General features: G+C 32.1%; 14 protein-coding genes across 22 annotated transcripts; 7 read left to right on the top strand and 7 right to left on the bottom strand.

Moving 5' to 3' along the window:
* Positions 1-7,883: 7,883 nt before the first annotated feature.
* On the top strand, positions 7,884-9,284 carry LOC109797316 (uncharacterized). Its single transcript, XM_020357321.3, has one exon. The coding sequence runs from the start codon at positions 8,139-8,141 to the stop codon at positions 8,880-8,882; it is 744 nt and encodes a 247-aa protein (XP_020212910.1). The 5' UTR covers positions 7,884-8,138; the 3' UTR covers positions 8,883-9,284.
* Positions 9,285-20,160: 10,876 nt separating this feature from the next.
* LOC109797396 (Glutaredoxin family protein) lies at positions 20,161-21,558 on the bottom strand. Its single transcript, XM_020357423.3, has one exon. The coding sequence runs from the start codon at positions 21,466-21,468 to the stop codon at positions 20,332-20,334; it is 1,137 nt and encodes a 378-aa protein (XP_020213012.1). The 5' UTR covers positions 21,469-21,558; the 3' UTR covers positions 20,161-20,331.
* Positions 21,559-31,647: 10,089 nt separating this feature from the next.
* On the top strand, positions 31,648-32,327 carry LOC109797992 (uncharacterized). The gene has a single exon (XM_020358177.3). It carries the CDS (start codon positions 31,744-31,746, stop codon positions 32,209-32,211), a length of 468 nt encoding a protein of 155 aa, XP_020213766.1. The 5' UTR covers positions 31,648-31,743; the 3' UTR covers positions 32,212-32,327.
* A 3,958-nt stretch (positions 32,328-36,285) lies between these two features.
* On the bottom strand, positions 36,286-40,343 carry LOC109796809 (SOUL heme-binding family protein). Of its 5 annotated transcripts, none has more exons than XM_083077654.1 (9): positions 39,958-40,334; positions 39,789-39,875; positions 39,613-39,683; positions 38,821-38,922; positions 38,576-38,680; positions 37,630-37,765; positions 37,067-37,176; positions 36,898-36,968; positions 36,286-36,595 (listed from the first exon to the last, which is right to left on the bottom strand). In XM_083077654.1, the coding sequence occupies exons 1-9, from the start codon at positions 40,181-40,183 to the stop codon at positions 36,577-36,579; spliced, it is 927 nt and encodes a 308-aa protein (XP_082933780.1). In that variant the 5' UTR covers positions 40,184-40,334; the 3' UTR covers positions 36,286-36,576. The 5 variants fall into 5 exon arrangements, 4 of the variants coding, with proteins under 4 accessions (XP_082933780.1, XP_082933781.1, XP_029126874.2 ...); XM_083077655.1 differs by having other exon boundaries at positions 36,864-36,968; positions 39,958-40,330; XM_029271041.2 differs by having other exon boundaries at positions 39,964-40,328.
* A 718-nt stretch (positions 40,344-41,061) lies between these two features.
* On the top strand, positions 41,062-43,207 carry LOC109796808 (pentatricopeptide (PPR) repeat-containing protein). Its single transcript, XM_020356615.3, has one exon. The coding sequence runs from the start codon at positions 41,121-41,123 to the stop codon at positions 42,552-42,554; it is 1,434 nt and encodes a 477-aa protein (XP_020212204.1). The 5' UTR covers positions 41,062-41,120; the 3' UTR covers positions 42,555-43,207.
* Positions 43,208-43,532: 325 nt separating this feature from the next.
* On the bottom strand, positions 43,533-44,309 carry GNA1 (glucose-6-phosphate acetyltransferase 1). The gene is made up of 2 exons (XM_020357375.3): positions 44,174-44,309; positions 43,533-44,096 (listed from the first exon to the last, which is right to left on the bottom strand). The coding sequence occupies exon 2, from the start codon at positions 44,088-44,090 to the stop codon at positions 43,629-43,631; it is 462 nt and encodes a 153-aa protein (XP_020212964.1). The 5' UTR covers positions 44,091-44,096; positions 44,174-44,309; the 3' UTR covers positions 43,533-43,628.
* A 91-nt stretch (positions 44,310-44,400) lies between these two features.
* LOC109797358 (iron-sulfur assembly protein IscA-like 2, mitochondrial) lies at positions 44,401-55,214 on the top strand. Of its 2 annotated transcripts, XM_029271043.2 has the most exons (5): positions 44,401-44,556; positions 44,891-45,021; positions 45,134-45,242; positions 45,709-45,730; positions 54,702-55,214. In XM_029271043.2, exons 1-4 carry the CDS (start codon positions 44,401-44,403, stop codon positions 45,712-45,714), a joined length of 402 nt encoding a protein of 133 aa, XP_029126876.1. In that variant the 3' UTR covers positions 45,715-45,730; positions 54,702-55,214. The 2 variants fall into 2 exon arrangements, with proteins under 2 accessions (XP_029126876.1, XP_020212961.1); XM_020357372.3 differs by lacking the exon at positions 45,709-45,730.
* A 2,935-nt stretch (positions 55,215-58,149) lies between these two features.
* LOC109798069 (ubiquinol-cytochrome C reductase UQCRX/QCR9-like family protein) lies at positions 58,150-61,680 on the bottom strand. The gene is made up of 3 exons (XM_020358275.3): positions 61,456-61,680; positions 61,312-61,359; positions 58,150-58,446 (listed from the first exon to the last, which is right to left on the bottom strand). The coding sequence occupies exons 1-3, from the start codon at positions 61,573-61,575 to the stop codon at positions 58,396-58,398; spliced, it is 219 nt and encodes a 72-aa protein (XP_020213864.1). The 5' UTR covers positions 61,576-61,680; the 3' UTR covers positions 58,150-58,395.
* A 3,067-nt stretch (positions 61,681-64,747) lies between these two features.
* Positions 64,748-71,535, top strand: EMB1345 (Transducin/WD40 repeat-like superfamily protein). The gene is made up of 10 exons (XM_020356329.3): positions 64,748-65,126; positions 65,267-65,413; positions 65,539-65,757; positions 65,892-65,956; positions 66,119-66,184; positions 66,276-66,347; positions 67,621-67,683; positions 68,145-68,214; positions 70,197-70,280; positions 70,980-71,535. Exons 1-10 carry the CDS (start codon positions 64,950-64,952, stop codon positions 71,043-71,045), a joined length of 1,029 nt encoding a protein of 342 aa, XP_020211918.1. The 5' UTR covers positions 64,748-64,949; the 3' UTR covers positions 71,046-71,535.
* LOC109796623 (protein BIC1) lies at positions 69,093-72,957 on the bottom strand. The gene is made up of 2 exons (XM_020356330.3): positions 72,383-72,957; positions 69,093-70,021 (listed from the first exon to the last, which is right to left on the bottom strand). The coding sequence occupies exons 1-2, from the start codon at positions 72,778-72,780 to the stop codon at positions 69,916-69,918; spliced, it is 504 nt and encodes a 167-aa protein (XP_020211919.1). The 5' UTR covers positions 72,781-72,957; the 3' UTR covers positions 69,093-69,915.
* Positions 72,958-76,602: 3,645 nt separating this feature from the next.
* On the bottom strand, positions 76,603-82,686 carry LOC109795666 (cell division protein FtsZ homolog 2-1, chloroplastic). Its single transcript, XM_020355155.3, has 8 exons — positions 82,495-82,686; positions 81,566-82,277; positions 80,778-81,077; positions 80,294-80,384; positions 78,960-79,084; positions 78,379-78,471; positions 77,094-77,159; positions 76,603-77,011 (listed from the first exon to the last, which is right to left on the bottom strand). Exons 2-8 carry the CDS (start codon positions 82,235-82,237, stop codon positions 76,883-76,885), a joined length of 1,476 nt encoding a protein of 491 aa, XP_020210744.2. The 5' UTR covers positions 82,238-82,277; positions 82,495-82,686; the 3' UTR covers positions 76,603-76,882.
* Positions 82,687-84,367: 1,681 nt separating this feature from the next.
* LOC109795667 (iron-sulfur assembly protein IscA-like 1, mitochondrial) lies at positions 84,368-90,094 on the top strand. 3 transcript variants are annotated; one of them, XM_083077653.1, is made up of 3 exons: positions 84,368-84,687; positions 85,739-85,856; positions 88,438-88,871. In XM_083077653.1, exons 1-3 carry the CDS (start codon positions 84,498-84,500, stop codon positions 88,466-88,468), a joined length of 339 nt encoding a protein of 112 aa, XP_082933779.1. In that variant the 5' UTR covers positions 84,368-84,497; the 3' UTR covers positions 88,469-88,871. The 3 variants fall into 3 exon arrangements, with proteins under 3 accessions (XP_082933779.1, XP_029126873.1, XP_020210745.1); XM_029271040.2 differs by having other exon boundaries at positions 88,435-88,871; XM_020355156.3 differs by lacking the exon at positions 88,438-88,871 and adding an exon at positions 89,595-90,094 and having other exon boundaries at positions 84,385-84,687.
* Positions 90,095-92,116: 2,022 nt separating this feature from the next.
* Positions 92,117-93,886, top strand: LOC109796879 (F-box/LRR-repeat protein At1g67190). Its single transcript, XM_020356720.3, has 2 exons — positions 92,117-92,274; positions 92,381-93,886. The coding sequence occupies exon 2, from the start codon at positions 92,472-92,474 to the stop codon at positions 93,729-93,731; it is 1,260 nt and encodes a 419-aa protein (XP_020212309.2). The 5' UTR covers positions 92,117-92,274; positions 92,381-92,471; the 3' UTR covers positions 93,732-93,886.
* A 2,298-nt stretch (positions 93,887-96,184) lies between these two features.
* Positions 96,185-99,888, bottom strand: LOC109795995 (protein ABSCISIC ACID-INSENSITIVE 5). Of its 2 annotated transcripts, none has more exons than XM_020355589.3 (5): positions 99,646-99,888; positions 98,564-99,389; positions 97,188-97,259; positions 97,038-97,067; positions 96,185-96,728 (listed from the first exon to the last, which is right to left on the bottom strand). In XM_020355589.3, exons 2-5 carry the CDS (start codon positions 99,374-99,376, stop codon positions 96,633-96,635), a joined length of 1,011 nt encoding a protein of 336 aa, XP_020211178.1. In that variant the 5' UTR covers positions 99,377-99,389; positions 99,646-99,888; the 3' UTR covers positions 96,185-96,632. The 2 variants fall into 2 exon arrangements, with proteins under 2 accessions (XP_020211178.1, XP_020211179.1); XM_020355590.3 differs by having other exon boundaries at positions 98,564-99,386.
* Between the last annotated feature and the right edge of the window lie 9,996 nt (positions 99,889-109,884).

Raw genomic sequence — 109,884 nt, 5'->3', positions numbered from 1 at the left:
TGTTTTATTGTATTGCATGATTATATTTCCTGAGTTATAGGTGTTGAAAGTCAAATTGGGGTTCTGCCAAGTGCAAAATTCATTTTCGCGTCAACCACAACTTTAAGGTGTCAGATGTGATACAAGCCAAATATTTTCTACCTTATTAATTTTGGGCACAATATTGGTAGCTCAGGTTGGAGTTAAAGGAGAGTCTCTAATTTGGTCACGTTGGGCGTGATTGAATGGCCTCGAGTGTGAATGCCTTTAAAATTCTATGACTTGGTGATATCAGACCCTAGTTGAGTGATGTCGAGCGTGATTAAGATAAAGACTATTTGCTTAGATGATGTCAAATTCTAGTGTAGTGACGTTGGACATGAGTTAGACAAAAGTTTTCTGGATGAATGAAGTCAAGTGTGGATTTAATGTCAAGCGTGATTGACACAAAAACTCTTTACCTTATTCACTTCGGGCATGAGCAAACTAGAGGTTCTCCTCTAAGACTTTAATTGATACGGTTCGAGAACAAGGTTGAGATATATTATTTATAGGTAACTACAATATAGAGGTTAGGTTGAACTATATTGATTATAAAACAATAAAATGTTGATCTGTATGGAATCAGGATGATATATATTTACTCGTTCCAGTTCTTGTCCCCATTCCTATTTTAAATTTTTAAAAAAATAATTTACTTTTTTAGAATTTAGTTGAAATTTCTGTATTTTTTTTTTTTTTGCAAAATTTTATGTAGTTATTACTTTATACTGAATTATATATATTAAAAAATATATTTAATTATTCTTTAGATAAGTATGAGCTGAGATAAATATATTCGATATTCAATGTGAACAGAAATAAAACATAAATATCGAAGACAAAAATAATATAACATATAAACTTTGAGAAAAGAAAAATCCGCATTCATCTCATTGCATCTCTGCCAGTGGCATTCCTAAAATTGATGTATAGCCGAAAGGGACTTGGTTTAAAAATAATTAAATAAATAAAAAATAATATATATATATATATATATATATATATATATATATATATATATATATATATATATATATATATATATATCCTAAAAATTTGTTTCTTTCGGAGTATATATTATTGGAAAACAAAGAAAATAAAATATTCCCACTTCCCAGAATTTCCTCTTTGTTATAAAATAAAAGAGTAGACCCCACGACTGCGCCACCGCCCCAGCCAAGAACTGAGGTTACAAAATTCAAATAATAACGAAAAAGACAGCACGATTTGAGTAATCTCCGGTAAGGTGTCGGTTTCATTGCTCATCAAATCTAAAGAATTTTACTATTATTTTAATTACTTTTAAATAAAATATAATTAACCCATTAAAAGAAACTTATTTATTATTTAATTACTTTTAAATAAAATATAATTAATCATTAAAATAATATTTATTCATTAAAGAAAATTATTTATTATTTTATAATTTTGAAATAAAATTATATTAACATTTTAAAATAACATTTATTCATTGTAATAATTTTTTTGTTTAATATTTTTAAATAAAATTTAATTAATTAATTAAAATGTTATTATTTTCACGGGACAAAACCACTGTAGTACCTTAAAATAGTATTATTTTTACTGTTTTATATCAGTGTAGCAGTTAGAGCATCTACAATGGGAGTTGCTTATAAGCAACTCCCAACCACTCACTATGTCACGTCACTCTTAAGCAACTCATACTATATTTTTATAATTTTTGCTCAAATGAAAATTTCTTATAAGCACTCCTACCTTTTTACAACTCATACTACACTTTCTAACACCTCACACTACACTTTATTATAAATTTTTTAAAAATTAATTATTATGAATAATATATAAATATGAATAATTTACTAAATGTATTTTTTATTATAAAATATAAAATATAAAAATAGAAAATAAAATGTAAAAAATAAAAATAGAAAAATAAAAAATAAACGTAAATCTCGTTCCCTCTTTCTCTTTCAACGTCTCTCTTCTTTATGTGATTCTCTCTTGTCTCTCATTCTCTCTCGTGGCTGGTGGGCGACGACGCTGGTGCGGCGACGGTGGCCACAGGGACGACGACACTGGTGCGATGAGAGGAGGGCTGGTCCTGGTGCGACGGAACTGGTGCGGGGACGACAACGTTGGTGCGACGGTGGCCACAGGGACGACGGTGCTAGTGCGACGGTGCTGGTCCGACGACGGTGGCCACGGGGACGACGACGAGAGGAGCTCCACAGTGGCTGGTGCTGGTGCAAGTGAATCTCAGCGGTGTTGCTAGCTCACGGGGAGGTCTTATGTGCGACGGTTCGTGGCTTTGGGCATGGAGATGTTGAAGCGGCCAACTTGGACAGATGAACCATTGAGAACCCTCCATTTGGCATTTCACAATCCTAAGCACCGTAGCTTCAGGAAGGAACGGTTCTAAGAGCACCTCCAGCGGAGGGTGCTTAACGTGTTGCTTATTCTTAAGCAACGGACCTTATAAGAAACTCTCGTTGGACCTATCCTACATGGCAAGTGAGTTTCTTAAATTTTTGTCTCAGTTGCTTGTACAAGCAACAGTCCTTAGCACTGACAAGAAGAATTTCATTGGTTGAAATTCATCTACGTGGACCACATTTATGAAAAAGAAAAACAGAAAAAACCATGCACCTCCTGTTCGTTCGTCCGGGGAGGTTTGGCAACGCCGGCCCGTGTCGCCAGGGTCGTTCGCGCGTCACCGGTCGCGCGTCGCCGGTCGCGTGTCTCCGGCAAGTCCCGTACGCCCCGCGCGCGCGGCTCAACCAGTTCCAACGGCCCGCTGGAGAACAACCTCCGCCCAGCATGTGAACCGCCTCCACCCCGCACCAGAACCCTCTGGCAGAACCCCTTCGCCCCGCGTGCCAGAAGCCACCGGCCAAACCCCTCCGCCCCGCGCGGGAACCACCTCTGCTCCATATAGCCAGACCCGCGGCCCGCGTGGGCACCACCCCCGCCCCGCGAGCGCCAGAACCCGTCCACCTCGCGTGCGACCACCGTCGCCCGTAACCCCTCCGCGCGCTAGTTGGAGAAGAGAGAGTGAAGAAAGAGTGAAGGGAGAGTGAAGGGAGAGGGCAGAATAAACGTTGAAATGGAGAGTGAATGGAGAGTGTAGGAGAGTGCAGGAGAATGGTGAATGCAGAATAAATGTTGAAAGGGAGAAGGTAGAGTGAATGGAGAGTGTAGGAGAATGTAATTTTTTTTATTATTGTAATTTTTGGTATTTCTTTTTATTAATAAATTTATTTTTATTATTGTAATTTTTTGTATTTTTTTATTATGTAATTTTTTTTTATTATTAAAATTTTTGTTATATTTTTTATTATGTAATTTTTATTATTATTGAAATATGAGTTGTAAAAAAATTGAGGTGTCAAAAAGTGTAATATGAGTTGGAAAAAAGTTGAGGTGCTTATAAGCAATTGTCATTGGAGCAAAAGTTGTAAAAATATAGTATGAGTTGCTTATGAGTGACGTGACACAGTGAGACCTATTTAAAGTGGTTGGGAGTTGCTTATAAACAACTCCCACTGGAGATGCTCTAAAAATTTTCAACTTTTTCTTGCCAAGTAGAATCACTCCAATGGCAAATATTTCTAAGCTCCGTTGCTTAATTTTAAGAAACAGCACAAGCACCCTCCGCTGGAGGTGCTCTTACAAGATACTGATGCAGCCATGAACCACGTGACATGTGGGTATACGGCAGCAATTCCCTGTAAACTTAACTTCTAGGAATTAAATTATAAAAATATATATAAAAATAAATAATATAATTACATTTTATTTTCAATTTAAGAATTTAATTAAAAATTATAAAAAAGTTAATGTACAAAATAAAGTATTAAAAATTGTTTTTAAAAAATTTGAGATACATTAAATAAAAAGTAAAATTATTCTTTTTGTTCTCATTAAATTTGTTACTATCTCTTTTTTTCTTCTTAAGTGTTGTTTGTTTTTTTTTCTTTTTTAAAACAAACTAAGATACGTAAAAAAAATTAATAAAACACTTTGAATTTTTTTATTATACCATTTTTTTTATTTCAGAATAAATACAAATTAGTTATAAATATGTAAAATTAATTAAAAATCAGGTTAAAAAGTAGAGATATAGAAACAAAGAGGAGTATTTAATTTCTCATTATATCCTTCCCTTATTTAATTAATTAATTTTTCTTTCATTTAATATCTTTTTTTTCTCTCTTAAATTTCATGATGAATGTATGGAATATTTAGAATTAGGAATATAATTGAAATTTTCGTAATTAGCAGCTTCTTAAAATTTTAAAAGTGATAAAATAAATAATAGACTTTATTTAAAAAAACAACTCTTAAAAATGATACAATATTTATTTTAGAGCGAGTGTTTTTCTTTTTAAATTCATAATTTTATTTCTTATGTATAAAAAAAGTTAAGTATATTTTTATTCCACAAATATATTAATTGTGTGCTTTTCATCCCTCAAATTTTAATTGAGTTAATTTAATTTTTTAATAATTATAATTGTACAATTTATGTCTCTCGATTATTAATTAAGTAATTTAATTCTTGAAGTACGTCAATTGTTGATTTTAGTTTCTCAAAAAATCATATAAATTTTTATCTATTTAAATTATATATATTAGTAATTTTAGTAATAATAAACATATAATGTAATATATATATAAGTTATAATATATGTAACTTAAACATGACAAAAATTATATAATTACGTTATCTTAAAAAACTAAAATTATTTAATTAAAATTTAAGATTAAAATTATATAATTGTGATATAGTGATACTTAAAAAGTTAAAATTGCTGAAATAGAATTTTAGAGATAAAAATCATACAACCGTAATATTAGAATAATAAAAAACATAATTAAGTAAAAAAAAATAACATGTAAATATCAATATACAATTAAATCATCTACCAAAGAATCACTAGAGTCATTTAGGCGAATAATATATATATTGTCCTAGGTTTTAATTTTGTTCTACAATTACAACCAATAGAAAGTTGAATCTATTTATCTTTTGTTAGTATGTGAAGGAAAGAATACAAGAGAGAAAAGAATCGAACAAGAAAAAACATTTGGTGATCTTATACCACATGATTTTTAATTAATTTGTATATAACATATAATTAGCTGTTATTAATTTTTTTATATAAATTAAGTAATTAAATTTTTATAATTGAGATTTTTTGCCCTTAATAGTTGTCGATTACCTGATAATAATATCTTAGGAGCATAGGTGAGAGAAAGAAAAGGAAAATAAAAATAAAAATATATATAAGAGGGTATTGAACATGAATGATGTGAGGTTGGTACATAACTAATTTCCGTGAAGAAAAAAATGAGGATGATTATTCTTCAACCAACCACACGAATAATAATTTTTTAAATGATTCGTCGCAGTCTAGAGGTTTATAGAAGGCTCTAAATTATTTTATTATTTTTATTTTATCAGTCTCCAAAAATAGAAGTGAAGCCATGTATGGAGTTTATTTGGTCAAAATAATGGATTTTTTTATTGATTTAACTTTTGCTATTATTTATTCTTTTTCTTATTCTCTCTCTCTTCTTTTTTTGGAACAAAATTAAGAGTTTAGAATATGCAATATACATATTATTGAATCCGATTATTTTTGTTACTAACAGTTTAGGGTTTAGTTTTGTTGTAATGGAAATATTGTATAATACTAATGTAATGTTATATGTACATGGCAACTGTGAGAAGCAAATAACTCCATGACCAGTATGGATCTTCAGTTCCGGATTAAATCGATGTCAGGTTGAGGAAGGACAAGTTATGGCCCCAACCCCTCTTTCCTCAATTATTTAAAACTATATATATATATATATATATATATATATTACAATAAATATAATTTACAATTCTCTATTTTTGTACGTATAAACTACAAAAATTATATTAAATAAGAGTATTTTTTAACGGTTGTTATTAGCATTTTAAAAAATATTTTAAAAAATATTTTAAAAAATATTTTAAAAAATATTTTAAAAAATATTTTTTAAGATTATAAATAATTAGGTCAATATGTCAGCGATCAAATCACTTATTCATCCATTCACCTGCATGACTTGATCTATATTAAAAAATTATAAATAATTGACAATATGTAAAATTTATACTCCAACAAATATCATAAAAAAGTAAAAAGATGTTATGAAATTTCCATAAAGACATCACTAGAGCAAAATGAGCAGATGACAAACTCGTCGCTATATGATGGGGATAGATGACGAATGATGACAAATATTGGAGGTTGTGTCATTGTACATTGAGAAGATGATGAACTCACTATAGTAACAAGGTTATACCACCGTTGTCAGGGTTCACAATTACAAGAGAGAACAGACAACAAGCGTTGTGCGATGTGGTTGAAATTGTGCAATGAAGGAGAGTGACGAATGAATTAACCAGATGAATAGAGGAGAGACACAAACGTCGTATTGCTAAAATTAAAAAAAAAAGTGCATTAACCTGACCGAGTCAAGTAATCGATTTTGGGCCAAATTTGCTGAATCAAACTAAGTCACAGTTGGTTTAATGATTGGCTTGAATCAGTAAATTGGTTGATTTTTGTGTCATCTGATTGAACTAATTGATTCAAATCGAATATAATATTATTAGTTTAAATAATTAAAAATTTATTTCTATTTGAGGTCTCAAATTAGTTAAAATACAGGTTAAAGTGGCCTTCATAAATCAATCATTTAAAAATCTATAGATTTTTTTTAAGAATACAACATTTTATTAAACATAAATGAATTTAAAAAAATCCTTTATAGAAAAGGAATTAATGTAACGTCCTGCAATTAATAATTGAGAAACAATTTTTCAGTAACCAAACAAATGCTTATATTTATTTCATTCCCTCGTATCAAGTGAAGATAGGGAGGAAGAGAGAGAAAGGAATACAGATATTAGATAGAATAAAATAACGTAACATGTTCCCTCGTACATGTCCACGTGAATATGCCTATCTTGTAAAGATACCTCAATTTAATAATTTTTTGAATGACAATACATAAGTTTCATTATATAATACCTATACATATTGTAATAAATAAATAAAAATGGTAGCAAAGAGTTGTAAGCTTCCATCATGGCATAACTAACCTAATTATTATGTACATTTTTGGATCACCCACGGGTAAGTTAACATCATTAAAAACGGAACATTATGTTGGAGTACGATGCCGAACCAACCAGCAAGCAATGAAGAGAGCCAATCCGAGCCATCAAACAAACAACCGCTAGCAATTTAAGGGGGGAAAGAATGGAAAAGGAAAGAAGCAAAACGAGAATACAAGTTTAGAACCCACTGTTTTAAAATAAACCCACTGAAAAGAAAAACGATGCTTTTCTTCCTTGTTTTCCCTATCCCCCAAAACTAGAAAAGGTAAATCACGGATCATGTGCATTCTTTCCTTCCTAAAAGAGGAAATACTCAACTTACATAAGCCATAAAACCTTATGTTATTATTTGATACTACTTACAACTACCTTCTCAATGTTTTTGTTTTATACCATTCCTTTTTTTAATGTTTCAGGGATGGTTTTACACAATCATAAAACTAATAACAGAAACTAAAACAAACAAAAAAAAACCCTTATTTATAATTAATTGAAAATATTTTTTTATAAAATAATTCATGTGCTAATAGTATAAAAGTTCAACTTATACAATTAAATATATTACTTCAACAAAACACTGTTTTCTTAAGTAAAACACATAGTTTAAAAAAAAACTCCTTACAAACTTGAAATCTATTTTGCATTAATAACATGCTTAAAAAAATTGTTACGATTCATGAACCTGGTTAGATGAGAAATTCCGCTACAAAATGATCTGACAAGATTTGGTTTCACACAAAATCCAAAAATATTAGCTTACACCAATAAAAAAGTAATATTATATAATTAAAGATGAATAGATGTGATGTGAAATAGAAAAGGGAAGAAAAGCATGAGAAAAGAGGAGTAAGGAAGTTGAAAGATGACATGAAAGCTCTGCCTCCAAATTATATATACTTTCTCTCTTCACACCACACGTTGCCACAAAGTCGCAAGCAGAATCCTGAAGCAATTTCCTGGGCCCTTGGGAGTCTCGATGCTTCAGGTGGATTTGGAAACACTGGTGTCGGCGTGCGCGGGGGGATCGAGCGAGCGGAAGATAGCGTGCGAGAGCCTGGCCACGACGGAGCGGCAGCCGGAGTCGCCGCCGGAGTCGGTGTGGCTGTCGAGGGACGAGGAATACGAGTGGTGGGACCGGAACGCCGTTTACGAGCGGAAGGAGTCAACGAAGGCCAATTCAAGTTCAAACCATGGGACCAACTCCAACAACAGCTCCCAGCGCTTCTCCCTCAATTTCAAGTCCAAGGCTTCCACCATCATTGGCTTACCCAAGCCCCACAAAACCTCCTTCGTCGACGCCAAGAACCGCCGCCACCACAACAAGCCAAGCAACATAAGGTTGTTCCCCAAACGCACCGTTTCGGTTGGAAAATCGGACTCCGCTCTCGTCGAACCCTCCTCGCCCAAAGTCTCCTGCATGGGGAGGGTCAGATCCAAGCGGAAAACTTCCCGCAACACAACCACAAAAAAACCGGGTTTTTTCCACTCTCTTTGCGCCATTTTCCGCTCAAACCGGAGGGAGCGGAAAGCCGATCCGAATGTTGCCACCAAGAACGTGAGCGTGAACGACGTGTCGTACGAGGAAGTGGTGCCGCGACGAAGCAGCGTGTCGGAGAGCGAACCGCCCGGTTTGGGTGGCATGACGCGGTTCGCGTCTGGGAGACGGTCTGAATCGTGGGGGGTGGGAGTGGGTGATTCCGAGAGCCACGTGCCGCGATAGTATTGGCCAAGCTAAACCACTCTGCGAGGGAACCGCGAAGTGGGGCCCTCTGAAACTGAAACTGAAACCAATTCATATAAAAATCTCCACGACTCGCGAGTCTTTTCTGTGGGAGTGGGACCCAGGCCTTAGAAGAGTGCTTCCGAGGGTGATGACGTGGCATTTTTATTTTTTTATTTTTATTTTTTACTTTGTACTGTGATCGAATCGAATTGAATTTGCTGGGTTGGTGTTTTTACAGTGACAGAGTTTTGTAAATATACAAGAGTCATGAGTGTGTGTTTTTTTGTCTGAGGTTGAGCATATGTAAATTTTTCTCTCCTGGGTTTCAATAATTGCGGTGCACGCGTTGCCGCTTCCGATTAAAACAAAATTATGAAGCATGGGTGCTTCTTTTGTTTACTTGTTTCACTCTTTCTGAATTCTATCTAGTTATGCCAGAATTCTACCTAGATCATGCATCCAATCGAGGCTATCCCTATCTCGACCGCAGTTACCCATTTCAGGTTAGAATAATACTACTTTTGTTTATCTTTACCTCTCTTTCTCATCGGAAATAAATTATTTATCTGTACTTTAAAATTTAATGATATTGTTAATTGTTATTTTTTCTAAGATATTGTTATTTTTTTACAGCTCCTAGTACGTCGTTATTAAAAATTAAAAAAGAGATTTACCCAAATAATAAATGAGAGATAGAGAATATACTAAAAATTGCAAATAATTTTAACATGGATGAACAAATAATTTTTATGTATAATAAAATTAAATAGTAGGAAATGAATAATGGAAGAAATAATTTTAAAATCTTAATATTCTCTAAATCTTTTTACTTACAAAACTAACAATTTAAAGCACTCTTTGATGCTTATATAATTAACGACTTTGATCCTTAAGTTTTAATTATGTAATTTTAGGGTTTTAAATATTATAATTATGTAATTTTGATTCTTAACAATCTCTCAAATATTGTAATTGTACTATATTAGTTATTTAATTATACAATATTTTACTTTAATTTTTTTTATTTCAATAAATAATTGTAACTTCGTAAAAAAGAGAATTTAAGTTACATATATTATAATTTTCATTTATGTATTAAATAATATATATTTATTATTATTAAAATTACTAATATATGTAACTTAAATAATCAACGTTAAGCAACTTAAAACATATTATAGATTAATATATTCAACTCATATTCAACATTTTATTAACCAAACAACAAGTTTGCATTCAACAATCAATGTTCGATGCCATTCAAGTAAGGAATTCTTTGCCTCTCTCACACTCAACGTCACACAACCTGCACCCAACATGGATAGGGTAGAGGCCACCGGGACCTCACAACTAGCGTGACAAAGTATCATGCTTTACCTCATTTTAAGCATAAAGTCTTTATGTGACTCACACTCAATGTCACTATACTTGCACCTGAAGCTGTCCAAGTAGATAGTTTAGGTTTGGCCATGTTGGGTGTCACTCAACCGGGGCCCAACTCATTAAGTTAAAGACCTCTCAACTCTTTTTGTTCGGTGATATTCATATCACACCCGATGTCATTACAACTCGAGACAAGTCTCTTTCCTTATGTCCAATGTTACCAATCATGCAACTTGGGAAAAATTGTCTCCCTTCACCTAAAATTTAGAAAACCAAACATGTAACAACATAATCAACATATATATACTTCCAACAACTCAAAATCACGGGCATAACTAACATGCAACCATCATGTTGATCAAATCTTCAAACTTATCCACACATGCTTAAAGCACCAAAAACATACCCCTCTCAAACATGCAACTCATTCAATTCAACCAACACAACCACTAAGCCTAGATCTCATAATTTACATAACATTCAGCTTATGGATAATTTAACAATTCAACAGTTCAATTAAGAACAATGATCTAGCTTCTCTTACCTAAAGATCAACTAAAAAATGAGAAGGCAAAAGAAGAGAAAACTCCACACAACCTCGAGATGTTTCGTAAGGAACACACCTCTAGTTTCAAGTTCATACTCATCAAAAATAGTAATCAACACCACAAGAATCAATTTAGGAAAAAGGAATCATCATGAAAGAGAAAATCTAGAAGAGAAAGAAGCTCACAGAGTATAACACTTTTCTCTAAACTTTCTTTCTTTAGGTTTTTGAAGACTTGAACTTATGAAATTTAATTCAAAACAAAAAAATTTCATACTCCTCTTTTAAGGGTTAAATTAAATTTTTGTATAAAAAAACTCCTATTACTATTTAAATTCATAAGAAATCCTTAAATTTTAAAGTATATCAATTTAGAGCAGCACTTCGGTACAACAATTAACATATAATTTAAACAACTAAAATACTTTATAACTCACATTGTTATAATAAGTATTAAATATTTTAATTTTCAAACTTTGCTTCCTTCACGATGCTAACCATATTAATTATATTTTAATTTATCCCGTAATTTAAGGTCTTGAGCTAGCGTGCAACATGCTTGTACGACAATTTTGATTATTTTATCACTATGAGTTTACGTTTACTATTATATATATATATATATATATATATATATATATATATATATATATATATATATATATATGCGTTCAATATAATCTCTAAATAATAATTCTTAGTGTTTGACGACTCTAAAGAACACATGACTATCGATGTATCTTAGGAAATCAAATTTTTAAAAAACAAAATTTTCACCTTTAATGGCGACAGGTTAAATTTTATAAGCTTTACTGCCTTTACATTTTTTCCATGAAAGATAATATCCATGCGTCTTTTTAAGAGGTTGAGGTGCACGTTAATTTATAGAAAATTAAGTTGAGAATTCATTTTAAATTTTAATAAATTATTTTAATCATGACGTTGGTGTAAAAAATCCTCTTTTTTTTCGTCCCATAAAGTATCTATCATCATTAATGACTAATTTTCTCGTTGAAAACACTTTAAAAGGTGAGATAGCTGGTTCTAAGATTTAACGCGGCCAAAACGAAAAAATATGACCAGTCGTGTTTAGTTGAGAATCTCGAGATGAAATGTGAGGAAAAAAAAAAAAAAAAACTAGTGAGTCATTGAAAAGCGTGTAAATAACGTAGAAATATGCGTTACCCAAAATTTAATCGATTAAATTTATATTTAACTGATTGAATTTGCTCTTCGCATACGATACAACAATTTCAATACGATTTAATAGATTAACCACATATATTTAATCGATTACATTTGATTTTTAGACTTCAAACAGTAACTTTTTCATACGTTTACATTATATTTTATAATCGATTAAATCAAATAATTTATAGACGTATAAATAATTAATTATTTTTGTTGTGAATAATTAAAATTAATTTTAAATATTATTATTTATTATTTATTATTTTTATTTCTTTCTTATTTATTCATTTCTATTTTCTTTATTTTTCATATATTTGATTCTTATTTATTTCTTTCAATCCAATCAAATATATATAATATTATTTTTCATCTATTTTTTTTAATTTTTCTTTAACCAAACAAATAAATAATATTATTTTCACTTAAATATGTTTTTAATATTTCCATAATAAGTTGATTTTGATTTTGATATTTGTAATTTTTTTGTCCCTCTAAAATTTAAAATTATTATTTTTAATCTTTTTTATTATGTAATCATTTTTAACTACTTGTTTGTTTAAAAAATTAAATAATCATTTTAGGCATTATCCTCGTTTTTTAGTGTGATATTATGTTAGTGTGTGACACTTCTAAATTTTTCTATAGGTTCTTAAAATAAATATTATTTATCTATCTCAAAATAACTGTTAGGAATAAAAATAATAAATTTAAATTTTAAAGGGATGAAAATTAACAAATTTTTTTTACAAAAACAAAAATAAATAAATTATTTTACAAGGATAAAAAATGCTTATAAATTTGAAAAAGATGAGAAAAAAATTACAAGAATCAAAATCAAAATTCATCAATTTTGCAGAGACTAACATTATATTTAAAGCTATTATTTCTCTTAAAAAAAATTTACCTATTGCTTTTAAACTAAATGCATTAGTTTCCACTTTATTTCTTACATTAAAAAATTTAAGCAACATTTTTGAAGTCTAATTAATTCCACAATTTGGGTTTGAAATGATGAAAATGCGTCAAAGGGGTTGCATTGCATCATACGACATCTAATGTATTTTATATTTCATGCGACCAGAAAAAGATGAGAGTTGAAACTCAACTCTTATCTTGCCATCAAGTCGTGTCGTGGCGTTGATCTTGATGGTAGAATGAACGTGTTATAAGGTGAAGATGGACTTCTAGACATGTAAGGGTAGCTTGCCATTTTGAATTTTTCATTCACATTCATCACGTCAAAGGAGAATGATTATTATATATCACCCACACACGACCACAAGCCTCTCTTCAATGGAACATGACACAAGATTCAACCCTTTCCATCTTATATTTTAATAACTTGCCCTTCAATCATCTTTGTTAATTGCTAGTCTAATTCATCACTCTTTTGGGAATCTCCTTTTTTTCTTCTTAGACGATTAAGGTTTTGACCGGGAGACAAGAACGAATAAGGTTGAAACACGTTGCACTTACACATACAATCATTCAACAGCAATAGGCTATTTTAATTTAATACGACGTTGTTGAGACTATTAAATCAACATGATGAACGAAATCCAGAAGAGCAACATGATAGCTGAAAGCGAAAGGCATGTGGCTCAATGTTGGATTATGCCCTAAGCAGATCAAAGAGAGTATACAATTAAGAAGTTACCTTTTCAAAGACGTTCCAATTAACCTCTCCTTGCATGGAGTGAGAGAACCGATATATTTGTGGTCCTCTAATAATATACTAATTTTGACACGCTCTTTTGCTATTGATATTGATAAAAATTAATTGAAAATTACCAAATCATAGGTAATCTTCAATAAATAAGTAGGAGGCACAAAATTTTATGATAAATTTCAATCGATGTGAAAGAGTGTTGAAAATAGTTAGGAAATGTGTTTATCTAGTATTTTATGCTATCTAAACCAAGAGTGAACAGAGCACAAGTAAATGAGGTTTCAATTATGCTATGACCACTGATCCGCTTCCATTTTTGGTCTAACGGACTGGATGAGCTCACCATCAAGTCATGGTAAGAGAGATTTGAATATTCATTTTTCCCTAATAATTGGAAAATTCGAATTAAGACACGAACAATTATAGCAACGTTTTTTTTCCTCATACAATCTCAACCGGTGAATTATATATATATATAAAAAAAGCTGATGATATATACACCTCCATTTTTTTATACATACACCTTTTTTTTATTTTTAAAATATATTAAATTCTTAAATTATTCTTAATATTATTTGAAACAAAAAAATTTATTTTGAAAAATATTTTTCGGAGGTGTGTTTGTACATAATTATGGAAAGTACTTTCCGGAATACTAAAATTAGTATTCCGGAAAGAACTTTCCGCCGGAATACTAAAATTATTATTTCGAAAATAACTTTCCGTCGGAATAATTCTGGAAAGTACTTTTCGTAACACTAAAATTACTATTGCAGAAAGTTCTTTCCGAAATTATTATAACAAATACATACACCATTAATATTCTGGGAAAAAATTTCTAAAATTATGTAAGAAACTCACTTTAAAAAAGTTGTTTCTCCTTCCTTATATATGTAAGAAATACTAATTTTCCACTCATTCTCCATCATTCTCTACATTCAATACAAGGTAAAAATTAACATGTTAAATTACATTTTACATCTATAAGTATTTTTTGCAACTTAATTATTTAATATTACTTGTGCACAACAAAAATAAATAAATAATTAATTTTTTGGCATTATTTGGTTCAACAGTGGACGACAAACAGTGGATGACAAAAGGTGGATAAAGGTATAGGTTCGTGATATATACATCTCCTTTTTTCCATAAGTACACCTCCATTCTAAAAGAAATAATTAAAATTTTAAAATATTCTTAATTTTTTTTAATTTTTAATTTTACATCCACAATATTTAATTTATTAAAAAAGAATTTCATACATCTTTTTTCCTTTTTTCAATTTTTATATACACCCTCTTACTTTTCTTTCACTCCACCTATTTTGGTAGCATGTAAAAATTAGAAGAAAAAAAAAGTGTGTAAAAAAAAGAAAAAAGTAGCAAATTGAAAGTTAAAGGTATAAAATTATAAAGTTTATAAAAAAAACTACAATATTTTATAATTTTTAAAAAAGTATAAAGGAGGTGTACTTATAAAAAAAGGAGGTGTATATATCATGAGCCTAAAAAAAGATAGTCCATGTTTTTATTAGGATGACATAGGCTGTTTGTGCAACTGGGTCTGGGTTGGGCCCAAATTGGGTCATGATTGAAAACTAAACAGGTCAGTTGAAAGCCCTGCCCAGGACGTATGAAATTGTCTGCGTGTGTAACGACTGTATATTAGTTAAGAATTCATTTACAATATTTTATTATTCTAAAATATCAAACGTATAATAAGATATGTAAAATAAAAAAAAATAAAAAATAGGTAACCATAATTAATTTGTTTAACATCAAACATATATTTACAATATACTCTGTAATATCAAGGGAAATTCTTGTAGGTTACTACTAAACCACGTAAGTGTCACTACATTTTTAACAATTGATGTTGAGTTGAATTTGAATTTTAAAAAAAAAAACAAGGTACTTTACGCCTATATTAATAAATATGTAAAAATTTTGAATTTAAATTCAGGAAATAAATAAATAAAGATTTAAGTCTTATGAAGTGTAGTTTAATCTCGCACATTTCCTTTATATAAATGAGGCGCTTAAATAAAATTTTAGAAAGTTATTTTTTCATCACTTGATTTTTTTTAAAGAGTTATTTTAAAATATTGTAAAATGCACAAACAGAGTATTTTTTTTTATTTTTTATAAAAAAGTTGTCATTCATTCGCAAATTGGCATGTAATACAGGAAATTTGTCGATTTGCATTAAAATTACTTTTTAAAAATCGATCGAGGACATTAATTCATCATCTCATTCTTTTTTTAAATTAAGAAAGTGCTAAATTATTTTTTAAAATATTAAATAAGTCCTTAAGTTTAAATATCTATTATCATTTTAATCATAAACATATACTAATATTATCATTTTACTCGGACATTTTTTTTTTCAAAAAAATTGACTAATGTGATTATTAATTTGTACTTTTGAAAACTCATTTAATATATTTTTTCCAATTTCTGGAACTAAAATAAATCTTTACTCAAATCAAGCATACTTGGATAAATTTTGTGTCCCCTTTTGATTTTGAAAGATATTTTTGAAATGCATATAAAAGAGAAAGATATAAAAAATAAAATAAAAGAGATAATAATAATTACATGTAAAGTTATATTTAGTACAGTAACAAGTGAATTATTAGGTAAATTAAGGGTCAAAAAAGTCTCTCACTCATGTAACATTATTTTTAATTGTTAGGTATATTATGAAATGCATAAAAAGCCATGATATATATATATATATATATATATATATATATATATATATATATATATATATATATATATATATATATATATATAACAATTTAATATCAACTAATAAATTTATTTTAACAATATATATAAGAATAATAGAAATGATAATAAAAACATATAAATCCAAATATTATAACTCGCTCGAATTGTTTTAGGAAAATAATTCACATTTGGTCGTATCATCGCCTTTTGGCCTCCTCCTTCCGTCCCGCATCTTGCAAATTTTGCAATGTTAGATATTTTACCAAAGAAAGAAAAGGTGGAAACATTTCTAAGTATTAATCTCGTTGTGTTAGTATTGATTTCTCTTAGTCAAAAACTTTATTTTAGTCCTTTATATTTGTACCTTCCGAATTCGATCTGACCTTGCAATAGGTATTTTTCTGATTTCATGACTAGTTAAGCCCCTACGCCTTATAGGCTTGGGACTGGAAGGCAAGTGTACCATCCCGATCAGAATCTGATCTGACCCCTCTATATGGGTGCACTCGGTCAGAATCCGACCTGTCTGCTCTACAGGGGTAACTCGGAATCCGATCTGACCCTCCCACATAGATACTAATTCGATATCAGGGATAAAATCTCATTTTTAATGACAAAATATTTTCCAAATATTAACGGTTATGAAAATCTCTGCACTCACAGGGCACATGAGGCCCATAAACAAGAAAGTAAAAGACCTAAAACCCTAGAGCTAAGCGGACAGATGACACTTTTGAATGCTCTGGCTTTGAGGCTTGACCTAGGCAGAAACCCTAGTCCATCCCTTGGCCGGAACAATATTAATTGTTTGTTTCAATTTAGTCTCACTTTTATTTTTGGTCTCAATTTGGTCCCAAACTAATTAATTGATTTCAATTTAGTCCCAAATTAATTAATTGATTTCAATGTGGGACTTCGTCCAAATTATTTAAACGGAGTTAACTTTTTGGCCACGTGGATGCCACGTAGATGCATACGTGGATGCCACGTGCGTGCCATGTGGATGACAATTTTTTTGAAAACACCTGGACTCAGAACGGCCCGTTCTGAAACCAGAACGGACCGTTCTCGTTTCATTTTTGGTGTGTTAATTGTGCAACTGAAACAGACCGTTCCAGATGCAAAAATTAACACAGTGCATCAGAACGGCCGTTATGGTTTCAGAACGTGCTGTTCTGGATTCAGAACGGCCCATTCCAAAACTGAGAATATAATATTCTTTACTTAATGTGTTTTTTATCGCTCAAGTATTATAATTATGCAGTTTTGATCCCTAAGGTTTTAATTGAGTAATTTCAGTCCTTAAAAAATTACAATTGTGTAATTTTAGTCTCACAATTTCTAATTGAACAATTTTTATCTCTCAAATATCATAATTGTGCAATTTTAGTCTTTCTCATTAAAAATTTAATAATTTTAAAATTTTAATATATATATATATATAATGTTTTAAAACTATATAATTGTTTGCTTATTTAAATTAACATATATTATAATTTTTTTAATGTATCAAATGATATATATTTATTATTACTAAATAAATAAAATTTATATATTATTAGTATTTTAATATTATTGATAAATTAATATCAATAATATTTTTACTATATTTATAAATAAACTAATAATTTGATAAATATAACTTAATATATATTAATATACTTTTACAAAAATATAAATATATAAGATCAGATATATATTTCTAATTAATATACTTATATTTTTGTAAAAGTATATTAATATATAACAAGTTATATTTATCAAATTATTAGTTTATCTATAAATATATTAATAATATTATTGATATAATATCAAAAATTATAATATACGTTAATTTGAATAGATAAATAATTATTTAATTTTAAAATATTATATATATATATATATTAAAATTATTAATTTTTAATGGGAGAAACTAAAATCATACTATTATGATATTCGAGGGACTAAAATTGTTCAATTAAAAATTGAAAGACCAAAATCGCGCAATTGCAATTCTTTAAGGACTAAAATTACCCAATTAAAATCTTGGGAATCAAAACTGCACAATTGTAATACTTGAGGGATAAAAAATGCAATTAAACAAATATTATTTATTAATTTTATTAAAAAATATAATAATTTTGAAAAATAGTTTTTTATCGTAAATTTTAAAATTACTTATTTTTATAAAATAATTGTCTTATAAATAGAGTAATAAATTTTTTCCTTTTCTCTTTCTGTTTGAAGAAATATTTAAGTATCACTTTATAATTTTTTGCGACTTATTTAAAATTAGAGGAATAAAATGATAAAAATTAATAAGATAAACATAATAAAATAAAATATAAAAAAATATTAATATATTTATTTTATTAGATATAACAACATAATTAAAATATAATTAATAATATATATTTTATAAAATTATTAATATTTTATATATAAAAAAAGATGAAACCGGAACGGTCCGTTCTGAAACCGGAACGGGCCGTTCTGGTTGCATTTTTGGTGTGTTAATTTCGCACTTGGAACGGGCCGTTCCGGATGCAAAATTACTAAAAGTGCAACCAGAACGGCTCGTTCCGGTTTCAGAACGGGCCGTTCTGGGTCTAGGTATTTTAAAAAAATTATCATCCACGTGACATCCACGTATACATCTACATGGCATCCACGTATGCATCTACGTGGCATCCACGTATGCATCTACGTGGCATCCACTTATGCAACAGTTAACTCCGTTAAAGAAATTTGGACGGAAGTCTCACATTGAAACCAATTAATTTATTAGGGACTAAATTGAAACCAATTAATTAGTTTAGTACCAAATTGAGACAAAAAATAAAAGTGGGACTAAATTGAAACAAAAAAGATTTTAAAGGACCAAAATAGTGTTTTAGCGATTCTTTTAACATGCATCTATCCTGTTCTATGGTATTTCAAAATATGATTCCACCCAACGGACAATAATGAAAACAGACAAGTATCATATGCCAAACGAGATTCGACATTCTCTTAAATAATATTTTGAAGGAGAGCTTTCTGATTTCTAAAAAGACTTTACCGTTGGTTTTTAATGTTCTCTACATAATAAATTATTGAAATGTGAATACTAAGAAGAAAAAAAAAAGCTACCTACCTTTGATTTGAATTATAATAATGGTAAATTAATGATAAACAAGTTTTGACTTTTTTGAGGAATTAAACTTAAAACACTAGATCGAAAATTAAGTAAAAGGAGGTGACTAATTCTCCACCATTCATGAAAACTAGCCAGGATTGGTAAATAGGTCAACTTCAATGTACTTCTGTTAAAGTAATCACCAAAGAGAACAACTTACTTCAGTCCAACATATGAGCCGCAAAATTTGGATGTGCTTGATTTTTTCTTTATCATTTTATTGTTTAACATTTTCGGCCAAAGGAACCAACCAATCAGTGATGGAAAAATTCATCTTGAATCTGGCCTTGGTATCATATATTGGACCACGTCTGACTTGTGAAGTGCTTACGAGAGAGCACACAAGATACACAAATGTGCCACCTTCTAACGTAGAAATGGAGATACAGTTGACAAAAAAACAAATCAGAAGTGGGTCATAGAATTAGAAATGACCAAATATGGTCACACTTTTCATGGATCCACCACATGCTGAAAATATGCACATTCCATGTCAAATGTCATTAAACTCTTAAAGTGAATAGTTATAGTCATGTAGATATTCAGACAGATGGAAACAGCTAGAAGAAATTGTAACAAGTGCTGTAAACTCAAGAAAAGCTAATGATACGTGAGAATTAGAATTAGAATCAGATTAGAGAAGGAACAAGCATGTCCCCAAATACAAATCAACCAAAGAATGAAACAACAAAGAGGGAACTAAAAGACGCTTTAGACCCAACCTACAAAAAACATTCGAATTGACAAGAAGAAAAACAACCTCAACGACACAACGGACATTGAACCAATCCATTCTCATTACACTGTCCACACCTCAGAGTCTTCTTGCCATTCCCATCCAAAACCTTACAACTCCCATTGCACTCCACACACATGACAAACCTCACACCCCCACACCCTCCACACTCCTCCAACGCCTTCGGTGGTAACCCCTCAAACAGAACCCCCAACTTTCCCTCTTCTTCCAACTTCACAACTTCCTCAGCACCACCAACGATCCTTCCCTTCACAAACACAACAGGAACCTTAACTTCATTTGTCCCCATCAGCTTCCTCAACTCCTCCTTAAACCCCGAATCCATCGACACGTCACGCTCCACCACGTGCACGCAATAGGACTCAATAACACACCTAACCTTATTGCACTCCTCAAACGTCTTTCTTATTCCCCGTAACGTGGTGGTGTAAATCACAACGGAGTTTTCCCCTCCCGGAGGACACTTTTGCTCAAAAGTGTTGATAAAAGATTGTGAATCCAAAGATTTTCTCACTCTTCGGGTTTTGGGTGTGGCCCACACCATTCTCTTGATCTGTTCCTCCTCTTCTGAGAGTTCCTTTTCGTAGGACGCGAGAAGCTCTGGATCAAACAGAGGACTCGGGCTTCTCCTCTTGATATCACTCCCGAAACTGTTCCTTCTAATTGGAGAAGAATTGGAGGGTTTGAGAATCCCTTTGGGGCTGAAATTGTAGTTCAAGCGTCTCACACCTGCAGTGGGTTTGAGAATTCCCATGTTTTCCTTACCTGTGAATTTTTTTAGGGATTTGGGGGACCCAAATTGGGTGAGGAACTTGAAAGGGGTTTTGGCGTCGGCGGCGGTGAAGCCGCGAAGGAAAGGCGTGGACTTGGGGCTTTTTTTGGAAATGGGTGCTCCCTCTTCGAGACCCTCCATGAGTTCCCACGCGTTGATGACTTCGGGTTGTTGGTGAGTACGAGGAGGGGATGTTTTCGATTCTTCGACGGTGTTTGTGGGTTGGTCTTTTTCTTTGTCCAACGTTAGTGCTCCGTAGGTGGAGGAAGTGAGGGAAACGACGTGGTTGACGTAACCGTAGCCATTGGTGTCGGGGACATGTTCCTGCTTCAGGTCCTTCTTCATGTGTTTTGAGGAGACGCAGCCCATGAGTGAGTGAGGTTCTCTCTCTCTCTCTCTCTCTCTCTCTCTCTCTGTGTTTGTCTGTGTGTGTTTGTTAATTTTAAGGATATTGGAGAGGGCCAAAAGGTGAAGGCAACGGCTCTGGAAGTTTTCACCTTGTACCAACCGTTACCTTGTCTGAAACGGTCCCAACGGTCGAAAAATTCGAATCTTACTGTGTTGTGGAGGGGGCTTTGGGAGTACTAGTCGCACCTCGCTTTTTATTATTTAAACCCCTACATTATAAATAACATCTTATTTAACAAAAGTAGTCCTATCCTATCATTTAACACCATCCTGCAACACAACATAAACTTATTTTTTCCATTAATTTGTGGGAATATCATATAAAGGAAACTTCCATTGTTAATATAGTTTTATTTTGTGTTGTTTTAGTTAAAAAAATAATGGTTAATTATTTAGTGAGTTTTATGTCAATTGCATTTTGGAATTAATTAGTCAATAATTGTTAATTGTTAGTCGTGTATCCGGTATCTACATAACTTAAACATGTTTTTGTTGAATTGTGAAATAAGAAACACAATAAAAGTATGTATCTATCATGTGTATTTGTACTTGTACACAACAAAAACATATTTTTATTAAATCACTAACATAAAATAAATTTAGACAAATTTCGTTGTAATTTTTTTTACAATTTTAATACATTTTATGTGTTTCATATATGTTTTCAAACACATACTTAATACTTATTTGAGATTTAATATATTAATTTTATTTAATAATAATGCATGTGTCAAAAAAAGATACTTAAAAAATGTTTGTTATCATTTTCTTTACAAATTCTAATTTATCCCTTGTCATTGTCTAAGTGATGAGAGACAATGAAGAAATAAATCTAGAATATATGGGAAGATGTTTTTTAACAAGATTTTATCGAAATCAATAAAATATTATTATCATTGTTCTTTGTTTTATTGGTTAAAGAGAATTGGAACAATCCTAATTGATCGATTAACATAAATTTTACCCTTATAATTCTAATTCTCAAAGTGGATTAACTTCATTAATTTCAACCAAACAATACAATATATCTTATAAGATCATTATTGAAGTTTTATCACATAAGTTGAAAATTATCATAAATAAAGAGCTTAACTAATCTGGTATGATGAAACTTGCTTTCTCTTGCTAAAGTAAGGAAAAAATATCATTTTTACTTTATATATCACTAACCCCACAACAAGAAAAAGGGATAGTAAGGATTGAATGAACATAAAAATCAACTTCTGAAAAGTTTATAATATGTTAAAGAGAAACTCTTAAAAAACTCTCACTTATCCACTTGTGTTAATATAAGAGTAGATCAATCATTGAAGTTAACTTTTTTTAAATGACGTTTTTAACCTTTTTATTCTCTCATTATTTTACATCCTTAAAAATTTATATTTTCTCTTTATATCAAATTAGAAAAAAATTATTTATGTTAAATGTCAATCATTCATTAATTTTTTTCTTCTAATTCTTTTGTTATAATTCCTTATTTTTTTATATTAAATAAATTTAGATGAGTTTGAAATTAAAGTGCTTGTATGTAAATAAAGTAAAATTTAAGAATCAATTAATTGAGATAAAATGAAAATTAAGATGTTTATGAAAGAAGTAAAACTTAAAAATCAATTAAAACAAAATTAAATTTTAAAGTGTTTATTTATAAAATGATGTAAAGTTCAAAGAGTTAAATATCTATATATATTATTTTTTAAACAAGTAGTGCTACATTATCTTTATAAGACTAACTAGTATAAGAAATTATACCTGCTTTAAAAAAAAATTATATTTATCCCCTCCCTCTGCCTGGAAGTGCATTCAGCATTGCCAATTTGCCTAACCTAAAGAGTAGTCCTAAGCATGTGAGTGCAAATGGGGTGATATAAATGAAGACACGTGGCACCAATGATCTTCGGCTGCATTGCATTAATTATCACGAGAAATAAGCAGGTGCAACGCTGAATGAGTTATAGATTGTACTGAGAGAAAAAATCATTTTAGTGGTTCCGTAATGTTATCTGAATTGCTTTGTAGCTATCTTACACTTTGTGCTTAAGGATGGAAGACTTGAGTAGCCTCTTCTCAAAAGAATTACGATTGAGTAATACCAATTAAACATAATGACTGAGTTGGACTATTACCAACTTCTTTTATATAACACTCAATACTTTTTATCCGTTTTGTTTAGGTAATCGATTACATTTAAACATCATCGTAGTTTGAATATCAGTTCTACACCAGTATGTTGCATATTATTTTTGTTTTTAAATTTTAACCATCTCCAAAATATTTTGATTGAGCTATCTAATCGATATACAATGTTTAAGTTAGCGATCCGTATTTAAAAATTGTCAAATATTTATCAAATTATGAGATTTAAATGAAAATCAATATTATTAATTAATATACGAGTTAAATATCATAATTTAGTGCTAATCATTTTTAAATTTTAGGGCAAAAATTATAGAAATCATGAACTTATAAACATAGGACAAACAAATATAAGATATTATTTCAGGGTTAAGACACGATAAAATACACTTTTAAATATTTTGACTTTGGATAAGTGAACGAGTTACCTTTAATGCATTTTTTAGATCGAAAACATTTTGCATTCATTATGAGACTTCGGAAAAACTCTTCCCATGACAACTATAACTATAACCCACGAGCATGTGGTTAAATTTCGACTCCACTCCTAAATGTCTCTTGATCTCCAACGTGTTTATGTGGCTATCAAACTTAAAATAAAATACAACTAAGTATTCAAATTTTATCTCTTATTTTCTTAATGTCAGATTTTGTTTTACCAAAACATGTACAAATAATAATTGCATAAAAAATATAGTTCTAAACTTAGAAAATGCATCAATATATATATTATATGAATTCGTAAGCTGAGCTAAATCTAACTAATTGATATGTACACGATGAAGTCCTAAATATTCGAATTAGATTTAATTCATGTATAGTAGACTACTACAATATATTTGAATATTGTATTGTGATTATTTAGACATATAAGTTAATTTTAAAATGTTTAAACTAAAGAATTTGGAATCCCTTTCATATTTTTTATGTGTATCGGTAAAATACAATTGATTTCGATAATAGTTTTAGATAACTTCATGGTTATTGTTAAAAAAAATAATAATAAACCATCAATTAGATTAACATTTGCACATACATTTATTATAGTCTCTATTTTGCTTTTCCTTGAAGCTTCTTAATTATGTGCATTCTATTTTAAATTTTGGAGATGAGGCAAAATACCAACATCCCTCTTTTTATCAACAAGTGTAATGTACAATATCAATTAGTTCAAACTCAACAAATTTTTTGTAATATATTTACACGCTAAAGGGATATTTGATAGAGGATAAATTTTTTCGTATCCGAAAATAATAATTTTTGGAAATTATAAATTTTGAAAATTATAAATTCTGAGAATAATTAAAATTTATTTAATTACTTCCAGAGGTTGTTGAAAATATTTATACAAGATTTTCTTGAATTAATATAAGTGGGTGTTCCCATTCTAAAGACCAAGAATGATGGAAAGAGTGAGTGGGATTGAGCGGTGCCGTCAAACCATTGAGAGGCAAGTGTCAACATCTTCTCTATCTTGTCACTCTTTGTTGTTCATCAACCAGTGCAAGAGCCATAGACCGACCAAAAGGAAGAAGGGAATGTTGGAGAAAATGTGTGTTCCGTGCAGCCAAATGGTGAAGCTTTTATGACTTTGAGATTATGGAATTGTCAATTGAAAGTGAAGTATTGTAATTAATAGTATTTCATTTGAGTCATTGAAGTCGAACGTGAGCAAATAGAATTATAGTGACTTCTGCTTTGATGAGGATAGTTACAAAACAAAGCCATAGGTCATGCTTTGCTGCCCAAGAGCAAAACCCAACTTTGCATTCCCCTATACAAAATGCGTATTTCAACAATCACAAAAAAAGTCGAAAAGCCTTCTTCAATCGTTCATTCATCATAGGGGTGTTAAACTACAAACTCCTTTCCATGCATGTGTTTTACTTTGTCAATGCAATCAACAAAAAAATAAATAAATTTAAGTATGTCTTTTAAGGAATTATTAATTCGATTTGTGTTTTCTAAATAAGTGTACTTTCAATTTGGATTATTATTAATTTGGATTATTAATTCAAGTATAAGTAATAAAGATTACCTAAACAAAACGAATAAACACCATCATAGTCATTACTGTCGGCAGTGAATACTCCAGGAACGAAAAAAAAAAAAAAAAACACCATCATAGTGCGACAAGATTGACATATAATCTTGTCCATTAAACATATCATCCTCAAATTTGCATGTATAAAAAAATAGATCGAGAAATATCAATTTCTTTAAAATAAATTTCATATCTTTAATGATTATTTATAATTTAAAATTAAAATATATATAGGTATCATATAAGCATGTTCTATTTTTTCATTTTAATTTCTTTACACCATTTTTCATTTTAAATTTAGAATTTAATGAATACATGCTATTAATATAAAAGATTTTACATCATCAACCAATTAAAAATGAGGTTGTGATTTTTAAATTTGTTAATATTAATAAAAAATATCACAACGATGACAATATATTTGTAATTTAAGAGAATAGATTATACATTGATAATATAAAATAACTTTATAGTTTATTTAATTGTAAATTATTATATATAATAAATTTATTAATTTTATAATAATTAAGTTATAATAATAATAATTTGTTTGATTGACGATTTAAATTGTTTAACATCGATTATAAGTACTCATTAAACTCTAATTTTTAATAAATTCGACAACATTAAGGTTTTATCTATCTAATAACAATTGTCAACTGGTAATAACTAATTTTCCAACTATTAATTAATATTTCAATTTTAACTTATCCTGTACTTTTGCGAAACATAGCCGTTGTCCGTTGATAATAAAAAAGTTAAGTCTATTCAAATTAGTTCAGTCGATTAAATTGATCGTTAGTATACAAGTTCAATATTTTACATTCATTTTATAAGGTATATACTATGAGTTTTTTTATTTTTATTTTTATTAATTCACGAGTATGATCTACACAGTGACATAAAATTAATAATTAAAATTAATTTATACTTATAAAACGTAACTTCTGTTAATTAAATGTTATTTTAATATTGAAAAAAAATCATGAAAATTTTATTATATATTTATTTTTTTTAAAGTAAAAATAAATTTTATGTTCAAGGACTTTATTCAGACTTCAGAGCCCTTTTAATATTAGTATTGAGCACTAAAATTATTTAACTTACAATTTTGCAGAAAAACTTGTCTCTCCCATCCGTAAAAGTTGGCAAAATTAATTTTATAGAGATATACGAGAGTAATGTTAATTTTAATTTTTTTTATTCTTTCAAAATTTCTAGAAAAATATTAAGAACGATTAATAAATTTTTAATATTTACATTTAATTAGTATCAATATTTAATAAAAATATTATTCATATGTTTAATATCAATAATAAAACATTTAATATTTTTATTTAATTAATAAATAAAAGATTAAAATTAACGAGTAAGAAACATTAATAAAAATGTTAAAACATTCACCAAGTGGTCCAACTCATCCTTGAAAATAATCCACACAAGTTGGTTAATTTATTCACTTTAAAAAAAAAAAAAAAAAATATATATATATATATATATATATATATATATATATATATATATATATATATATATATATATATATATATATATGTTGCATGCTCACTTTCTTACTGCTTGCCACCATCATCATGGCGCACAAATATACTATAATCAGATTTTTCATTTTTTTTAAAGAAAAGTTGTGGTACCATTATTTTAACGATCATTTTCTAGCCGGCTACAATAAATCAACAATCATTCCAATTCTAAAGATAAATAAAGTGGGTCACTAAAAAGAAAAGTGCATGCATCAGGCCTACGTAACTCATTACCACATCTCGTGTCCTAATTTTTATCAGAACTAAAACCAACATCGTAAAAATTAATTTAAGCTTGAGAATGAACCTAAGGAAATATCTGGCTAGATATTATTTAGTGTGTCCCTTTAAAAATTGTTTTCTTAAAAACGATAGATTCATAAATCTTCAATAGTATTGGTCTCAATACTTGAAGTGGTAGCAGCATGAATATGCTGGCATTTAGCTAAGGCCAGTGGTGGTTTGCCAAGTAATTGCATTCCCAGAATTGATTTTGATTTCTATCACAAACATAAATATCTTGGTTTGCTTTCCAAGAATCTTTCACTTTACACTGCATTTGCAAAGCATAAAGATTTTTTGTATGAGTTTCAACTTTCAATGGTCTAATAATGAAAGTTTCGCGCTTTAATGTACAATATTAGATCACGAAGGAGCTTTTTGATGAAATTCCAGCAAAATATTAGTCTAGTGTGGTAGCTGGGCAATTAAGCACACTGTTGAAAAGGAATCTCATTCTATTAATTCTTTTATTTTCACATGGAGAAATGTTGAGTCATATATATCACTCATATGCCAAATTACACTATATTCTTTTCACAACTGCTTAGTCACATATAACTTATCATTTGCCCCATAAAACTCTTTGTAAACCCATATTTTGTATAAAATTATTGATAATGTAAGAGTTGTTGTAACTTGTAAAATTTCAATTTAAGAGCTGAATAACTAGCTATGTACCAATAGTGTATGACTTTCAAATAATTTTTACAAAAATCAGTAAACTTATTGTCCAAGATGACTTTTTTAATTGGACAATAATGTAAATAATCGTTACACCTTCGGTGCATAGAGTCTTTTACCTTAATTTAATCCCTTTTTGTTTTTATATATATTACAAAACCATAAACTATTAAAAATCGAAAGAAAAAATATTTTAATATTTTAAGAAAAAATACATTTCATTCTTTTAACACAACAAAAATTTATTACGGAAAAACCCATGCTCATGTTACATTGTTGACAGTTATATTATTCGTACAATATTTTATATTGTTCTTTTTCTTCTTATCTTTATCTATATTACATTATTTATTCTTTTACGAACTTCTCTCTCTCCTCTTCTATAAAATATAAAATAATATAGAAATTGTACAACTAGTATTTCTCTATCCTTAATATATATCTGTATTAGGGAGGGTCTTGTCTATGATGATCAGCAAAAGATGAATTAATGGAGGATAAATGCCCTGCTAATGATGTTAAAGTAACTTGTAAGAAAGCCATTGCCTTTTCTCCGTTTTTGTAATGTTTATTCCATAGAATTTTCAATTGAATAGTGCTACTTATTCCTACCTCCACTAGCACACAATGTATTAGCCCCCAAGAAGTTTCATCATTCCAAAGCATGCGTGTTGACAACATCACCCTGCACTAACCCTAATCTGCACTATTTTTTCATACTTTTGCTTTCTTTTTCAATTTAAGGTTTTTGCTCAAGTGTTTTTAGTTAAAAATCATAATAATTATATATGTAAGTTTTTAAAACAACACTTCCAAATAAATCTGAAAACATTTTTAAAATAAAATATTATATATATAATAAGTTATACATTTATAATGTAAAATATTTTAAAAGTAAATCATCATAATAAATTTATTAACTTTTACGATAAATAACTAAGTAATCATATCAATAGTGAATTATAATTGTTTGACAATTTAAAAATATTGTACCATAATAGTATATAATAGTTAAACTCGTATCTAATCAAATTAGTTTCTAACTCAGTTAACTGGAAAGTCTTTTATATTTATTTATTGAAAAAGAATATATGAGTATGTTTAAATTGTTTTGATTCTAGAGCTCCCACCCAACACCGATGCTTCAAATGAGGTTCTTTGAACTGATGTCTTGTCTGCTCCGATATTGCTGCTTTGGTCTCAAACTTGGAATAAGAGTATCAAATCTCAACCTTTGCAGCCTAGCCAACTAACTACATCTTGTTAAAGATATTGGCAATGATCAATTTTGTTCAAATTTTTCTCAACTGGACCACCACTTATAATTAAAATGACACAAGACCAAACTATGTTAGTGATATTGTATATGAAGTCGAGATAGCGACGCTATTGTTTGGATCCCAAGTGGTCTTAGATTCCTACACCAAATGTTTCCAAACAAAAGCGTGTACAACTAAAAACCAACATTTCTATATGAAACACTTGCTATTTTTAAAACGTGCAGTTTATGAATACACACACCACACGCGCAAGAGGAGCCATTATCACAAGATAAAGAGGGTATACTCTTTATTTGAATTTCATTTTTGAAATGAGGATCGATTTTATGTTGAGACAGATCAATCAAGTTTTTGAATTTAAATATTTGAAGCTAGGTATCAATCAATTATTGTTATGGCCCATTTGATGAATATAGTGATAAGTTTTAGGCTTAAATATGTTTTTAGTCCCTTAAATTTAGAGTGAATTTGTTTTTAGTCCTTCAAATTTAAAATTGTTGTTTTTAGTCCCTGTAATTTCAAAAAATCTTATTTTAATCCTTATCTTCAAATTTTGTTAATAAATTTATTAAATATTATTGCATAAAATCTACTTATTCGTGTTCCTATTAGTGAAAATATCACATTAAATCCGGTTGATATTGCATAACTGTCTTAATTAATCACTTTCAAATATGTTATTAGTGACTTAAGGGACTAAAACAAGATTTTTGAAAATTACAGGGACTAAAAACAACAATTTTAAATTTGAGAGACCAAAAATAAATTTATCTTAAATTTGAGGGACTAAATACACATATTTAAGCCTAAGTTTTATTTTATATCTTCAAGTTTACACAAGGAGGTAGTATTATTAACTATTAAGTATATGTTAACTACTCGTTAGGTAGTTCTTATTAACTTTAGTTTTCTATACTCTAATGGTGACTCGTAATTACTACTAATAGCGCTTTATTTCTTTAAATGAGTTCACCTAACTCACTTAAAAGTACTTGAAGTTAATATTTCTTCCAAACACAATACACTGAATACAGACTAAAAAAATTTATATCAATCTAGCATTTTGAAATGCTCCTAGCTTTAACAACGGCAACGTGTGAAAGATAGCTCAATATATTGTGTACATGTAATGATACTCATCCCTGTGTATATAATTACGTGTTTTATTTTTTATAACCACGTTATTATTATGAAATAGTTATTAATTTTGTTTATAATTAATCTCTCTTAAAAATCTGACTATATATTTTTTATATACGAGACTAAAAATTCAAAACCTTACTTAAAAAAAAATTGGATCTAATTATTATGATGATTTGTTGATTCATGATTACATGTTTTTGCTGGCTATGATATAAGAAAGTACGTTCCTCTTCTCATTTTGTTGTCCGTATTTGCGCATCTCATTAGCAAATAAACAACATGCTGTTAATTCATGTGGAATAAAAGAGAGGGGAAACTTTTGCAACATGCGTTAAAGTTTCAACACTGTTGCCGACTTTAATGAGCATGTTTTTGATTAATAGTCAGTGTGGCACAGGATTTAGTCAACACAACAAAATCCATAGTGCACAAGTGGTCAACCACTTGGCCTTTAGAGGGCCCCACCCCATCCAACATGCTCAAGTGCAGCTTTGTCCGGTCACAACCCACTTCCTCTACAACCTCATACGACATAATCCAACTTACAAGCCTGTAATAATTACTCTAGTTATAAGGATAAAGGAATCAACTCATATATTATAACAACGTGAATTCGTATTATGTAATATTCAAAAATTAACAATTAAAAATAATTTTTATTTGTGAAATGTAATTAATGTTAACCAAGCCAATTTATGCTTCGTTGTTGATATAAGAATTTTGTATAGTATTTTCATGAATAATCTTATAATCTTAACGCCTATTTTAATTATAGTGAGTACTCCATCCAAATCACCAACAAATTCTAGGACAGTTAGTTGAAATTAAACATGCTGACAAGGATTTAATTTTCTATTTTCTAGTTGTGCATATACAGAAAACTTTGTTTAGAATATCATTTAGTTGAGACATCCTTCATGCATACAAAAAGAAAAAATCGTAAAAAGACAAAAGTAGCAAAAGGTATTTTCGTAATATGTGGAACAACGTGAGGGTATTTTCCACAACCCTTTGGTTTAAATATTGCACGGTTCAGAGCTCCTTTTCCTGCATTCACTCACAAAACCAAATTGCTTTGCACTACTAAACTAGCATCTTACGAAAGCAACCACTAAACTAAAGAAAAGCCATGGGGAATTGCTTGGTGCTGCAGGAGAACGTTGTGAAGATCATGAAAACCGATGGGAAAATTCTTGAATACAAAATACCCATCAAAGTAGAGGAGGTTCTGATACAATTTTCTGGCCATGCAGTATCTGAATCACTCACAGTCCTGCGGTATCTTGAGCCAAACACAAAGTTGCTCAAAGGAAAGTTATACTACCTAGTTCCTCTGCCACCACCATCGCCAAAAACTAACAAGAAGGTGAGGTTCGCGGATCCAGAAGTTCAAGACATGAAAAAAAGTAACGTGGTTAGGATTAAGGTGGTTATTAGCAAGCAAGAGTTGCAGGATATGCTGCAGAGTGGAGGGTTTTCGGTTAGTAAGATGATGTCTCTTGTTCACGAGGACAAGGGTGAAGATTTGTCTCAAAAGAGTGAGGATGTCTCTCAAGGGTGGAAACCAGCGTTGGAAAGCATACCTGAAGTAAAGTAGCAATATATTTGAAGATACAATACATAGAGTTTCTTTGTCCCTCCTTATATTTTTCCTTTTTCTAGCTTATACAGTGTAACATGACATATATATTAGAGGAAAAACTTTTGACTCCATTTTCAGCATCTTTTCCTCGAGGCTAACTTTGTGTTCTCATTATATCTAACCATAAAACGTAAGCAAGTAATCCAGAACATTAAAATTGTGAGGCAGAGAGATAAAAATTTTAAAAACAGTCTCGTATAACGTTAAGTTGTTATTACCAATAAATGAAAGATATGATCGTTGGAGAAATAGATAACGGTCCATATTAGTTTTTTGTTTTTGGTAGAGAAGGGTCCATATTAGTTAATCATACTCCTCTGTTCTTTCTTTCTTTAAGTATAATCCATGTGGCGAATGGGGCTACCTACAGTTGCATGCAGTAAAAATAGCAATGCAGACGTTATATGTGACTGTGATATAGTAAACTGACCGCAAAAGCTCGAGAATTAACTCAGTTTGTAAGATCCAATAATAGGTGACAAATAAGTGGTTTGATTATTGTTTGTGGTCTTTTGTTAGCAATTGTAAGTCTACGGCCTTGTGAAATAAGTATTTATCATGCAAAGAGTAATGTTAGTCAACTAAATAAGTATTTATAATTTAGACAAGAACAATACTCTCAAATTTCAACATTTTATTTTAATTTTAATTTTATCTTTTAACTCTTTCAAACAATGTTAGAGGAATTTTAATGATACTCTTTTTAATATTCTATTTTTAACACTATCAACTATTAGTTGAAAATTATTTTTTGTTACTGAAGTTGAAATTTATTAAAATCATAAACTTAAGTAGATTTTACTGATAAATTAAGGAAAAGATTCATTAAATGAGTTACAAAGTCTATTAAAATTTGTGAATTTTATTAAATTTTAGCCTGTAATAGTAATAGTAGTGATAAAGAAAGTGTTGCTAAAATACTAACATTCTTCAAAATGTTATCCGGGAAAAAAATTAAAGAATAAAAAATACAAATTAAAATAAAATTGAAGATCATGAAGTACACTTTTTCCTATAATTTAATTATATTAAATGACATTCTTATATATTTTTTTAAATAAGTCCTGTTTGCAATCAACTGTAGATCATTTTTAGTATTTTACTGTTTCATGTTTTTCGATTTTTAGTTTCCTATAATATTCTTTCTCTCGATGATTAATCTCTCATGATATGTTCAAGTGTTTAAGTAAAACCTTCCCTAACAATGATATGAACACTTAATTATATAAATTTGTAATTATTATAAACGTAATTGTATCATTAGTATAAATTAAAAAAAAATAATAAAAGATACCAACTTCATTAAAAAAATTATTCTACAAATATTTATTTAAAAATTCAATAAAACTATAAAAACAGACAAAGATTCAATTTTGATACTCGTTAAAAAAAGAGATTCAATTTTGATTTTTTACAGTAAGAGTAAAAACGGAGTAAGAATAAGAAATGAAAGAAAGATGCGGAAGGGTGGTATGATAACGTGAAAAGAAAGTGCATGTTTGATAAATATTAATTAAATTTATTTTTTTATTTAATATCATAAATAATATATTATGAATTCGTTAGAAATCACTCTTTAAAAAAAATTATTATCTATTACCACGAAACCTAGAATTTTTCAAATGCTAATACAACCTCTCCCATGAAAAGGAATAAATAATGGAAAAATATGATTGTGTTTGCCATTCACACTGGTTTATGGAGAAAATATGATTATAATGGTGTTGCTATACTGCTCTCATTGCCATTGCATTGGATCAATTTCCCATTATTGCCAGTACTCCATACATGATCCGGTGAGACGGGTCAACTTCTGATATAGTCTATATTCGTTGAAAGTGTCCAACATTTCTACCATAGGCGTGTTATTTTTTATTGTTAATTCAGATTTAATCTCAACCACTTATATCTGCAAGATTATTTAAAACTATCAGCACCATACAACATAATTAAAATTGCTACTTATGTATCATAACCTTTATTAGGCGTGGGAGTGGATGTTCAATTGAATTACGTGAGAAACAATATAGAATACTAAAGCTCGCTATATGCTTTCACAATAACAGTTGGACAAATACAATGATAAACTTTTCTGCTGCTTTTTTGCCCCAACAGCTTGAATGGTTTAGATTTGATGCCATCAAGCTAACAGAAATGAGGACACAGAATCACGTTCTATAAGACAGGATAAATTTTGCATTTTAAATTGCTTTTGTGAATAACCAATACGTGTGGCTCAGTTGGCAACTTAAGTTACTATGTGGGTAGACTTTATTCAGTGCAGTTTGTTCAAAACCCATTGGAATCACCATCTTGTTAAAGCTACCCTATTAGCAAAAGGTAGTAAAGCACATTGAAGGAATAAAAACAGTGTCTTTTTAAGTCATAAAAAAGACAAAAGAAGTTGAAAGTGACATGTCATAAAAGATCATAAAAAGGAGAAAAGATTAAAGAGCAATCGATTTTGACATAATCCAACATTCCAACTAGGGGGGGTGGGAGGGTAGGATAAAAGAGAAAATGTTCAAGTCCAAGTAAACCAATAGAACATGCAGGCTAGTAGCCTATACTGTTTCTTTTTATCAAGTACATTTATTTGAATTTAAATATATAAATTAAAAGAAAAAAAATTTAGTATCTACTTAACAACCATGGCAACCTGCTAGGCTAACAATCTTGTTCTGTCATGGATCTTTTCACAAATACATGTACACCAGTGATATTTCAAAAAAAAAAAAAAAAATCCCTCTAGAAATCTATACTAAAAATCTGCCTAATATACCAATTAATTATATACAAATATATCGGATATGTTACATAAAGATAGACAAATAATTAAAGATATACATAATATGACAGATAATTTCATTACTCCAGAAATTAAAAATCATCTATTCTTAATTAGAAAAAGTATTATTGTTAGAAGCAAAAGCCAGCAATAATTGCTACTGTATGTGATAACATTTATTAACTAGATACATTAACAATCCAATCCTCCCCAACGGATATAGGACTATGACACTACAGGTGAAGAACAGATCCTGAAATCCAGGAATATTCTCGCAATCATTCTATTTAAGTTTTCATTATCTTATATTCTACCTTCATAAATGCGACAAAGATGGAATCAGTATAATATTATTATCCACAACTTAACTAATACGGTTCTATTGGAACCATTTAAATTTAAAAGTCTCAAACCTCAATTATGCACACAATTGTCAAGCGAATTAACACGTCGCTTTGTGTAAATTGCCATTCCTTATGATGCTGTTTTTCACACTCTATTCTTATTGGTTATTTATTGGTTTCCCAGGTATTCCCCGCATCCTTGGGGTGTAAGACTAGTCCTTTACAGGTACGGAGCAATATGGTTTAGCCCTCTTCACAAGTATCATATTCAGAGCTCAAACCTTTATCCTTCCTTAGGAGCATAGATTGCTTACCACTATGCGTAAGCCCTGGCGGGTATCTATTCCTATTTAGTTATTAACAACTTATTAAACTATTAGTTTCCAGATATTTTATTGCTGCAGAAAGAACCAAACCAAGAATATAGAAGCATAAAAGTCAACACACCCATCATTTATAACACAAGTGGATACAAAGTTTGTCATTGCACCAAATATATTTCCACTCAGTTTAAACAATTATCATCCACAAAACAGAACCAGAATAAAATAAGAAAATTGGCATGTTGAGTTACACAGAATACACCTACTAAATCTATGGACAAGTATGGGGTGGAGTTTGATTTGTTTAAGGAATTGTCTTTGATTTTTACGAACACCGTCTCACTTCTGCATTCTAAATGATGTTTTATGAAGCAATGAAATCATGAACTATTGAATCCTATGTACAATTATCTAAGGTACACAAGGGCATTAAGAAACAGCTCTTGATAATTTAAACATAACATAATCTTTCTCTACATTGCGTGTGTAATTGAACTATATTTTTTATGCTTTCATCACATAGCAAGGAACATTAATGCCTCTGAGAGGATTTAAGAAAATTTAAAGGAATAAATAAACAAGAAGGAGAAATTCAATATTTCAAATTGTAAAACATGCCCCTTTTAATATCTGATAAGCACAACAAGGACTAAATTCAATGAAGAATAATCCTCCATTTTACACAAGTTCAGAAGCACTACAAACAAAAGGGAAACAACTAAGCTGTCAAACCATCCACCAACTTCCACATCTCAACACCACCAAATAAGTATAACAAGAGAAAATAAAATCAAAAGGTGTATGTATATATTACTGAAGAAGTAAGATGGGGAAATCTTACTATTGACACGTCTTCTAGTTTCCTCTATTCATATGTGACTTCTCTGAAAAAAATTCAAATGTAATTTCTGTATTATGTAACACATTTACAATGCTAGATTAGTAGATTTGAACACACATTAATTGGTAGATCCTCCATCAATTTTATTTTAAAATTGCCAGATTCATTATATATATATATACACACACATATATATTAAAGGGTATGCATCAATCTTGAGTACAAAAAAAACTTGTATTGCAATCCAATTCATAATATTGAACGATTAACTTTTACTGCATACAACAACAATGATGGAAATTCAAAAGTACCTCAAGATTGTAAATTGGCCAATATTATTCTTACTTAGTTTTCCATTCCACCTCCAGTGCAATCTCATTACGGCGTTGAAATGGAAGAGTAAATGGTGGATTATACTGCAAGAAAATAAAGGAGTAATTGACATTTGAAGAAGGGATAAACAGGTAAACCTCCCTTTAACCCCAAGATGGCAAGATTGCATTAAGATTCAAACCTGTGCAACTTCTACTGAAGTTCCCTCTTTAATTTTAAACTGACTGTCACTTTTTAAAGCTTCTTGTAGTTTCAGTTCGCGCTGCTTAACTTCTTCATCATTCACAAAACCTGTTTCACAAAGTAAAGAAAATTATTTATTTGATTGAGGACTTCAAATTAAATTTGAACAAAACTTTTATCCATTTATGCTGCAATACAAATATTTAGAGCAGTCTAATTTACTCTTTTATAACTTTATGGTTAACCAGCCAAGATTCATGCTCATGCATATCAATATTCATTTGAAATAAAAATGCAACACATCTATGCACCCTGAAAACAAAAAAAAATGGAACACATCCGAATGAACATAATAAAACGTAAATACATACAAATATTGAAATATACGTGTGATTGGAATAAATCAACAGTGTATTATTTGTGCTTCCTCCTCTAGTTAAATATATATGGTAGTATTCCTTTCTGCATATAAAACCCAAAATAACAGACAATAGGGGAAAATGAAATTAAATTACATTTGTATACAAGTTATTTATAAAAAGTATCAAGGCGAGAGCGCACCTGAAAAGGAAACTACAGCAACTATTTTTCTGGGCACCTCTTTAATTCTCACAGAGGAATCTTTAGGCAGTGGCAAGTTAGCACCATACTTTGATGGCATGACAAAAGACATTTTCCACTTATCTTGATCTTCCACCTAATAAGATAATATCATTGATAACTTTGATCATAAAATAAAAGTACATTGAAAAATAGCTCCTAAGCAAATACATGTATGATGTATTAACCATTAAATATAGAACTTCAAGAAAATAATATCACAACAAAATCCACAGTTAAGTGTGAACTGACACTAGTACACTGGATATATCATAAAACAGAAAACAAAAAGAAAAAGACTGAAAATCGAACTCATGACCTAAGGGAAAATAATAGTGTCAAAATGTCATATAATTGGGATAGATATAGTGTGAAGAGTGGTATCGTTTTATCCAATCTCAGATAGAACTTAAACTATACATATTAATTAGTCCGTATGTTAGAGAGCCTGTGAATTCTAAAGAAGTTCACGTGTTAATTATGTGTTTTGATAAAGTCATGAAAAACCAGCCTGACAAAATATGCCAGGGTAGTCTAGCCATTGCTGAATCATTAGCAGAACTTAATTTCAATTGAACCTGAATTCCAGAAAGGTGTTTTTTAAAATCATGAATTTTAGTTGGTAAAAATTTTGGACTATGAAAATAAATTAGTGCAATTATTTCATTGCCTTTACTGACTAGTCTTTTTAGCAAATTGCTGTGCCTACAGGGATTTTAGCTTTGGCTGTTTAAGTGTTGCCATGATTTGTAAAAGCATGTTTCTACAGTTATCTTTGCTGAAATGAGCTCATATTAAATAAAAACTACAATCATACTAAACTTGCTGGCAATGCATATAAAAATAAATAAGATAAAGATTGTAAATCACATATTTCACAAAATCCATTAAAAAATAATCATAATACCTTTGTTGTTAACACAGGAGTTGTCATATCCATTTTAATCGCATCAGGTTGATTTTTACTTGTATAAACAGGTGTAGTCATCTCCATTTTCTCCGTCATTGTATTCTAACATCAGAACATCAGAACACATCTATAACTTCTTGCTCTCAAAATAGATGGGGTGAAAGAAAAAGGTAGCAATCAAATGCAACTCAGCAAAAATTTGAAATGCATGAATGTGGTTCAATCCAGAAATATATAACTACCTTACCGAAAAGGTACTCAGCTAAGACATTAAACGACCGAGAAGCACCATTGAAATCAAACCCACTCTTCCCAGGCATTGTTGTCTCTGCCACAAAGTAAGGCTGCAAGATAATCATCAGATCAAGGGGAGACATTCCCAAGACCGGATGGTTCACTAGTCACAGCAAAGCACTTAGCATGATATAAATGTTAAGGCAACCACTTGCATCTATTTCTATTTCATATGTAAGGATTCTGCAACAATATATCAACTCTAAAGCCTAAGAATATCAAGTAAAATGAGTCCCTTAAACGCAGGAAGCATAATACATCACACAATAGGTTTGCTCCCTAAATGCAATGATTTATATGGTTTGGTTAACCATTTTCCTCAGGCAATGGTTAAAATCTCATTAACCAGAGAAGTTTTACTGGAAATCATAACAAGAATGCATTTGCAACATTGAGCTTGTTTGAATACAAACTAAAAGTGTTTTTGATAACTTTTCTAATGTGAATAAAAAGTTATTTTCAATGGAGAAGCTTTCAAACGCATTTCTAAACTTATATTCAAACAAGTTCATTAAATATTATACTTTCTAATAAAATTTTATTTTTATCATTGACCATAGAGAGTTAGGGTAATGGCTAGCAAAACCATAACTATGTATAGAAAGCAGCTATGCATACACGCACATGCATATGTGCAGGAACAAGAAGAAATGACACTATTCTTTAAAAACAATGAATTGAAATATAAATTTTATATCAAAGGAAGAAACGGAGCTAGGTGCACACACACACACACACACCTGAACTTCCCTAATCTCATACTGGTCCCTTCTACTCAGAACTTTGAACTGGACAGTCTCAAGGTCCGGAACTGCAACAAATCTCCAACACCGAAAAAATTAATTTCGCAAGAAAAAGGAACAAATCAATACTCGATAGCAATTTGCACATTAGAAATCTAAATTTAACTATCTACCACTCATCAACGCCTCCTCGAGAGTGCGGCTTTCAAATCTCTTCGGAAACACGTATTTCGCAGTCTCGGCAGCCACGTCCGCTAGAACTGCAGCAGCACGAAAATTAATTAGGAACATTACAGAGAGAAAATAAGGAGAGAAAATGAGAAGAGTAGGGTGGAAGAGAACATTTACGTCGCTGGGAGAGAGAGTTGGCTTGAGAAGCGAGGGCGAAGACGAGTGAGATTCTGGCTTCGAAGGGCGAGATGGTTCTCCGGCGAGCTGCGGTGATTCTCTCGCCGGAAGACGCGGAGTTGGTGACGGAGAGAGTGGAAGAGTGTTTGGTAGGTTTTGCTGGAATCGGTGCGACGATGCTAGATTGCAGAGAAAGAGAAGGGTTGGAAAGCGGAAACATGTTTGGTTTTGGTAATTGAATCTGAAATGATTCACGACCTTCTTCTGCCTTTTGAATTTCTGTTGCTCTAGCGATTTTGGTCCACTTGTCGTTATGATTTTTCCCGGCACAGCTATTTATATATGTGCACCGCTTTCAGATACGTTGCCCCGAAACGCAACTACGTGCTTATCTATGATGAAAATGAAAATTGATAATTATCTAAATTATGAGTTTAATGACTTTTTTATTACTGTGAAAACAGTTTGATTACTTAATCAGCACTGTCTATAGTATAATTGTAATATAGCAAATTGAATTCAACTTTTTGGTATGCATTTAAATTTATTTTATTTTTATAATTATTCTTTTACAAATTACAAATATATTATTTTGTTTTAAATTTTATTCTATAATCCTATATTTTAAATAACTGTTTACTATTATATATTTTTATTATTTATATTTTTTAAAAATAATTTACAAAGACACAAAATATCTTTTATATATTAGTAAATAAATAAAGAGAATATTCAAATATTTAATTATTAAAATATTAAATATTTAATCATAATTGTGTATCACCTAAGCATCATTTTTTTTAATCATGGTATTATTTTTATTAACATAATCAAAAATTATCGTTTTAGTATATTTTTAATTAAACTTAAGATTTAAATTAAAAATATTGAAATTCAATGATTCAGCATAGTATGAATTGGATCAACAAATCGTTAGTACCCAAGCATCTAATTAATTAATCCTCTCACATAAGCACTTGTATAATTAAAGAACAAATGTGGGAATGTTTGGAGAAGTAATTGACATTTTCATGATTTAATTTTGAGAAGTAATTAAAATAAATTTTTGTTTACTTAACACCTTTGGTTCATGTTGTTGGTTATAAGTTATGCACACTAGAAAAAACTAACCTGAAGGGCTAAACATAAGAGAGAAAATGGCGATGAAGAAGTTGCTGAAAGTGAAGGGTTCTCCTCCTTGGATCCCCAACCTCCCTCTCCCCTCACCACCCCAAGACACATCCGTCTCCCCCACTCACTACGCCCGCTTCCTGGACTTCCTTAAGGCCCACTGGGCCCCACCTCTAAGCCCAGACACCCTCCTCCACTTTCTGAAATCCAAGCTCCACCACCACCCCTCCTTCTCCCGCTTCGACTTCCACCTCTTTACTTGGGCCACCACCCTTGACTCCTTCCGCCACACCCACTCCACCTTCCACTGGATGGCCCACACCCTCGCCGCCACCCACCGCCACCCAGAGCTCCGCACCCTCCTAACCCTAATCGCCGCCAACCCCTGCCCCTGCTCCCCCTCCATCTTCTCCTGCCCCCAAACCCAACCCATCTTCCGCACCGCCATCCACGCCTTCGCCAGATCCTCCAAACTCCACGACGCCGTTTCCGCATTCCACACCATGCGCAAATTAATCGACGGCAAACCAAACGTCGCCGTTTGCAACATTCTCCTCCACGCCTTCGTCAAAAACGCTAAACTCGATTGCGCCCTCCACTTTTACCGCGACATGGTGGATAAGTATAGGGTTAAGCCCGATGTGTTTACCTTCAACATTTTGATTAGCGGTTACTGTCGGAACTCGCAGTTCGCTTCGGCGTTGGAGATTTTCAACGAGATGGGGAAACTAGGGTGTTACCCCAACGTGGTTACTTTTAATACGTTGATTAGGGGAATGTTTAGAGAGGGGAACGTTGATGATGCCATTGGGATGGCTCGCGAGATGGTTGAATTAGGGTGTGGGTTTTCCAATGTTACTTGCGAGATTTTGGTTCAGGGGCTTTGTAAGGAAGGGAGGGTTTTGCAGGCTTGTGTGTTGTTGCTTGAGTTTTCTGAGAAGAGGGTTTTGCCTGGAGGGTTTGATTGTTTTGCTTTGGTGGAGGTTTTGTGTGGAGAAGGGAATGTTATGAGAGCGTTGGAGCTTGTTTATGTGTTGTGGAATGCAGGGAGTGTTCCGAGTTTGGTTGCTTGCATTGCCATGGTTGATGGGTTGAGGGGGTTGGGGAAGACGGAGGAGGTGCGGAGGTTTGTGGAAAGAATGCTTGAGGAGGGTATGGTGCTGGATGTTGTGACTTTCAATTTTGTTCTTCGTGATATTTGTGATATGGGGAGGACGGATGAGGCGAATAGATTGAGGTTGTTTGCTTTGAGCAAGGGTTTTGAACCGGATTGCATGACGTATAGAATTTTGGTCATGGGGTATATGGGAGAGGGAGGTAGAGAGGAAGGGGAGTTGCTAGTGAATGAAATGTTGGATAGGGGGTTTCTTCCTGATCTTGCTTCGTATAATGAATTGATGAGTGGATTAACTAATTGCCGACGCTCTACGAACCGGAAAGTGAAGAGTTTTGATCGCTGATGATACAAACATTTAAGATTTAACTTGGTTTTCAGTCTAGCCAGTTGATGGGGGAAGGTGATTGTGGAGTGATTAAGAACTTAACTGATAAGGGACTTGGAAATGGGGATGTGGAGGATTGAAACAATGAAAATCATTGTCTCATAACTGTAACCCCTTAATATTGATCAAGAAAGATGTAATTGGTGCTCTGTTACTGTCCCTTAATTAAGACCAGGACAGATGCCATTGGAGGTGTGCTACATTTCCTTGATAAAGACTAAAAGTGATATGATTTGAGCTATGCTCCACCAAGTGTTTCACAAAGAAATGTTAGTTAAAAAGTCAAACCTTGCTAGGCAGCAGTACCAAAATTTTGTTGAAAAGCCTGTTCAATCTCGTGGCTTCATGCTTACCATATGTTTCATAGGGTCTTAGGCAAAAAGATTTAAAAAGCTATTAAGTTAGCCTGTGCTTCGAGCTGTAATTTTTTTGTATTTAAGGAACGAAGACGAAAATGCAAGTTATGATGATTGAGAATGTGATTAATGGCGATTGAAAAGTCTTCTCGGTACTCTCAGCTAGAAGTGGATGGGCAATGTGTTGTAGCCGTTGACAAATCGATCAGGAATGACAAATACACACAGAATGTTTTAGACGTGTGATTTCATATTGTTTTTAAAGACTTGTTCACGTAGTGTGCATGATTTTAGAATTTAACATGCTCTTCCTGATCACTGTGGAGACAACGGATTTAGTCTCTATTAAAGCTCAATATTTCTAGAACTTCGTAAACATGGAAAACCTAGTATCGTCAAACATTGATCTTTTTGGATACTTAATCGCATACATAACTCGTTTTGCATTATTTGTTTTTAATCGCTATATGTATCAGCGGGATATGTTGATGGACTTTGAGCATAAACGTGATTTCATTGTACCATCTTTAACAAGCGGTTAAAAAAAATGAAGCTAGTCAAAAGTCTAAACACAGAAAAGTGAAGCAAAACGAATAATGTACTCGCAACAACTTAACAAAGTATGGAACGAGATGATAAATAAATTCGCAGGCGAAAATTGGGAAAAAACTGTTGATCAAGCAAAATACATCGCCATCTGAACCGATTTTTCCTGAAAGCCACATTTCTCGTAGAACGCTTTGTTCTCGACGCTGCAATCGAGAATCACCTTATAGCATCCCACCGAACGAGCATGTTCCGTGAGGAAGTTCACGATTCTCTTCCCCAATTGCTTCCCCCGAACGCTCGAATCCACTACAACGTCCTCAATGTGCCCTACTTTCCCGCAATTCCTCAAAAACTTCTTCTCGATGAACACGCTCCCCGTCGCAACGATCCTTCCCGAAGCCTCATCCTCGATGACGCCGATGACGTGGTCATCTCCGAGAGCAGCGAGGTCGCGAAATCGATCCTCGAATTCCTTGTCGGAGACGGAATCGCAGACGCTGAGTTGGTGCAGTAAGTCGATGAAACCCTTCCCCTTGTCTGAGATCTCCAATTTCCGGACTCCGTACTCTTCTTTCTCACTCTTGTGCATCTTCTCCTGTGATTATCAGAAAATGAGATATAGAAAATAAACTGAAAGCAACTCCGATTGAAGAGAGGTTCTTGGATTTTCACCTTCTTACGCTTTGATTCTAATGTTCGTACAGACCCTGCGAAACAGTTACTGTGTTTCACTGTGACCAGTCTTTTCTCGGTGACTCCTTAATTTTATTGTTTGCGTTGGTAAATTCTGAGCCGTTGATATTGATTGGATGACGTGGCAGAATATGGACCGTGAGTCTGTAAGAAAAAAAATAAGAGAAGGAAAACCTGAATTGTGATTTAGAGAGAGAGAGAGAGAGATGCAGAGGTCACTGGTTCGACGCTTGGTTCCGCCATTGGCAGCGCGATTGAGGCTTAGCAGAAATTGTTCTTCTTCGGTTCTTCACCATGCCACTTCTTCTTCTTCTGCTGCTGCTGACGTGGAGCCCGTTCACATGACCGACAACTGCGTTCGAGTACGTTGATGTGTTTTGTGATTGTTTTGGTTTCAGATGCTTCGCAACTTCCCTCTTGTAATTTTCCTTTTCTATCTTAAATATTAATTTTGTGATCGTAAAAGGAATTTTGACGTGTAATACACTCTAAGACACGTGACATAGTCTAGTGTTACTATGTTGTTGGTGCACCTTGCGTTGTGTGTTTAATTTTGAGAAGTGACAAATTGAGGGTTCAACTATGAAGGTGTTTTCCCCTTCAATGGCCATGAACACCCCCACAAAAAAAAAAAAAAGTTTTATTTTTGTGATTATGCTTCATATAATCAATACCAACTTATTGAATATGGAACAGAAAATGAAGGAACTTGAAGCCGTTGAATCATCAGCGGACCAAAGAATGCTTCGTTTAAGTGTAGAAACTGGTGGGTGTTCTGGATTTCAGTATGCTTTTAATTTGGATGACAGGATCAACTCAGATGACAGGTATTACCTCTTACTGGTCATATGATGTGCTTGCCACTTGTGTACTGGGCTTGAACATCCCAAGGTATTCTCTTTTGCGAATTATAACTTACTTTTCTTAACATGTTGCCAGGGTTTTTGAGAGGGATGGAATTAAACTGGTTGTTGACAATATTTCATACGATTTTGTGAAAGGCGCAACTGTTGATTATGTTGAGGAGCTTATCCGTTCTGCTTTTGTAGTAAGTCAAACATACAAATAACCCATGTATAAACAAACTGGTGTTTATTCAAACTATCTTTGCATTCCTTCCTTTGCACTTTTCTGGTATTACAATACATAACTTTATCATAATTTTAGCATGGTAGTAATCAGGAAATAGCGTTACTGAGGATGTATTTGATAGGACTCCTAGGATAACTGAAATCTACGTAAGGTGAAAACAAAGGTGTTTAGAGAGTCGTATCCAAGAGAGAGAAAAAATTCAGTAACCAACTGCAAGTTGGCAAGGTATGGGCAGTGTGAGAGAATTCTGTTGTAGGTATATGACCCGTTTGTAGGACAGGGGGAAGCAAATTTCAATTTGGCTGGAACTTCAGAGAGACTAAGCACCTCTAATTGCCTTGGCCGTTTTCTTTCTTGTTTGTTTTATTGTTCTCTGGTTTTCCTATTTTTTATATTCAGACACTGTTATCACCTTGATGCAGGTCTGATATTTGCTTCAACATGGTGAACTTCATTTCTCTTCTTTGTCATTTCTCTGGTCTGGTACCTATCAGTATTTTCCTTGAAAAGTATGTTATGAACCATCATAACTATTCACATCCTGTCATCTAATCTAGTTAATTCCTGAACCATTCGAACACTTCTGTTTTATATAAAACCCTTTATGAGCCTTTACCTATCAACTTAAGCTTTCGGTGAAGTTGGTCCTTGGCACGGTATCAAAACCTGTATGATCAAGTAATCAAGAGTTTGATCCTTGTTGCTCCCATAGTTTGAGCTTGATGTAAGGTAGGTATGTGAGTTTGTCAACGCTTCAACCCCAAATGACTCTTGTATGAGGATGAATGTTAGAATATAAAACTGTTCATGTATCACAAGTTCTAATAACAGATCAATGAAAACAGAAATTGGGAAAAGGATTAGAAGAAAAGTGTATATATCTGAATTCATGAATATGTGAAACAAGGACAGTTCTCCTTCACAAGGATTATCCCTTCTCAACTAAGCTACACAATTCTTCCTTACAAAATGCAAAATAATCCCTTCACAAATATTGAAACTTTGAGTTTAATGTGCTCGTAGTATGTAGAGCCCCATAGTGTCGCCACCCGCCGAAACGGACCTTGGCATTCGCGACGATGGTCGGACTCATTTTTATAGTTTGAAAAGTGGTGGATTGTTAGAACGACTTATTCTCAAACTGAGACCTCATCGAACTAACAATTTTATTAAATGATTCACCAATCCATGTTAACCCCAAGCGGGACCCTCCATGGATTAGTGGTTTTCGCAAAAGGTAGGGTTTTTGGAGTCGCCACCAATGTTTTACTCAAAACATTGGAAAAAGGGATAAGGCAATTGATTTCATAAATCAACCTTGGTCATTACAACCAGAGTCGAGTAAGGGAGTCGGTTACGTGCGGGGAAGGTGTTAGCACCCCACAACGCCCCTTTCGGGTTCCCTATGACGGATTATTTCATAAATAACAATGCAAAATTACTAAATTACCCCTATTTATTATAAACGATTATAAATTAAATATCTACATGATGACAAAATTAAATATGCGACAATCAGAAAGCAATAAAAGAAGGGATTTTAAGGAAAACCTCTTGAAGCGTGCTTTTATATATCTAAACAGATGTTAGGAGGCTTTTTGGCGCTCCCTCCCACTACACGCTCGCTCGCTCCTTCCCTAAAAATTAATCTTTATTATGGAAATCAAAAAGATTTCCCTTCGACTAGTTCGAATTCTCAAGCTAAATGCTCAGAACTCAAGAACTTCGTCGGATCGGCTCTCGGAGAGATTCCTAGGGCAGAACACTGCTCAAAAACCCCAGAATACTCAAGGAGAGAGTCCAAGAAGTGTGGAAAAGTGTGGAATGACGTCCAAATGACGTCCTATTTATAGGGATGAGGCGCAGTACGGCCCCTGGGTTCAATACGGCCCGTATTGAGTTTTTGTACTTCAATACGGCCGTATTGAATTCAGTACGGCCGTATTGAAATACAGAAACTTCAATACGGCCGTATTGGTTTCAGTACGGCCGTATTGTAGTACAAAATGTGCAGTACGGCCGTACTGAATTCTAAGGAGGCCGTATTGAGCTCCAAACCTCCCACTTCCTTATTTTTAGGTACTCTAAGACCTCTAAACCTACAGATAGTCATCTTATGGTCTTCTGGGAGTCCTTCTGGCTGACTTTCCTTTGATCTTTGAGAGTCTTCGAGTCTTATTTCCGACCCGGACAATTTTAGGGGTCTACAGCTGCCCCCCCTTTACTTAGTCAAACGGCCTTTTGGTGTACCGTTTGATAAGTAAAGGAGTTGACCCAATTGTCCGGGGAATAAGCCATCCTTCCGACTTGTAGTGTCTTCAGGTGGGAAAATTGTTGAGTAGCCTCTCCAGGTTGAGTTTGCCCTCTCCAGGGTGAGTATTAGTCGTCGCCTCTCCAGGCTCATTGCATACCTCGGTGCTCTGGACATCTAGGTAGCTGAGTAACGCCTCTCCAGGCTTGTGCATACCTCGGTGCTCTGGACATCTGGGTAGCTGAGTATCGCCTCTCCAGGCTTGTGCATACCTCGGTGCTCTGGACATCTGGGTAGCTGAGTATCGCCTCTCCAGGCTTGTGCATACCTCGGTGCTCTGGACATCTGGGTAGCTGAGTATTGCCTCTCCAGGCTTGTGCATACCTCGGTGCTCTAGACATCTGGGTAGCTGAGTATCGCCTCTCCAGGCTTGTGCATACCTCGGTGCTCTGGACATCTGGGTAGCTGAGTATCGCCTCTCCAGGCTTGTGCATACCTCGGTGCTCTGGACATCTGGGTAGCTGAGTATCGCCTCTCCAGGCTTGTGCATACCTCGGTGCTCTGGACATCTGGGTAGCTGAGTATTGCCTCTCCAGGCTTGTGCATACCTCGGTGCTCTGGACATCTGGGTAGCTGAGTATTGCCTCTCCAGGCTTGTGCATACCTCGGTGCTCTGGACATCTGGGTAGCTGAGTATCGCCTCTCCAGGCTTGTGCATACCTCGGTGCTCTGGACATCTGGGTAGCTGAGTATCGCCTCTCCAGGCTTGTGCATACCTCGGTGCTCTGGACATCTGGGTAGCTGAGTATTGCCTCTCCAGGCTTGTGCATACCTCGGTGCTCTGGACATCTGGGTAGCTGAGTATCGCCTCTCCAGGCTTTGTGCATACCTCGGTGCTCTGGACACCTGGGTAGCTGAGTATCGCCTCTCCAGGCTTTTGTGATAGTTTTGTCTCCACAGTCCACGATGCTGCTTCGACGATTGTTTTTTGATTTTTGTGCCACTGAGGGCTGGATAACGCAGGGATCCATCTAGGTGATGTGCCGTTATTTCATAAGTTCTTGTGTCCCAACTTTCCATTGCGTAGTTGGTACCCACTGGGGAATTTCTGATTCCTTGGGGATGTAGACACAAAGATGCTCTTTCTGATGTGAGCGGTGCCTTATGATTTGGCTGACGTCCTTTCGACGTTGGTGGAGTATCCCGGTTATCCTTATTCGGGTGACTCTTTTTGATTTTCTGATTTTGTTGCCTCTGTGTAGGCTGTTATCCGCTGGGGGATTTTGTCATTGATTGTGATTAGCCTCTTCTGTTAGGCGGATCATCTTGACGCTTGATGTTTGGCTGAAAGCCGGATTCCACTTGGGGAATGTTTATTTGTCTTTTGTGATTTTTTTTTTTTTTTTGAAGGGGTGCCTCTGAGTAGGCGAATGGGGATTTAAAATTTTATATATCCCAGAGTATTATTTAGAAAGCCTCTTCAGGCTTAGCTTCACTCATCGCTTGAGTTGGAAAGCTATCCTCCACTGAGGAAGTATGAGTCCTTTCGACTTGGATATTCTGTTTGGATGATCAAGCCTTCCTTGGGGAATCTTGCTGATCTTGGTTTGATAGCTCTCACTGGAGAATTTGGCCCGTGAGTGGAAGATGAGATATCTCTGGGGAGTATTATTTCGGCAAGCCTCTCCAGGCTCAGTTATTCTGATGAGGGAGTATTATTTCGGCAAGCCTCTCCAGGCTCAATTATTCTGTTATGATGAGAGAGTATTATTTCGGCAAGCCTCTCCAGGCTCAGTTATTCTGTATGATGCGGGAGTATTATTTCGGCAAGCCTCTCCAGGCTCAGTTATTCTGAGAGAGTATTATTTCGGCAAGCCTCTCCAGGCTCAGTTATTCTGTACGAGTATTATTTCGGCAAGCCTCTCCAGGCTCAGTTATTTTGTACAATTTGTTGGGTTTTCTGTATTTTGCCTTTTTTTGTTGATTTTTGGCTTTTTCTGTATTTTTGCCTTTTTTGTCGATTTTTCGGCTTTTTCTGTTGGAGGGATCTCAAACACACTCACAGATGAAGTATGCAGAGGAATGAAGATGTTGTGATGAATGAGAATGGGCCAATACGGGCCGTATTGAATTCAATACGCCCGTATTGGTGTGGACGTTATGGCCAATGCTGCCGTATTCATTTCGGTACGCCCGTATTGAGTTGAAAATTTGTTCATAACCCTGATTTTAGTACGGGTGTACTGAACATGATACGGGCGCATTGTTTTTTCTGAAGTTTATATTTTTTTGTTTTTTTGTTTTTTTTTGTTTGTTTTGTTTTGTTTTTTTTTGTTTTGTTTTTTGTTTGTTTTGTTTTTTCAATAAACAGAGAATAAGTGATCTTCCAGTACACCTATCATCTGTATGCATGTATGCGGTATGATGCACCTAATTCTATTTGATTCATTTTTCAAAAGAATTAACCGATGCGTTTCTCTGTTTGAGTTTTGCCATTCCTCCAGACGGGCTGTGCGCTGCCGATTTACATAACCGAGGAATGATGCGTGTTATATCAAGATGGGCGTCATCAACCCAGTGATTCTTCCCTTCCTTTAGAAGACATGTCAACCCTCCTATTGACCACTATATCTCCATGTTTCCACTAGATTATCCTAAAATCGTTTGGGACAAGAGAGAAAAGAAGGGAAGGATATTTTTCGAAAGTTTGTGTTTTAGAGGGGTTTTATTTTTATTTTGAAAAATGGTTTTTGTAAGAATGGCTGGCCAAGGTAGGCTTATGTGTTTAGGCTTGTTTGATTAAACACTTATGAAGTTAATAAAATCTTGTTTATTGACGATGTGATTTTGACAACTTAGATAGGTCCCCTTGAACCTTTCTTTTTTGAATTCGGCTCATGGTACCATCATGGATTTCTTTTGTTTTTTGATTGTCCTTATTTTTGCCTAAAACACCCTTTTGTGGCGTTTTAGCGGACTTTTGTTTTTGTTCATTTTTGCAACCCTAACTTTTGCCTAGGTCACCCTTTCGTGGGATTCCTAGCGGGTCTTTTGCTCTTATTTTTGCGCAGCCCCCTTTTTGGGTTTCCTGCCGAGCTTCTTTTATTTTAAAGGATTTCTTTTTATCCATGATGGCACTTGTCGAGGCCAAGGGAAGGTGTTCTAAGTTGTCACACACACTTCCACATAAAAATGATGTGGGTTTATTGTTATTAAGACAATTTTAACCTCATTCATGCTTATTCAAACAGGGTTAAAATAATGTGGTCTAGAGATTTATTGCAAGCAAGAAAAGAAGCAATAAGAAATAATAAAGAATGATTTTATTATAATCATAGTGGAAACATGTGCCCTATCGAGGCTCGGGGGTCGGGCTGTCCCCGAGGAGTAATCTCTAATAGTCATCAGGTCTATACATCCCTATTGGAAGGAGAAGAGCACTTGATGACGACGACCGGCCTTGACGCTTGTGAACCGGCCTTGACGCTTGTGAACCGGCCTTCCTAAAGATCTGGCTTAAAGAACGTCGAGAAGGATCTTGGTTCCTCTTCGTCCTTTGATCTTTATTAGGGTTGTATCCTAACCCTTGTTTCCCCGGATTATCTTTGATAATGGGTAGCTCTGGAATTCCTTGGGAATCTTTGCCAAGTCCTTGTCCTGGCAAGTATCCGTTCTTGGTGAGCATGGAGGCTACCTTTTTCATTTCTCGGGGAAACGTTTCAACATTGGCAATCTCCAATGCTTGGAAGGCAGTTTCTAAAGCTTCCTCCGCTGCATCCACGTAAGGTATGGTGGATGGCTTGCTGATGAGTATATCGTCTTCAGCTTGTACAGTCACCAGCTTGTCACCCACAATGAATTTGATTTTCTGGTGGAGCGTAGAAGGAACAGCTTTTGCATCATGAATCCAAGGTCGGCCGAGGAGACAGCTGTATGCGGGAGTAATGTCCATCACTTGAAATTCGACGTTGAAGATGGTGGGTCCAATTTGGATTGGGAGATTGACTTCTCCCACCACTTCTCTTTTAGAACCGTCGAAAGCTCGAACGATCATGTTGCTCGGGCGCATTTGGATTCCCTTGATTGCCACTTGATCGAGCGTTCTTTTTGGCATCACATTCAAGGAAGATCCATTATCCACCAAGACTTTAGCGATGTGATACTCCTTGCACTTTACAGAGATGTGCAAGGGCTTGTTATGGTTCGGTCCCTCAGCAGGGATTTCTTCATCGGTGAAAGTGAGGTGATCATTAGCCTTGATGTGACTAACAATCCCCTCAAACTTGTCTTGGGAGATAGTGTGCGACACGTATGCCTCGTTCAAGACTTTCAACAGAGCTTGCCGATGCGGTTCGGAGCATAGGATCAACGACAACAGAGTAATCTTTGATGGCGTCTTATGAAGTTGATCCACGATGGAGTAATCGCTCTGTCGGATATATTTTAACAGCTCGTCAGTCTCCTCCTTGGATTCTTTATTTTCCTCGGTTTTTTCTTTTTCTTTTTCTTTTCCTTTATTCTTGGGAGCTTTATCATGAAGATTTTCGGGAGTGTAGATCCTGCCACTCCTAGTCATGCCCCCAAGTCCAGCGATGTTAGAGATATCGCTGTCGGCAGAAGAATGGATGTCGTATATCCATGGCACAGCCTTATTTGATTCGTAGGGAAAAGGCCTTGGAGTAGTGATCCTTAACGGTGTTGGACCTTCCCCTTTGTTCGTCTTGATTACCAACAACGGAGTTGACGTGTGTTCGCTTGGCACGGTTGTTGGCTTACACTTGATAACGAACGGCGTGCGATCCATTCTTTGAACATACGCATCGATTAATTCTTTCTTTTTATTAATGTTTATTAATGATTTATTGGGAGGGATGTATGAAATGCAAACCTAGATCCCTCCATGATCTACGACAAAAATGCATGATATGAGATGATGGCGTTGAATATGCATGCATAGTGTTTATTCAACTAAGCATTATCATGTTTTCGGGATGTTCCTAAGATGATGCATGATTTTGCTTGGTTTGGATAAATAATATTTTTCTTTATTTTTCTTTTGGGTATTTTTTGTATTTTTTGGGTGAAAAGGGAAACTACCTATATGAATGTGATGAAGGTAGATGTTAACACCGTATAATGGAAGATTCTTATTCCTATTTATTCTTATTTTTAAAAGAATAGGAATGTTGTATGTTTAAAGAAATGCAATGTATGCTCAAACAATTTCACATAATCAATGCACAAACAATTCACTCATCCACGAACAGTCACGAGCGAATCACGAGGTAGGGGTATCCTGCAGAAAAGTGCATATTCAAGGTGGTTTTAACTGTTCTCACTGGTCTGAGGCCCCCAAGGTGCCCCCATTATAGGGACCCAATTCCTCTCGTCGTAAGTCGATGGAAAGTTCCAACGCACTGTCGGACTTGAGTTCATGGTTATCACCTTGAGTGATGTTTTCCGACAACGGTCTACGGGCACCTATAGACCCATTCGACAACCGGCCGTACTAACATCCACTCCCTATGGCTTTCCACTCATGCCCCCGGGTATAGAGGGAACTGTTGTGTGCAAAGGTTTGTGTGCAGTTTTTATTTCAAACAATTGCGAAAATTTAAACATACAACAGTTATTAAAAGCCACATAGATAAAGCATGTTATCATACAAGTAAGGGGTAATGAAGTAATTTTAAACTATTATTTTAGAAATAATCCATCACTAAATGGGACTGACTCTCGAGGCTTCCCCAGTGGAGTCGCCATCTGTCGCCACCCGCCGAAACGGACCTTGGCATTCGCGACGATGGTCATGACTCGTTTTAAAGTTTTGGAAAGTGGTGGATTGTTAGAACGACTTGTTCTCAAACTGAGACCTCATCGAACTAACAATTTTATTAAATGATTCACCAATTCATGTTAACCCCAAGCGGGACCCTCCATGGATTAGTGGTTTTCGCAAAAGGTAGGGTTCTTGGAGTCGCCACCAATGTTTTGAACCAATGTTTTACTCAAAACATTGGAAAAAGGGATAAGACAATTGATTTCATAAATCAACCTTGGTCATTACAACCAGAGTCGGGTAAGGGAGTCGGTTACGTGCGGGGAAGGTGTTAGCACCCCACAACGCCCCTTTCGGATTCCCTATGACGGATTATTTCATAAATAACAGTGCAAAATTACTAAATTACCCCTATTTATTATAAACGATTATAAATTAAATATCTACATGATGACAAAATTAAATATGCGACAATCAGAAAGCAATAAAAGAAGGGATTTTAAGGAAAATCTCTTGAAGCGTGCTTTTATATATCTAAACAGATGTTAGGAGGCTTTTTGGCGCTCCCTCCCACTACACGCTCGCTCGCTCCTTCCCTAAAAATTAATCTTTACTATGGAAATCAAAAAGATTTCCCTTCGACTAGTTCGAATTCTCAAGCTAAATGCTCAGAACTCAAGAACTTCGTCGGATCGGCTCTCGGAGAGATTCCTAGGGCAGAACACTGCTCAAAAACCCCAGAATACTCAAGGAGAGAGTCCAAGAAGTGTGGAAAAGTGTGGAATGACGTCCAAATGACGTCCTATTTATAGGGATGAGGCGCAGTACGGCCCCTGGGTTCAATACGGCCCGTATTGAGTTTTTGTACTTCAATACGGCCGTATTGAATTCAGTACGGCCGTATTGAAATACAGAAACTTCAATACGGCCGTATTGGTTTCAGTACGGCCGTATTGTAGTACAAAATGTGCAGTACGGCCGTACTGAACTCTAAGGAGGCCGTATTGAGCTCCAAACCTCCCACTTCCTTATTTTTAGGTACTCTAAGACCTCTAAACCTACAGATAGTCATCTTATGGTCTTCTGGGAGTCCTTCTGGCTGACTTTCCTTTGATCTTTGAGAGTCTTCGAGTCTTATTTCCGACCCGGACAATTTTAGGGGTCTACACATAGAAATTTCCAATTTAAGGAGCATCACCTTGGATTGTATGAATGTGTAAAGTTAAGTGTTTGTGACTTTTTGTGACTGTGTATTGCACTGAAATGGGTATATGTTGACTGTGAAGGAAAAGGGGTGTTTGGTTTACCATTTTGGGTAGCATTCTTAAGCCATGTAATGATGTAACCAAGTATAATTTACAATTAGTTTCTGTTCTCATTTGCAGGTGACTGAGAACCCCAGTGCAGTTGGTGGATGCAGTTGTAAAGTTTCCTTCATGGTGAAACAGTAATCAGTTATCTTGCTAGCCACGTCTCTGACCCTCCACCACTGCTTTCACAACTTATCCAGTCCTTGCGAGCTAGATTCCATTGTGAAACATGATTTTTATACCATAAAAAACGATTAATTTAACTGAATATAAAATTTATTGCTTGTATTATGATTTTATTGCAAGATGAATTTATACCGGTATTAAATTATCAGGAACTTTGTCTAGCCTGATTTAATACCTTGGAGCTTGGTACCCCTCAGATGTAAAATTAGACTTGCAGATGAGACTTACGGTATGCAGCAATGGCAAGTTCCTTGTGTAATGCCATATAACAATGGCGATGACTTGCGCAGATTCATTCGTTAACTAGAAAGATTGGCGCAAGGTTGATTACCATTTACAGTTTTGTTGATACAGAACAGAATTTTAGTTGGGAATAAAAATATATTCAATAAATTGGAAGTACTTTCATTCCTTCTTATTTTTATTTTTATTTTAGAGATAATCGCTATATTCAGATTTTGTTTAGAGAGGGCAGATTCATTCGTTTACCAGAAAGACCTGGCTCAAGACTGATTATTGTTTACATTTTTGTTGATACCGAACAGAATTTTTGTAGTATATATACAGAAACATGTTTGAAGAACTTTTTTTTTTTTTTTTTTTTAACTTGAAGCATTTAATGTTTGAAACATAATTTTTGAATCAGTTACGCTATTTTGTACGAAAAACACTCGGAGGAATTAACCATTCACCTGAAACAAAAAAGTTTTAAAAAAACGGTACTCATCAAACTTTGACGAAATGGTTTGCGGAACGATTGTCATTTTAAACCTCATTTAAAAAAAAAAAAAAGTGTCATTTTAGTAGAAGAGTAACAATGCCAATGCAGTATTGGCCTCCCTAAGTGCATCACTGTAGCTTACTATTCAAGAAACAAAAACAAAATGATGCATAATAAATATTAACATTGTGAAGGAAATTGAAGAAAATGTGGATATGATAAGAGAGAATTAAAGCACCTCATGGTAAGGGCCGGAGGTTGGTCGTCTCAGATTATTCTGAAACACAAGCGACGATTAGATTATAACAAAATGCATTCAAAAAGAGCCAACCTACCTACCTTAGCAGCCTACTCGGAGACCCGACTTCATAAAAACCATAACTATCTCCTTAAAAATTTAAATAAATTTGTATTTTCAATTTTAACTATTAAAGTATTAATACAAAATAAAGCTATTGATTCTTATAAACATTTTTTTAATTGCTTCTGTCATAAAAAAGACAGGAAAATATAATACATATTGAAAGGCAGTAATTAAATTAAGAAATTATTACGCATGAAAACAAGTTTGAGTGACACTACTTGATTTTCATTTTGCTTTAACCCAAGAGATGATGTTGCTATTACGGTGCTACTAGTAGGTTCACAGCTTTGGTGCTTGGCTAATATTATGCGAAAATATGAGCACTTTTGTTGACAACAATTTTACGTTTAGATATTTAAAAGCACAGTCCAACACTAGCCAATTATCATGAGGCTTCAACATATTCTTGACACAAACTATTGGATATCCATAATATACAATTTAGTTTTATTTTCCTTGTTGCCACCAGCAATTATTAGGAAGAATATGGACAATTGGACATGCACTAATAGGCCTTCTTCAGCCTCTTGTTCACAATAACCTTAGTTTAACTGTGGCTAGCTTTTAGAGTACTAATATTTCAAGCTTATCACTTATCGCTTTTAATTTCATTAATACTATCATCAATTGGTTACTACACACTTTCTAACACTCACTTATCAGTTAAAATTTATTGAAAATTATAAAATAAGAAATAATACGACTTATTAATTTTTAATAAGTTTTAACCGAGCACAAAAATGTTTAAAGAATGGGTTCGCATTTCTCTGTCACAGTAAACTCCTTGTACGGCTGCACTGAATCTAGTCTTGGCAAAAAAAAAAAATAATTTGATGCCATTCTCGTTTGGGATATTAAATGAAATTAATGGGCAATAATGATTTTCGTATTTAAACTTTCAGAAAACAAGCTAACTAGAAAGCCTACGATTTGCATAATCAATGATTCCAGATAAATCGTTTCAAAATGGTTAAAACCTTTATTTGGTCTCTTATAATATTTTTTTGTTTTAATTTAGTCTCATTTTAATTTTTAGTTTCAATTTAGTCCCTAATAATTTAAATTATTATAATTTGGGACTTCCGTCTAAATAATTTAAACGGAGTTAACTGGTGGCCACGTAGATGCCACGTAGGTGGATTCCAAAATACTTGAATACACCTGAAACCAGAACGACCCATTCTAAAACCAGAACGGGCCGTTCTGGTTCTAGAATTTCGTGCCCGAAAAACACCCAAAGTACAAAGCATTTCAAACACTAGATTTGGTAATATTGTCAATGAGGATTGATAACTTCAATTGCTAAATATTTGAGCTATATAGTGTATCATTAAGGACGATGCAATGTATCATTAAGGACAACGGTAGCAGGTTTTATTTCATTGTTAGTCAAACTGGAGTAAACCACTTACTACCAAATTGACACTATACAGTCAAGGATGAAACGAAACAATGTTTCTCCTTGAAATCATTGACGATGTACCCCAACAATAACAACTTGTTCTTAAGGAGGTACAACCTGAATTTTTGTGATTTAGGATTTTTCTTCAGCGTTACCTAGATGATTTCCTTTTTCAGTAACTTCTTTGAACTTTTTTAGTATATGTTATATTCTGAATTTTTATTTTCAGTTTCTGAACCATGTTTTTGTCTTTGAATTTATGATATATTATGAATTTTTATTATCAATTTTTGAATCACATCGCGACATTTTAGTCGAGATTTTGAACTGGATAAGTTCAAATCAAAGAAAGATTTTGAAAGGTCTTATCTTATTTGATTTTTTTTTATAGTTTTATTCATAAATGAATATTAATTTATTGTATTTTTTATTTATTATACTTTTATTAATATAGATATAATAAAAAAAATACAATAAAAAGCATGAAATTAGCATTTTGGAAGGGCCGTTCTGAATTCAGAACGGTCCGTTCTAACAGCAGAACGACCTGTTCTGGTTTCAGAAAGGCCCCTTCTGCTACACTCATATTGTGTTAAATTTGTATTTGGAAGCCCGTTCCAGTTGTGAAATTAACACATAACATGTGCATGCAGAACGGGCCGTTCTGGTTTCAGAACGAGCCGTTCTGATTCCAGGTGTATTCATGGAATCTGGCATCCACGTATGCATCTACGTGATATTCACGTGACCAACAGTTAACTCCCTTTAAATTATTTGGACGGAAGTCCTAAATTGCAATAATTTAAATTATTGGAATCAAATTGAGACCAAAAATTAAAGTGGGACTAAATTGAAACAAAAAAATATTATCAGGAAACAAATAAGGGTTTTAACCTTTCAAAATAATACAGAATTCTGCACTGGTTCAATGTATAATATTTCCAACAGCCACTAAATGAAACCACGCATTAGAGTTAAGCTTAAAGAGACAAGCATAAGGTATTTATTGCAAAAATGGAAACTGCTTCCAGCTTGTAATGTTCACTTCAAATTTCCATGAATATATAATAGAACTTCAAAATGGCTAACAAGATGGTCACTCTTCTGATGGCCTTTGCCCTAGCACGGGAATGTCTTCATATCGTTTCTGCAGAAGAAAATATAATTATAGATCAAAGCTCGAATACTAAAAAGATCGTATAGCAACCGATCATAATAGTATAATAAAAATCAGAATCATTAAAATTGATGGTTGGCAAATGGTAATTTGGTATACCACACTATAACTAAAAATACTTGGCCACAATCATAGATGAGATCGACAGTGCAAAATTGCCCATAATTAGACATCCCATCTATTGTTTTAAAGATCAAATAATGAATTATGATTAGCCTTCTGCAATGTATAGATGAGGCAAAGAAAAACATATGACAGACAGAAATAGTGAGTATTAAAAAATTAAAATATAAAAATGGGCACATGGTCCAAAGATGTAACTCCCAGAGTCAACTAGTTAGTAAGTGCACATTTTTCTCTGTCTTGGTCATTTCGTTCTCCTTCCTACTTATCAAAAAAAGTTAAGACTGGCAAAACAAAGCAAATGTCTATGGCCATTACCACTCTTACTTAATTAAATATTTACATATTATCCTTAGTTAATTTGATTTGAATAGGAGTGACCAACGTTCTCTAACTCAAGATTCTACGTAAATTTGTAAAGCTTCTGTGGACTCCTCATAAACTCATTCGTTTACTTATTATAAAAATAACATTAAAAAATCTATTAATGACATATGCATAACATAATACACTTAATACAATAATAATTCATCATTTCAATTCCATAAAAAAGGCAAGAGTATTAAACTACAATAATAAAGTGTTATTTATAGTAATTAGTACTAAATAGGATTAAACTATGTAAATCATCAAATTATATATAATTTCATAAAAACAGGTTCCTAAAGTAAAACTATTTCAAAAAGGAGTTGATTTCTTCAAATCATTTGAGTCATAATAAAATACTAGGAGCAAAAATTACATTTGATTCAAACTTGCTAACTCATTTCTTCACTTGAGAGTTTATAAGAGATTACACAAATTTAAAGTTTATCCAGAAAAGAGTTTACTATAGAGTTAACTCGTTTATTCTACTTAGGATTGTGAACTTGGAATAGTTTACTAGTTAACTTGAGAGTTTAACAACCTTGGGAGTGACAAAGGACACATAGGAGTTGCAACACTCATTCCCATTAATAGAACATCATCCACGGCATATATCTTAATTGGGCCTTCAACCCCTAATCAACAAGATTAGTACTCTATGTTTGATTGCTTCAAAAGATAATAATAATGATAATATATAGTTATATACAAGAAAGTTTACATGGGATTTGGCACATGGACAAGACAAAATGGAATATCCTATTTTGTTCCTTTCTCCTTGATTCCATACTTTTTGGCAGAACCAAAATGTACCACTTTCTAACATCTTATTTTGTTCTATTCTATTTCTAGAACAAACCAAACATGAAATTGAACTCATATGTTGTGCTCCATTACATCTAGCATGTCTATTGAATACTACCTTATTTTGACTAATTTATTGCTGAATACCAAACATCCCCCCTCCTTTATTAGGAGGTCAATCATGGAGGCAAGCTTAACACTCTTTGGTTCCATACTTTACAGTGGAACCACGATGGAACATTTTCTAACCCCTTGTTTTGTCCAATTCTATGTCTAAAATGAAGATCACATCAAATAAAACTCATGTTATGATCCATCCCATTTACGCTGCCTTATTTTGACTAATGGATTATCGATTACTAGATATCCCCCCCCCCCACCCCACCCCATCCCCCACTTTTCAGTCAAGAAAGAGAAAGCTTACCAAAAAGTGTCAGATAAACAAATGAAAGAACTAACTGTAAGATGAGAAACATCACAATTGGTGGTGATGACCAACTTCTGCCCCCTGATAATTTTGATTTCTCAAGACAAGGAAAATTAAAAGGAAAGATAGAGTGGGTGTAGAAGTGTGTGGGTTCACCCATACTAGAGGAGAAAAAAAGGGCATATTATCTTCTGTGGCTTTTCTGTTGGGAGGTAGGAACTCAGAGCACAGTAAAGAATGAAAATTGATAACTTGGACAAAAATTTGAACAAAACAATTGATACTGATTGGTGCAACCAAAACTATGATGACTCAAATTGCATCATCCCCAAACAAAATGATGAGTTCATGATTCATGCAAAAGTGATGCTAAACTATTTTCAATTTGCTATTGAATAGTATCCATACACATTGAACACAACAGCAACATATTAAGATGATCAAGTAGCATCAAAATTTAGGTAATAAGGAAGGCAGGCACGACTGTCTGTTCAGAATCTGTTTATATAGTGTCTAATAATAATCAAAAACCTTCCAAACAATACCAAGCCTAAAATAATTGGATATAACATACATCATAATCTAATCATAAATCTAATATTAAATTATGATATAATCAATGATGCACTATATTGCAGTACCAAGAGATACTGAGTAGATTGATAATCATAGTCATAATACAACAACAACCAAGACTTAGCGCCCTACCGAGGTAGCCATAAAGACTAATCCCATTTTATGTAGGCTACAGTTGACAGTCATAGCATCAAGCTAAAACGAAACAATAATCCGATACATAATTATAGAAAATCAAAAATCTTAAGAGATCTATTTAAAACCAATAGCAACCAAAACATCAGAAATATTCCAAGCTTAAACCCTCTAGAAGTTATATAAAACATAAAGATCTTAAATCCAACACTATTATGAAGAATGTAATTTGACGAAAAAAGCCCCATCTAAGTTTCACCAAGAATACAACATCCAATCCAACCAAAGCATCATTTCAATTCGACCAGTCAAATTCATTGCCTCAGAAAACTAACAGAATATGACATGGGATGCACTATAAAATCGACGATTAAATTAACCATAGGGTCGAGAAGGTTCATTACCCCAACATTATTAGCCTCCCAGAGCTTGTGGACGCCATAATCAACAGCCTGCAACCAAATAACAATAATATCTTAGCAAAAAATAAAACAATAATAATAACTAAACTGAAAAAGAAGATAAAGGCAAAGGCAAAAAAGGCGAACCCGTTCTCCGAGGAAGGCACCAGCGATGATAAAGGTAACATAGACAGAGTTGCGACGCATAACAACCTTGTAGAGGCTTTCGAAAATGCCTCCACCTCTTCTTCGGGAAATAGATTCCATCTTTGCAGATTCACTCGTTTCGATTCACCACTCTAGGGTTACGTTTCTCTCTGAATTTCACTTCCTTCTTCCACCTACGCCAAACCAAAATAAGATCGGAATTTCAGAATAGAAAATAGATCACCGTTTCACACGGACTTCACGGGCCCACTTGGACCGAACCGCTGTCTATGTGCCCACTTCGCTGTTAATTGGGCCGGGCTTTACCCTTCACAGAACTTTTTTTTTTTGTTGTTAAATTGTTTCTTCTTAGTTTTTTCTGTATTAGTTTTTTATATTACTTGTATGTGTAGTATATTTATTTTAAATTTATTATATTTTATATTTTAAAGATCAAAATACTCCTTTTTATATGATTAAAATTTATAATGAATAAATATTTTGAATATAGAAATTATATTTAAAATTTATAATATATGATTTAAGATTAATTTAACTATTGATATTTAAAAAAACTGTTAAAATTTAATTTAAAAACAAATATATATGACTTAAATATATTTTTAATCTTTCAATTATAAGATAAATTTATTTTTGATCTCTTAAATTTAATTTTTTTAATCGTATAATTAAAAAATGTATATTTTGATCCTTCTAAACAAAGCTTATACTATTTTGAACCAAATTAATTATTTTAGGATCTAGGGATTCAAAATTATATCATTCAAACAAAATCACATATGTAATTTTTTTTTTTTATGCTTACAAGACAATCCTAGAGGTCAAAAAGAAAGGTATCTATTAAACAAAACAAACGAAAAATCGGCTAAAAAGTGGAGGTGGAAAAAATTTGAAGCAAATTCTTAGTACTAAACCCCATATCTATCCACAGGCATAGTCGCATAGACATTCTTCACTTAAACAATGCATCAACAACATTTATCTTCCTATATACATGACAGGGGCTACTTTTTCGAAAGGAATACAAAAAGTGCAATGATGTCCCTTACAAGGGCATTACAAGGGTGACGGGGTTGGGTTCCTTATCACTACACATGAATAGCTAACTAAGAACCCAACTCCACCTCCAAAACTTGAAAGCCTCAAATGCTGGTCAAGTAAAGAGTATGTTTGATAGTTCATAGTTCAACTTTGACGATAGAGCATTAACCCATATTACAAGCAAGGGTAATAATGAAGTTATCTTCTTCATTTATGATAATTAGTAGAGTTAAAACATTTTATATCTTTATACTTTATTTAATAAAAATATTTAAAAATTATTAATATTTGATAGATTAATTGATGTTGCATTTAACATTTAAATTTAACAGTTTTGAGTTGAAATCTTATATTTATTATTTTTATTATTTAAAATTTTATAAATAAAATTATCTTAAAATATATACATTAAATGAAACAATCCTATTTATTATATGTTATAGATTAGTCCGACTGCAGCATAATTGATTTTTGGAGAAAAAGACCCATCACAAATCAGTTTAATACTTAGGTGCTAGAGGATCCAAAATAAATAGTTTGATTTCCCTGAGGAACAAGTGTACATGGTTTTGCCTTTGGTCCCCGTGGAGGATAATCAATTCCCTGATAATATGATTGGCTTTAACATAAATCTCAAAATCCTACCGGAAATTTTCACTGAAAACGCTATCATTCCTCCTTTGTCAAAGTTTCCCTAGAATCGTACCAAAGAGAAAGCTCCAACCTAGCTTCCTACCCTTGCCAGTTGCCATGCGTAATATTGGTCATAAGTCATTAAGGAAAATTTTGATCTCAAAAAGAGTTGTCTTTATGGGATGTTTGGATAACACATAAAATAGAAGATGAGGGGCACTCTATCATACATAGCATGAAAAATAGACTAGTGCTGTTGACAAATGGAACACTTGTCTTCACTCACACCTCTATGGAAATAGAGTTGATTGTTAGGCATGGCATTGTAAGCAATTTTTCACATGAATGCATGTCAAATGTTTTAACAATTAAGAAATGTAGTTTATGCATAAAAAATACGGTTTAAATAAACAAATTAAGTATATTTGAATTAATTTCTTTGCAAATACTTATAAAAAAAATCATTTGTAAAAAAATCATTTTTTTATTTCTTAAAAACATAGTTTTAAAAATTGATTTGTATTCATCAATTGAATTGATAAATATATAGTCCAATTGATTTGTTCATTCAATTGATTGTGCAACTAATTAGTATGAATTAGTGAGGCATGATGAAATTTTTGGTCGATAATTTTTAAAATATTTTTTTTAACTTCTAAGTGAAAAATCATACTAAAAAAACATTAATAAAAATTGAGTCTTAATTGTAAAGTTCAAGGATAATTTGTTTCACCATTATATCAATCATATTTATGTGTATATTTTTGACAAAAATTACCGGTGACAAACTAAAGTTCAAATAAAAAAATATATTATAAATAGGGTAAAAATTGAATAAAAATATGTTCAAAAAATAAATAAATTTTGAAAAAAATTATAATTTCATACTTTGCTTATGAAATATATTTTTCACATAATTTCTATTATGTTTATAGTCATTATGAATTTAGATGTCAATTGAATATTATAATTTTTATATAGTTGAATATATTGTTACAAGTTTTACATTTCAAATCAATCAAAATTAATTCAAAAATTTATCACAAAATTAAACATTATTATTATTTTAAAATGACCAAATTGATACAAATGTAAAAGATAAAAGAATCAAATGAACGTTTTATCGGATAACAAACTAAAATGAATCCAAAAAACAAGATAAAAGATCAAATGTATAATTTAACCTATATATATTTATATATAGAGAGAGGAGATATCTACTTATTCAAAAAGTAAACCTAATAACTCGTATTTTACATCAAATTTCAACGATTTAATTGTTAAATTAAATTTTTAAATGAATAAATCAATTTTATAATTTTCTTATTTATTTAAAATAAATCGTACAAATGTCTCATATTCTTAAGCACAATCAAGAATTCTCACTTATATAAAAATTATCACATCAATTATAAACGATTAAATTTTATAAGAATTGTTAAGATTAATCCCCAAACAATTTGCATTAGGTTTGGAATAATACGTATAAAGTTCTGTATTGATACTTTAATGTTAATCCATAAAAGAAATAAGTTGCACTAGAAATGTCTTAAATTCGTTAAAAAATCATTTATATTAACTGTTTGTACTGTGTAGCCCAAACGGTCTATCACGAGCTGGTTTCCCGTTCGCACACTCCTTCATCAATTGGCGGCGGCCCAATTGGTCATTTTTGTTTGTTTGCCGAAATAATTTTCACCTTTTCCCTGCGACGCGTGGAAAACATTCGAGAAAGTGAAAAAAAGAGTAGAGTTGAATTGAAACACAAGTCGTTGTTTGCAGAGTAAAATCGAATCGCGATGACGGAGTTGAAAGAGATTCAGAGACTCGAAGGTCACACCGATAGGGTTTGGAGCTTGGATTGGAACCCCGCCACCGGCCACGCCGGTATCCCACTCGTCTTCGCTTCTTGCAGCGGCGACAAAACCGTCCGAATCTGGGAGCAGAACCTCTCCTCTGGCCTCTGGGCTTGCAAGGTCCTTTTCTCAACTCAATTTCCTTCAATTCTCTATTAATATTCACTGTTGATAATTTTTAGTGTATATTTAATAATTGGAGAAAATTCTATTGATTATAGTTTACTTCGATTATAAACTGTTACGAAAATGAAATGTAGGCGGTTTTGGAAGAAACGCACACTCGAACTGTTCGATCTTGTGCTTGGTCACCGTCGGGGAAACTCTTGGCCACTGCAAGCTTCGATGCCACTACCGCCATTTGGGAAAATGTTGGTGGTGATTTTGAGTGTGTTTCTACTTTGGAGGTAGGTTTAGGTTGCTGCTGAATTCATACACTATGAACATGTTGTTATTATTATTTGTTTGAATTTGGCTTTGTGTTATTTGATCATTGTGCTTTACTTTGAGGTAAATGTGGTTTTATGGATAGGGACACGAGAATGAAGTGAAGAGTGTGTGTTGGAACGCGTCTGGGACTTTGCTTGCAACTTGTAGTAGGGATAAGTCTGTTTGGATTTGGGAAGTTCTGCCTGGGAACGAGTTTGAGTGTGTGTCTGTGCTGCAAGGACACGCGCAGGATGTGAAAATGGTGAAGTGGCACCCCACGGAGGATATCTTGTTTTCGTGTAGCTATGATAATAATGTTAAGGTATTGCAGATGCTGAAAGAAAGAGGCTCTTCCGTTTTAGTTTGGTTTCTTTAAGGTTACGTGTGTTTGCTCCTTTTGCAAAGGAATGTGATTAACAGTGTGATGATGATATAGCGTAATGAATTTTCTTCCAGGTTTGGGCGGATGAAGGTGATAGTGACGATTGGCAGTGCATTCAAACGCTTGGGGAACCCAATAAGTACTACTTCTTGACCTCTCCCATCACCTCCAATTTTGTAGCTTCTTTGTTTTCTTCTATTTCATTTTGCATGTATGTTTTACACTAGTCTACGTAGGATGACAATTTTTTCAAACCAATGTTAATGTTAATTCATTGATGTATAACGGTGTTATTTGTCAGTGGTCATACTTCCACTGTTTGGGCCATCTCCTTCAATGCGAGTGGCGACAAAATGGTTACGTGTAGGTATGCGAAACATTTCATTTGTTTACGCATATAATTATTTTGGCATTTTCTTGAACTTCTGTGGTATTTTGACGACAATCCTTTATGGCAGTGATGATCTTACCCTGAAGGTATGGGCAACAGAAAACACAGGGATGCAATCTGGTGGTGGATTTGCACCTTGGTTAGTATCACAAAAGTTTCTTTTTTGCCGCAATCTCTTACACTAGTTTTTTCTCCTCTGGGATAGAATACTAGAATATGTATTTGACATTTTGTATATTTAATCGGAAGCTGTTGATGTAAATCATACATATTTATATGTTATTATTATGGGTTATTACTTTACAATCCTGAAACTGGTTTTCCAAGAGGAATGGTCCTGTATAGAGGACCTTTTTTTGGGGTAAAATATATGGACAGTAATGTGCATATGGTAGAGTGTATTATGATGTAATGGTAGCATATTAACCGTCCAGAGTGGAGCAATATAAGTATATTTAACCAGATTTTATTTAAATTTCTGTTTTTGGTACAATTGTGATTTCTCCCCGATTTTCTAGTGCATTGTTTTTTGCTTTATTTATAAACATAATAGGATTTGAAACCCTTCTTCCTTTACCATTCCACAAAATAATTACCTCTGTTTTGACCTTTGTTCATTCACACTTTACAGGACTATTTTTTATTTTTTTGGGTTTTCCATTCTTTCATCTTCCTTTCAACTTCCTAGTTGAAATTCTACTATTTTTTTTTTAATCTATTTTGTTATGTTCTTTTTCTATTATTTTACCATCATGTTTTATTTTTTGACTTCATTATTATGTCTTTATTGCTCCTATGTTGATGGGGATTGTCTGTGTAAACTGTGACTCGTATAATTTATCATGAGTTTCTTTGATTTGGATTTTTCTTTTGTTTTTAGGATTTATATATGTAGTATAAACTAATTAGTTTATATTATATTACTTAAAATAGCACATCCCATTATCCTGCTATAGTGATCATAGCTAGCTGCTACGGGCTGCTATTTGAAATTGATAACTACAAACTCCATGTCATGACCCAATGCTTGCTATTGTCATGCATATCCCCAGTCATCTTATATTAAACTCAACTATATATTGAAAGATCTGATTTTTATATAGGATCTTTTTCTTTTGGTGGCATTTGATATTTGAACCCTAAACCGATTTAATTGTGTTTTCAAGTCATAATCTGGCTGTCAATTCTGCTATATTTGTAGTATAGTTTGGAATGGATTGAAACACCATTGTTGGTTTCTTTCAAAGATTATAAAAATCAATTGCATATGTCTGGGTTAATGTTCTATTATTCACTGTAGCAATTATTAAAATGAGGGATAAATTATTTTATCATGAAGGCATATTATATAATTACTTCTTTCCTTTCCAGATATTATTATAATATTATTTCTTTTCTTATTGCAATATCAGGAGACATCTTTGCACTCTTACAGGGTATCATGATCGGACAATTTTCTCAGTTCATTGGTCAAGGTAAAATGAAATCTGCATCTCACTTCTTTGTATTTATGTAAATGTTTTAGTGGTTCACAGATTTAACCTTCTGCTATTTGGTTATCACAAATTCATAATTTCATACATATGGCTTTTAAGAAGTCAAATGTCATCATTTTTATGTACACCTATTCCCGCGGTTAAGGATGTCAAATAAGTAAGATTATAATGGAATATGAACTGTTTTGTTATCGAGTAAATCAACCCATGTCCATATTTGGGATATATGCTGACTTTCTTTCTACATTGTGGGTAGATTACCCTCTTTTCACTCCTAGGGGCACAGATGTTTTGAAAAATGTAAATGTCATTTTCACTGCATTCTGCAGATTCAATCATAATTTTATTAATTCTTTCAGATGTCAGATGTATCCTATCTTATTTAATTTTGTTTATATAAATCTGATATTTCTGTATCCTGCGCTATGTTGGTTTGACAGACAAGGTATCTTTGCCAGTGGAGCTGCTGATGATTCTATACGGCTATTTGTGGATGACGATGAAAGTCAGGTATGCCAATTGTTTATCTTTATAGTTACTGCAGATATCCACAAACATAAACAGTTCAAATGCTGTAATTTATGTGCCTATTGACTAATAGATAAATTTCTCGTCAGGATGTAGTGTGTAATTTACTAAAAATCAGGGTATTTATGATTAGTACTAGTTGTTCATTAATTTAATATTTTAGAAACAACAGCTGAGAATGTTGACCGGAATATTCATGTGTCAAACTCCAAAAAGTGTGGGCCGAATACTGTGTTCTCTTGCTGGACAATTCTCTCTCTCACACACATTTAATACAAGCTGATTTTCAGCCCAATAATTAGCTAAACTGCTCCATATCTAGGGGTGTTCATTAGATTGAATCAAGTTGATGAACTCGACAATCCAAACTAAACCAATTAAATTGATTCAGATTTTTTTTGTTCGGTTCCAACTTTAACCAACCAAATAAATCCGATGTTGATTGGTTTGAGTATCAAATTTATATATTTAAAATCTAAACCAACCCAATTAATTTATATATTATTATTTTTTATTTGGTTAATAATTAATATGTATATATCATTGTAGTGCATTTGAAATGTTTAAATGGCTTAATAAAAGAAAGCAAGAGAAACTATATTGCAAATCTATCAATTTAGTTAATTTTTGACAATATATCAATTTAGTTAATGTTAAAAAATCTATTTACTTTTGAAAAAATAATTAATTAATTATTTTTAAAATTCATTGAATATTTGATGATTTGAACCACACTAACACAGTCAACATCAGATTGGTTTGGTTCAAATTAAACAAATTTTTTTAATGAAATTTGAACCAATCCAAATCAATTAAATTTAATTGGTTCATATTAAATTTTTACCCAAATCCAAATCAACTCGACCCATGAACACCCCTATTCATATCCATATATCCTGCAGTTGGGTAACAACTGCAAAGTTGTGGTTGTACAATAAAATATAAATCGCACAGACTTCGCTTGCTTTGAATGTCCAGCTAACCTATGCTGTGAATTTGTTGGTTTTAATGACCAGAAAATTTGTTGATCAACTCTGTTGACATCATAGGCTGTTGGTCCCATACTCAGGCCCTCTTTTTCCTTCTTTCGAGTACTGGTGGGGAGAAACAAGTGTCATTATTTAGTGTGGCATGCAACTTTCACTCGCTAGAGATTCCACTAGGATATAGTCATATAGATATTTTATCCTTCTACATTTAGTCTAAAGTGTAGGAAGAGTTCGCAGAGAGCAGAAGCATTGGATTCTGTGTGTCCATTACTAGTTTCCTTTTTCTGATGTAAAATCAATCACTTCAAATCACACACTTTGTGATTCTATTGGCTATTTGCGCATATCAATAACCTGGAATTTCTTGATCTCTTTGTACTTGCTTACAAGGACAAGAGTAGCACAAGACTTGACAAATGAATGCCACGTGTTTCTTTATTTACAACTGAAGTGCGGAGAACGCTCAGTCAAACAGTTATAATATTAACTATATTTGCAATTTTATTTATCTGCATCAAGTTTTTTATTTGAACTAAGTTTTATTTTGGAGAGATTAGCATGATGTTCTTGCATATTTGCTTTACTGTTTGAGGTTACTGGCGAGCTGGAGCAGCTACTTCCAAATTTTCATAATATAATAATCATCCTTCTCAGTTTCTCCGTATATTTTTGGACTTGCATCAGATCCTTTTGTTTAGGTGCTCTTCTCGGTGTCTGAAAACGTGCGGGTGTTTTGAACCTCTACATTTGTGCAGTTGTTATTAAGGGATAAATCCATATGTACATTGAAATCCAGGTCCCTGAAAAATTCAAACTAATATAAGATTGTATGATTGTGTTGGAAAATAATGACCAAAATTGAGCAAAAAGGTTTTTTAAATAATTCACTATGTATCCTCATAGATTGTAGATGCATCTTGCTCTATCAAGAAAAAAAGGTTAACTTTGACAAAATTTTATTGCTTTCTTGTATAGGTTGGTGGTCCTCTGTACAAGTTGCTGCTGAAGAAGGAGAAGGCCCACGACATGGATATAAATTGTGTGCAGTGGAGCCCTGGGGTAAGATTCTCAGACACTACTTTAATGGAATCGCATTGATAATGGAATGAGTATCTCTTTCCACAAATATTGAGTGGGTGGAATGGTGGATTTCACTGCTAAATTAGATATTCTCTTGGCTGACTGTGTCTGAATCTGAATAATTACCTCATAAATTTCACTCTTGATAACTTGTACATGATCAATAAAAGTACTTGTTATTAGTTGGCATTCTGTTACTAGTAACGTGTTTAACCGACAAGCATTTGCAGACTTTGCACCATGAAGGACAAAATAAATTCTCATTAGTGTTATAACTTCAAGAAATATAAAATTTGTTGTTTTCTTCTGCAACATACAGCTTAATAGCTTATAAAAACTTGGGGGCTTTTTGATAGAAATTGTTTTCTGTTTTCACTTTTAATTACAAACACTACTTTGTTTTCATTTTGTTTTGCTGTTTTTGTAGATTTGTATAGGAAACAACTAAAATAACTTTTTAGTGTTTCTTATAATCTTAGAAATTATTAAACAAAGTACAAAAAAGAAAGCATTTTTGTAATTAAAACTAAACAGAAAATAAAAAATAAAATAAAAAACATTTTCTTAAATCAAACTATCGTTTACATATTTAGAGAATGGTGACCTATTTAATTTCAGCATTGTTTTTGCTTCATGTGTGTGTCTATGCAATTGGTAACAGTGTTGTTTACTATATAGGAGAAGCCGATACTAGCATCTGCAAGCGATGATGGGACAATCAAGGTGTGGGAATTGATATCATAATGGTGATACTGGTTTTTCACATTTGCTGTGAGTAGCAGAAATTTATACTGGTGGAGCCTAATAGTAGAAGTGCTAGATGTGCAGGCATCCTCATAGTTCTTTTTCTTTTCTCTAAGTTATATTTACTTAAAATTTAGAGATATTGAATATTATATTTTTTAGGGAAGTCAGGAGTGTGACTGTAAATTGTAACTACTGTCAACTAAAAACTTTACATATTTTCTCTAAGAATTGCTCAAAGATTACTTACCCTAGGGTGAACTAGTATACTTTACTTCAATGAGCTCTAGTGATAGAATGAAAAGGAAGGGATACTCACTAATCACTGTGGCAACTTGCTGTCGGAACAAGGTTTCGATAACTAGAACAACAGGTGATTGAATTGAGCAATCCACGCCCACTATTTCCTGATGGGTCGCAACGCTAGTTCTCTACAAGATATTCAGAACCGGGAAATGATAATGATTCAATTCCTTTTCCTTTCTCTAAATTTTGTTAGCAGTGGATATCTCATTATCACTATTATACCCCCGGTAAGCCATTTGTAAAGGCCAATAATATATACTGCATGGAGTCCTAGTGTATAAGAAATGAGCTATCACAAATAATAATGTTAGACGACATTGTTTAAGGTTTAAATGCAATGATTCCTTCGCTTTTTGACAAATAAATATTGTTATTTTAATTTGGTAACAACACTACTGGAACATTTGATAGATGACTATACGACTTAAAATAGTATTTTGATGAATGTACTCGGATTATATCTTCTATTTTCGTGACTAAAATTTCTTTGTCCAAATGGGTTCTTTTAAATCGTTAGCATTTGCACAAATTAATTATGCTGGAGTTATAATTGACTACTTACTATATATATAAATATATATATATATCATCCTTTAACCCTGGATTATACTATAACTTTTTTTTCCCTCCAAAACACTACGAGAATTTGTCAAAGGCTGAAAGTTATCTACATTAAATGTGCGGCTTTATTAATTAAACATTGAAAGCTTCAACTACATTTTATGGTAAAGGTTTGCTGAAACTGAACGAGAGATCATTAGGGAAAGTGCTTGAACTAAAAACTTATTTTTTCTGAAAAGAAAAAGACACTCACACTAGTGCTGAGAGCATAATAATGAGTGAATAAAATATAGGAACTTAACAGTTTACGAATGTAAAATTTTTCAGATGTATCTCGAAAATCGACGAAAATAAAATTGTCATCCACAAAAAGGAAATGGGATTATATAAAGATGAGGATTAATAAACAATCCGTGATGAGGATATATGGTTGTGGTTAAAATGAATCACAGAAACGAAAAATCTAACACCTGTTATCTATTCTTAGTCGAGCAGCAATGGCATTGGGTCTTGTACACTCTTGAACCAAAGCCTCTCTAGCAGTGGAGATTCTGCTTGGAACTAAAGGAGCATCAAATGCAGCGCAATCTATCCAATCCTTCAAGAGATCCTCCTGACCCCATATATCAGGAATCCATACTCTTCCAGCCACTTCAACTCTATGCCGTTTCAGCCTCTCTCGTCCACTATCCTCTGCCACACTCGTTTCTTCTTGCAATGCCTCAAGGGGTTTTGAAGCACATGGGTTTTGTGTAACATCCTTGTTATCTCTGTCATCATGGCTAAGGTTGGTCAAAGACTCTTGTTGTTGCTGCTCCTCCATGTTGGTGATGTCTTTAGATGGATGAGAAGGAGTGTGGTGAGCCATGAAGGGGTCATGCAGAGTGTGTATGGAGATTTGAAATGGGAGAGGGTGTGTTTGTGTGGGGAATAAAGCTAAGGGAGTGGGTGGGAAATTAGTTTACACGTCGCCCACAAGAGCTTCTTTTGTATGGTAAGTGACAAACGTACGTGTCTTGTGTGAGATGGGATTCTATTTGTGTGGCACTCACTCCTAAATGCCAAAATGGAATGAAAAGAAAAAGAAAGAAAATAAAGACGCCTCTGCTCTGGGATTCCTTGGATTGTGAGGTTGACGTTCATCTTCCATGCTTTCCTAACTCCTAACTCCATCTCTCTCTCATTCTTACCTTTCCACCAATCACCTTCGCTTATCTCATCTTTTTCACTCACCATTCTATTTTTTCTCATTTTCATTCTTATTCAACAGTTATAAAATATCAATAAATCATTGCTTCAGAAAATAAAATATTGAGTTCAAATTTTGAGTATGCAAAAATATGTTTCAGAAAATAAACTTTCAAAAGTATTCATACTTAAATAATGATAGAATGACATTTGGTGATAGAAAAACTAATAAAAACATGAAAATAAAATTTATAATCAAAATAAATATCAAATACTTGTTAAAATGGATACAAACAAAGTTTTTTTGTATGTTATATTTTTAATCATATATGTTACATCTTTAAATATTACATATCATTTAAATAGTTATATATCATTAGATAATGTTAAAATTTAACAATTAACGAATATCAAATTAGTGACATAATTAAAATTTTATATTTTTAAAAATAGAAGGATTAAATATATGTATTTTTAAATAGAGAGATCGAAATTGTAAATTGACAAAAATAAATACGCTAAAAATATAATTTAGCTTAAATTTATAAGTTGTATACTGATAAGTGAGGTGTTGATTTTTATACTTAAACCCTAAATCCAAATAATAATAATAACAAATAATAATAATAATAATAATAATAATAATAATAATAATAATAATAATAATAATAATCCACACATCAAATTGAAGTTTTTTTGATTTTGCGAATCCAACCAAAAATTTGTTATAAACTATACAAATTTTAAAAAAATGAGTATGTATTTGTGCAGACCACATGTTTAATGATTCGATCGGTAAACTTGAATTTATATATCCTCTCCTAAGTAGGTTGGAGGATACTTATGACAAAAAAAGGAAAAATTTTCTCTCTTGATGAATAGAGAATGTTTTTTTTCTAACAAAAGTTATATATAATATAATTATCTGTTATATATTATGTACAAGGATTTTTTGGTTCAATATTATCTACAAGGATGAAATTATATACATGTATATATATATTTAATACGTGGAACATTTAAACTAGGCTTTAATTTTATCAAATTGTATATACGTCTCTAAATATTCAAAATTGGTCATTTTTTAGATAGATAGCTAATCTATTAATATATATTTTTGTTAAAAAAAATTATTGACATTATTGTACTAATAATACGAACTTTCTAGTACCTAGTTTAGCACTTGTCTTAGGAGGCATAGTATTGACGCTTCAAATCGAAATGGAAACGGAGTCAGTTTGGTGGAGACTGACAAGTGGATAAACCGATGAGGTTCCTTTGTCATTCACTTGATTCCAAACGAGACTCTGATATGAAAGTGTGGACCTTCCTTACCCTCCCAATCACATGGGTGTGTTTTTCTTAGGCCCTACGAACTTGAGAATCTAATTCATATGCATTCAAAAGAGATCTTTAATGTGTATTTTGACCAACGTGTACAAAATTGATTTTAAATAAAATTAATTTTAATTAAAAATGATTTTAAAAAATGATTTATATTTGAGTGTTTTTAAAAATAATTTAATAATAAATTTCAATATAAAATAAATTATTTTTAGGCTTAAATATGCTTCGATCTTTAAAAAATGAATAAATTTTGATTTTAGTTTCTATAAAAAAAAATTCTTTATTTTTTATCTCTCTAAAATTTAGGACTATTATTTTTAGTATATTATTATATAATTATTTTTAACTACTTATTTAATTATCAAAATGTTATGTGATGGTATTAGATGTTACTCACAATTATTATTGATATTAATATTATGTTAGTGTACGAAATTTTTGAAATTTTATATTAGTCTTTAAAATAAATATTATTAATCTATCTTAAAATTATTATTAGAGATTAAAAATAATAATTTTAAATTTTAGAGGAATAAAAATAAAAAAAATATTTTATAAAAACTAAAACCAAAATTTACTTATTTTATTATAATAAAAAATATTTTACAATAATCAAAAATAATGTTTGTAATTAAAAAATAAATAAAAAATTTTATATGAATCAAAATCAAAACTCACTTATTTTATTTTATAGAGACAAAAGAATATACTGAAACATTGTTTTTATTTAACGCAAAAGTTATGTAGAATTATTGTGACTTTAGATGATCCGAGATGAATCCGAACACTTACAAATTTGGGCTTTGGAAGTATTTGGTGATTATGGAATGCAGCCTAATAATTTTATGGAAATTGTTATGGTACCTAGAGTTTTGGTACTTCAAATTATATAAATAAATAAATTTTAAAAAATAAATTTAAAATAATATAAATTTTAGATAAAAAATTTGTAGAAGATAAGTCAATCAAAAAGATTAATTCAAAAAAAATAATCAAAAAGTTAATTTTCATAATAAATTTTATTTATATGTGATAGAATTAAAAAATTAAAAACAAAAAATATAATAATATTATAAAAATATTAAAATAAGAAAAAAAATAATAAATAATATAATTCAAAAACTAATTTATACTATAAATTAAAAAAATTAACACTAAAAAAAATTAAAATGTATTAACAAAATATTAATATTAAATTATTTAATTATAATAGATGTTACATTAAGATAACATTTAAAAAATATATAAATAATTTAAAGATATAAAAAAATTTATAAAGATAAATTATTAAAAATAATAAATAAAAATAAAAATAAAACAACTAATTATAATAAAAAAATAAAAATAAAATATGCGACTGTTCCGGGTACCGTAGAGTTTTCCTAATTTTATTTGACACCTTGGATTTTTACTGATTTGTATCACTCGTCTATTTGAGTATATAAGCATAACTTTAGATTTAGTTTACATGATATTATTACGTAACACTGTAAAGTGTAAACGAATCAACCACAATACTCTCAACATATGATGTTTCAAATAAATAAAAAACAAACCAAATATTGTACACAGAATAATTTAATATCATAATACGATATAAATGAGATGAAAATTCTTAAAGATATATTTGCCTTTGAGACCAAAACGATAATTAATTAATTATGAAAATTGGTTGGTTGTCACGAAGTTAGGAAAAAGATGTTACAAATACAAAATTCGCAGATAAAGGTACAAAATCAACAACCTCGTCATCGTGTTCATGATGTGCCCAATGCATTATTGACTTCCTATTTTGCAAAGGCAAAGGAAGAAGAAAACCAACTACTCACTCGACAGGGATAGTATGCCCGAGGAGGTTTTTGAGATATAAATATATCAAGTGTAAATAAAATCATGAAAATTCTGTAATATGTTCCTAACATAATTAAATTAATTTATCACAGAAATAAGTATTAAAATATAAGTACAATATTACTGTTTACATCATATCTTAACTTACGTTAGTCTCATTGAGTAGATAATAAACTTCATAGCAACTCCATTGTTATTATCACATTGTTTCCTGATTTTTCCGGTCATTTTCGCCAATTCGGCATCGAATGCGAGAAAGATATTTGGGATCCAACAGAAACACCCGAACAAACTGACACCACAGTTTTTAATGGATGGTAACACTAACAAGCCATGGCCATTACTGATATATTCTCTGTACAAAAATACAAGCTAATAAACTTATTAAAATATGCCAACAAGCCTCAACTCAAAACACAACGGTTTGGAAAGTACTTTGCTTTCATTATGCACAATACGGACCAAAAAATGCGGAAAAAAAAAAAGGCAAAACGGGATCTAATACCTAGACTAATGAGATTTGTATCCCTAAAAATTGTTTGGTAAGGAGATGCAAGGGATTAAATAAGTTGGGAAAAAGAGTATTAAGCTCTTGGATAACGTGAGCGCCCCTTCTTCTTTAAGAATTCAGGGATCTCAACAAAACTGCCATCGGTGAAAGAGGAAGATCTTCTACTGATACCAATGGTATCTCCTTGCGTGAGTTGACTGGCCTGCGTTTTGGAAAAAAAACAGAATCATGGGTATTGAATCAGAGAGAGGGGGAACGGGGAAAAGTGGGGTAGTAAGTCATACCTGTATGGGCCTCCCTTCACTTTCCTCTTGACGCTTGAATCCAGTTGCAATTAATGTTATGCTTACCTATATGAAATAAATTACATGGCAAATTTATAAAACGATGGGACACAGCATGATTATGAAAGAACATACCTATAGTTCACAAATCTTAAATGAGCAAATAAATGTTTTAAAAGTTAGCATTAGTTATTATAGATATAGTAAAATAGTGTCATTTATCAAATTATAATTTATCATAGTATTTCCATTTGTATTGGTACAAAAATTCAAAAGAATAAGAGGAAATTATACACTCTTCCTCGGACGGGATTCTATTTGTGTGGGTATAGTTCCTACTTGCTGAGTATTGAAAAATATCTATCTCTTACGAGATGCTCAAATTACATTACCCACCCCTCTAATTTTAAAAGTGATACTTCACCGATAGATGAATATGTAATCCATTTTAATATGAATGAGCTTCTCGTAGACATTTTGTTTTTAGTCTTTTATTCTTGACATTATCAACAGCTAGTTTTGAACCCCTGCAGTTTTGGAATTTAAGATAAAATAAAGAACTTGGATGAAGCTCAGAGGTTATAGGAGGGTGCTTTAAATTTTACTTTATCATCCGGAGTCCTAAATCAACCCTAAGATGCTCAAAATTGACTTTCGGTGACATTGAACGTTGTAAAAGAAAGCACAAATGTCTCTTGGAAGATCATTCGCAGTGATTCACCACTATTAGTAGATTCGTGTACATTAAAATAGATTGAAATGTAGCACATTTCATCTCTCGAGAGGAAAGTATAATTTTAAAAAATTATGTTAGAATTGTAGAATTTTAGGTATTGAAAGAGGGAGATAAAAAAGAACAAAATACTAATTATTCAACATGTTCATACAACCTAGAGTACTAACCCTTATTGATATACTAATCATAATAATAACTAATATGACAAATCATTTTTGAATATTTTCATATATTCTAACAAATTAGATGACAGAACAGTGTAATTTAAGCATATTTCAAGGGAAAAGAAGTGTAATTTATTAAAAACAAAAAAAAAAGAGTAAAAATTGCACATAGTAGGTGGGAGTATCTAAAACGTCTGTGAACTAAGTGACATGGGTATGGCGAATGTTTTGATGCGCATGTGCTTCCTAGAATGAAAGGCATATTTGTTGTGCTTTGAACGAATTCAACAGGGGTAATGTTGCCCAATTCATTGCGAGAGGAAGAGGAATATTCACTTATTATAGAGTTGATAATGTAAATAAGGGCTTTCATAGCTTAACTTACTTGACCACTGAGGGATGGATCTATTACTGCTCCAAATATTAAATTAGCAGTGGGGTCCACAAGGTCATATATAACTTCTGCTGCAGCATTTACCTGTAAATGATAATATTAAAAGCCATAGCATACTGAAGGACTATATTATATAGAATGCAAATGATGGATTTAATAGATTGCAGATCATTAAATAGGTAGCTATTCAGAAAACGAAACTGAAGGCTAGTTTATTTTATTTCTTTGCTCACGGAATGGATCCCAATGTATGCCTCAAACAATCATTTGGGCACTTCAAAAACAGCTTATAAATAGCTTGCCAGAAAAGCATGACAGCAGAATTATAGTAACTGGATTACTAGATGGATGTGGATGCCTTTTACAAATAACTTATTTCAGTACATGTTGCTCCTAGAAATTTCACACAGCCATTATATGACCCAGATACCAAAGGAAAAAGGAATGACTGTTTTTCAAAATAAAAATAAGAAAGAAAGAGGAGAAAAACATCAAGTACAAACACTGATACACAGATGAAACAAATATTCAGCAAAGATAACACTGTAAGGGAGAAAGGGATAGCTAGCTACCTCAAACAACGTCAAATCACTTCCACCAGTTATGTTCCATACAATTCCAGTAGCCCTTTCTATACCAATATCTAGTAAAGGTGACTGGATAGCATTTAATGCAGCATCTCTTGCCCTTGTTTTCCCTTCAATACAAAAAGAAGACAGATAAATTTCAAATGTTCAATAATATATGCAACCATGGATCAGAATATGTTCATCAATTCTGACCCTCCTCCTCTTTCCCCATAAAAAGAGTGTACACCAACCAGAGGACAATATATTATTTTAATAATTAATCAGTTAACAGAAAGCAAAGTAAAGGGGTAAAATTTTATTGTCGAGGACCATTAGAGTATGTTCACCATCAACGTGTATGCTTCTCCAGAATTTTAAGGAGTGGCATGACCTTGAGAATTAATTTTATAATCATCAAAATGCTTTGCTTAGATTTGCAATATAAAGGAATAGTATCAACTTTCAAGGCAATGCTAGCTATGCCACTAAAACAACTTTGGTTGCATAATCCTTTCCTTGTAGTTGTAGACATGTGCTCCATATGGTAAGGTAATATTTACAATTGTCCTTTTGCATAAATAGTTCAAGTATCACAATACCCTCTACAGATATTATATAATTTTCAGTAAGCAAAGCAGAGATTTAGAAGCAAACCATTGCCATATTAAATTTGATTACTCACTCTAAAACAAGAGGACTTTTAGGACCTACGCTCTTTCTTAGTAAGCCATGTTAGATGTGACTTCTACATCAAGTATATCATTTTTTTTTCATATTTTTTATTCCTCTCAAACACTATTCTTTAAATTTTGTCATTCCTAATTCGAATTTGAATTTTAAATTTTTGACGCATCATACACAATTAATAGCCACAGTGATTATGTGTATTGATTGTTTAGTATATCAACGATCTTTACATTGACTGCAAGGGCATAACTAACACAACCCTCCTCCTTTACACATAAATTGACAAGTATTGATTCAAATAATTTATTTCCATAATCTCCTCATTTATTTCAAAAGTCTTATCTCATAAATCATTCTTATCTATAAAAATGGAATTCTCTTTATTGACAGTCAAGACATCATACTTCTTTCTTTCTTAAGATATCTGATTTCACAATTCTGTAACATTTAACAATGATGATATTTTTCCAACAAAAAAAAAATGATGATGTTTTTCTTCTATATATCTTTGAGTGTATTCATATTTTAAAATTTACTTAAACTCAAAAATAACCATATAATGTATGGAAAACTTGTTAGTTGTTTAGGTCAAATAGAAGAACAGTATTTAGAACCAGGAATGCATCTCCATATGCAGTTCCCAAACATACCAGTTGCAGTTCCTATTCCCATAAGTGAAGAACCTGCATTGGCCATTATCGCTCGAACATCAGCAAAGTCCACATTCACCAATCCTGGTATCTGCAATCAATTTACAAAATGGGCATTAATGATTGACAGGCACCATCAACTTTAAACCATGGGAAACATATGATCAGAACAGGAGTCAGGACATCCTATTAGTGGGATGCCCAGATATGTTTTGCCTACATGCATCCAAAATTGATAGCAAAAAGTTATATGAATTCTAGCAAATAAAATAATAAACTAATGGTAAGACATAGTTTTAAATCATCATACCAAACATCTTAGTGAATCAGAGGGGACAACTGAATTGTCAAAACATACTGAAGGTTCCGTTTTCATTCTTTCTTTCCTTTTTACTCCTTTTACAATCAATATTTCATGGGAGTAAAAAAAAGAACAAAGCAACAACAGGAAGACATTTATTCAAAGATCTTCTTGATTCCATACCGTAATAATATCAGATATACCACGAACACCTTGTCGAAGAATATCATCAGCAAGGTTGAATGCTTCAGTCACCGGGGTAGATTGAGAAACTGCAGTCAGAAGTTTGTCATTTGGAATAACTATCAGCGTGTCAACATTATCTCTCAAGGCTGCAATTCCTTCTTGTGCTTGAACTGCCCTTCTTCGTCCTTCAAATGAAAAAGGGGTAGTGACAATACCAACAGTCAGTATACCCATTGACTTTGTGATACCAGCAATAACTGGAGCTCCGCCAGTGCCAGTTCCTCCACCCATTCCAGCCTGCACAGATGAATTTTAATATTTCAAGTTTACTGAAATTTAGCAAATTAGCAATAATGTAAAAATCCAAAAGAGTGATTCATAAAACAACATGTCAAGTTATGAAAGTCAAATAACTCATATTATGCAGTTGAATGCCACCACAACAAATGTTAAACGGAGCATGCAGATAAAAAATTTAAGCCACACACTGAGGAAACCCCTCAGATGTTGTCCCTTAAAAACCTCTTTGTTGAATATTGTGGCCTGTTCCTCCTTGCACAACATATTACCCTATCCTTTGTTTTTCTATGAAAACAGACATTACCCTATCCTACTTCAAGTTATAATTTTACTATTTTGGTATTACAAAAGAGCATATACCATAACCCGTGTCCGTGTCAACTACTGTGATGCTAACAAGTGCACTAAAAATAAAACTCACAAAGCAAAACTATAATACAGTTAGCATAAGCTATAACTAAAGAAAAATGGTCAGTTGAACATACAGTAACAAAGACCATATCAGCTCCATAAACTGCCTCCTGTATCGATTCCTTGCTTTCCTTGGCAGCATTCATACCAATCTCAGGGTTACCACCGGCGCCAAGTCCTCGTGTAAGCTCCTGACCGATTTGCAACCGGTTTTGAGGAGTGACCGGCGACATTCTCATGGCTTGAACATCAGTATTGACAATCCAGAACTCCACACCATTCATGGAGCTCTCTATCATGCGGTTGACCGCATTTGACCCGCCTCCACCAACACCAATGACTTTGATCTTAGCTTCATTGTAGTTACTCGGAGTCGTCGCATCTTCTAAACTCTCAACCACGTTTCCACTTGTTACATCCTTTTTAGGCCTAGGGTTGTTCAATGCACTACCTCCTTCTCCTCTAAGCATTGAAACCTCAGGGTGCAGATCCAAAAAAGGGTCCTTGCGACTGATGCTGTGGGGATTATTGGCAGAGCACTTCACATGAAACGAACCACACTTTCGATTCCCAAAGACGTACTTGTTCTCTTGAATTCTGAAGAAGCACGATCTGTTACCGTGATTCTCAGAAATTTTTCTCCCTCCAACAACAGCCAGCACCCCCGCGGAATTTCTAACATTGGAAGGCGTATAACAGGTTGCCATTCTCACAGTGTCGAAATTCGACGCGGCTTTGATAAACATGCGAAAGTTGCAATTCGCTCAGAATTGTTTCTGCCTATACCTGTTCGTGGAAAATAAGCAAAGAATCAAGAAATATTAGGTCAAGAGAAATATAATTTAAGGAAATGCAGTGTGTATGGTAGAGTGTGGTGCAGTTAACAGTAATAGTGGAATTGAATGAAACGAAGAAAAAAGGAAAAAACGGCAAATGAAAAAAGCTAAAAAGGAAGAAATATGGAGAAGGTGTAAGATTGAGAGATGAGAGGAGGGAGCGAAACCTGAGAAAATTGGAGGGGTCTGAGAGAGTGAGTGTTTTAATTATTTATACAAAAAGTGTTTCTGCATTTTGAGGTGTGTGTGTTTTGTTGATAATGCCGCAAGGTGGTTTTTGTTTTGTTTGCGGTGACTGTGAGCCTGCCAACGACATATACAGACAGGACAGCTTGGGAATTCAAAACCCCTAGTCGCCCAGGGCCTAGGGGTTTACTTTTCTATATGCTCTCCCTATCTCTACTTTTTTCTTTCTTCATTTTAACAAATTTACTATCTAATCAAAAAACATAATATTTATTTATTTAGCCTTTAAAATTCAGGAAGGGATATCATCAGATGACAGTTAAGAGTTAACTCCTAAACTTTGGGTCTATGAATCTAGTCTTTGAGGTCCATTGTGTGCTGCGTAAGTCCCTTAGAGACAAAGGTAGGCCATTAAACCTGTACTCATCCAACTCCATCTTACATTTTCATGAAAAAAACTTCTTTTGACCGATTGTGGATTCCGGTATAAACCTGTCCTGCTAATTTTTTTTTATTTTATATTCTTTTAACAACAAAAAGAAATATATATATATGATAAAAGTCCCGTTTATTTTAAGGTGGTTTTACTCTATTCAATAACTTATATTTTATATCAAATTTCAACAATCTAATTGTTAAATTTAAAATTTTTAATATATAGATTAAGTTTTTAAATTTTTTAAAAATTTAAAAATTATTAGATACTTCATTTCATTAATTCAAATTGATAGATAATCATAAAATTATTTTATACATTGATTTGAATTAACAAAACAAAGTATCAAATAGTTTTCAAGTTTTTTAAAAATCTGCAGTTTGATTTATGTATTTAAGACTTTAAATTCAATAGTTAAATTATTGAAATTTGATGTAAAACATAAGTTATTTAACTGAATAAGTCTAAGTAGACTTATTCATAGAGTAAATAGATCTCCTATATATATATATTGTGTATATATAAAAATTAAAGTTAAAATTTTATTTTTTTATAAATATAATTTATTTTTTAATTTTTATATTAGTAAATTATTTCTTATTTATTATTATTTTTATATATATTTAGTACATTCGTTCATATATATATATATATAATATTAATTTAATTTTTAATATATTTTTTCTATTTATATATATATATATATATATATTAAATTGTCCTTATTTTACTTCTTTTTCTTAATTAATATTATTTTTTTAATAATAATACCTATATTATAACTATTTAAATAATTAGAATGAATGTTTTTAAAAAAATTTATAATAAATACATTTTATCAAGGTACATTAATTAAAGATATTTTAATATAAAAATAATTATTACATAAGTTAATATTAATTGAATCTTATATAAAGGATTAAATAAGTATTTTAAATTTAGTCTTATAAATAAGAACTGAGTTAATACATTATAATATAATCATTAACTTAAATTTTAATTTATCTAAAATATATAAGTAATAAAATTATAAAAGAATATGCGGTGAGTTTTTCGTGAATTTATTCAAATTCCACAAAACTTAATAATAGTGAGGTAAGTTTTAAAAATATAAAACTACTTCTTTAAAATCACCTTTTATTGCGTAAGAATAAAATCTATTACCAACTTGTTTGGTTGTTATTCCTAATCGAAATATAAATCCATTTAACTCTTATATATTTATTAAATAATTAATTTTTTAAAATGCATTTTTAAATTTTTTATTAAAATATAAACAGACTAAAAGTTGAGTTAGATTAAAAAAAAACTAAAAAATTTTACAAACTTTTTAGTTGAAGAAAAAATAGTTGTGTATTTATCTGAGATAACTTCACCCGCGGGCACTAACGGGCCAATATGATTTGGCCACAGAAGCACATAGGTTTCTTCGGGAACGTTCTACGAGAAGCACAGCCACAACGTGGTGGCCACGCGCCAATCCTGAAAAACAGGAAATGCTTTAAATGACGAAAATTACCGCAAAGGGACACGGATAGTTCATCTTCAATGGCTTCTAAGGCAATGAGCGTCGCAGCGGAGAAGATAGGGGCGGCGGCCCGACGCCAGGCAGTGACGTTGACGGACGCCGCCGCCTCACGAATACGCCACTTGCTACAGCAGCGCCAGAGGCCCTTCCTGAAGCTCGGAGTCAAGGCTCGCGGCTGCAACGGCTTATCCTACACCCTTAATTACGCAGGTCTCTCACTCTTTCCAATCATATATTCTCGCAATATCGCGAATCTTATTGATTTTTGAAATAATTTTACTCAAATCACTTAGCTGAATTAATTGTGAATTATTCGTTTTGGAATCTGTGGTATGATCGTAGCGTAGGAGAAAGATTGATTGTAAGTGATTTAGCTTCGGCTTGTTTGATTACCTTTCTTACGTATATGACTGAATCAATTAGGTTTTGAATTTTCGAAAGGAGTATTACCTATAGAGGAATCATGCGTCGGTGCTTGTGAATATTCCACGAATGTCTTTGAGATCGTATTTTATTGTTATTGCAATCTGAGGCTAGAGGAATAGGAGATTTGGAGTTTGGTTTTGTAGCTGCTGTTTTTATATTTCTTTAGATGTTTTGTGCATTTGGTTTCATATACATACCGTGTTTACACACGATGGCGTGAAAATGCTCGATTCATTTTTTGCTGAAGTAAGAACTATGTATGGATGATTGAACTGAAGAAGTAAAATCGGAAGTCGCATTTGAGATGATGAAATAAGCCATACGTCAAAGTTTGTCAATGAGGAAGTTGCCCCAAGTAATAAGATGATTAATGGAAGTTATGACAACAGACAACAAGAAAGCGTTTAATCCACTAGGTGAAGTCTGCCACATGTTTCATTTAGCACCATGGAGCTCTATTAAAGCATTTTTAACTCTTTACTATTTCACCTCCAAAACATTGTTAACTTGTGTTTTATGAAATTTGTATTCCGTTGTCTTACTCTTATTCAACTCATATTTAGAAAATACTCCCACTCTTGATTAATGTATGGCTACCATTAGTCAAAAGCATGCAGAGGTATGTCAAATACTAAGGTGAACACCCGAAAATTGACCTTTGGTGCAAACCTATTTCACGTGAAAATCTCATGTCCCAAATATGAGTAAAGATCAATAAAAGTTTAATCCTGTTGAGAATTCATTATTTTTGTCTACTGTTATTCCTTTCAATTGTGATGAGCTGGAGATGGTTGCATTATGACTTTTTGACCTTAGATTCCTGTTGCTTTGACAGATGAAAAAGGGAAGTTTGATGAGTTGATTGAGGATAAGGGTGTTAAGATATTGATTGATCCAAAGGCCCTTATGCATGTCATTGGAACTAAAATGGATTTTGTAGATGACAAACTGAGGTAAATGTTTTCTTTAACACATTTCTTCATGTTCAACTTGTATTTTTCGTTTGTTTTGCCTTTTCTGTTTACTTTATTGTATTGTGTTTTGGGAATGGGATGAAAAAGCTCTCTATAAACAATTATTATATATAGGTTGGGAAATAGATATCCTAAGATTATTATCTGAAAATTGTTCCATGCACATCAAATTTAGTTATTATTTGTCTCCCCCCATGAATCTTAATAACTTAGTCCTACCCTGTTGGTTGCGTTTGCATGGGAAATTCATGCCACTGGTATCAATATCATACTGTAATTTTTGCTATCTTCCACACTGGTAATACCTCCAATGCTTTTATGCTTGCCTATATTAATTTTTTTTAATAATCTATGCATGATGACTTTGTTACTCCTGTGAATTGGATTTGGAACAGTTGTGTCAATATGCTGGCTGTAACACCAATAATATTTTAATAACAAGTCTCATTTAAAATTAATAATATTATGTCTAATCTGGCTATTAAATTTGGACTTATAAGGACATAATACACTTGAATGAATCTAGATAAGAAGTTAATAATATCCATCTGAATGAAGGGACTGTTAGGTAGTGTCATGTGTTGAGAGAGGTTAATCAAGCAGCTGATTTACTGGTCACCCATGACCTTAGTTTATTTTCTGAGTTTCATGTTTTTCATTTTAATCCTGATTTTATTTGTAATTCTCTAAGGGCAGACCTTAGTGGTATCTGTTTTAAAAGAGGTTTTTAGGTTTCAATAATATTTTAATTCACCAAAAAAAAAAATGATAAGAAGTTTGAGCTTGTTTTTTTGGTTACATCTAATTGGACACATTTGGATGTATTTGTATTCTAATTGATCTTAATGATGAAACATAAAGAATAATTAAGCACGATAGTCCTCCTTATTTGGTCATAGTGGCATCTACTTCATGCTTCATTTGACGGTGAAACATACAAATGAACTTTTAATTAAGCACAATAGTCCTATAATCCTAATCCTTAGAGTTCTTGAAAATTACATTCCAGCACCCACCCCCCCTCCTCACAAACCCACAAAAAAAAAACAGTAGTGCTGTGTGCTATTACAGAATATAATGCTTTCTAATTTGATTTTATGCAATCATGCTGGCCTGTGATGTAATAAATCAAATAAAAATGAGGTTTTTCACCGTTATTTGAGATTACCTAAGAAATCTGTACCTTGGAGGATTATTAGCCAATTCATTAAATTCTTGATACAAGGAGAGGTGTCAACATGAGTTGTGGTCCACGAATCAACTTGGCTCATTGGCAGATTGAGTTAGTAAAAGATGGGTAATTTTTTTCTGAGTTAAAACGACCCAACTCACTTCACTAGCAAGGTCAAAGTGGTTTTGAGCCAGGTTGACTCACTCGACCTGTTTTTTATTTATTTATTTTTATGGCAGATTGGGTTAGTAAAAGATGGGTGATTTTTTTCCTCAGTTAAAACGACCCAGCTCACTTCACTATCAAGGTCAAAGTGGTTTTGAGCCGGGTTGACTCACTCAACCCATTTTTTTTTTTGTGTCCCAGCTCACTTCACTAGCAAGGTCAAAGTGGTTTTGAGCCGGGTTGACTCACTCAATCTGTAATACAGGGCCTGTCATGAAGAAGTCTGTTCATTTCATAACTCAAAATTAGTCATCAATTTATACAAAAAATCATCAATTTACAGATTTCTTGAATAGACACAAAATTAGTCATGCAGGAATTGTGGCTCATAAAAACTAATATATTAAATGCTCCTGACAAGTATACCATTGATTCAACACTCTTGACAAGTATACCATAGATTCAACACATGTTGCATCATATGAGATATGCCCATTACAAAACTTTCTTCTCATACAAAATTAGCCCATATTGAGTATAAAATCATGCTATTCTGTCCTTATTGCACACATAACATACAAGTCCAGCATTCAATTATTCTCAATTGATTAACTCTTGCAATTTGCTAGGAAGCCTACTTTCTTCTACCGATACCTGAAAGCTCCATAGCCAGCTCTAATCCCTTTCCTTCAATTAGCAAGTATCTTGTAATCGTTACTTCATTAAGGACATGCAAGAGGATTTATTACTCTCAAATTTCTTAGTTCTCTTTCAAGGTGCTGCATGAAGAAGGAGAAAAATGAATTAATTTTCTCAATAACCAGTGACTTGGTGGGTGAAAATGAGGGAGAATGTCTCTCTTGGTCAATAAGGAGAAGAATTGGTGCTTTCCTCATCCTTTCCCAGTTACATTTTTTTTTTTCACCTTAAAATCCCTTTCAATCTTAAATAACTTCTAATAATCACCATTTACCTAGGTAATGTGGATATCTATTATTTCCCGAGAACATACAACTTTGATCTATTAGGATTTAGGAATAGTTCCTTGTCATAAATTTTTTAACTTGTACCCATACTCCTACTTTCCATTTAACTATCTTGGGATTAATCCTCTAATTAATCACATTACTATCTAATTTTATTCCGTCCCTCCTTTCTAAAATCGTCTATTAACATGATTAAGCATATTCATCTGATTGATATTTATACAAATATGGGCAGAAGATTTGTGCGGGGGAGTAGGCTGTGCGTATGAAAGGAGATATGCAAGAGAGGAATTTTAGGAAACAGGAAGTGCTCTTTCCTCACTATGGGGAAGATGCAATAGGAAAAGTTTGTTAGAAGTCAGTGGAATGTCTGAAACAACAAGGATAGCTGTCACATGTTTAGTGGAGAAGGGAATTGTGGTACTACTGTACGTGTATGGGGAGAAAGGGGTGGGGAAAGGAACAGAGGTAGGTAGGCAAAAATTTAGTATGGCAGAAAGTTTCAAAAGGGGTGGGATATTCTTTAATCTGTATGACTACAGATTACAGAATTTCCTTGTTATGTTTTTTTCTTTTCATGCATTTTCTTTGTGATTCTCACAGATACCTCTGCACTTATGGAACTTGGTCTCTATAATTTCCATTCTAATTCAGTTTGGTTTCATAGAAGAATTTCCATTGTTATGTTCTTTCTTTTTGAGTATATTCTTTGTGATTTCAGTTTCTGTAGAGGGCTATCTCTGCTTGTAATCCTTTATTTCTACTCTAATTCCTAGTCCCTTTTCTTAATTTAATCCTTTCTTTGAACATTTTTTCCTTTTGGTAAATTGAATCTACACACGATGTCATTATTACAATATATAAATAAATACCGAAGATCCATAGAATTGGAGCACATGCATATAAAAATATTAAGCTTCGGAACATATTACTTTGAATAAGCTCTCTTCATTGGAATGTTACCAACTTAAAGCTTCCATTTAGGAATTGCGTATTTGGGTATTGATCTGGTTGTGACAGAAAATATATACCACCCCCTCACCCTGAATTAATTTGTGCTTTTGGAGCAGTCAATTATTTTCCAAATCCCAAATGTCTTGTCAGGATGAGCATATGACTAATTGACTATACGTAATTATCCATCAGGAAGCTTTTGATGAAATGTGGTAGGATTGTGTTACATGTTATACTTCGATTTGGGGATGATTAGTAATTTTTCCTGTCTCAAATATATCATATATGTGGGTAAAATGTCTGCATAACTGAGAAGATTTTGATGAAATGGCATGGAAATTACTGTACAATAATTGTGTTGTGGTCGTTTCTGTTACATGGTTCAACTGTTTTCTTTCTTTTTTTCTAATGTGAGCTACTATTTTTTTCTTCTTCCGTCAGATCGGAATTTATCTTTGTGAATCCAAATTCTAAAGGTCAGTGTGGTTGTGGTGAATCTTTCATGACAACAGCCAGTAGTGGATCTTCTAAGCCATGAGATGGTTAAAATTGCTATTCAACTTGCTGTGAATCTTCGTCACTTATGAAGTCGTCCTTTCATGATTTAATTGATAGACATACAAGTACAACTAATGGATTTCCACAATTCTGCCTCCGAGAACAACGAAATGAGAGCTTTTGGTGCTCAGAACAAAAGGATACTGAGTACTGACATGTCTCAATCTACAGAGTTTTCGGAAGCTGATGCTAATAAGGGCTTATTTCAATAATTTGTATTATCATTTGTTCTGATGATTCTTATTTCTTATGTAAAATTCTTTCTATCATGAAAATTGTAGTTTGTAGGTTAACAACATCATTAAAATAATTACCTTAAGTTTAACATATCATTCAGCGCATTCAGAGCTGAAGAAAATTTTCTCTTAAATTTCCTTGGTCAATTTGAAGATTTATTACGAATGATCACTTATGTTAAAGGACATTGTAGTCTTTAGCATTGCTGGAGGAAAGATGTGCCCCGTCTAACCTCCAACAAGCTGGGAGCTGGGGAAGCTACAACAGCTGCATGAAGTTATTGTATTTCACATTTATGGTATGTTTAGTTTAAAAAGGAAAGGTGAAAGGAGAGAAAGAAAAAGGGGAAAAAAGAGAGTGGAAAATGAGATGATTTATGAAAGTTTTTTTTTTTGGTTGTAGAAATGAAAGGAGGTTGTAATTTTTTCTTAATAGAATAAGAAGGTGAAAGAAAGGAAAATATATGTATATAAAATAATATAATTGTTTTAATGAAAAAGTAAAATTATTAATAAGGGTAATGTAACTTTTTAAATATAAGAAACACTTTTTCTTTCTGTTAAAAAATAAAATAATTTTCTTATTTTCTTTTTAACTTTGAGAGAAACAAAAAATTATGGGTTCCACATGAATTTTTTTTTCTTTCCTCTCATGAAGGAAGTATATTTTTATTCTTTTTCATTCCTTTTTTTTTCCTTTTCCAAAAATAGTGTTAAAGGAATAACGACCTGTAAATAATGGCACAAGATGTTTTATGAAATGAAAATCTTAATCGTATTGGATGCTTTATGAATGAAAAGCATTATTCCTACATATTTGTCGGACAATATGTTTTATGATTTTGTTTTACAGGATTGTTTACATGTATTTGTTTTACAAATTGTTTTGACTACAGAGATAAAAAAAAAAGTGTGGTTAGAATAAAATGTTTTTTTAGAAAATAACTAAATATTTAAAGGTTCACAATATTTCAAGTAATGATTTAATTATGTATGAACTTAGGATATTTGGCTTCATTATTGGGTTATTAAGATATTAGTTAATTCTTTTGTAATTTGTTTTTTTTTATTAATTGTTAATTACTTGCTTTGAAATTTTTAATACTCATTGGTTATTTAATAATAATATTATCTTTTCCAGTCTAAATTCTAAAACCCAAATGGTCACGAAAGGCAAGCAATTAACAAAATCTAAAGAATTAATGATTTTTAAGTTGATAAACGACTAAAAATAAGAGTTTGAGTTCTTTTCTATAGAATAACAATGACAAAAGTTAAATTAAAATTTTATACGCACTATTTCAATCTATTACTACCAAGTAACTTTAGTGATTGAATAAAGAATTTGAGCTTGATCTTTTGCAACTCCAATTGTGGCTCACTTTATAGATCTTAAAAGTTGAAGGTGATATATATTAGGAGTGAGCAAAATCAAATCAATTCAAATAAAAAACTATAAATTGATTAAAAAAAATTCAAAATCAGTAAAAAAATTGTAAATTAGTTATTTGACTTGATTTTAAATTTTTTTAAATTGTGTAATTTAATTCAATTTTCAGATTAAAATGTAAAATTACTTCAAATCAAATTAAACCACACTTATATATATATATATATATATATATATATATATATATATATATTACATAAATATAAAATTGACACATAACATTAAAAATGTTTGTTTAAGAGCTTTTTTAGAATTAATAAGATATAATTTTGTTTTAGTTTGACTTTTTATTTATTATAATTTTTTTTATAAGTCTAATATGACCATTTTAAAATCTATTAATTTATTTAAAAATTATTTTATATTAACAATGTGTAATAAATTAATAAAATTAATCTTAAATTAACTAAAAATATATTTTTAAATATGTGAGTGTTTTCTTTTAATTTACATAAAAAAAATAGTTTACTGTTTTATTATTAAAATTTAGATTTTAAAAAAATAATAGAAAAACTAAAGAAAGAGATTCCTGAGAAAAGATTCCTGAATCATTTGATTTTTCTAAAGTGAGTGAACGTTTATAATAATTACTCCAAAAATCCTTCAAGTTCATAATTAATTTCAAACCAGTAATTTAGTATGGGGAATATGCATGATTTTATTAAATACTACTATGATATTATAATTTTATTTTATATAATTAAAAATTTCCAACACACTCGTAGAATCTTGCACACGATTTTGCAGACCCACTCCCATTTTGCGTATAACAAAATTTCCTTCTCCCTTCGCCTGGGGAGAGAGGTAGGTCCTCTCTCTCTCTCTCTCTAATTTCGGCGCTGTTATGAGACCTCCATTCGCGAAGAAGACGATCCATGTTCGTTTAATCTTATTCACTTCTTATCCTTGCCTCTGATTTTTGTTTATTATTGTTATTTTTGTTCAATTAAGTTTAATTTGTGAAATCTTGACACACTGCACAGGTTGTTTGATATATTGGATTGAACTGTTTTGAAATTGATGCTGTGGTTCACTGGTTGTTAATTCTGTTTTATTTGTTTTTATTACTCCACTATGGAGCACCTTCCTGTTGAAGTGATTGGTAACATATTATCTCTTCTCGGTTCTGCCCGAGATGTTGTAATTGCCTCTGCAACTTGCAAGAAATGGAGAGAAGCATGGCACAATCACCTTCACAGTCTTTCATTCAACTATTGTGATTGGCCCCTTTATCATGACTTAACCTCCAATAGGTTGGAAATACTCATCACTCAGACAATCTTTCAGACCAAGGCACTGCAGTTCTTGACCATTTTCATGGATGATGAGCACGAGTTCTCCGCTGCGCCGGTCATTGCTTGGCTCATGTACACTAGGGATTCCCTGCGCCAATTGCGCTACAATGTCAGGACAACCCCTAGTTTCAATATTATTGAGAAATGCAGCAGGCAGAGGTTGGAGGTGTTGATCTTGGCTTGCAACTCTATCGCAGGCGTTGAGCCGAGTTATTTGAAGTTTCCTTGCCTGAAGTTGCTTTCTCTGAGTTTTGTTAGCATCTCGGCGTTGGATTTGAGCCTTCTGCTCTCTGCGTGTCCAAAGCTTGAGACTTTGGCTGTGGTTAGTCCGGAAATTGCAATGTCTGATTCGCAGGCTTCTGTGGATCTTAGCAGTGTTTCTTTGAAGGATTTCTTCATTGAATCGTTTAGTTCGGATAAGTTTATATTGGAGGCGGATTTACTTGAGAAACTTCATTTGAAAGATTGCACCTTTGAGGTTTTTGAGCTGATTGGAAAGGGGACATTGAAGGTGTTGAAGATTGATGATGTGAGTGTCATCCATCTTGATATTGGGGATGGCACAGAGAACCTTGAGATTATTGATGTCTGTAAATTCACAATTATGTGGCCAAAATTTTATCATATGATCTCAAAAGCATCAAAGTTATATAAGCTTAGGCTGTGGGGTGTTGTTTTTGATGATGAGGACGAGGTTGTTGATATAGAGACAATTTCTGGTTGCTTTCCTCGGCTGACACATTTGTCCTTAAGTTATGATTTAAGAGATGGTGTGCTTCATTATGGCTTGCAGGGTTTGTCTTGTTTGATGAATGTGGTGGTGTTAGAACTTGGGTGGACTGTGATTAGTGATCTTTTCTCGGTATGGGTAGCTGGACTTTTGGAAGGATGTCCCAATTTGAAAAAATTGGTTGTTTATGGTGTTGTTTCAGAGGTCAAAACACATGAAGAGTGCCAAATTCTTGCCAGATTCTCTGAATTCATTATCCAACTTGGAAGAAAATATAGGCATGTAAAGTTTGAGTTTGAATATGATTAGTGGTTTCTTTTAGTCCTTCTCAAAGTGAACGAAGATCCTTGCGTGCCCCGTAAGCTTCTTTTGTCTGTTTTCTTCTGCCATAAATCACAAGAATTCTTCAATTGTAAAGTTATAGATTCTTTGTGTATAAGAGTGAATTTCATTTTCCATCATAACCCCCTTTTTGTGTGTGTGTGTGTGGGGGGGGTGTGGTTACTTTTATGCGCTTGAATATTACTGCATTGCAAATGATTGCAGTTCCTTTTGAATCATTCTAAGATAATCCAAATCGTACTCCACGTTCTTTTTTCCTAAACCACGGTAGTTGGCTTTCATTCATAATCACGATAGTAATTAGCAATGCATCTAAAGCTTCTACTATGCACAAGAAATGATTCATCGTTTTTTTAGTTAGTGATTCAAGTGTTTCTCTAATCTGGATAGTTAGAGGGACATAGATGATTAACCTGTTCATATTAAATTAGTAAATGGTTCAGGTGCCTGTGTATGATTTGTCAACTGTACATTTAAGGTACCCTTCCCTCACTTTCTTTCCACTTTCTCTTTTGGGGCTTTGGGAGCTCTTAGAATTTCACTGGTCCTTTTATAGAATCTCAAAACTAAATATTCTATCTTTTACTTGCTTCTGAATATAGGTTTCATATAATTAATTTGAGCTGTGCATGTTTTACAATGTTTATTCTCCAGGCATTTCAACAAAGGAGTTGTGCCAGTGTCCAAGTGAAACTAACATGGCACATCAAATCTTATTGAAACATTTCAAAATTTTCCGTGTTGGTCTCAGTGCTATTGTGTTGTTGGGTGAACTGTTTGTGTACGTTTACAAGCGTTATGTTATGCCTTAAAACGGCGACCGTTCTTCACCTCCTCAATGATTTAGATCTCAATCTATTTGAATACACATTGTTCCCAGTTTCATATTTCAATCTGTACAATGGATGAAAGTAAAAAAAATGACATTTTTTTTGTTCCTTTGGGATTGATTTATGTGGTGATTGTGGCTTTTCTGGTTCTGTTTTTAGTTTGTGGTTCTACTTTTTGGCCTAGAAGTCCAGTGATTCATGTGGTGGAGTGTTCTCGCAAGGAGACACTCCAATATTAATAATTTTAGCAGAGTAACAAAGAGGGAGGGATAACATACCTAAGAGAGGTTAATTCCCTGCTATTTATAGGCTTAAGATGAGTATAGTGCGTAAGGAATCCATCTCGGTGAAGCCATATAGTTGACCACTCCTTATATAACCATATCATCCTTGTAATTACGCTGATTAAGGGTATGGTGGGATAACAAATGGTTCTAAAATGCCACTAGGATTAGCTCCTTTGTGTTAGCTAGTGTTTGGATCTTGTTTTCGTTGATATGTTATCCTAAGCTTGAAAGCGAGGGGATGGTATGAGATGACAACTAAGCTAGAGTTAACCTTGTGATGGTCAATCTATTGATTTTGAACTATCTAGACTGTAGTGGTGTAACTCAATTAGTTGAACAAGATGCATGAATGGAATAAACTTCTTTTTATTATTAAGTTCAATTCCAATAAACAACTAAGCCAGAGTTAACCTTGTGATCTAGTGTAGTGGTCTCTTCCTTATAACTCAATTAGTTGAAGGAAATGCATGAATGTAATATTTTTTTTATTATTAAGTTCAATTCCAATAAATAAAAAGTATAAAAAAATTTAACACTTTTTTATTATTAAGTTTAATTTCAATAAATAAAAAAGTATAAAAGAATTATTTATACTGTTAAAAGACAATATCAACTATTTTTGTGGTACTTAATATCAATTATTTTTGTGTCTAGTTTTACATGGATGGATATGTCTCTACTTTTATTTTGTAATTTTCTATTTTTAGATTATTTACATAAATAACTATTTAATCTCAACAATTACCCAATAACTTTAATTATTAACCATTTACTTATATTTAAATTTAGTTATTTTATTTTTTAAAAATAAAATAAAAAGCACGAAGTGTCTATTTTAATAATAAACAAAATATAGATTCGAGTAATTAATATAACAAATTTAGCTAGGTTTATACAAATGAAAAATGACTCACTTTACTTAATTGAGTGTTGTAAATGAAAAATGACTCACTTCACTTAATTGATTGTTAGAATTCGAATCTTGATTATTACAAATGTAAAAAAGACTAACCAATTTTTCTTTTTATAACAGATAAAAACTTGGATTGAAATAAAACACGATTCATAAGATCAGAATTAGCCACCCATCTCTTTGAAGTCTACTCCAACTCCAACACAAATCTATATAAAAAGATTAAAGAATAAAAAAGATGAATTTAATAGTAAGCCTTAACGAATAAGTAGATTTAGACTAGTACAAATAGACTTACTTAGATATCTTTGCGTTATGAATATTTTTTAAGTAATGCTTAACTATTTAATATCTGTCAAAACTTTCATAAAGATTGTTCATGAAAAATAATTGGTAATAAAAAAAAATATATCTAATTCAGCTTCCATATGTATAGCTGGCAATAGCCAATAGTACCTACCACGATCAAATCATTAACTAAACTAGAGTGTGGTACGCGTAAACAAGATGGTACACACATCAGTTATTTCACAAACGATGAAAATGCCATCAATAATATACAACAGCAATATTGTTCATTTGAGTAACTCGTCATAATTTGATATTGGATGATCCAATCCTTGGTTGATCTTGAACTTGAGGACTTTTGCAGCTTGGCTTTATAATTAAATTCATAACTCCGTCCTTTTGTTTCTCTGTTTCTTCAATCGGCTTTGACTTTAGTAGTCTTGTACTTTTCTTCTTCCCTCTTGATTTATATCATTGACCTTTCTTGGTTTAGCAACACAAGTAGATGCAGCATGCACAACAAGATTTCCCTGGTTACCATGCAGTTTCTTCACAAAGGAGAACTCATGTTCCTTCTCAAAGCTCTTAGTTTCTTTTCTGCTTTCTGAGCTTTGGTTTGAACTCTAACGTTCACTTCCTCAAAACACTGCATCACGTGATCACAAGATAATTTAGATGTGGCTATAATTATTTGCTTCCAAAATAAAAAAGGTAGTGTCATGACTAAACCATATGACAAATTTACAAGAACAAGTCTGAGTTTTGTCATGGATTTATCTAATGGGACATAACAATCATATTAGGTTGCACAACATCTGCAATTGTACATAGACAAAGCTGCATTCTCATAATTATGGTAATGGGACATGAAAGTACAATGCTACACCAAAGCTTTTATATCATTCATGTGAACTTCAAACAAGAATTAGTTAGATCATTATTGGTTAGTGGTTACCTGTTGCTTTCTTCTCCTCTCGAGTTCGGCCTGATAAATAAAATTAAAGCAAGATCCTTGTCAGTATAATTGAATAACAAATACATTAACAATAGAGGAAAAGTTTCAACATTCTGCAGAAGTTCGTGTTATTTATTTGGTAGTACGTACCAGCGCCTGTTTTAGTTGGGCGTTCTCTTCTTTTAATTGGTTCAGTTCTGCTTCTAATTCTACTGTGTATGCCTGCAAAGATTAAAAAAGGAAAAGATTAAATATCTAGCCAAATATTCCAAAAAAAAAAATCTATTAATTACTTAGTACAGGTTTAAATTTCGTCTTCCTTCCGGCATAATTCAAGAACTTCTTTAGTCTGCATTCACTCGGGAAGTTCTCAAAGAACAATATATCTCTAAAGTTCTTGAAAATGAACCCCCTCTAACGAAAACTATGGTGTGTTTGATTTACTTTGTGACCATTCTCCTCATTAATAATATCTTCCCCTTGATCTTCTGCTTGAGCAATCTATATTCTATATATATAGATACATGCACTAGGCATAATGAGAAAAACACTATGAGCCTCACAAGCTAACAGCTACGAGGTCCTTTACTTGCATCTCAAAATCTAAAGCAAGTAAAAAAGTTAATTAACACGCATTTTATCAGTAGCTGATCTTGATAGCTAGCTGGTGGTTTGAACCTGTGTCAAGTGTCAAACCCCTATAATTTCTCGGAAAAGAAAAGCCAATCACAGTTACATAATTTCAAGGTGTGCCTCAATGACGAACATGTACGTACGCACCAAAGTGGAAAGGTCTGAGGACAGATTCTTTTATAAATAAACCTCCCCTATACAATTTGGCCGCAAAAGTTAATAAAAGTGTTGACATTTTTTATTATGAAAAATTCTACGTACCCTTCTTAAGTGAGAGAGTACCGATATAATTGAAATTGTCAATTTTATTCTAAATTTATTATTTTTAATAATTTATTTATATTATATTTTTTAATCATTTTTATATTTTCTTGGATATTTTATGCTTCTATTTTCTTTTTAAATTATTCATTTATGTACCGAAATCCCTTTATCTTTTATCTTTGAAGGCATTAGAGCAACTCTCTTTTATTAATTCTTCTTAAACTATTGTTGTGTTACTATCCCGTCATTAGTTCACTCAAATTGTGTACACTAGCTTTGTACTGCAAGATTAGCTATATAAGCAGGATGCTAGATGAGTAACGACATTTACACTTTTTTTTAAACACCCCACCAATTAACACTGAAAAATCAGTAGATACTTATACACCACACATGCTTTCTGATCATTAATCTCAACCAATGTGTGATCAAGGGTTATTAATCACTTAAGTTGTGATTAGTAGAACCATGATCACTTGATAATCTTGATCCTTTTGTCACACCTCCTCTCATTTCTTCCATTATATGATATCACTTATGATGCATATATATACTTTAATTTTGTTTCTCTCTTACTAGTGAAGATATACATGTAGGCATTGATAAAAAAGAGGCATGCATGCACGTACCTGTTTTCTGGCTCTAGATCTGGCAGCAGACTCTCTATTCTTGATCATCCTCCTTTGTCTTCTCTCCACCACCTTCTCCACAGGACCATCCACCACCCTCTTCCTCCCTCTCAAATTACCCATGTCAAGCCCAAACTGAGCACCACAGTTCTCATTCCCCATCCCATCTGAGGAATTAGCCGGACTGACAGGCCCAGGCCCAGGCCCATACCCCCCTCCTCCAAAACAATACCCGCCACCGCCACCACCATCTCTCTTCCCATTTCCAACTTGATAACCCACGTTACTCACAAAAGAAGGACCCATTGCAGCATTGTTTACATAATGCTGCTGCTGGTGAGAGTGAGTCACTGGTGGTACAACACATGGTTCCCGAACTACCCCTGCCTTAACCAAAAAATCCTCCAGAGTCATCTCTCCAAAAGTGGGTTGGCGAGGGGCAGACTCGGTATTCTGAATGTTGTGTTGTTGCTTCTGAATGTGGGACCAGACTTCGTCGACGGTTTTTCTGCATAGAGGTGGAGGCAGAGAGAGGGAAGGTTGGCGAGGGAGAGTTGGCTGCTCCCTTAGGGTTGTTGGAGGGACGTTGGAGATGTTCTCTTCGGCACTCCATATGCTGCTCAGGAACTCGTCCATGTTCATGGAGCCGAAGTTCTTCCCGTTCTCGCATAGGCTGTGCTGGAACTCGTCCAGTGTCAGCGAATATATGGACGATTGTCTTCCCAGCGATGATGATGGATTGTTCGCTTCTTGCAGGAGTCGTGACTCCACCTCACCTAATTGCGAATTCATCTCACCCTCTTCAATCACCATGATCTTTTTCCTTCTTACAACGTCGAAGCAAAGTAAGATATATGAAAGATAGTATATGTTATTGATTCTGTTTCCACTCAATTTCACGTAAAAACTATTACAAAGAACTGAAACAAGATAAACTAAAACAAACAAAAAGTAAAACAGACATTAACTAAACAAACAACCATGAAGATTGAAGCAACCAAAATGGAAATTAAAAAATAAAAAAATACGACTGACAAGCATGGTAGTTGATTGCACAACAAAGTATAAAGGGTGATAGATACCTGGAATTTGAAACTTGAATTAATGCGATCGAGGCTGGTACGTAGCTATTGATGATCAGTTCCTTTTGCAGCAGTGACACAAGTTTTAGAGCTTAATATTTTATGATACTGAGGTGAGGATGAAATGAAATATGTTTCTGTTGAGTTTGAGCACAAATTTAAAACAAAGGTAATGCCCTGCAAATTAAGGGACAAACTTGGTCTATATGATATTATGATTCATTCCGGCTAAGGGTACCCCACGAAAAAAGGCACTAAATAATAATTAATGAAAAATAGAATCGTCAAATGCCGCAATAGACAGGAAAACTTTCCCGATTCGATCACATCACTCGCCACGTATAAGACAGGTGTTGAATGTGTAGCCATGTTTCAGTGCAGCGTATCTTTTGAGCTCAACACGTATTCATCTTTCTATTTTTATATATATTTTAAATATTATTTACGTACTATTTTGTTACACTATTCTTATTTAGGAAATGATTCCCATTAGACTTGCTAATTCAGGAAGGAAGAAAATTGCTTTTTTATTTTAATATTAAAAATAATACCTATATGATATTATAAAATATATAGCTACTAATTAATAGAATTTGTTTTTATGATAGTATAGCAGAATTCACTTTTCTCGGTTGTAACAATTGATGCTAACCAATTTACTTATAAATATATAAGTGTTGGCCGACACTTATTTCCATTGTATTTGAAACTCACTGTGCTAAAATTTAATTCCCTTTATCAATGTTCTGTTCTTTGTACGTGGCCGGTGGACGGTGGACGGTGGTGGTTGCGAAGTGGGGTTTGAGCTTTGATGGCTCTGACAAAGAAGCCGTAGCCAGAGGCGGTAAGTGTGGTGGTCTTGGACTCTTGGTTTCTGGCTTGAGGCATAATGGTGCAATGAAAATATCTCATATGAGCTACAATACTTTTAATGGGAGAAATGGATAAGAATTATAAATAAATTATATAATTATACAGTAAGCTTAAAATTTATTTATTCATAACATCATAATTTTTTTATACAGGGACTATCATCTCCTTGCCAAATATGGACCGAAAGCAAACCTTCATTATTGGAAATGGATTTTCCAGATCCAAAGGACTAAATTCCAATGTAACAATTAAGTTCCGGTGGACACTCTCATGTTCTCCTTGCTGTCTTACCTAAGACTGTGCAAGTGGAAGCCATAAAATATTAATCATATGTGAAAAATCTCTGTTGATAAAACAAATTGATCATGCTCGAATCGAAAAGGTAAAAAATTAATGACAATATTCAGACAGAAATAAAACGTTATAATATCAATTGGACAGAATTCTATGGAAGCTCGCTTACAAATTAGAGCTAGCGGACAATATATCAGCCACATATCTTATATTACATGAAATTTAAAAAGAAAGTTACTTTACTAATTGAGTGTGCTTATATATATATATATAACTGAAAAGTTGCTTTTGCATTATTGTCAATTAAATTTAAAATCATCAATTACGTAGCAAAAGGACAAACTAACCAATAATTAAGCTAGGAAGCAACTCTTCTTCGTATAAAGGATTCATAAAATGTAGTTGATTACCATTTTTTTTTAATGAGTTTTTCTAAAAACACTTTCAGAAGAGAAAAAAAAATCAAATTAATTTTTTCAATAACCTAAAACTAATTTATACATGAATTAAAAATAAGATTTTAGAGAATTAAATATGAAAGTTTCTATGGATTAGCTTACACATAAAACTTTTTTTTAATATTTTTTTCTTCTAAAAGTGTTCTTTTACGTTAGTTAAAAATATTTTATACATAAAATTATAAATTAAAACTACTTTATATATGAATTAAAAATAAAATTTTGAGAAAACTAATAGTTAGAAAAAGACTTTTACAAATTAATTTATGAATAAATTAATTTTAACTTGTAAAGAGATTTTTTTTCTTTTTATTTATCTCTTTTAAAAATGCTTGTTTACCTAATTATGCTCTGCATGCAAGACAATAGTAGCGATTATCTAAAACTTTTAAAATTAGATGCATACTGATATTTGAAAGAGAGACAGAGAGAGAATGAAGGGCGCACAGGATGGATGCACCATAAACAAACGTTTTGCCTCTGACAAAACATTAAAACATTTAGTACAAAAATGTTTGGGTGTAAATGAACGTATTCTGAAATTTTGGCTTTTGCTAGAGCCCAATGGAAACATGTAGCTGATGAGGTCATACAGTAGAATATAATTTGGATGTAATGAATGTATTTAGTTTGTACAAGATGTCTTTTAAAAGCCATGGCTAACTAGAGACGAATTACTACAGTTATCAATTTCCAAAGCTAGCCACGACTAGTATTGGTTTGAGCAGTTCTGCTTACAGAGAAGAAGATTACAAAGAGTAAACACTATTTAAGATGAATTTTGGCACAACACAAGAGTCACGAACAAATATCTAAATAATGGAAATAGTATGAATGTAAGGAAGAATGAAGATACATGCATGCATATTAGCGTATATATACCACGTGATTCTTCCTATATATCAGACCTCTTAAGCATAAGTTGTTTGTTTTCATTACTATCATTTGTTTATACTATTAAAAATTAATAATAGGATAGATGCATTTTAAATTGTGATTCTTATAATAATAAATTTTAATCACTTTGCTAATTATCAATTATTACCACTTATTTAAACATGTTTTTCTTTTTTTAAAAAAGTGGGTTCATTCATGGGCTGACCCTCACCAACTTGGTCCTAAGATTTTTTTTGGCCCTATTATACATGTGGACTTTTTAGTACGAGCCTTTTTGTCTCCAGCTTGGACAGGTTAAAACAAATTGGTTCATGATATATACACCTCCTTTTTTCTATAAGTACACCTCCTTTAAAAAAAATTAAAATTTTAAAATATTCTTAATTTTTTGTTTTAAATTTTTTAATTTTACATCCACAACATTTAATGTAGTACTTTTTTTTCACATATTTTTCCTCCTTTTTTTAATTTTTACATGCATCCCCTTATTTTTCCTTCACCCCACCTATTTTGGTAGCATGTGAAAATTGAAAGAGAAAAAAAAAAGCGTGTGAATAAGAAAAAGAAAGTAGCAAATTAAAATTTGAAAGTGTAAAATTAAATTTTTTTAAAAAAATTATAATATTTTATAATTTTTTTAAAAGAAGGAGGTGTACTTATAAAAAAAGGTGTATATATCATGAGCTAAACAAATTAGTTTATAATTGTACTAGTAATTGAACCGGTCAAGGAAAAATAGGCTTAAATACGTTTTTAGTCCTTTAAATTTAAAATAAATTTGTTTTTGATCTCTCAAATTTAAAACTGTTATTTTTAATCTCTATAATTTTTAAAAATCTTGTTTTAGTCCTTTAGATTATCAATAACATATTAGAAAAGGACTAATTAAGACAGTTATGCAATATCAACCGGATTTAATGTGATATTTTCACTAATAAGGACATTAATAGGCAGATTTTATGTAATAATATTTGATAAATTTCTTAACAAAATTTGAATATAAAGACTAAAATAAGATTTTTTGAAATTATAGAGACTAAAAATAACAATTTTAAATTTGAGGACCAAAAATAGATTTATCCTAAATTCGAGGGACTAAAAACATATTTAAACAAAAAAATATTTAAAATCTAATTTATTTTATGTCTTCTACGTCCCCTAGCCCAAGCCTGCTTCCATATTGTAATAGCAATTTGGATTTACAAGAAAATTCCATCCATCATGTGTGATGTCTGATAACGTAGATGTGAAGCCTAAACCTGTTTACTTTTGTTTTGTTTTCTATTTTTAATTTTAATTAACTACAAAAGTACAAATTTATTTATTTTTAAATATTATTTTCAAAGATTTATACAGAAATTAAAATAGAGTAAAAACAGAAAACGAAAACACAGTTAAACTAAGTTCATAGTATTATTTTTCTATTCCACTCTATATATTCTTAGTGTGTGTTATTTTATAAGTTGATTATATAAATTTGAATTAACTCTAAGTTAATTTTTTTTAAGATGAATTAACTCTAATTTACTTTTTTAAGATGGTATTATAACATATTAAAATTTGACTATTATCAGTGAACTTATTAGATTATCAGTTATTAGAGTACCTACAAATGTTAAAGTATGCAAATTTCATACTCCAAATATTCAGTCTTCAACTTGAGTTAAGCTCTAATCCGATTTCATAAGAATTTATTCCAAGTTTCTGTCAGGAGGCAACGTAGATCTGAATTTTCATAATTATGATTTTATGGTTGGCTACATATATCTTTAGGACACCATGCTCCTTATTTGCTAAATTCCTGCCATCTCTTAGTTTCGTTCTTTGGTGCTGTTATTGGGAGAGCCACATATCTTTGGAGGAGTAGCCTGATAATCCCATGATATTGATACAATATCCAATCAACAACACTGCCAGAACAGAAATGTTCCAAAATTCCTCTGAGACAAAAATAAAATATTGTTTCAAAGAATAAGAATAAAAACAAGAATATATATATATATATATATATATATATATATATATATTTTATTATTTTTTTTTTCTCACTTGATACTAACTTTCTTGGACGAGATCTTCAACTCTTTTCTATTTGATGATATGATTTTTCTGATAGAAAAATACTTACAAAAGATATTCTAATATTTAAGTTAATTAGTATGTGAAATTGTAGGTGACTCTTATTTACACATACTTTTTTAGAAATAAAATTATCTTATAAGTGAAAATTATGATTTTTGTGATATGAGCATTATAATCGTATCTTATCTTATAAGTGACTTTTATATAGGGAATGTTAATGTACTTTCACTTATTTTTTAGTTGAAGTATCTTAATAACTTACACCAAAATTTTAGGACAAAAAAATCACTCATTTATTTTAATTTGGTTAATTTGTATAAAAGATATTATAGTAATTTAATTTAATTTTAAATAAAAATAAAATATTTTCTCTATCTTATTAACTTCATTCTTTAAGTCATTTATCTTTTCTATTAAATTTTTTTTCCAACCCATTTCTCTTTCTTATTAAATTTTTTTTTAACTTATTTATCTCTCTTCTTTTAAATTCCTTCTTTAACTCATTTCTCTCTCATCTCTCATGATGTCTCTCCTCTCTCTCTCTGAATAAATAAAAAATTGATTATTAAAAGAAAAGGAATGAATTGGAGAATGAAGTTAATAAGAGAGAAAAAATGTTTTATTTTCTTTTAAAATTAAATTAAATTACTATAATATCATTTGTACAAATTAACCAAATCAACAGAAATGAGTAATTTTTTTGTCTTAAAATTTTGGTGTAGGTTGCTAACATACTCTAACTAAAAAATAGGTGGGAGTATATTAACATTCTTTAAGTCATATATATAATATATAGAGAGAGGGGTTATAATTACACTGCTGTAACTTTTACCAATTGTTACACCACCCAATAACTTTATATTAAATGTGAATTTTATAAATTTAACTGTTAGATTGAAAGTTTATATCATTTTATATGTGTATATCAAATTTTGTTAAAATTGAACAAAATTTGAAAGTGATCAAAATATTCATATTTTAGTATATTTTGAAATAAATATATTACGTCAATTTTATTTTATAAAAATGAAGTATCAAATCATTTTGGATTAATATAAAGTTTTGTATATATGATCTAAGATATGAACTTTCAATTTAACGGTTGAATTTACAAAATTCACATTTAATATAAAATTATTGAGCGGTGTAACACTCCTCAAATATATATATATATATATATATATATATATATATATATATAAAGAGAGAGAGAGAGTTAATCATCCATATACTATCAGTGTAAAGTTTTTTACACTGACAATCAATCATATCTTTTAAATTGCTTATTTTATTATTATTTCATTAAATAAATAACTGACATGACACTATTAAAAGATATAATTGGTTGTCCGTGTAAAAAATTTTTACACTAACAGTGTATATGTGATTAACTTTTATATATATATATATATAGCGTATCAAGTGAGAGAAAATTTATTATGAGAGATATAATAGTTAAAATATAACCCTTAGATTAATTTTACGAATCCCCAAATTTTAGTGTATCAAGTGATAAAAAATTAATCTAAAAATTATATTTTAACTCTTTCATCTCTCATAATAAATTTTTTCTTACTTGGTATGCTTCTAAAATATATATATATATATATAGGAAAAGAAATAAAAAAAAGTGAAGAAGTCCCATCAAATGAAGAGTGAGGATGTGAATATGATAATAATCACAAAACAAGAAGGGGATGGCAGAGGAATATGCCAAATGCAGTGCACGTGCTCAGTTGAATCAACAAACAGAAAAGTGGGACCTGAAAGGATCGATGAATTTGTTTCTGGTATATATATGAGCACGGGCTCATGCTGCAGAAATTTTTCTGTTCACTCCACTTCCCATTTTCCCCTCTTTCTTAGACAACGACACAACGTTTCAACTTCAAACACACTGATAACATAACGGAACCAACCAGAAGGTCCACCTATCTCTACTTTCTGGACTCAATTAACTTTAGGATTCTCCGAATGTAACATATACTGTAATCATGATTAATTATTAATTAAGATTGTATAATTATGTATTTAAGTACATTACAATTTTTAACAATTGATTTTTTTTAATCATCAATATATATCATGAGAGTTGTTTTTTATTCATCAACAATTATGAGTATATTATTATATGAGTTAATCACATATACACTGTCAATATAAAAAAATTTTACACTAACAACTAATTATATCTTTTAATTATGCTATGTCACTATTAAAAGTAAATGTATTTATAGTGACATGGCACAATTAAAAAATATAATTGATTGCCAGTATAAAAATATTTTACACTGGTAGTATATAAGTGATTAACTCTTATTATATTACTTAAAATATAATTGGTTGATATTAATGTTCAATTAATTCGAACTTACATCTCTTAGGGTTGTTTTGTATAATGTTTTATCTGAATCCCAACATGTGATTGACTCTCTGTCTGATAGTTATAAAGGTAACATTCACTTTCTACTATTTTTCTACATAATAAAAATCATTTTGGAGGAGTCAAATTTTTCAACACTAATAATTTATACATTTTTAAATGGACTAATTTAAATATTATTATATCGATTGAGGACATGAAAATATATTTTACAATTTATCTAATGTAATTTTATTTTATTTTTTAAAAATAAATTTTATTTTATAAATAAATCAAATAAATTAATTCAATTTAAACGGAATATGATTGGATTGGATTGATTCGATTTAGAAACTGAAAAATAAAAATCAAATTAATCCAACTTAATTAAAGTTAATTGATCCAAATCAAAATATATTTCAAATCCAATTCAATCCAATCCTTTGTCCACCCTAATTTATGTCATCGATCAATCAAACCACTTGTATTTTTTATTACAATTAAATTAATTTTACTGAAAAATATTAGCATGATCCTCAAATAAAAGATTGAAATGTGATATTTCTCTTGTATATAATGTTGTAATTAAAAATATTGTTTTAATTTTTGAAATACAGTCATTTTATGAAAAAGAATTATACTTTTTATAAATAATTGTATCTCCTAATTATATATATATATATATATATATATATATAATAAATTTGTTTTATTGTTTTTTTATTGTTTTTTGTTAGAAGTCGGTATGAAATTCTAATCGATATCTATTTATTCCATTTATTAGGGCCTATTATCATTCCAACTTCAACGCCTTTTTGAATGACTTGATTGATAACTAGAATGATAGCAAACTAGCTTTGATCACGGTTTCATTTTGTCAATGTTTTGCGTATTAATTGTCTAATTAATGGAATAATAGTTAAGTAACTTACTGTATGAAGGTATACTACTCTCATTAAGTTTCAATAACTCATTAAGGATTATTTAGAAAAAAACATAATATAATATCTATTAATTAATTAGATAATTATAACCATTTTATCATAAATAATATCTATAATTAATAATCAGGGAGTAATTCTTAATAATTAATTATGTTATTAATAAAATATATTAATTAAATAATTAATTAAACATAAGTGTGATCGGCATGCAATTCATATATTCAATGGAGCATATATATTCTTTAGGAGAAATGTTTGAAGATTTGTAAGTTTGATATTTATGTTCTCGTTGTAATTGTTTTATTAGTAAAGAAAATACTTTATATAATTTTTATATATCAAAAAATTAATTACAAATTAATTAAAAATTTATAAACTATAAGTTGAGAGCTAAAAAACTCGAAATATACGTTCATTATTGAATTAGAAGTATTTAACAAGATTAATTGATAAATATAAAATGATACAAAATAATTTTTATAATTAGAGTGAGAGAATGAAAAAATAGACGAAATAATTTCTGAATTAAAAGGGATAAAAAATATTTCAAGTAAATTGATAAGAATAAAAAAGAATTAATTTATAAAAAAAATTATAAGTTCCTAAAATAAATTCATATAAACTTTCTTATTAAATAAATTTATTTTAGTTAAATTTGTAACGACTTACTTGACCGTCACACTACAGAACAACACTACACAAAAGTATAATATGCATACAAAAAAGAATATATACATATATCCAAGACTCAATAACTTTAAGTATATCTAATACTAACAAAATGCTACACTGAGGTAGCCTACACAAAAGATTTAACTTCAGCCACCACCTATGACACTACTGCTACTTTTCAGTCTATCTCTGCTCTGCTCCCATACATAGTATGATTATCGCAGTCCAAACCACATGAAAACATGCAAGGGTAAGCTAGTGAAAATAATCAACATATAGATGTAAACAACTTACAACTTCAACATCAGAAACAACATTTTCAACAATTCAACGTTCAACACATACCAACACCCAACTGAATCACAACTTCACAACACAACAACATATATACAACTCATATCAACATCAATTCAACTTATTCAACAACTTATGCGTCGTCACGCATTTATAACTCGGAGATCTCCTACAACACAGGTGAGTAGTCTAAGTGGCTAGGCCCTACCGAACCGACTTAAACAAGGAAATATAGTATTATGTCAGGATAGAACAACTGGGTTTAGGCCTACCACGGCATTAGCTAACTTAACTAAGCCACCTATGGGATTAGCCTACCGACTATCCTCCAAATATTACAATCCTCTGATACTCGGTTAGGAACTAAGTTCCCGACTTCTTACTTTACTCGAATTGACCACTTGTAATCGGTATAGCTCAACCTGGCCCCTATACCGTGGTTGCTTCATACACGTGTGCCTCAACCTTGCCCACACACAGGATCAACTAAGTCTTAGAGGAGAACAACACAACGTCCACTCCAAGGGACAACTTCCCAAGGAGGGTTTTCAAAAAATTGGGCTCTCAGAGCACCACAACTATCTCAAATCCTCACAATGGGATGAACAACTTCGAAAGTATCTCATCTAGTCCTAGTGATCAACAACTTATCATCACAACTGAATCATCTTACAACTCAACAACACAACTCAGCTCAACATTTAAACAACACACAACTTTTCAACTCATCATCTCAATCAACTTTCAATTTAAACAACGTAGTCAACTCAACATTAACAACACAATTCAACAGTACAACAACTTCTCAACAGTGTTTAACAACAAATTTTAGCAACAAAGCAACTTATCCAAATCATACATACAATATTTCTTCACAAATACACAACTATGATTCAACACACAACTACATCTTCTCATCATATCACAATATTCAACATTTTCTTAGTCATAGAATCAAACACATTCACGCCCGACACAAGTAAACTCGTGCCCGACCTAAACCCAACCCGAGAGCTCTAAAGCTCTCCCACGCCCGACGTATCATCATCACGCCCGCGCGTGTTGGTAGGCAGAGACTTCCGAGAGTCTCCTAAGCCCTGCGTTCCAAACTCGTGCTTGGCGCAAATCAGGCAGAGACCTCACCAGGGTCTCACGTCCGACGCGCTCATTCTACACCCCGCACCACCCTAGGCAGAGACCCCCAAGAAGTCCTTATGCCTAGCGTGCTCAGAGCACGCCCGACGCCATATCAATAACCAAAATAGAGGGCAAACATCTGATATGACACCCGGTGTGATTCGCCCCACGCCCGGCTTGATTCATCTAGAGGCTTTCATTCCTAATCTCACCCAACACGACCAAC

The sequence above is a fragment of the Cajanus cajan genome, chromosome 6 (assembly GCF_000230855.2).
Source record: "Cajanus cajan strain Asha chromosome 6, NIPB_CcT2T_4, whole genome shotgun sequence".
Lineage (NCBI taxonomy): Eukaryota > Viridiplantae > Streptophyta > Magnoliopsida > Fabales > Fabaceae > Cajanus > Cajanus cajan.
The sequence above is the reverse complement of the archived record's forward strand: the minus strand, read 5'-3'. Positions and strand labels throughout refer to the sequence as shown.

Coding starts and splice junctions, on each gene's coding strand:
- LOC109796623 (XM_020356330.3), bottom strand. CDS start 72,780: ATGGCTCACCACACTCCTTCTCATCCATCTAAAGACATCACCAACATG. Junction 70,022..72,382: donor CGACTAAGAATAGATAACAG/GTGTTAGATTTT, acceptor TGAATTTTTCAG/GGACCTGGATTTCAATGTAC.
- LOC109796808 (XM_020356615.3), top strand. CDS start 41,121: ATGGCGATGAAGAAGTTGCTGAAAGTGAAGGGTTCTCCTCCTTGGATC.
- LOC109795666 (XM_020355155.3), bottom strand. CDS start 82,237: ATGTTTATCAAAGCCGCGTCGAATTTCGACACTGTGAGAATGGCAACC. Junction 81,078..81,565: donor CTGATATGGTCTTTGTTACT/GTATGTTCAACT, acceptor TCATCTGTGCAG/GCTGGAATGGGTGGAGGAAC. Junction 80,385..80,777: donor GTATATCTGATATTATTACG/GTATGGAATCAA, acceptor AATTGATTGCAG/ATACCAGGATTGGTGAATGT.
- LOC109798069 (XM_020358275.3), bottom strand. CDS start 61,575: ATGGAATCTATTTCCCGAAGAAGAGGTGGAGGCATTTTCGAAAGCCTC. Junction 61,360..61,455: donor GTGCCTTCCTCGGAGAACGG/GTTCGCCTTTTT, acceptor ATTTGGTTGCAG/GCTGTTGATTATGGCGTCCA. Junction 58,447..61,311: donor GGGAGGCTAATAATGTTGGG/GTAATGAACCTT, acceptor TTTCTTCTGCAG/AAACGATATGAAGACATTCC.
- EMB1345 (XM_020356329.3), top strand. CDS start 64,950: ATGACGGAGTTGAAAGAGATTCAGAGACTCGAAGGTCACACCGATAGG. Junction 65,127..65,266: donor CTGGCCTCTGGGCTTGCAAG/GTCCTTTTCTCA, acceptor AATGAAATGTAG/GCGGTTTTGGAAGAAACGCA. Junction 67,684..68,144: donor TTCTCAGTTCATTGGTCAAG/GTAAAATGAAAT, acceptor TTGGTTTGACAG/ACAAGGTATCTTTGCCAGTG.
- GNA1 (XM_020357375.3), bottom strand. CDS start 44,090: ATGCACAAGAGTGAGAAAGAAGAGTACGGAGTCCGGAAATTGGAGATC.
- LOC109797316 (XM_020357321.3), top strand. CDS start 8,139: ATGCTTCAGGTGGATTTGGAAACACTGGTGTCGGCGTGCGCGGGGGGA.
- LOC109797396 (XM_020357423.3), bottom strand. CDS start 21,468: ATGGGCTGCGTCTCCTCAAAACACATGAAGAAGGACCTGAAGCAGGAA.
- LOC109796809 (XM_083077654.1), bottom strand. CDS start 40,183: ATGTTTCCGCTTTCCAACCCTTCTCTTTCTCTGCAATCTAGCATCGTC. Junction 38,923..39,612: donor ATGAGATTAGGGAAGTTCAG/GTGTGTGTGTGT, acceptor ATTATCTTGCAG/CCTTACTTTGTGGCAGAGAC. Junction 38,681..38,820: donor CTGAGTACCTTTTCGGTAAG/GTAGTTATATAT, acceptor TTCTGATGTTAG/AATACAATGACGGAGAAAAT.
- LOC109797358 (XM_020357372.3), top strand. CDS start 44,401: ATGCAGAGGTCACTGGTTCGACGCTTGGTTCCGCCATTGGCAGCGCGA. Junction 45,022..45,133: donor AGGATCAACTCAGATGACAG/GTATTACCTCTT, acceptor ACATGTTGCCAG/GGTTTTTGAGAGGGATGGAA. Junction 45,243..54,701: donor TTATCCGTTCTGCTTTTGTA/GTAAGTCAAACA, acceptor TCTCATTTGCAG/GTGACTGAGAACCCCAGTGC.
- LOC109797992 (XM_020358177.3), top strand. CDS start 31,744: ATGGGGAATTGCTTGGTGCTGCAGGAGAACGTTGTGAAGATCATGAAA.
- LOC109795995 (XM_020355589.3), bottom strand. CDS start 99,376: ATGGTGATTGAAGAGGGTGAGATGAATTCGCAATTAGGTGAGGTGGAG. Junction 97,260..98,563: donor GATCTAGAGCCAGAAAACAG/GTACGTGCATGC, acceptor TAATCTTTGCAG/GCATACACAGTAGAATTAGA. Junction 96,729..97,037: donor AGAGGAGAAGAAAGCAACAG/GTAACCACTAAC, acceptor CACGTGATGCAG/TGTTTTGAGGAAGTGAACGT.
- LOC109796879 (XM_020356720.3), top strand. CDS start 92,472: ATGGAGCACCTTCCTGTTGAAGTGATTGGTAACATATTATCTCTTCTC.
- LOC109795667 (XM_020355156.3), top strand. CDS start 84,498: ATGGCTTCTAAGGCAATGAGCGTCGCAGCGGAGAAGATAGGGGCGGCG. Junction 84,688..85,738: donor CTACACCCTTAATTACGCAG/GTCTCTCACTCT, acceptor TTGCTTTGACAG/ATGAAAAAGGGAAGTTTGAT. Junction 85,857..89,594: donor TTTGTAGATGACAAACTGAG/GTAAATGTTTTC, acceptor TTCTTCCGTCAG/ATCGGAATTTATCTTTGTGA.